Raw genomic sequence first — 121,896 nt, 5'->3', positions numbered from 1 at the left:
TACGTTTGAGTGGTAACATGGGCCATAGACTGGACTCAGGCCACCACAGGGATCATGGCTATTGCATTTTCATGAAATATTCCAAATAGGCAAATCTGTAGAGATAGAGTGCAGCTTAGAGGTTGCCTGGGAGCAGGGTGGGGGGAAAGGGGGAGTGAGTGCTAACATGCTCGTGGATCTGGAGTCTCTTTTTGGGGTGATAAAAATGTTCTAAAGTTGATTATGGTGATGGTTGCACAATTCTGTGACTATACTGATGCCGTTAAATTGATACTGTAAAGGGAAGGATTGCATGTGAACTGAATCTCGATAAAACTGTTTTATTTTTAAAAAGTAAATATGCTTAGTATATTTAAAATCTAATCTCCTTCCTTCCTTCCTTCCATCCATCTGTCAAGTTTATAAGCTTGAGATGGAATATGCTTAGTCCATGAAATGAAGCATAATTATATTGTCAGTTGGGTGATAAGAAAAAATAACAACCCAAAACGGAAAGGTTTGTTTAATTGGAGGAACTGCAGACAAAGAGAGAGAATATCTGCTGTGTAAGCAAGTGATATTCATTCTTTTTCTCATTCAACACATATTTATGGGACATTCATGAAACATTTGAGGCACCGCACTAGGTGCTATTTTATGATTTCAAAGCAACACGTAAGTATAACTTCCATAGCAGAGACCTGAGACCAAGTTTCCCACGTTTTATAACCAGGCTGTCAAGGCTACCGTCTCCCGTCCTCCTAGTAAGTAGTTTTCAAGAGCTGACTTTGGTCTATCACAGATTGCTTACAAAGATTAAACACACTATCACATTTGGAAATCTCTTGATATTTACAGAAACGTAAAACACTTTCACAGAAAATTCATAGAAGAGCTGTGTGTCTTGAACAGTGAGTTTGTCTGGTAGCACCGCTGGGGATCTTACACTCACAGGGACTTGGGTGTGGAGAAGCCTCTCCGTCACTGGGGCTTACAGACCCGCTTTGGCTTAAGAAGGGTGGAAACCTGACCCAGCTGGGACCAGTAGCCAATGCCAGCCTGATGGCTCCTGAAAATAACTGGCAGATTACGAAGTTGCTGTCAGGAGGCTCAGGTCTACCAAGGTCAAATCAGAACCCGTCTCTCCTGAGAGCAAATCCAGACCTTAGAGTCACGTGACTTAGAAGTGTCGTGTCCATGCCAGATCCTCTGAACCTGCGTCTCTGGAAGAGGGCCAGATGACGCCTGCAGTCCCAGCAAGTTTGCAAACTGCTGTCTGTGGCTGAATTCAGACCTGCTGTGGATTTCCAAGAGCCATTTAAAAGTAAAGAGAGTTGGGACTTGAGCCCAAGTCTGGGCTCTTGACGGCTAGAAAGAATTCCCTGGGCCTGCTCTTATTCATGTTTAAGTCTTCAGAAGTTAAGTGAATTGGGTTCTGGCCATTAGGCCTGTGGGCAGGGAAAGTAGCCATTCATCTTATCCTTCATTTAAAGATCATTCCTTTCATCTGTCTTCGGCATTTGCAGGTCAGTCCAATTACCTTCCTCCTGGAATTAGCAATGAAGTGGGAAAATAATCCAGGAGACAAGGTGCGTGTATCGTCCTAGCGGGTATTGTTCCGATGGGACAAAATGCGTTTAGAGGAAGTAGAATTTTCCTTGGGAAAATAACATACCTTTAAAACAAACATCAAAAGAAAAAATTCTAGCCAAATAATTAAGCCACTAAAATATATGCATTGCTTTAGGTAAAAAGGTTTTTTCTCCATTCAGTGTCTGAATTTTCTTTATTATTTACCAATAGTCATGATTCCAAAAGTACCTTACTCTCATTTATCTATTCAAGACTACTTATTGAGCAACTATACTTTGTCAGACGAATATCTGAAATTTTATTATGGAACTTGAAGATGTGAAGGACGAGGGAGGGGAAAAATTGGTAGAACAGGGCAGGAAGGACAAATCCGAGGCTGTGTGTCTGTTTGTACCCCTGTGGGATCACTGGGTTTCTTTTAGGTCTCCTTCCTTCACAAGGGAGCACAGTGGGCTGCACTGGACTCATTAGAACCCAGTCCTTTAAGGAGAAGGAAACCTGTGAACAATAGATGCCTATTGCAACTACCCGCACCAATGTTCCGAAAGCACTAATTGGCTTCTGGCCAGGGCACAAAGGCTGATTTGCCTCCCCGTTGATTCGATGGTCTGCTGGCACTTTAAAACCCATTACATAAATCCTTAGAAATCTTCTGTGAAGGTAAATTAGGTATTTTTCAGCAGTGATCCTTTGCTCTCATGATTCAAGGCCCAGGAACGGTTCCCAACCTTGTTGAATCAGGGGGAGCATACATTTTCATTTTTCAAGGTAAACAACACATGAGGGCTTCATCGTCCTGACGAGACCTGATCTTTTGCCCTTTCCTGACAAAAAGCCTCATTTGCAGATGTGCCTCATTTAGTGCAAACTCATTTTTAATGCGATGATATATGTATATGACTCTGATCATATAGAAATGCAGTTATCCCTTGTTTTGCAACAAGAGCTCCTACAGCAAACTTAGAAGACTAAACTAAAAACATTTCATCTCAGGCTCAGTGCCTCTTCTTCGAGGTTTCTTAAGGTCTCTGAGGCGGCGCTTTGACCAGACTGTTTCCTAATCCAGTGGCTAAGTGGTTAGTGACTGGGATTTGACTCCATCATGTGGCCGCCATTCCCCGTGCCCCACCATTTTCCTTGGAATTCTGGGTCACTCAGGGGTCCGCTTTGCTGTGGTTGTTGAATAAGCAGTGCTCCAGGACACTGGTGCATCAAACTTACGCTTAATTGCATCACCATTTCAAGCAATGACGTGAGATTTCTTTAAGTATGTCCACACCATCATCAGCCAGACACCCCTTTCCCCGCCTGTGATGATGTCAGGGGTCGCTAGTGTCTACACTCTGTACGGGTTTCCAAAGAGAGGCAGCCTCTGAGTGAGCCTTCCCACAGGCAATCCAGCGCCTGCCGTGTGCATGTTCACACCACGATACGCTACAGGGAGGCTCACAGAAGCCCGTATCTATTGGAAACTCTTCTGCTCCTTCAGGCAGGGAGAAACTTTCGTGCACTCGGACTTTGGGAAGGAACGCATGTCTTTCAATTTGTTCCATGAATTCTGCAGTTCCCATTGATTTTTATTGCTGGGTGAGCCAAGCTCAGATATGCCCTTTCTGGGACTTTGTATAAGGTGAAGAAACCCCACGAGCTGAGTTAGAAATAGCAGCTACTGCTTCACATGGGCCTCCTTTGTCCCAGACGGAAGGAGCAGTATGGGATGGTGGCCGTAGACCCTGAGGGTGGCTCCGGGGTTTAGACAGGGCACAGACAAGGGCCTGCTTTGTGCAGAGCAGGACAGAGAGGGGCCAGGATTCCATGGAATACCCGCCCAAGGTCTGGTCGCTACAGGGGGACGCCCTGCTTAGTTCATCTGAGTACGTGGAACGCAAGGAGAAAATAACCTATAGTTGAACAAATGAAAAGCTAGGAGTTTCCTTACCTCCGGAAAAAGCAAAGGGGTTTTGTTTTTGTTTTTTTAAGAAATAGGGACTTTTATGTATAGAACCATCCAAGACTAATACATTTACAATTGTATGGCCTTGACTGAACTGACGAAGCTATTAGTGAAATAGGAGGCGGCCAGGCCTCCCCCGTGGGGCACGGCACACACCGCGCTAGCAGTTCAGGACAGCAGCGCCAGCAGCGCCAAGGCCAACGTGCAGGCGCCCGGCCGCGCAGCCAGGGCCGAGCTGGCCGGGTCCTTCAGCATGCATGTCACCCGGGACCAGGACCCGTTGTTGGGCAGGGGGGCGACGCCTGCCACGTTGCACATGACGTTGTAGACATCCACGGATCTGATGGGAGCGGCTCTGAAGTTGGATTTGAAATCTGAAAGGGAAAGGCAAGCAAACGAGTTGTCACGGTCACTCCTGGGCAGGGCAGAGACAGGCATGGAGTCACGATGTGGAGGAGTTGCATTCAGCATCCAGGCAGCTTGGGACTGGAAAATCCGCCTCGTCCGCGGGGCCTGGCCAGGGGGTTGTGGACCTGGAAGGAGATCTGGAAGGTTCTAGCTTATGGGAGGAGGTTGCTTTCTATGGCTCGTGGAGATGTGTCTTTGAAAGACAGATCAGACAGCAAACTCTCTCTGTGCATAACTGTGCTTCCCTTGTGACAACAGAGCTTTCCTTGGGGACCCAAGGGCCGTCTGAAGCTGCTCGTTTCTGCAAGCCCTGCGGAGCCGCTGTGGTCTCAGAAGTTTGACTGTCCTGCCGGGCTCCCCAAACCCACTCCAGCTGCGTGCTCGTCTTCCAGGCCACCTATCTGGCAGGGACTGGTTAGCCTGGGTGCTCCCCAGTTCAAGAATGTGTCCCATTTTCCTGCCACAGGGAGGTCCCAGGACTGGATGGAACCTGAAATTATACAGTTTCCTCCTTGTGCCTAATTCACAAGCAATAGCAACGGTCTCCTGAATATGTCTGGAAGATCAGCTGCACATTCCTTGGGAGCCTTTCACTGGCAGATAAAGTAACTTAGCTGTGGGGAAAATAACGAAACTGGTAGTGGAGTTAGAGACCTGAGTGGAGGCTCAAGGGAGCTCATGAGGGAGAGGGCTGTGCCTCTACCCAAGGCTGTGCCAGGCTCCACGGGCCCCCGAGGGCCTGGCTGGCTATTCACCGCATAGCAAGTAAGGGTGCTGAAGGAGGGCTTCAGCCCTCAGCGGACCCCTCTTTCTCCACAGGAGGCAGAAAAGATGCTGAATGAAAAGTGTTTGTTTAAAGAGCGACTTCAGTAATATTCATAAGCTCCCAACCAGAGCTTCCAACAAAGTACCCAAAACCTAAGAAGCTGAATTCAGGAAGGAGTTTTATCCATCAATAAAGACCCATGCGTGTGATTTTAGTCCCTCTATAAAAAATTTTTTTAAAACAGGTAGTTTGGGGGCTGTAAAGCCAAGTTTTCTATCTTAGAAAATAATCTTTATAATTGCTCTGCTAAAATGATCACATATACTTGATTTAAAGAGCAAACAAACAGCAACATAGCCCAGAAGTGTCCACACCAAATTCTACTCTTGTATTAACCCTGCAATTATAAATACAGAAGGAAGCTATACACTGAAAATTCTGCCACAGTGTATGTTAGACCCAGGGCAACTTCCCAAGTGACAGGTTTTGCTTATTTTGAAGAATTAAAGTTGAATTCAGTATAAAGAGGTTCACAGACTCTACAACCAGCCTGTGGCCACTTACTAGCTGGGTAACCTCAGGGGACAGGCATGGAGATGGCGCCTAAATCCTAGTTCCAGCCACGCTGTATGTGCTCAATAAATGGGAGCTGTTTTTAGTATTGGAATAACTGCCCAGCAAGGGAAAGTATGGATTGAGAATATTCACCCTATAGATTATTTGAAGGGTTCACTTTACTTTTAGGGCAGGGAGGGTAAGAGTCAGCATCACCTCAGGGTAAACACTCACTTTAAAAAATCCAGAACTTCCTGGAAAGGAGAATGTAGAGGCTGCCCTGGATGCCAACCTTTCCAATATCAAGGATAACACTACAGTTAGAGAGGGTGGTGGTAACGCTGCCCCAGAGGAGAATCAGCTACAGCTGAGAAATCAGTGGCAAGGCTGGCCCAGGGACGTGGGAGCGACTCCCCTCCCTCTGACTTGCCGTGGACCTGGACGTGAGATCATCCTGCCACGTCACCTGGTGGCCATGTCCTGTCACGTGGGAGGGTGGCAGACAATAGCATATCCAAGACAGCCGTCCCCAGCCTTTCAGACATCTCCTTCTTTAACATTTGGCAAGAAAATTTGAGATCAAGCTCTACTGACAAAAAATAAATGTTAGAAAAGATCATCTTTTTATGTTGAAAGTACAAAATCAAATCCGGTACATGTAAGCAGGAAGGAGAATTGGGGTTTCTTTCCCACTCCATCTGGTTCACGGCTTCCCGGTCTACAGGGCTGGGATTTTGAGCCAAGTGCAGAGATGATCCAGACTGGAATGAGAGCTTCTAGAAAATTTCTGAACAGCAAAACAATACCTGATCCAATTGGGAGAGGCCAGACAAGCCCTGCTAGCTCAAGATGGTGTGTGAACCTGGAATGGGAATCCAAGTTATTTCCATGGGTTTACATTTTTTGGATATTTAAACTGTTTCTCCTAAAGAGAGAAGGTTCTGGAGGCTCCCGCTGTGCCTGAACACCTTGGGCTGCTTTCCAAGTGAGGCTTGCTAGCTCGCTGGCAGCTCACTGAGTCACACTCCTGCTGTCTTATCTCGAATGTGTTCTCCACGGCAAGATTAGGTTGTTCAAATTAGAAACTGGGATTAAGCAGAGAGAGGCTATCTTCCAGAATTATTTCCCTTTCTCTTAGCTGGACCAGATGACTTCTAAAGCTGTATCGGGGCAGCTGCAGCGATGCTCAGCATCCTTCCATGAGCGAGAAGTACCTACAATTAATCAGGAGGGATGTACCTTTATCTCAAAGTGCAGCTAGATAGCTATTAAAGGCCTCGCTCTTAAATTTTCTTCTGAGTAAACAGTCAGTGCGTAAAGCTGTTCAATCTTTCATGAGAATTAGAGCCAGAAACGTGATGGTTTGTGGGAGGCTCTCAAGGCTGTGTCTGCCTGGAAACATTTTTGCAATTAGCCCAGTCCAGTTTCATCAGGGGTCGTCTTTCTGTCTGTAAAAGACTTAGGCTTTTAGTTTTAAAGGAACGTATGAGGGAGGCCTTTGCTAATGGACAAAATCTCCCCACTGAATTTAAGCTATTGCAGCTTTGGGTACTTTGTTTAAAGTTTTCGGTTTGACGCTAGACGTGCTTCTGCTTTAAAATCTGCCCGAGACTCTTACTCGTAAACACTCCAACTGACAACTGTTTCGCATTCATGATCTGATCCCTCTCTTCTGGGGAAAGAGGAGGCGATGTCTTTGAATGAAAGCCCTGCTGGCTAATGTTCCCCCACATGAAGGCCATGGCCCTGGAACATCTCTAACCTGATCTAGCAGCTGTCACCTCAACATCCTCAAGGCTCCATCCTGAATTCACTTGGCTTTTGAGCTGCGAAGCTCTAGCCCGGGGCTTGGCTAACAGGGAGGGCCTGTTAACTGTTATCAGGTGATGGCGTCATGCTGGGGCGTCCTCTGAACTCTCTCTTAGGCCAGTGTCATGACCCCAGTTGTGCTCTATAAATGTTTGCTGCCACTGGTGCTGACGCTTACTTAAGGACACGGGAACCTGGATGACACGTGGGCAATGATTTGGACCGACATGTTCCCTAAGCTCAGGCTCCCAGAGGCGCCCAAGGAGGGTGCAGAAGCTGACACCTTGCAGTTCTCAGCAGCTATCTTGTGGTAGGTAGAGTGACCTGAGGCGGACGGAATGAAGGGGGCTGACACATTTCTCTGTCCTGTTACATCAAGGAGAAGGGCAGGGCTTCCAGGCATGATCTCTAACCTATAATTTGAAGGAAAGCATGGACTTTCATGGGCTGAAACATTTTGATCAACAGGCAGAAAAGGGAACTTGGAATATGGGTCTTGGGGTAAGCTTACTGTGTTTAATAAGGAGTGTGGACAGCAGGAGGAAGGTTAGCAGCTCATGAGCCAGTCCACTGATTGTTGATGGCTGTTGACTGATTTTTACTGTTTTTTTAAGGGGGTATTCAGGTGGTAGTATGATCTTTAGAGTGTTTGATAAACTTTTCTAAAATGTGGATTTACAGTACTGTGTTTATTAAAGCAAATAACCAAAGAGGCTCTCTCCATCTCCCCTCTCTTCCTGCCCTGGGAATGTAGGTCAAGGAAGGCACAGTAAATTTGCTTTCATCCAAGACATCCCGAGTCATTCAGGCTTATTCTCAAAGTCAGCCACAGAATCACTTCCTCGCCTGCCCTTGAGCACATCCTAGCTTCTGGCGGGCCCTAAACCGAATGACCTGCACAGGGGTGGGTGCTCTAGCCAGGGAGGAACTGTGGAAGAGTCAGACCCTGTGAAGCGATCGCATCAACTCCAGGACGCGCAGCTGTCAGCAACCTGGTGCCTGATAAGCTTTCCTGGACATCAGATGGCTGTGAGAGAACATTTTGATGAATTAAGTAAAAAAATGAATCATAAACATGTGGAACATTTTTTTCACTGCGCTCGAGATTTAAAACTTACAAGGAAAAGTATTTGGCCACGTTTGCCAAAACCAAGAAGCATTTGAAAGCCAGCCAGCTGAAGACACTTCATGGAGACCGGCTGGGTTTGCTCAGCTTTGCTCATAAAGAGGGTCCATAAAGAAATCACTCCAGCTCTACTAGTGCCATCAGCCCCTGCTGGCTGACGCTTCCTGAGGAAGGAATGACTAAGAGAATTCGGTCGTGTCTTCCTACCGGGTCCGAAGGCCAGGAAGATGCCCCGCATGTCCCTGAGCTCGTTGTCGTATCCGTGCCATCCGCGCTGCCAGCCTTGCCTCTTGTCAGTGCTGTTCATCCAGAATGGAAGCGTCTCTCGATTCTGCAATCAAGCACGACATTTACATCGCCCCGTGTCCAGACATCCGGACGAGTGAGCATCCGGTCCAAACTGCCACCCAGTGGACTTCCTGCTCAGCGGTCTCAGTCAGGGTCATCCAACCTCAGCTGGATCACTTCCTACTCCAGGGAGCTCAGACCTTTGGAGACCGCCCATTAAATTGCCAAAGAGCTCTAGTTCTGAAGGTATCTTCTTATGTCGGGCTGGACTGAACCTCGTAAGCAGTTTTAGAGTCACTAAGTATAGCATGTCAGAGACAGAAGGGACGTGAAAGTCTACCTGTGGTATAATAAAAAATATAGTTGGCCTTTGCCCCGGGTTCCCTGGCCCAGAATGCCTAGACCCTTGGAATTTCCTGAGTGATGGGCGTGTTTTGTTATTTGAAATGAGCCCCTTGCTCTGATACCTGAGTTTATGCTAATGAGATGACTCGCTGGGGTAGGGAGCTACATAGCTCCAGGATCACCTGGTCACCTGAGGAACCAACCACAGGATGAGAGGGTTAGAACTTTCAGCCACATCCTCTGACCTCTAAGATTGAGCTCAGCTATGTGGCCATGATTTAATGACCCATGCCATCGCAATGAAACCCCAGATAAAACCCCGGGGACAGCGTAGTCCAGGGAGCTTCTGGATTAATGAACACATTGTCATGATGGGAGGGTGATGCACGCAAAGAGGGCCTGGGTTCTCTGCACCACTCACCCACATACTTTGCCCTGTGCGTCTCTTCCATTTGCCTGTCCCTGAGTAGCATCCTTTGTAATAAGACTGTAATCATAAGTATAGCACCTTTCTGAGTGCTGTGATTCATCCCAGTGAATTATCGAACCTGAAGGGGGGTTATGAGAACCCTCAAATTTGTAGCCAAGTCGGACACAAGAATGGGCATCCTGAGGACCCAGGACTTGCGGTCAGAATTCACATGTGCAGGCAGTCTTGTGGGACGGAACCCCTTGAAGTGTGTGTCTGCTCTAACTTGGGGTGATGTCAGAATTGAATCGAATGGTAGGACATCCAATTGCTATGGGAGAATTATTGCTGGAAAACACAGCGTCTAATCGAATCACTTTGTTTCTTTAGTACAGCATGGAAGCCCCGAGGCAGCCGGCTTCCCACAATCCCAGGGGCGCCCACTGCAGGAACCACCCGTCCTCCTTTCTTCCAGCTCCACCCCAGGGGGTGACTTGAAACATATTAGTCCCCTCCTCCCCATTTAGTCAACATTTGAAGATAGCACCCGTGTTCCTCTGCTCCAGGCCTTGGTATCTTCACTTTCTTCGACCATTCTTCACTGAGGATGGCTTCCAGAACTGTCACTGCCCTGTCACCCTTCTTTCCTGCAAAACTAAATTTTCTTAGACTGCAGCTGCTTACTCGAGAGACAACAAGCTTAAAGAAGGTTTTGCAAATCCTAAGGAGGCTGCAGCCAGTTGGACACAACCCGAGCCCTTCTTGGCGGACTAAGCCTTCATTTCCGATATTCTAATCATCTTGCTCAGCACAGGGTTTAATATTACAAGTTTTCCAAATGCAGGAGGTAGAACTGACTACCTCCTGGAAGCAGAGGAGCTCAAGGACCAGGGATTTACAGGTTGGCTCACAAGACTCATAACAACACGAGTATTTTGTGTGCTGTACGGTTCACCAAGAGCCTCTCCCAGCGTGCACTTAATCATCACCACCTCCCACTGTGGATGGTATTATTTTTCCCACCTTGGCACAGAGAGGTTAAGTGACACTCTTAAAGTCACACAGCTGTTGAGAGGCAGGGCTGGGATTGGAACCCAGGTCGACAGTCTCCTGGTCTTCATGTGCCTTCCAGGACCCCATAGCCAGAGGTCGCTGCAGGGCTCCTGCCAGCACAGGACAGCGGGCTGTCCCTGTCCCTTGCCTCTTCACTCACTGAGTGGTGGCCAGTTACAGAGTATGGAGATGAGATTTTGGAATAGGATGTGGGTTGAATTCCAGTTTGCCACCTTCCAGCTCTGTGATCCTGGGCAAGCTGCGTAACTTCTCCAAGCTTCAGCTCCCTTGCTGGATGTGATACTACCTGCCTCACAGAGATTCTGGAGGATAACCCGGCTGTGCGCTAAGCCCGAAACACAGTAGGTGCTCGATAAATGGCTGGGGACGGTCAGCAGATGCCACTGGCTGCGGGGCGAGGCGCTCGGGTCCTGTGCGGCAGGGTCGAACCCTCCTTTGCTTATTTAGCTGTCACATCGCATTGCACACCCATCCAGTCTCACCCCATAAATCACTCCCTGGCATTACCGCTTTCCAAATCACACTGTTTCATTGACTCTCTGTTTCCTGAATTGCCATCATTCCCTATCCCGCCTTCTCCAGCTGTAGCTTGTAGTTTTCAATGGGAATATATTTATTAACGTACTGCATTTCTGACTTATACTGTTTCTTGTTCTTTGTGGTGAGCTCACAACACATCCCAATTTAGCTTCGTTCGCTAATATCACATGCTGCTCCCCCCGCCCCAGTCTTTAGTGATTCCTGAAGAACTAGGTAGAACATATCACTGGTGATGTCACTAATCATGAACCCCATGGGACATATGTGTCCCATGACCAAGGGACAGGTGGAAGAGAGATGAGGACTGATTGCCTGATTTTAAAATTCCAGCTTAATTCCACAACTACAAACAAACAGCAACAAAAAATCTCAGCCCTGAAGGTAACTGGGGATCGGTCTGATCATAGGTCAATCCACCAGTTCTTATTAACACGACAGGTTGCTCCAGTGAAACAACTATTCTTACTGATTTTAAAAAGTAATAGTAAACTGGCTGGTTATGTGAGAAGCGAAGTGACTGAACAGATTACATGACATAATCTAATGACATTGTGTAATTAACCTCAAGAAGGTGCAGGGATGATTTCCTTCCTCGTCCTCTCCCGGTGGCTTTCACCATTTCACTGGGCTCTGTATCCCCACATTAGCATCCCAGCGCAGGCCTGTGCAGCCGTGTGACACATACCACACAGGGGCAGCCCTGCGGGTGAAGCGCCCCAGACCTCAGTCCCCAGGCAGGGGGTCCTCAAGCTACTGGTTGAGCCTCACCCCTCCTGACCCTACCAGGCCCAGGGGCTGCCACACAGCACTGCCTAGTGACATCCTGGGGAGGTGCCCGAACCCTGCAGGAGAGCAAGGGTAGAGGGGTCTGTGTGTGAGCGTGACTGTCTGAGCGTGTCTGTGTGAGCATGTGTGTGAGCGTGTGTGTATGTGAGCGTGAGTCTCTGTGTGTGTGAGCGTGAGTCTGTGTGTGAGCGTGAGTCTGTGTGTGTGTGAGCGTGAGTCTGAGTGTGTGTGTGTGGGCGTGAGTGTGTGAGCGTGAGTCTGTGTGTGTGTGTGAGCGTGAGTCTGTGTGTGTGAGCGTGAGTCTGTGTGTGTGAGCGTCTCTGTGTGTGTGAGCATGAGTCTGTGTGTGTGTGTGTGTGAGCGTGAGTGTGTGAGCGTGAGTCTGTGTGTGAGCGTCTCTGTGTGTGTGAGCGTGAGTCTCCGTGTGTGTGTCTGTGTGTGTGAGCGTGAGTCTGTGTGTGAGCGTCTCTGTGTGTGTGAGCGTGAGTCTCCGTGTGTGTGTCTGTGTGTGTGAGCGTGAGTCTGTGTGTGTGTGTGTCTGTGTGTGTATGAGAGAGAGAGAGAGTGAGGAGGCCACCAGAAGGCTCTAGCGCAGAGCGCAGGCAGCCCTGCGGCTCCGCAGTAGCGGCCCCCAGGGAGCTCTGAGTGGCGGAAGGGCTGACACAGGAGGAGGCCCTGCGAGGCCAGGGGACCTTGTGTAGTGACCGCACGTGGGGAGAGCGTGAGAAGAAAGCACCGCGAGGCTGTCGGGAGGAGTGAGGCGGTGTCTACCCGGCTGTACCAGTCCGACAGGGGGACCGACTGTCCCGGTTTGTCGGGGACTGAGGGGTCCAGGGATGCAAAACGTCCTGTTTTAAAACCAGGACAGGCCTAGGCGAACCAGGGCAAGTTGGCCGCTCTGTAATGAACACTCTCTTGTCAATTCAAATAAAATCCTCACCAAGTCCATTTGTTCAGCACCTTCCAGTACCTTCCGGGACCTCTCCTCTGTACAGGGGGGGACAGCAGTGCCGGGACGCCCCCCTTCATGAGCCCCTAAACTAGTTCGCTATTTCCAACAGGAAGGACCCAGAAAGAGTTCACAGGAGGAACACTGTGAGGAATGGTTGTTATTATGTTTATAGACTCGGGTTCTGTTATTTGGTGCCTGCGTTGTATTTGAATGCCTCACTCCACTACCAGCTCACCATGAAATGGCTACCAGAAGCCTGCTGAACTGGGGAAGCCAGATTGCTTAGGAGATAAGACTTGTGGTTTCTAGACTAGATCTTTGTCTCATTCATCCTTGGCATTAAAAAAAAAAAGAAGTAGCATTCACTGTTTACCCCCAAATCAGCAAACCAGTTAATAAAGTTGGTTCAACCACTGCCTGGACCTGTCTCTTTGACTTGCCATTCTGGGATTCCTTTCTGCTGCTGAGCTACAATGTCTCGGTGGCACAGTCAGAAATGGGGGTGGCGCTGGGAACGAGGATCGGGGTGGAAGCGGGGTTGGAAGGCTGGGAAGAAACAGAGGGTGGCCTGAACGGTCTGTAGTCATTACTGTCTGTCTGCACGTGGCCAAGGCACTTGCTTCGATAAAATGTCTGGTCATTTACTTGCTTTGTACTGTTGCATTTGGGGAATATATTAGCACGTATATTTCTCACCGCCTCCTTCCGATTTCCCCTCGGCGTAGATCAGAAAATGGTTACTAAGCCACAGAGAAGAATACTCCTGAGGGCGCAGGAAATGTTTTCCAGCTCCAGGAAAACATCTAGACTCCCGGTCTTGCCTTGCACCCAAAGTGACTTCTCTTGGGGCAGCCAAGGAGGTGGTAATCCGTTCTTCGTGGGTTCCCTCCCAGGCCAGAGGCGCCGTTTGGGGTCTTGTCTGGGTCCCCCTGCTCCATCTGGGTGACCTGCTCTCCAGTCTTCCCCCTTGAAACTCACCGTCTACACTGCTGGATCCCAAGCCTGGCTGTGCACACAGTGCCCTGAGCTTATCCCGGCTCCCACTTTGGGTATTTGGATTCAGCAGGTCCGTAAGGCAGGAACTCTTGTCTATTTAATCATCGTCCCCCAGGTGACTGGGATGCATCGTCTGGCCTGGAAACTGCTGGCAGTCATTCACCTGGCGTCTGTCCCGTGCCGTGTTCAGTGAGTATCCGTCGTTTCCTGAGAACGCTTCGCGTTATGCTGGGTTACCACGCTGAGGTCAGAGGCTGTGCCTCAGGCCCCTTCGTGGGGTCCCACAGAGCAGTGCAGGGCCTCCCTGCCAGAGACAGCACAGGGCCTCCCCGCGGCAGGCGCAGAGTCCGGCATGGAATTGCTCACACAGGCTGCTTTCCAAAGAGGAACCTGGGCGGCCGACCGGCTTGTCCCACCTGCCATCGAGGCTCATTGGCCGGCGCCAGGTTCACAGTTGGTTAAACATTTTGACCATCACCCCTCGTGTCAGCCGCTAAAAGAGTACTTCCTGTCAAGGAGTAGGGTCAGGGACCCGAGGGCCCCCTCCTCCTCTCTTGAGGCCTCTCACCCCACCTCTAGGGCACTGGGGAACAAAGTTGAAATCTGGTCCAATTAAAATCAATAAATAAAATGTGAACACCTGTCTAAGGTGTGTGAGGGGCCTAATACAAATGAAATCTACGTTATTCCCCTAGGACAGGGTTATAATAGCGACTTCCCACGCCCTCCACGTTGCAATAAACTCACATCATGTCAGCCTGGAAAAGGCACCCAGTGATGTATCAGAAGTGGCTTCGATTAGAACCCTTGTGGAAGGGAGCGCAGTCCGCCTGGCTCTGGGCTTTTGCTGCTAGGGTTAAGGTCGAGCTAGGCGTCTGTTACAAAGCACCGTGCCTCTGGTTTTGTGGCATCGTCATTTTAAACCCTCCTCCCGAGAGGCTTCCTGTGGGGATGACTCCTTGGAGCCCCCCAGGAATGGTGGTCATGAACCTTCAGATGTGTGTCTGCCATGCGCCACTGCAAAGACTTGTCCCCCAACAGTTTCTCTTTCTCCGTCTTAGAAGGCTGCCTCTTTCTAGAACGGAATTTAATTGCTCAGGCCTCAGGCCCCAGTCTGACCCTGGCAAGCCTGCTGCCACACACAGCCTAATTCTGGAAATGGAAAATGCCAGACAGCAAAATCAGCAGGGACCAAGGGCAGCAGAATTCCTTGGAGTGGAGGGAGGTGTTGGAGGGGAGCACTGAGCGGATGGGCTTTCCTTTTTTTTTTTTTTTTCCTTTTTTTTTTGCGGTACGCGGGCCTCTCACTGTGGTGGCCTCTCCCGTTGCGGAGCACAGGCTCCGGACGCACAGGCTCAGTGGCCATGGCTCACGGGCCCAGCCGCTCCGCGGCATGTGGGATCCTCCCGGACCGGGGCACGAACCCGTGTCCCCTGCATCGGCAGGTGGACTCTCAACCACTGCGCCACCAGGGAAGCCCGATGGGCTTTCTTTTATTCTTTTCTCCCCCTGGACCATGTTTACTGAAGCGTGACAGCAGTGAGGAGGGCGTCCGTGTGCTCTCCGACAGTGCATACCAATGACCCTAGTCACCCCCAGAAAGCAAGCAGCTTCCAGCCCCCAACACCAGCTTCCTGAAGCTCCATTACTTGCGCCTAGACGAAACCGCTCCAGCTGCCACTAAAACTCAGAAGCCACATTCTCCAGCTTGTCTTGATTTCCCCAAATATTTTGGGTTCGGGCCTAACTGCCATTCAACCCCAGGCCTTAGAATTGAGCCCGGCATTTCATATCCTTTGCCAATTTTCAAAGTAAATCTTTCCTCTGGAGACAAATTCAGGCCTCCCTTGGAAGCTTGGGCCTGAATTTGCCGCATTTCCCTCCACTCAGACGAGAGCCCAGAAGATCAACGATGAAGCGCCCTGTCTCACAGTCTTTCACCAGCTTCCGGCTGCAACTGGCTGACTTTTTGAGCACGGTGGCATGAAGTGGACACTGTTCAGGAGAGGCCGCAGGAATTAGCCCCTGGAGCTGAGTAGGGCCTGGGGAGAGCTGATGTATCCGCCCGCCCTTGGGCTCCAGCTGTGGGCTAACGGAAGCTAGGACAATTGCCATTAGTGGTTTCAACACCTTTTTACCTGTTGAAATCTCTTCTAGGGCTACCAATAATTAGCCAAAGTTAAAGGCCTGACTCAGCTTTCCTCTCTGTCTACTTGGTCACTGATTTACTAACCTACAAAATAAACAACCTGTCAACGAGTAATCAAGAACCAACTGTCTCAATATTTATGAATTCATCTCTTAATTCATATATCACAAACATGTACCGAGTTTCTGCCGTGTACTAGGCTCCACAGAGAAAAACGAAGGTCAAGATGCCACAGACCTGCCCTCAGGGAGCTTCCACCCCAGGAAGGAAGAGTTCAAAAGCAGACAGACAAGTGCAGCACCTGGGGAGTGATTCAGGGTTTTGTGAGATTCCAAGATGGAGGAAATTAGGGAAGAGCTGGGTATCTCACGGAAGAGATGGTATTTGAGCTGGGCTTAAAAAACAGGCGGGAGTCAGGAAGGAGAAGGCACTCTGGGTTCTACTGACGGTTTTTTGGGCTATTGATGGTACCAGAACCCACTGAGTACAGGTGTGGAGAGCAGGTCAGGAGAGCATGAAGTACGTTGGGATCCAACCACTTGACACCCGACGCTTGAGTCTTGCATTAGAAAAATCATTTTCACAAATAAGAAAATTCTGGTTCAAGTATGTGCAAATCTCCCATGTTGGTGAGAGGAAAGGAGAGGGCTGGTTAGGAAGAGTTTTTTTGCCTTGTGACAAAAGCAAGAAAAAAATGAATGCCAACGTTAGAACTTTTGTGAAGGAGCTGAGACTTATCTCCAGACCCCACTAGGAATCAGAAGGGTGAGTCCATAATTCCAATCCACAAAATCAGAAATACCTTGAACATTTTAGTGGAAGATTTGAAGGCTCTTTGGAGAACTGGATGGACTTCGTGCTTAACGGTTACATCTGGGTTGTAATTCTTTGTCTGGGACCTTAGTCAAGACATTTAAAACTCTGAGCCTCACTTAACTCAGTAAAATTGGGATAACGTCCACAATGCAGAAACAGTAAGCAGGAGACACTTATTTCAAGGTGGGATATATATTTTGCTCCCTAATAAAAGTATGAGATGTACAAGAAGAAGCCACATCCCTGCCTTCCTGCTTTGGGATGAACCGAAGGATGGGACGCTTGGAGCTACAGCAGTTATCTTGTGCTCTGAAGGGAAAGCCAAAAGAACTGCAGAAGAACTGACTCGGGGCCTTGATATCGAGTTGCTGGATGAACCACCTGGAACTTCTTCCCTCTAAACTTCTAGTTATGTGGGATAATGAATCTTTATTATTTAACCCATTTATTCAAGTGGTGTATGACTTATAACCAAGAGCATCTTGACTGATACCCCAAGTTTCCCCATCACTGTGTTTTAATCACTCATTGGGAAAACGTGCATCGTCTTGCTAGATGTGCTAATGCCAAGATACTGTATTGACAGTTCACATACTTCCAGACTGAACCTTCTCTGACAGCACTGACGGCTGGAGCAACTTCCCTGGTGACTGTCCACCCCTCCTGGAGGAATTGGGATGGCTCCTCGTGAGTTGTCCACTGTCTTCATGACACCCTCTGGCTTTGCCACTCTCCCTATGTAAGCCAGTTTTTCCATAAATTATCTCAAATCACCTCTGTACTCTTATAATCTCCCTCCCTGCCATGGACCAGCCTCTCAGTGTGGTTGATTTCAGCTAAATGTGAGAAAGTAAACAATAGAGGCACATAGTCCTACAGAGAAATGAGTGACAGTTAACTGTGGATTAACCCTCAGCATCGATTTGCTTTTAAAAAATTAAAACAATTTTACCAGAATATTCTAAATGGGACAAGTTGCAAAATGTAAGCCCTTTTGTACGGCTTGGGAAGTTGGCTTTATGGAATAAAATTGAAGAGGCACCCAGTCAGGTGGCCCACCTGACTGCACGTGTGTTCAGCGCAAAGTCCTAAGAAAACCACTGGAGATGAAAATGCTGTGAGCCTAGAATAACCTCACTCCTGGTGAACTTCAAACGGCGTGATAAAGTGACCAGAAGCGTTAGTGCGCTTAGAGGAGAGAGCGCTAGGGGGCAGAGGGACCTTCTTGGAAACTTCCAAAATCACATGGCATAGGAAGCCGAAGTCTGCTGATCAGGAGGACCCAGCTTGGCCGCGGACAGCGCAGCTGACATTTCTGACCAGTTCTGCTTTGTTTCCTCAGCGACCAGCTGCTTCTCTGGTCTGAGAGCACACAGGAACAGCTCAGTCCTCCCGAACGACTGAAGTTTACGTCAGGGAATCCCCGTTTTCCACACCTGGGTCGCTAGATGTCCACTCCTTTTGCCTGATCGGTATTTCTGCCGATCGCCACCTGCCCTCACTCTGGCAGATTAAATACCACTCTTAGGCCTTATACAGCCGTCCCTCGGTATCCACAGGGGATTGTTTCCAGGATCCCCTCGGATACCAAAATCTGTAGATGCTCAAGTCCCTTATACAAAACAGCACAGTATTTGCATATAACTACACACATCCTCCTGTATATTTTAAATCATCTCTGGATTACTTATGATACCTAATACAATGAAATGCTTTGTAAATAGTTGTAAATACAATGAAAATGTGATGTAAATGGTTGCCAATATCCAGCATATTCAAGTTTTGCTTTTTGGAAATTTCTGGATTTTTTTCCCCTGAATATTTCTGATCAGAGTTGGTTGAATCTACAGATGCGCAACCTCGAATTTGACTGTACTTTGTTGGCCTCAACCAACAACTCTCATGTACCAACACCTGCTACTCTCTTTTAGCCTGTAGTCTGGTCAGTTTGTAACCCAGCTTCATACTCATACTGACAGTGATCCAGGCCCTGTCTGGGAACTGACTCTAAACAGGACGTGACTGCGGATTCCCCTTTGGGGTGCCTTACCAGCTGGCCGGGTATCAGAGCTGATGCAAGGGCCTAGTGAGCTTGGAGTCCAGGTGGGCAAGGAGGAAGCTGCTGAAATCACCCGGGCACCAGGCAATTAGGGTTTGGGCCCAAAATGCAAGATAAGCTCTGTAAAATCAAGTTGGCAAACCAGAGACCTGGACCTGTGGACTTTTGTCTGCCAATCATTTCCCTTTAAGGTGAAAGCAAAGCCGAGCCTCTCCTGGCTTTTCGCTGCCCTAAAGCAATTGCTTTGGTTCACAGTAACTGTTCCACTTTAAACTGAATAGGTTACACTGTAAGCCTGGGTAATTGAGTTAAGGCCCATTTGTTAAAATACAGCAAGTCTGGAGCCATGAAGTCTAAACCATGGCTCTGGGTCGGAGTCTCCAGTTTGCATCTACAGAGTCACCTGACCAAGCCTTTGGATTCTCTAAAGAAGGAAATAATACAACAAATGAGACTTAAGCAAAAACGAATTTTTTCAGGTGGAAAAGGTAAATAATTGTTTACCTTTGGCTGTTTGATAGAATTTGTATAATGAATATCTTGTCATATGTTTTATATTTACCTCAGTTATGAACCATCCTTCATCGGCCACTAAGGTCAAAGGAGAGACAAATCTCCCTTTCTTGTAGTAGAACCTGCTCGGGATGGCCTCTTTCTTGTAGACAGTCATGTGCTCCACTGTTCTCAATTTGTTATATATCTGCAAAGATAACCAAGAATGACCAGTTTTGCATTCTCTCTCTTAAATGTATGTGAATATTTATTGGACCTGGAGGAGAGGAAGGACTTTATAAAAACTTATTTATGTCAAAAATACTACAGTAAAATAAAAAGGTGAATGAGAAGTTGGTCTGCCTGATGTTAAACACCACCAAGACCAAAGAAAAGCATTTATTCTTTGACTAGACCTACAGCATGTCCTATCTGCACCTGATTTTTTTTAATGAATTTATTTATTTTATTTTTATTTATTTTTGGCTGCGTTGGGTCTTTGTTGCTGGGCGTGGGCTTTTCTCTAGTTGCAGCGAGCGGGAGCTATTCTTCGTTGCAGTGGCTTCTCTTGTTGCGGAGCACGGGCTCTAGGCGCGCGGGCTTCAGTAGTTGTGGCACGCAGGCTTCAGTAGTTGTGGCTGGCACGCTCCAGAGCGCAGGCTCAGTAGTTGTGGCCCACAGGCTTAGTTGCTCCGCGGCACGTGGGATCTTCCCAGACCAGGGCTCGAACCCGTGTCCCCTGCGTTGGCAGGCGGATTCTTAACCGCTACGCCACCAGGGAAGCCCTACGCCTGATTTTAAAATCCTAGTGACTGTTTGCCATTAATTACACTGCTAATTTTCCGATGAAGATGTAAACCCTGTACCTCTTTCCAATATTTAGCAGCAGCTTAAATCTTTATGGCTAGAATTAAAATCAACCGGCTGGTGTTGATTTGTTGGCCCTTAGCCAAAGCTGGCATATATTCCTGGGTAGAACTGAATATAAAATTGAGTTTATCAATTCAACTCTGGAAAATAATTAGCCTTTAGGCTGTTTAGTAGAGAGTTTCTACTGGCCCCAGGAGTTATGATTTCCTACTTAAGAAAATCCATAATTCTTAAGAAAAGTAGGGGGCATCACCAGAAAGATTTTGCATAAGTGAAAACTCTGATGACACATAACGGGCCTCACAAACTGTTGTGTCCGTCACGTGACAAAGTGTCACCCAAACATAGCCCCAGTTCTGAATAATCTACCAACTGCTTTAGGCAGCTTGCACTGCCTGATGTACACACCACATTGGAAGAAAGAAGCTCTTCCCAGCTCGTGAGCTGTTGATGCTCTAGCATCCTGGAGACGGCATGTCCCTAGGTGCCAGATAGGAGATAACAGATGACGTTCCTTGCCAGGAAAACAGAACTTCTTTGCAAGAAGCCATTTACTGTGGGACCTGCCAACGTGTAAAATATTCTTCCCAGTTTCATATTTAAGGAGTTCACGAGAAGCCTGTGCAAACATATTCAGCACCTCCACTTGCTGACCGTGGAGCCTGAGAAAAGGGGGCACCCGTCGGGGGAAAGGGACGAGGCTGGGGAGAAGCCGCACTGCGGGCACCGAGTTCCTCAACCCCAGACACACAGATCTCGGACTCTCATGTGGGAGGGAGCGGTCAGGGCTGGGAGAAAGGTCTCTGTCTGGGCCAAAAGGGCCGGACCCCAGCCTACACCTGCCGTGGGGAAGCAGGGCAGGCAGCCGGCCCAGCCGAGGCTGATTCCCATCTCCCTGCCGATGCGCCGCCCCTGGCAGCGGTGGAGGCCTCCCCCAGGGGAGAGAGGCCCAGAGCCTGTGCTGGGAGACGCCCAGGCCACACGGGCCAAAGCAGTCAGCCGGCGGGGCCACTCGCTCCTTCACCTTCAAAGCGTGGTTTACCCGCCACTCGGAGGGAAAGATTGTTTGGAGGGAGGGGTAAGCAGGGGCCTTGTCATCGAGCGTGCCAAGTCCCCGGGAGCCCTGCCCCACGCCATCTGCACGCCGTGGGAACTCCGCCACGGCCTCGTGGGGACGCCCCCTCGGATGGTGGTAATCGCCGTAGGCGACACACACATCGTCCCTGCAGCCGGCCCAGCTGCTTCCCGTGCTTCACGGCCGCCCAGGAGGGCAGCTACAGTGTCGTCAGTCAGCACACGCAGTGGAGAGGTGGCAGGAGGGCCGCTTAGGGAGCTGCTCGGCTGCTGAGGGCGGGGGTCTGAACCCCGGCCGGCCGCGTGGCTCCGGGCTAAGGGGCCGACCCACGGCACACGCGGCCTCAACCTGTGCTCGTCCGTCGCCGCCTTCTCTCCAGTCCCTGCTGAGAACAGGTCAGACTGGCGGCTTTCCTCCAGAGAAGGGCCTTCTGTGCAGGCTTCCGCTGTCCCCAGCTGCGCAGGAGAAGTGCTGCATTTTGGTCAAGAACGAACCGGCCCCACGCCACGTGCTGGGCACTGCACACCCTCGTCTCGTTTCATGCCCTGACGTTCAGTGCCCGCTTCAGAGAATAGAATACACGGGAGGATGAAGCACTGGACCGAGGTCACTCGGCGAGGAAGGGGTCGTCAGGTGGGTCATCTGCCACCGGAGTCCCGGCTCCCGAGGCTGCCCTGTGCCTCCGCCTTAAAGCTACACACAGACTCAGCGCAGAGTCATGGCCTCCGAGGGTGCGCTCTGCCCCCGTCCCCCCACCACCCTTCCCCCCCGTCTTGCCTCAGAATGCTTCCCGGGCGCCGGCCACAGGCTCACAACCGGCCCTCGGTCCTTCACCTGCTGCAGGTCATGGAGGCTGATGTACTTATCCAGCTCAATCACTTTGTCCATCCAGAAAATGTCAGTCATCCCGTGATCTGAGAAGATGATGACGTTGAGGTCGTCCTGCAGCTCGCGCTCCTGTGGGGAGACAGGCAGTCAGGACGGCGCCCAGAGGGGGACCCTCTTACACCAGCTGTCTGGCAAAGAGGTGTTTTCAACTACAAGTTATAGGAGGAAGCCTTCTTCCCCAGTTCTGAATTTAATCATCTGCTTGTCTGCCCTATAAGACACGGTTCAAAATCATAGCAGAAGTGCTGCAGGGAGGGAACGAGAGAGCCAGTCCCCGTCCGATTAGCGCTGAACATAATACGTACGAGGCTCCAGCCTTTTAAGATAGCCTTTCTGTTTTCATCCTCTTTGGGTCTTTCAACCAACTTGTGTGGGAATACAACTATCACTCGCCCGTTTTACACGTGTGAAAAATTAACCCCACAAAAGTTTAAAAAAATAATACTTTAAGTCAGACAAAGACAAATATCATATGATATCACTTATACATGGGATTTAAAAAAATGATACAAATGAACTTATTTAAAAGACAGAAATAGACTCACAGACAGAAAACAAACTTATGGTTACCGAAGGGAAAGTGGCTGGAGAGGGATAAATTAGGAGTTTGGGATTAACATATACACACTACTTATATAAAAAACAACAAGGACCTACTGTATGGCACAGGGAACTGTATTCAATACCTTGCAATAGCCTATAACGGAAAAGAACCATATATAATCTATTTATCTATCTATCTATCTCTATCTCTCTCTCTATATATATCTGAATCACTTTGCTGTACACCTGAAACTAACACACTAACACAACATTGTAAATCAACTATACTTCAATAAAAAATAAATTTTTTTTAAGTTTAAAAATAATACTTTGCTAAAAGTCATTCAGTAAGGGTGTGGCAGAATCAGGGAGAGAACCCAGGCCTGGGTTCCGCACCCACACCAATCTGGTTACCAGACTGAATGGTTTGGTAAAGCGTCAGGCCATCTTGCCAGCTGAGCCAGGCGGTAATGCAGATCTGGGTCATTTCAGTGCCACTGGCCTGGCTGTAAGACAAGGGAGGTCGTGATACCTGGGGAGGCGTTGCGTGAAGAAACGAGACCCCTCAGACCCTTGAGCTGGCCCAGTCAGCTCTCAGCAGTAAGAAGGAAGATGTCAAGGGGTGTGACAGTCAAGGAGACAGAAGAAGAGGGACAGAGGGAAGGTTAGCCCAGTGGGCCTGGTTTTCGGTCACCTGGATCCACGTGGTCATGTACTTCAGGACGGTGTCCACGGCCCTCAGGGCTTCTTTCCTCTGTGGCGACGAGGGCCCATAGTGGTGGCCTTCCACATCGATGCGCTCGTAGTAGATGGCCACCAGGTCCGCCTGGCCGCTCCTAGGGAGGGGGCGGGCAGGGTGAGAGCCGAGAGAGGCCCTGCCAGCTTTCCCCCCTCCCACCCGGCGCTCCTGGCGGAGGCGTGGGCATCCTCCAGCCCCTGCCCTGTGGTCCAGGCACAGCGATACCTTAAAAAGAACAAGGGGGTTCTCCAAGGGAGAGAGAACCTTGGAGAAGGTGCCAGTCCCGGCACCCTGGTGACAAAAGTCAGAGAGCATGCTTATGGGTCACCTCCCCTCTCAGCTCAGCATGACCCAGGAGTCGGAAGAGGTGGCGACAGGCAGGGGACAGTTCTGATAACTCCCCTCACCACGAGCTGTCACCAGAAGCTCAGAGAAAAAAGAAGCAATCATTCAAAACACGTCTCCTCGGATACAGACGGTGGGAGGGAGACACAGGAGGGAGGAGCTATGGGGACATATGTACATGTATAGCTGATTCACTTTGTTATACAGCAGGAACTAACACACCGTTGTAAAACAATTATTCTCCCATAAAAATGTTAAAAAAAAAAGTCTCCTCCATTATTGCTGGTCTTCGAGGGAGCCTCTAAATAAAACACTAGACTGTAGGTTTCACTGACCCGCAAGAATAAGAACAAGCTTTACCAGGCAACCTTGCAGGAGGCAGACAGGTTTGTGTTTGTGTTCAGGGCCTGACGTCTCTGGGGACCCAGGAAGGGTCAGCTCCAGGGTGGGCACAGGGTGAATTCTAGCACTGACCACACTTTCTGCATCCCGGAAAAACGCCCCCCTCGGCCAGAGTACTGGTGGTAAAAATCCAACTATTTAACCCTCCGTGCGAAGCTGAGACTGAGTGGGAACTAGTGACAAACCTGGAGTAGGAGGCTGAGGGAGTCGGGTGGGGGGAGAAAACACTGTGCGATGTACCCCCTCCTCCACACAGCGCACAGCTTCCCGCTGTGACTGCCCTGCCCACAACGTCCCCAAAGCACCTGAACAGAGCAGTGATGCTGATGACGGTGATGGTGCGGGTAGCAGTAACAGCGACTGACAGAAGAGGAAGCAGTGGAAAAGGAATGAAGGCTAACTCCTTTGTTTGGACTTTAAGGGTTAATAACTAATCCTCTTGGCGGACTGCCTTATTTCTCTTGAAAAACTCTATTTAAACAAACACACAAGTGAGGCGGCCTGGTCTCTCCTGGTGTGGTCTCCCCCGACACTTGGAATGAGAGAACGTGTATCCTTAGCGCCTGTGGTGCCTTGGGCCTTGCAATCCACAGAAGAGGAAAAAGAACCTCACAGTAGTTCCAGAGCGTGGTTTGCACAACCCCGCCCATCCTTCCAGTCTCAGGAAGATGGTGATTCTTCCAGGAAGCATCCCTGATGCCCAGGCTCAGTTGGGTGGCCCTCCTGGGCACTCCCACGGCTTTCCTGGTTCATCTCTGGGTTGTGATTTTTCACACTGTGCTGTAATTGCCCATTTATGTGTCCTTCCCTCCCCTCTAAATTGTGGGGTTTTTCACCCTGGGATGCGCTCATTCTCCACTGTGTCTCAGCTCAGCCTAGGGTCTGGCATACAGGAGGAGCTCTGTAACTGTCAGTTGAAGGTATAATAATAGTAAGTGCTCAATAAGTCACAGTTATTCTAGGTCAGGCACCACGTTGAGGGCTTTTCATACATTATCATAATTCATCCTCACAGCAACCCTATCAGGCAGGAATACGTTAAACAGAGAGTTCAGTACTGTTGCCCACATCACACAGCTCGTGAGAAGTGGAGCCAGCACTGAGACCCAGGTGGAGCTCCAACACCCTGACCCAGATACTCTGAGAGAATGCAACAGCCCGCACCAATGGGGAAACATTCTGCTACCCAAATGACCATGTGGAAGTGGTTCTTACTCTGCTATAAGAATCCCACCAACCCCAAGAAAGTGGGGCGTGAGACAAGGCAAAGGTAGCAGTGAAACTGAGTCCCTTTCATTTCTCGGCATGAGCTCTATGTCTGTGGCTTGGATGTACCTGCAGCTTCTGGATCTGAGATGAAAAGTGTCCCTAGAGAAAAGCATTTGCAGATGAGGAAATAGGCCAAAAAGGATTCTAGGCCTCACGGACCTCTGAGACATGGCTAGGACTGGAAATGTGAACTTCCCACGTCCAGGGTCAGAACACTTGACTCCACCAGCCCGGGCTTTTGAATGTCCACACCGACTCCATTCACTACACAGGGGCCGGTTCCAGAGAATGTTCAGCCTGGCGTCTTCCTTCACCATGGTCATACTTGCCAAGAGGGCGCACCTTTTAATGATGCTGTGATGTTCTCGTACCCTGAGGTGTACTTCATTCACAGTTTGGAGGATATACTGGTTTCCAGTTAAGGGAAATTGCTAGTCAAGTGTTCTTTTCTCTTTTTAGAACAAAACAGACTGGCCCTTCTTTAACAAATACCGTGTCCCCCCTCCTCCACAATGGGGATTGGGGTAAGTTATTATTTGCTTGTTTCTCACAAATAATATTATCATCATTCATACTCGCTAGTGTATGAATGACTAATACAAATGCCCCCTGCATCTACAGACAGCAGAGAACGAAAAGTTACTCAGGGTTCCACACGTGTGTAGGCAGTAGGGAAAAGCTCTAACTTGGGAATGGCATTTTCATACATATCCCTAAACTCCTTTGAGGCCCATGTTCATTACACTGATGGACTGATGGCATTTCCTCCACCACGTTGGAACATAATGGAACTTTCCACAAAATCATGCCCTCGGATACGTCTCCGCACTTAGCTGCCTTTTGTACTTGTGCCTGTAGCATCCCAGATGCGCTGGTTCACACAGAACATCCTATGTTTAGGTGTGTACACTTCCAGGGTGGGGCTTGTATGTGGGAAAAATTTCACAAGGTTTACTGGTTGCCCTAAAGCTCAATGAAATGCTTTCAGGTCACTACAGTTTAGACACTTCCTGCCCCTTAATACAGCAGCCACTGGGCTGGTTTCTTTAAGGCTATTTGCCATATTCATAAATCTCTGTGTGATCAGAAAGCTAGTAAGTCTCACAGATTCACCTGATGGCTTTGTGTCAGGAAGCTGTCAACCCCAGATGCCAGGAACACTGGAGTTGTGATGGTTGAGATTCGGGGATTTATACATATGCCTTTTGTGAAAGACTTCTATGTTGGAGCTCGTTGATTCATGAGGGACCTGAGTCTTCAAGGGCTAAGAGCTCTTGCCTGTTGGAGTTTAGCTGACAAATTCTTGGTGGCCAGCTGTTTTCCACATGGATCTGGTCTCCATCACTGGTCAGCTCATTTGTAATGGAGCGGTTGGGTGAGGAGTGACGGGTGGAAACGCCTGCAGATCTGTTATTGGCTATTTATAGCTTTCAGCCCAGGAACCATGCCAGAAGGACATGTGGCCATCGGCCCAATTGCCTGAGAGCTGCAAGGGGCCCCCAACCCTGGATTTCAGGGACACCCAGATCTCCCATCACCTTAGGATCCTGTCCAGATTTCTTTTCAATGTAAAGAGTTCACAATGTCACATCAATTTTCCCTACTGAAGTGGGTTGGAGAGAATTAGGGAGAGAGAATGGTTAAAGGAATGGTTGAAGTTGCTGAGTGTTAAAAAAAAAATTGAGGGACTTCCCTGGTGGCGCAGGGGTTAAGAATCTGCCCGCCAATGCAGGGGTCACGGGTTCGAGCCCTGGTCGGGGAAGATCCCACATGCCGCAGAGCAACTAAGCCTGTGCGCCACAACTACTGAGGCTGCAGTCTAGAGCCCGCGAGCCACAACTACTGAGCCCGTGTGCCACAATTACTGAAGTCTGCGCGCCTAGAGCCCATGCTCCACAACAAGAGAAGCCACCGCAATGAGAAGCCTGTGCACCGCAACAAAGAGTAGCCCCCTCTCGCCGCAACTAGAGAAAGCCCGCGTGCAGCAACGAAGACCCAACCCAGCCAAAAATAAATAAATACATACATTTTTTTTAAAAAATTGAAAACTTAGAAATAAGTCAGTTTCCCTGACACACTCTTGTGCTATTCAGACCATTACTGATTTCTGCATTTTTCAAACTGGGTGTGATAGTTCCATGTGGAAGAGAAAAAAAAAAGGTTCTATGTACTAATATGCTAATAGGCTTTGTACATTTCCAAGAAGATGGCAGAGTAGGCAATTTTTCCAAACTTATTCCACCAAAGATCTTCCTTCTTTTGTCAAAAACATATCTCTGGAGAGTCAGGCATTCACTATATCATGATTAGAGAAATGCTGACATTCACATTGCTTCTCTATTTTCCATCAACACAAAGAAGAAAGTCCTAAACCCCTGGGGACTTCCTTGCTCTCAATTCAATGTTTCCAAAGGGTGCCCCTACCTAAAATTACTCAACACACAATCATCCTCTACTAGAGGGTAGCAATCACCGTGTGAGAGGCTCACCAGCTCTCTGAGACATACTTCACCTATACCAAGCCTTCTTAATCCACTTTAGCATTCATTATTGGTCCTGGAAACAGAAAGAACAGTGGCATGGCTAAGAATTTGGGACACTTACTTGAAGAAGTCAAGAGCATCGCTGACTGCATTGGCAAAATTGATATCCGTTGGGACATTTTTATATTCTAGGCAGTAAGTAGGTCTGACACCAAGAATCTCAACCTCACAGCCTAAGAAGGAAAAAGACAGTAAATGGTTACTTTCTTCAATAATCAAGGTAGGGTGATGAGCCTATTTTAGGAAGCAAATACCATTAGTCAAAACAAAGATTTTTGTTCCTTTTCATGAAATAAAAGAATGTATTGTTGATAAGTGGTGTATTTAATTCTAATTTTGTTTAACTGGAGCAGAGGCTCTTAAACGTCTTTCCTATACAGCACTGGTGTCTCATGACAGGGACTGGCAAAAATTGGTTAATGGTTGTCTTTCCCAATTTGAAACAACAATAACAAAAATTAATTAGTACACAGAATGTCTCAATTGAAACTTTTTTCTATAGATTTTTTATAACTACTAATTCTTCTAGTGCACCTTTGCCTATTCTAGAACCAAGTATGAGGTTAATATCTGATTAGCCTGGGAATAAGAAAATAAAGACTTCACTAGTCTAGCTGGACTCAGAAGTACTGCACTGATGGGCAAGTCTAAAAATCACTGAGTTAAAGCAAGGGTCCTGAGCCGTCCCCTTACCTCTCCCAAAATGAAGTAAAGAATGAAAGTATTCAGATGTTGGGAGCTGCTGTGGCTTCAGCTTTTCTGCCCCAGGCCCCTGAACAAGTTGAAATGGTTGCCCCGAGGAAGAGACATCCAACCTCATTATCAGAAAATAGGGCAGGAGAGGAACGTGCCGGTCTCAGTTTGTTAGTTGGGTGTATTTACTGGGCACCTACTATGAACTAGTCACTACGTTCAGACATAGTGGTGTATTTAATTCTAATTGTGTTTGCTCCATCCTGTGGCATCCCAGAATCTAGCCTAGTAGGAGGAGGATTCCGTGCAAACAGTGTAACAGTTGAAGTCTAAAGTGAAGTGCACATTTACTGGGTGGTGAGGGGACTCAGACAAGGCACATTTAATGCAGATATTATTTCCTTCTGGAAGCTTTCCTCAAATCCCCGTGTTGGACTCAGTCTTACAGACTGTGTCTGGCCCATGCGTTGGGGTTAGAAATGGGAAGAAAGGGACGTCCAAGCAAAGAGAGCAGCGGAAGCAAAGTTCAAAGTGAGAAACAATAAGGTGTGTGTGTAGAACAGCAAGCACGGTAACGTTCCCAGGCAAGGGGGTCTGGAGGCCAGATGGTGAGCTGTTTTGTAGCCCAGAGAAAATGATTCCCACTTACACTTGGTATGATCCTTACGAATCCTATAAAATAGCTGATGGTGCCTTCATTTTACACAGGAGGAACTGAGTCAAAAAGGTGAAGAGGGGGCTTCCCTGGTGGCTCAGTGGTTGGGAGTCCGCCTGCCGATGCAGGGGACACGGGTTCGTGCCCCGGTCCGGGAAGATCCCACACCCGTGAGCCATGGCCGCTGAGCCTGCGCGTCCGGAGCCTGTGCTCCGCAACGGGAGAGGCCACAACAGTGAGAGGCCCGCGTACCACAAAAAAAAAAAAAAGAAAAGAAAAAAAAGGTGAAGAGACTTCCCCATTGTCTCAGGGCAATAATGAGGAAGAGCTAACATTTGAATCTAGTTTTATCTGACTCCAAAACGTTAGGTATTCTTTTAAAACAGTATCTGACGAATTCAGACATGCAAGGACAGACATTATGGACATTAAGGACAGACAGACATTTTTCCATACTATTAAGATTTACTCAAGCTAATCGAGAAATAAGTCAAAATAAAAGAACCCAAGAACGAATAAGATAGGGTTTTAAAATAAATAGCAGTAAATGATGAAATCACAAAATATAGTTAAGTATTAGTAATATTAATGTAGTTATGTGAAAATATTTTATTGAAAAATAAGGTGCATATTTTAAAAAAATGTTTAATGTAATAACCTGGATCTAAAGTTCCCAATTATTTAACCAAAAAGGAAAGGAAAAGCATTTTCATTGCTGTTGGAGGGAAGGGATGGTCAATATATAGTGTTCATTCTAGACATTGATTTAAAAGTTTGGAATATACAGAAGAAAGTTATATGCATAACTTCCAAATCACTAAAGGAAGAAAAAGAAGCATACAAAATTAATCAAATATCAAAGTACATGAAAAGAAAAAAAAAAGGAAATATCTAGGAAGCCCTAATATTGAAAGCATAATAAAATAGAAAATCAAATATATTCAAAATAAATGTGAATGGGTTACACTCTACAAGAATGTCAACATGAAGTAACTATAAACTATTTTTAAAATTTACAGGTTAGGTAAAATGACACAGCAAGGTTAGATATAAAAGAATAGACCAAATAAACCCCCCAAAAAGTAAACCAAAAAATCAGCTCTCTCAATAGTATTCAAGTTGATTATGGTCTCAAAAGCCTGAAACAGCTACAAATCCACATTAATAGTTTAGAATGTAAATGAGTATTTATATACCATAAATATACACAAATATACATAATTATTATTAAAGAATTCTTATAAGAATGAAATTGTTATAAAAACACAAAAGTTGGAAAAACTGATCATATCCTCATCCACAAAGAAAATCGCATTAACTTCCAAAAAAGTAGAAATTATACAGCACAATCCATATTATCTGACCACAGGTAATAAAACTATAAATTAATTATAACAGTTAACTAAAAATAAATCCAACTCCTTATAAATAAAAAAGAAAACCTTTATGAAACGATGTAAAGAGGAAATGAAAACTTCACTGACAGGCTAGTTATTAACAGTGAAAATTCTACATTTCAAAATTTCATGGGGGGACTTCCCTGAAGGTCCAGTGGTAAGGAATATGCCTTACAGTGCAGGAGACGCAGGTTCAATCCCTGGTCAGGGAGCTAAGATCCCGCATGCCGCGGGGCAACTAAGCCCGCGTGCCACAACTACTGAGCTCACACGCCTCAACTAGAACCCGTGCGCCACAACTACAGAACCCACGCACCCTGGAGCCCATGAGCCACAACTAGAGAAGAGAAAACCCACACGCCACAACTAGAGAGAAGCCCGGGCACCACAACGAAAGATCCCACATGCCTCAACGAAGATCCTGCGTGCTGCAACTAAGACCATATGCAGCCAAAACTAAATAAAATAAATAAATAAATAAATAATAAATCTTAAAAAAAAAAAAACTTCATGGGACACATTTTCATTTAGGTCCGAAGCAAATCAGGAGCGCTGCCGTCACCGCTATAATCTGTTACTGTTATAGAACTTCTTATCAAGGCAGTTAACAACAAACAGAAATTTTAAATGAGTGGGGGAAATCAGGAGGCATGCATGAGTGTTTCTCTATGGGAACATTTAAAAAAAATTTTGTCTGTAACCCTTGGCAAAATACTCATTTTGCTTCATGACACAGTACAGGACACACACTCTCACACAGGAAACAGAAGTTTCACTAAAATATGAGCAAAGCATGCTAATACTTTATTCTATTCTATTCTGTTTTAGGTGGGTTTTTTAAAACACTGGTTAACAATCCACAAATTGATGTCACTGTCCGTTATGAATCAAGACCAGTGTTTGAAAAACACCAATATGAGGCACACAGCTAGGAGTGGGTTTCTGGGTCACTCTCCTCCAGAGTGGCAATGTTTGGCAATATTTATATAATTTTTATTGTATACATGCTTTTCCTTGAAAACCACTTCAGAGAACACATTCTAAGAAAATAAATTTGTATATACAAGCACCTTTTTTACAATATTATTTAGAATATAAAATTAAGAAGCAATTTAAACATTTGGTAATAAAGGTATGGTTAAATTACAGCACATCCAAATAATGAAATACCATGCAGGCATATACAATTATTATGCCATTTGTATTTACTGCCATACTACTTTAAGTGAAAAAAGGCTAGTAAATAGTTTGTGAAGGATGATCTCATTTTTGTAAATACTTAAAGCATATTTAGGGCTTCCCTGGTGGTGCAGTGGTTAAGAATCCATCTGCCAATGCAAGGGACATGGGTTCGAGCCCTGGTCCGGGAAGATCCCACATGTCATGGAGCAACTAAGCCCGTGCGCCACAACTACTGAAGCCCGCGTGCCTAGAGCTGGTGCTCCGCAGCAAGAGAAACCACCGCAGTGAGAAGCCCACACACTGCAATGAAGAGTAGTCCCCGCTCACTGCAACTAGAGAAAGCCTGCGTGCAATGAAGACCCAATGCAGACAAAAATAAATAAATAAATTTATTTTTTTTAAAAAGCGTATTTATGTCTAAGAAAGAGTGGAAGTGAATATAACAAAATATGACAGGGTAAAATTTGTGTGGCTGCCTTGGTAGACTTTTTTCGGCTAAACTGAAGCCATTCTGAACTTCTTTCTTCCTTTCCATCCCTTACTAAAGAAAGAGGAAAGCTTTCTCATCTGCCCAGGGTCCCTTGTGAGTAGGAATGGTCATGTGACTCACTACTGGCATTGAGATCTGCTGAGATGCTTCGAGTGGGAGGCTTTGCTTTGATACGAAAAAATTAACATGAGTTGCTAGCGCTACCTCTTTTCTTCTTCTGCAGTTTGGAATGTAGGTTGTAAGGACATGATCCCTGGACCGGCAGCAACCATTCTGAAACCGTGAGTCAACAAGCATGAAGGGAAAAAGTTAATATGCTAATATAGAGCAGAAGGATCAAAAGAGCCTAGGTTTTTAAAATGACATTGTTAAACAGCTGAACCACATAAAGTACATACTTCTTATGTGATACAAATAAATTCCTATATGTTTAGTCACTGTTGGCTAGGTTTTCTAAAACTTGCAGTAGATAGTTCACAACTGATACAGAAGGATCATAGCTGACTTTTATATTCTTATTATTGCTTATTGAATTGAACTAACTTTCCTAAAATAAATATGTTATTTTTGTAATAAGAAACCAAAAACATATTTTTAGTGATAACTTCCAACTTCCTTCTAATATACCCATTAAGACACAAAAGTTCTATTGTATGAATATCCAGCTTTTAAAAATTATGAATAATGCTAATATAAACATTCTTGTACATGTTCTTTGATGCACTTAGGTATGCATTGCTGTTGTAATATGTGTAGGAGTAGAATTGCTAGATTTGGGGTATGCGTATGTTCACCTTTATCAGATAATGCCAAATAGGTTTTCAAAGTTGCTATATTAATTTGCTCCTCCTGGCACGATATGAGACTTTGTTACTCCACCCTTGTCATCACTTGGATGTATAACTATTAATTTCCATTTAAGAATGACTTTACTTGCATCCCACAATCCAAATACCCATAGTTACTTCTTCTTTGAACCATGAGTTATTTAGAAGTCCCTGGTTATTTTCCAAGTATATAGAATTGAAATTTCTTTTTATTATTGATTATACTTTAATTACACTGTAGTCGGAGAACACATTCTGTATGATTTCATACAGTTCCAATTTGTTGAGAAATGCTTTATGGCTAAAATATGGTCATTTTTGACAAATGTTCCATGTGTACTTGAGAATAATGTGTATTTAGTGGTAGTTGGGTACAGTGTTCTAGTAATATCAATTAGGTAAATATGTTAATTATGCTTCATAAATTTTCTGTATCCTTCTATTTTTTTATTTTCTTATATTATCAGTTACTGAGAAAGATGTCTTAGAACTTATTATCATTGTGAATTTACCCATTTCTCCTTTTGGTTTTATCAATATTTGCTTTATTTATTTTGAGACTGTATAATTAGGAGCATGAAAATTTAGAATTATTACAACTTCTTGGGAGATTGAACTTTATATCAACGTGAACTGTCTTTCTTTATCTTAAAAATAGTCTAAGCTTAGAGTCTGCACCAACTGATGTTATAGCTGCACCAGCTCTCCTTTGGTGAGTGTGTGCTATGTCTTTTAAAAATGCTATTACTTTCAACTTTTCTGCATACTTACATTTAATGTACACCTTTTATAAGCAGCATATATTAGTTTTTGCTCTTATCCAGTCTGATAGTTGTTTTAAATGTGAATTTCTATTAAAGTTTAACATAGATACATACAAAGTGAATAAATGATAAGTGTACTGTTCATCCTGACAAAGTAAATGCAGCTGTGTAGCCGGCACCCAGATCAGGAAACAGAACATAACCTTCACATACAGGCACCTTCTCGTGCCCCCTTTTAGTCACTGTTCTTCCAAGTGTAAACACTATTCTAACACTGTAGATTAGTTTTACCTGCTTTTGAACTTTATATAAATAGACTCAGATTAATTGGAGTATTTAATGAAATATTAGTAAAAAACAATAAACGTTGACTTGCAATGTACTTAAGGAAATTTTTATGTTTAAATCAGCCACCTAAATACATGTCTTGTATTCATTACACATTTGACAGTTTTTCTCTCCTTTCTTAATTCCTTTTGGATTATGTATGTATGATTATTATTGCTCCTTTTCCTCTCCTCTATCACCTTGCTATTTGTATATTTTAATTAATCTCTTTCTGGAATAGTGCCCTAGAGATGATTTTTAAAAATTGAAATATTGGTCAATCGAAATCTAATATAAATTTGCACTCCCACAACTTCCCAGGCAATGCAAAGACATTTAAACACTTTAACTTTGAATTTTACATTTCTCCTACCTTCTGTGCTTCTGTTGTCATGTATTTCCATTCCATATGGGTTTTTAATCTAAAAATTATTATTACTATTTTTTTATTATTACTATTATTATTACTATTATTATTAGCTTAGTTTTTCCTACACGTTTACCCTTTCTGTAGCTCTTCATCCCTTCCTCCATCTCTGTGCTTCCATTTGTGACAATTTTCCTTCCACCTTAAGAATTTAGCATTTCCTCCACTCTAAACGTGCTGGCAATAAATTCTCTCACTGTTGTGTCTCTAGAAAAAGTCATTATATTGCCTTCCTTTTAAAAAAATTTTTTTTATTTATTTGGCTATGCTGGGTCTCAGTTGTGGCACGCAGGATCTATTTCCCCGACCAGGAATTGAACCCAGGCCCCCTGCATTGGGAGCACGGAGTCTTAACCACTGAACCACCTGGAAAGTCCCTTGCCTTCATTTTTGAGGGATATTTTCACTGGATATAGAACTGATCATTATTTTTCTTTTATCATTTGGGGATATCATTCTATTGTCTTTCTGGATTCCAGTATTTCTGTTGGAAAGTCAGCTGTCAGTCTTATCACTGCTTCTTTGAACAATTTTCTATTGCTGCTTTTAAGTTTTTCTCATTTCTGTGGTATCAGCAGTTCTGAAATTAATGGATTTCACAGCACTTCTTTAGTCTATGATTTGCTATTTCTTGCCTGTTTCAGAAAGTTCTCAAACTTTATCTCTCAAATATTACTTGTGTCTCATCTTCTCTCTCTAATCCTTCTGTGGCCTTTTCACTATGTCCCATGTGTCTCAAACATTCTTTTCTGCCTTTTTTATCTTTTTGCCTATTTAAGCTGGAGAGCTGTCTTCAGTTATAGAGTTCACCTTTTAAAAAAGATTCTAGTTTACTACTGCAGGTCTCCATTTTGTCATTTAGTTCTTTTATCATAGCTCTCTTTAAAGTCATATCAGTATCTGGACCAGTGGGTTTGAGTCTATTGTCTACTGTTTTTCTCTTGATTTTTCAGTCAAGACTTGCCTGTTTATTTCTCCTGAGTTTCCAGTCAGGACTTGTTTTCCCATATTCTGGGAATGCTGCATATTGTATACAAAAAACTGTAGCTATCATTTGACACTCCATATGTTGTTATCTTTTTCTAGAGAGCACAGGCTTTTGCTTATGAAGGGCACCTAGGCTACAGGCAGACCATCTTAACCCAGAGTGGAGTTAGTCAGGGATTAAGATGACTCGAAGCTCAGCTTGGGTTTTATGAAGGCTTCAGTCCTCCAGAGGGTTTCACCCCTAGTTTACTTCTAGCTCCTTCTTACTCCAAGGGCATTGTCCTTTATTGTCCCAACTGAAAGTCTAGGATGTTTACTAGATCTCTTCTGCTTGGTGGCCCATGAACTCCAATTTTTGTCATTTCCCCCATCCTGTGATTCTGTCAAAACCTCAGTTCAGTTTCTTAGTCTCTCAGCTGCTGTTTCTGCGATCAGTGTTTAAATGCAGGGGAGACATGGTGCCAATTTCCAGATACACCTTGTTCTCTAGGTCTTAGTCTGTCTCTGATCCATCACACTGTGTGCGCGTGCATGCGCACACACACACATGCACACACAGAGTCCAGCAGCGTTTTCAGTTGTTGCTGGCGAGAAGAGTTGTTTCAAAGTAGCTTTGCCTGTCATTGTACCAGTGGAACCCCAAATTTCAATAAATGATCTTTTAAAATAAAAAGTTACATTTTATTGGAAATGTATCTCATAATGAAAGGAATAGGATGCTTTTAAAAATCAGTTGGTAGGCTTCCCTGGTGGCACAGTTGTTGAGAGTCCGCCTGCCAATGCGGGGGACACGGGTTCGTGCCCCAGTCCGGGAGGATCCCACATGCCGCAGAGCGGCTAGGCCCGTGAGCCATGGCCGCTGAGCCTGCGCGTCCAGAGCCTGTGCTCCGCAGCAGGAGAGGCCACAACAGTGAAAGGCCCATGTGCCGCCAAAAAAAAAAAAAAAATCAGTTTGTATATCCATGGATGAATACGATTGATCTCTAGAATGAGACAAGTTCAGAATCCATTCTATTCCTATTTGTTAAATCTAAGTGATAAGAAAGTTGTTTACATAAATAAGTAGATGGAAATGGAACTAGTCTGTCATTTAATTCTTTGAATGGCTTCTTTGAATGCCAACATTCACATAGTGATCTATCATCATAAATGTTTAAATAGTGTTTCAGCTGACAACTCAATTGGGTTTTTCTTAAATAATTTAAAAGAGAGCATTGGCAAATACTTGACTATTTTTACGTTTTGTTATTTTATCACTAGATGCATTCTTTTCTGTACACCTACACCAACATTTCAAACTGTTTCTTTGTCTGGCCCTGGAGGCTTTTCTATACGGAGGCAATGCACCTTAGTAAGGTTCTTGACTGCTGAGGGGTACTCCTTTCTTATATAAAGTAGGAAAAGGACATGTTTTTAATCAGGACGATTTTTGCAATATATATGAACGTTGATGATCTTAAAACAGACTCCCTTAAAGTTAATCTTGCTCTTGGAAATCCTTACAGTTTGAAGACCCTGAACCAGGAAACTAGGCATTAGTGCTGCTACTCTAAGGGAACTGTAAAGTTCAGAAAGCAGCAGGGCTTAGAGTGGTGCAGGCAGCTGCAGGTAAGCTATGACTGACAGTTGTCATTTATTCTCAGGGTTGTTCCCCAGCTGAGGCTCTATAAGCTGAGCGGAGAGAGGGAAAACCTTCGCTGCAGAGCCAACGGAGCATTATTGCTTACTGTCTCTTCAGATACGCAGACAGCCAGCCAAAGGAGTGAAAAGGTTGTGTCTCAGCCCAGCAGAGATGCCCTGACACTGCAGACACAATTAATTTGGATCGAAGCTACACACCTTCACGTGGCCCTGAGAAGGGAGAGACCGGTACCCAAGTTGACAAAAACTGAGGCAAGTGCAGCCATTCTGCGCTCTCTGTCCTGAATGGTCTCTCCCAGGTGAAATCTCCCAAGGCAAAAACAGTCACCAGACCTCTAATCTTAAAACCCAGAATGAATAAAAATGACTGGCAAAGGAAACAGCCAGCAAGCAATGACAGATGCCACGATGGAACAAGGAATTAGTGAAAGTGGTAGATTTAGAGACGGCAAGCCTCCTTATTCCTGGAAGAATTCGTCTGGGGGCTTCGTTTTGTTTTCCTTAGTCTTTACCTGATGGAAATCATCAGGCTGGAAGGGGTGTGTTGTGTGGATCCCACGAGCTATTTCTCTAATCAGGAGCCTGTGGGCCCCTTTCTGGACCCACCGTGGGCTCAGTCTGTGAACCTAGGCGCACTGCTCAGCCCCTCGAGCTGTCGCCTCCAGGCCACTTTCATGGCCTCCCAGCGAGTGTGGATCTGGGCAACTGAGGTCCTTGAGGTCAGCCCACCGGTGCCTGAGGAAAGCAGGGATTCTTGAATCTCTGCACAGGGGTCTGTGGGGAAACAAAGGCAGTGGCCTGGCTTTTGCAGTTTCAAAGACCAACCAGGAAGTTGGCAGTAAGATTTTGGTTTCACCGGTGCTTCAAGGGCAGGCTTTGGCTTTCCTGCATCTTATTTCCTCATTGTTCCCAGGGAACTTGAAAGGGAATTGCCCTTAATTAGGGCTCACTGTTCAGGTCCTCGTCTTATCTCTGTCTAGAGTCTGCCTTCCTGCTGGACAGTCCCACCTCAGCAACCTAATAAATATATCCTGAGCTGGAGGGAACTTAAAGCACAACCAAAGAGGAGCGCCACTAAGCCCATGCATCTCTGTGCCAAAAAAAAATTTTAAGTCACTTCTTCTTCAAAACACTTAACTTATATCTGCTAGACAATTATTTTAATATATCTGTTTTGTCATAGCAACATGACTGTCACAGACCAACATATTGTCAAAATAAATATGCAAATCTATGACGACTATAGTGTGAGCCACGCCCCCGCGGACACAGCATCCGGGCACAACGAACAGCTTTCGCGGCCCTTCGCGGCAGCCTTACATCAGTGCCTTTTATTTTAGAGCTGAGAAAACAAACGCCTGCGATGGGAGAAGTGACTGTCCCAAGGTCTCCTTGCCACCTAGTAATCAGCTTCCTGGCTCTGATACTTTTCCACTGCTTTCCTGACTGATCCTTGCTTCCTGCCAACTCTCTCCAAGGAAGTTGAGCCCATGAAAATCGCATTTCTCTAAACTTCCTACAACACAGGTCCCGCCTTCCAAGTGCCGCTCGGCTTCCAACTTCCACACACCTTGTGACAATAACCCCTGTGAGCTGCATTTTATGGGATAAGAGGCAGGTGCACTACAGTTGAATATGCGTCTCAAGAGAGCTTATTAAAACAGCTAAGTTAATTAACTCTTAGAAACATGTCACCTTCTCCAGGAAGATACATCTGAGGCACAGGAGCTTATGGGGACAAGTCCTTGGGGAAAGTGTGGCCTTTGATCTCAGAGGCCCTTTCCCAGGTCAGCCGGGCCCACAGGGCTGGGAGGTCTCTTCTGATCTGGGGATGCGGGGGGCGGCGGGGTGGGCTGGCCTGAACACAGGATGCCATGCAGACTGGCCTTGTGCACAGGAGCAGACTGGTGAGATGAGAAGCACTCATCCATTAGAGCAGGTTCTGGAAACTCAACGGGAAAGGACTCACTGGGCGTGAAAGGTGATAATGGGAACCTGAGAGCAGAGGGGCATGTGCCTAACCCAGGCTGGGTGTCTGCTTTAGGAAGGCAGTGGTGAAACTTTAGCAAGGCATCATGAGGCCAAAGATCTCTGCCTCAGTGAGTCAGCTTTAGATGGGAGAGTCTCTGTCCCAGGGTCAGGGACCGTACTCTCCCCCAGCAGGCCCAGGTGACGAGTGAGGGGCGCCTGGTGCCCCTCATATCAGCCACGAGCAGCATCTCTGGGTCAGAGGCACATGCCTCAAGGTCATCTAAATCCTGCAAGTGATGTCATGCTCCCCAGGGGGAAGGCATCTCGACTGCTGCACACGTGGTGGTCCCCACCAGAGCCTCCTCCCGGAGCAGGTGGTTTCCTGGTATTTGGATCCAAGAAGCCTGGGCCTCCTCGGGATGCAGGAGGCCGGCAAGCCCTTGACCGCAGGCTCAGCCTTGCCAGCGGCTTTGCTAGAACTCTAGCGCCGACCCAGGGATTCCTCATCCCCCAGCCCTCCAGTTCGAGCCTGTGATCTCCAGGTCTTACCAACTGCCCTTTACCTCCCACCAAGTATCTGGGGGAACCCTGGTCTCCCCAGCTTCTGAGCTGGTTCTGAACCACTTCCAGGAATGGCTGGGAGCGGGAGTGAGTGCTACATGTGGCCCTGCAAAGCCAGCGCTCTGCACACCTGGGCAAAGCCTGAGGGCCGCCCCAGTGGCCACACCTCGAGCACTCCGCGCCGCCTCTGCACAGAGTCCTGTGTGCACAGCTCGCCCTGTCCGTGGCTTCTGCCCCCCAGCCCTGAGGCATCAAAAAGCCAGACTCTGTCCTCTTTCCCTCCCCTGATGACCCAGTGGCCAGATCCCTCTATCCACCCCTTTCCTGGGAAACTCCTTTCCTGCCCCTGACTGGCCATGATGGCCTGTCTCAGAATTCTCATGGCGATTTAAAACAGGACTTGTGTTTCACTCTGTGGCCTTTGCTGCAAGTGTGTATTTGAATCCCTGATGTGACCTTGCAGCATTGTTTTGGGCCAAGAGTGACCTGGCCAGAGCTTCCCCCTCCCCCCGTGCACCCAATGTGACGCATTAGAAGGACACAGGCTGAAGCTCCCTTTTAAGAATCGGGGGGCAAGTTACTGTATAGCTACTAACCATATATTCTAGTCGGATACTCTCTATATCTTATCTCATTTCACACGCCTAGCAAGCCTGAGAGGCACACGTAGTCATTCCTGTGGGACCGATAAGGAACCCGCAGCACAGAGAAATTAAGTGACTATCCCCGGGTCGCACGGCAAAGAAGTGGCTGAACTGGTCTCAGCTGTTCTCTTTCCGGTCATGTTCTAGCTCTTTACATTCCCCTGAGGTTCCTCAAGGGCTCCAGCCAGCACAGCAGGGAGAACAGGAGGGGAGAGGCCGGGAGGGGACAGAGCTCTCTGCACACAAAGGGCTCTGGTGAGGTCAAAGTGCCACGTCTCTGTCCCACCCTAAGGAATCCCTCTGACAGATGCTGGATCCCACAGCCAGCGGCCCACCAGCTGAGAAAAGCACTGCAGGGGCAGCTGAGCCCCCTGCCCGCTGGCAACGAGGGCGTGTTTGGTGCCGAGGGGGAAAGTGGAACGGGGGGGGGGGGGGTGGGGGGGTGGGGGGGTGGGGGGTGTAGGCCTGCCTCGGCCACCAAAAGCCAAGCCTCCAGCATTCTCTACCGGGGACTGAGTTTCTACAGGAAGTCCCGACTCTGGGCTCTTTTCTTCACTCTGTCAGGATCCCTCCCCCTGAATCCCTCCGCTCCCACACTGGGCTGTGGGGGCAGTTGAACTGGCAAACCTGGGATGGCCGGTGGGAAGACCCTCCCCCGCCTCGGCCAAGCTCAGGGAGGGACCCTGCGCGGGGCGTGGACTCAGGCAGCCCCGGCAGCAGCCCAGCCGGCTTACTGTGTCCTGGCTGTGTGTTCTGGGAACTTCCATGCCCCCGTCTGTAAAGTGAGGATGACAGCAGCCATGTCTTAGGACTGTTCTGAGGGTTGAGTAAAATTATGTCTGCGAAGTGCTGAGTTCACTTCAGATGCTCAAACTACTCATCTCTTTTCCTTTCCCTGTTGATGTCAGGTTTCAGACAGGCCAGCGCCAACGACACAGAGTGACCCTGGGTACTGGGGCAGGGGGGAGAGAATGACGGGAAGAGGCTTCTTGGGACAGTGTGACCGGCAGGGATGGGAGTGCGGGGCTGGAAGCCATGCCAGGGCTGTGGGCACCCAGGGCAGGCACGCTAGGTCTATGCACCAGGCCCGCTGCAGAGGGTCTCTCGCTGCAGTCCTCAGCCCCTCGACCCACACCAGTGACGTCGGAACCTCTGAGGATGCAGCCTGGGCTCTGATATTCCATAATGGCCTCAGGGTATTCTTAGCATACCCAGGGTGGAGAATCACTCCTAAGGAGGGAGAAACAAGGACAGAGATGCCCCTTAAACAGCAAGAAAGGAAGACCCAGCGGGAGTAAAAAGGATCATGACCTCGTCCAAACTTGATTACTTCCCAAAGGCCTCACCGCCAGACATCACCACATGGGGGGCTAGGGCTCTGAGGTACGGATTTGGGGGACACATTTCAGTCCCCACCAGTGTCTGCATCCTTGTTCAGAGAGTCAACTGTGGATCACAGTGACCCTTTTCAGACTTTCTGTAGCAAAAAATAAACTTCCATTGGGTTAAGCCACTGAGACTTCGGGGCTTATCTGTTTCTGCAACTGATATGATCTAAAACACCTTTGTTCCTTAAACACAAGTCCCTTTACATACCAGAGCCCAAGTCCCTGGTTCTTAAGATATGGCCATTTCCAGTTTCCGATCTCTTCACTCCTGCCTTAGTCACTCAGCTGCAACCTTGTCGTATTCTTTGTAGCTTCAGGAACACGGCATGCCCTTGCCTGCTCATCTTGGAACCTCAGCACAAGCTCCTTCCCTCTGCCTCAGATGCTCCTAGACATCTGTCCCGCCTGCACGTCCATTACCGTGTCTATTATAGTCCCAGCATCATCCACGGTGGGTGGTGACTGCTGAGTCCTTATCTGGCCTCCCGACCTGAGGAGATGTGCTTGTTCATCATTAGAATATACGAACTCCCAGCGGGAGTCAGAGGGTTCACTAACCAGAACAATAAAAGGTGTTTTGTTTTTTTTTTAATGTTACTTTTCCTGTTTAACTGAAAATCGTCTTTGCGGAAAAAATCATGGCAAACTTTATTCTTCGTGCACTTTGTTTTCTTCAAAACCCGTATTAGATGAGGTACAATGATCATCGTCGCTATTCAAGCAGACTCTCGGGCAATAGAGGGAAATTAAAGGCTACCCTGGGGTTATTATAATGGACCTTTCTTGAGACTAAGTTGAAAAATGTTAAAGAAATTAACAGCTACAAAGTTCAGAGCTTGCCAGCGATGCCCCAGATAATAAGTCCACACGCTGTCTCTGCCGCCCCACAGTGTCGCTCGACAATGAGCCCGGGGATGGCCACTCCTCGCTTGAAACCATTTGGTTCCTCTGGTCTCTGTGACAAGAGGGGCCAACAGATTTCAGCTGGTGTCGCTCTCCAGTGGTGCCTCCCCTGCCTCTCGGGTGACATCAAGCCCCCCATCAGACGCCTTCAAAGGATGGCATCACTCTCCTTAGACTTTTCCCAGCTCTTCTGGCTTTCCTCCTGCTTCCCGAGCAAGTCCATCTTTGTTTCCTCCGCAGACTCACTCGGCCCATCTGATCGTTAAGCATGAACTTCCTCCACTCCAGGCTGTGTCTGGGTCCGTCTCCTCTCTTCACGTGGGCTCTCCCCCGGCTGACCTTCCTGCCCACAGCTTCACCGGCCCCGGGCCCTCCCGAGAACCACACATCTGTGTATCTCCAGCTCAGTCCTCAAGGTCCAGGCACACGACGTGACATGTCTCAGAGTCAACACAGACGTTCCTCTGCCTCCAAACCACTCCTCTTTCAATTTCCCGGGATAGGCAAAGACACACCTTCCCTCCTTAGTCCTGTAAGCCAGAAACCAAGTGTCATGCCCGTCACTGCTCGGTCCCTTAATCCCAAAGTGCATCACCGGGCCCTGGCAATTTTAATGCCTAAATATGTCCCCAACCCACCTATTTCTCCCCACTTCCTTTACCTCATCCACACTTTTCTCACCTCTTTGTGTGCAGTACCTTCCTGACGGGTTGGCCGTCCCTCATCCAGCCCCTCTGGAGGCCTACTTTCCTTTCTCCACGGTGCTGCCAGAGTAATCTTGCCAAATTCAAACATGGTACTGTCACCCTCCTCCTTAGAACTTCCAGTGACTTCTTACGCCTCTCAGCGTAAGACCAAATTCTTCAGCTGGCCCATGGAGCCCGGCCTGGCCTCAGCTTCTCTCCAGCCCATCCACACGCCACATCCATCCCTTAACATACGCCGTGCTCCCGCGCTCCCACCCCGCTACCCTGCCCATCCCCTCAGGTGTTAACTCACGTCACCCTCTGGGTGAAACCAGATCCCCTATTAGAGGAGGTCATAATGCAATATGCTTTTCACTGTTATACTTTAAACAAGTGGCCTTTTCATTTCTATGGGCGAGTATTAGATTATCACGTGTCTCCTTGACTGAATGGATGGTAAGTTCTCTGGGGGGCTGGGGGTAGGGTGGGGAGAGCCTGTATCTGGTGTTGCTAACAGTTGTCTCCTGAGAGCTTATTACAGGGCCTTGAGTCACACCCTTTTAAGATGTTTTATGAAGAAACAGATTTGCCATGATTTGTGAAGAATGGAAGTTTGTCCCTGGATTTCTCTTTAAGGCTTCCTAGTTACCGTAACGGATGCTGCTGAGAAACTATGGGCTCTTCTGGCCAAGGCACCATCCTGCAAAAGGAGACTGGACGTGGCTGGACAGCTCATAAGACTTTCGAGTGCTGGGGGAGTCACCCCTGCAGGCAGCAGTCCAGAAAGGCACCACCTCCTCAATATCTCTGCAGCAGAAATGGTTGACGCCTAGAGATCCTGCAGGACGCTTTTGAAGATAGATCACTTCTCTGAGACAGCCTCTAACTTGCCATGTGAATTTGTAATCTTCTTGTTGCTGACGCGGACAGACAAGGGCAATGAGGCAGACCTTGCCCAAGTTACCAACAAACAAAGGAAAGGACTCAAGGTGAATTTGACCCAGAGAGTCTTAGAGAATTTTAACCCAAGCCTACTTTTGGCAGACAACATTAACTAGAGGAGTTTGGGCTTCATTGATACTTTAGTGAGTTTCTAAGACGTTTCCCTCACGTTGAAAAGAATCAAATCAACTAGATATTATACATATGTATGTATTTCCGTGTCCAAGACCACCTAGCAGTCCTCATCATGGTAGCCTCCTGTGTTACATGAGCACAAAATTGTGTATATAGTATGTATGCGCTTGTTTTTCTAATACAAAAAAAATCCATAGTTTTTATCAGTATCCTAAGGAGGTCTTGATTTACAAGTGTAGGAACCAGCAAACTACATACAGAATAAAGCCTCTTCTGGTCCTAAAATTACATACATCTTAAAGCTTAATGCCAAATTGGTGGCAGTGTTGGAAAATTTAGTGAAAATCTGGACCCCCTGTATCTGATTGTTAAATATTTGCCTGAAAAAAAATTCAGGTTTTATGCAGATATTTGGAGTCATGTAGATAGAGTCCAAGACCTTGGCTGTAACGTTAACCCACACATTTGCATGATTGATGCTAGGCTCCGGACCTCCCCTGAGCCTAAGTGCATTCATCTAAGTTCAGCCCAATGGAAGGTTGTCAGGGACCCAGCACGGCAGGGAAGGGGAAGATTCTGTGAACAACCACAATTCCTGATCCGTAGTCAGGACATGCCTCCTCACGCATCCAGAGGAAATCCTCTTGATTTTAACAACCAAAACTCGACTGGAGCTGAGTCAGATACCCGTCTGTTAACTCCCCAGCCAGCCCACCTCTGGGAAGTAGGGGAGGAGAAGCCAGCTGGAAATGTGTCTTTCCCCACATAAAAGGTGTCTTATTTGTCTCAACACCTGCACAGGACGGGAAGAGGCCAGCAGAAGACCCCAGACCCACACCCAACACCCTCCCGGAGCCATATGAATGGTTGCCCCCAATTCCACCTGACTGCTTGGCCATAAGGAGTTAATACTGCAAAATCATGACTGCAGATGCAGAACTGAGAGTCTTCAGACCCTTGCTCCAAAGAGTTTTTAAACTACAGACTCCTAAAAGGCTGCTGGTTTTTGTTCCTTTTTTTGTATTTCACGATAGCCATAATAAACTTAAAAACCGCTGCCACTAGGTAAGGGAGCATCGACTGTCCAAGGAGCTCAAACTCTACTTTCATGCAATATCTTATCAGTACGTATCCTCCTATATTCCCCCACTTCACCTCCTCCCGCCAGGCATCCTTCTCTTTGGGTTGCTCTTGATGTGAAGTGAATATTGGAGCCTCTTCTTTCCCCCCACTTCAATGAAACTCCTTTGACCTCAAACCAGAGGGATGGAATAGGGGAATAAAATTAGTGAACGACACACACTCAGCTCTCATCCTTTGCAGAGCACTCCTAGGTCCTGGTGACGCTGGTCCTGGCTGATTTGGGGGAGCCTTCCCCCCGCAGATATTTGAGTTAGGGCCTGGGATCATTCCCTGAGGCACATTTTCCTCTGCACAGCTCCACGGCACCACTGGGTGGGGTAATAAAGGGTCTGTTTACGATATTAAATTTCTCAAGGCTTGAGGTGGGGTCTTTTGGACTCTTTACCAGTGATCAATTTTTCAGTCTGCTGCTTTATCTACCTGACAGGAAGACTTGAACTACTGCCATTTCTAAATTGCACTTCTAAATATTGACTTAATGGCAAGACTCAAAGTGTCATAACACAGCTCACTGGAGCAATAAAGATTTTCCAGGCCTCATCGAGAGGTCTGTACAATGTCTGGTGGAGACTGGAGAAGGAAGAGGAGGGTTTGAGAAGAAAAATAAAACCAAGTCATGTTTAGAAGAAATGCCACTGCACTTCACTAAATCTTGCAGAGACAAATGAACACTCACTGGGCCATGAGCTGTGGCCGGAGAGGACCAAGGTGGAGGGAGAAAGGACAGCAGTGATCGTTAATCCCTCGGCTGTCAACCAGTAAGAATGGAGGGGCCAGAGCACGCCTGGCTTGGGCTGGGCAGCAGGGCCTTCAGAGACAGCTGGTTCTCAGGGAGCCTTTATTTGTGGATCCAGTTTAGAAGGAATGGACAGTGTCTAAGAAACAAGAGACTTTTCATCCAATTTCTATCAAGACTTCAACACGGCCAGATGGTTAGCTAACATCCATGTAGATCACTGAGGAAATTCTGGGAGGTTATCTGTTTTAGCTTCTGCCCTCCTGATAGGAAACACCATAAACTGATCTCAAGCCGTATGTGTCACATCACATGAGCTGCTGAATCAAAGAAAGCGATTGGCCGTTTCTTGCCCTTCAGGAGCTATTTTGGAGGAGCGACAAGATATTTTACATTCACGTTAGCACTGAGACTTTGTAGCTACTCAGTGATACATGAATTCAAATTGCTGATTATGATTAAGGAGCCAGACTCTCCAGGATGAGATAAAGAGCGACGCTCTGTAATACAGCTGAGAGAAGTCTGAAACATGGCAACTGTCTCCTTTAAGATCTTCCCCCCCTTTCCACGAGCACTGGCATCCGTGGCTCCCCAGAAGGCCATCAGAGGAGAGTGTATGTGCAGGAGGCATGTGGGGATCTGGGAGGAGGTGGCGGGGGAGGTGCTCTTCAGAGCAAGAAGAGATCAAGTTCCAAGACACAGAAAGTCACATTAACCGGATCCCGTGGAAGATGGCCCTTATGGAGTCGGGACAGCATTCGTCTTGATGGTCCTCAGGTTCGTTTCGAGGTGGTCCCTAAGAGCGCGAGTTTGCTCCCGGCTCCTCCTAGGCCTACGCCTGCGGGCCCTTGTGTTTGTTGATGATGATTGCTGAGAATGACCTCAAAGCGCAGCAACATCTTTCGGCTCTGGATCTCGTCGCGTGGGGCTGAACCCGAGCTGGGCTCCCCGACCAAGTCTGATTAGCTTGGCGGATGCACCGACTTGTTTTCTCAATCTTAACGTCCAGCTCCGTGAAAAGTTGAGTCTCCACTTAAGGTAGAGTCTCTTCAACCCTTCCCGTGCCTGAAAGCTTCTTCTTATGTCAGCCCAGGTAGCTGCTATGGACCGAGCGCCAGGCGTCTTCTGAAGCAACCCCAGCACTGCCCCGACACTGCATCTGCCCGCAGAACCAGCCTGTCTGTCTGTTCTTCCGCCGGGTTTGAAGTAACGCGGCTGCCCTGGCCGTCCTGGGCTCACCTGTGGATGCCAGTCTCTGCTCTGCGGCAGCTTTCTGGGCACTCAGCACAGCGCAGCTGTGGGCCGGCTTTCCCTGCTCTCCGTCCATCCTTGCTTGGCGCCCTTCCTCCGAGAGCTGGCACAGCCTTGAGCCCCCGGGGCAGCTCTCCACGTGGCCACCTGCAACCAGCATCCTCCAAACTCTCGCTCCAGGCCCACGTCCTCGGTGTGGGCCACCTGTGACTCAGCCCGGGCTCACTCCCCCTTCCCCCCGCTCCCCCGCCCCCCAGAACCCGCCACGCTCGCACAGTTCCATCAGGCTGCCGCTGTCTCCAGCCCAGGCCAGCAAGATCCCTCCACATGCTTCCCCCACTTATCCCTTCATTTCTTCTAGGCCTCCTGATCTCTTCTTCCACAGTGACAATCATCAGTATTGCACCGGGAAGACTTAGGAAAAATGTGTCTATAGCCATGTGCATGGCAAAGTTATATTGCCCACTCGCTAGGAACACATCCCGCCAATGCAAAGTCAGCGGTGAGTTGAGTATTCTGTTGTCACTGAATCCTGTCATCCTTAATAAAAGAGCTTGGCTGACAAGATGAGAGTCTCCTGAAGCCCCTCACAGCAGCCAGGGCAGTCTGCATGAGTGCTTACCTCCCCCACTGAAGTAAGTTAAGTACTTTAGTTTCTCATTGATTTAGGATGTACAGGAGGAATATTAATATAAAGGGACTTCATTTAATGCACAACCAAAAAGTTGTAAGAGCTCTGAATCCTCTTTTCAGTATTGTAGGGGAGCTCAAAATCTGTAGAAATGGTACTCCAAGTTCTTTTGTAAAGCAAATAAGCACCCTATAATTTATCTCTCCAGTGTATCCAAAATTTTACCCACGAAAACGCATGATATACTGCAGAAATATTGCTGAACCAAGGGAATTAGGAAACGGCATTATGTCTGGTCTGATGTTAGAGAGTTTGAACCAAAACTTAAAGAAACATGTCCATAAGACATTTCTTGAAAAAGACCCCATTTTCTAAATCCTGGCTTGGTCTTCAAACACATCTACATGCTTTGTTCTCAGAGACTCCAATGGTGCTTTGAGATTTGGAAGGTTGGACAGGCATGGATGTCAACACACTCACCTGGCCAGTAGTACATGTAGACCTTCCTTTTGGCCTTGGTCAGAGTGATCCACAGAGGTTCTGATCCATTCCACCAGAGAGGCATCAGGCTGTCTCTGTTGACCCCTATGTCAAATGACTTGTTGGTGGCGGGGTCCCACATGTAGTTCCCGATCATCTGATGGACCTCACAATGGCGACCTACGTTAATGAAAACACAAGGCTGTCAGTTTATTACTCTGGCATTTTTACTTTTCATCTTTATTTTCTGAATTTAAAAGCCATTCAGAGGCTTCCCTGGTGGCGCAGTGGTTGGGAGTCCACCTGCCAATGCAGGGGACAGGGGTTCGTGCCCTGGTCCGGGAGGATCCCGCGTGCCGCGGAGCGGCTGGGCCCGTGAGCCATGGCCGCTGGGCCTGCGCTTCCGGAGCCTGTGCTCCGCAACGGGAGAGGCCACAACAGTGAGAGGCCCGCGTACCAAAAAAAAACAGTATACATTCAGTGCTTTTATTGTATTCACAGAGTTGTGCAACCATCACTACTGTCTAATTCCAGAACATTTTCATCACCCCCAAAAGAAACCTCATGCCAATTAGCAGCCACTCTCCATTCCCTCCTTCTCCCAGTCCCAGGCAACCATCCATCTACTTTCTGTCTCCATGCATTTGCCTATTCTGGCTATTTTGTATAAATGGAATCATACAATACGTGGCCTTTTATGTCTGGCTTCTGGCATTTAGCATAATGTGTTTAGGGTTCATCCATGTCGTGATATCTATCAGTACGTCATTGTTTTTCGTGACTTAGTAATATTCTACTTTGAAAAACAAAGCAAGAAAACAACCCTCCCAAAGGAGTGTTACACAGAGAGGAGGGCTGCTTCTGTTGGTTACAGAAGTGAAAGACACAGCGCTTGGAATCTTTTGAAACATTAGGCTTAAATTATTTATTTTGGAGCAATCTGTTACATCTTTAAAGTAAAAATAACACAAACATTGGCACGTGCATCAAAAATTGCTGCAATTTTAGTGAGCGTCATTTGGCGTCGGGCTGAAACACGCTTCATGGAGCTCACTGACTGTGCTTAATCAAAGTGGCTTTTTTCGTTTGCTTGTTTGTTTGCTGTTGTTCTGTCTTCTTGCCAGCAAGCCCCCCAACACCCACACTTTATTTTTAATCAAAAAAAAAGGAGAAACCGTAAAATAAAATTTTGAAAATTCATAGACCCAAAATATCTTAAAGGAAAAACCTTTTATTTCATCACAGAAACCCATGCATTCCACAAATGATGCTTGCAACTAAAAGCCCAGAGAGCCAAACAAAATGTTTACCCAAAGCTGTAGAGTTAGTTTTTTGACCCTGACTGAAGCTTTCACATGTAAACTGACAAAATTAAAAAATAAAAACTTTGAGAAAATGATCCAGTGATTAAGGAACTTCTTAGTTTTATTTATTCCTTCAACTAACATTTATTAAATGCTCCTATGAACTATACATTGTGATAGGTGTAGAGACTCAAATCTGAATAAATGTAGTCCCCAACCTCAAGTGCATTGTTATGTAATACTCAACAAAGTTTCTCCTGCACAAAAGAGACAGGCCTCCTGGGAGGGGCTAAGAAGGGGACCACGTTGTAGTCTTTTTTTTAAATAAATTTATTTATTTTATTTAATTACTTTTGGCTGCATTGGGTCTTCGTTGCTGCACACAGGCTTTCCCTAGTTGAGGCGAGCAGGAGCTATTCTTCATTGTGGTGCGCAGGCTTCTCATTGCGGTGGCTTCTCTTGTTGCGGAGCATGGGCTCTAGGCGCACGGGCTTCAGTAGTGGTGGCAGGCGAGCTTCAGTAGTTGTGGCGTGTGAGCTTCAGTAGTTATGGCTCGCAGGCTCAGTAGTCATCACACATGGACTTAGTTGCTCCGAGGCACGTGGGATCTTCCTGGACCAGGGCTCGAACCTGTGTCCCCTGCATTGGCAGGCAGATTCTTAACCTCTGCGCCACCAGGGAAGCCCAGGTTGTCGTCTTACTTGGAGAATTATAAGGACTGTCACCAACTCGGGTGCTGAGGATAATTCCTACTACTAGAAGGAGAGGCATCCTTCTTATTGGTTCTGTTATCCTTTCTGGTGTATCAGAGTTTAACAATATTAAGGGAACCTGCCTAATGAGTAAAAGTTCTTATCTATTTCCTTAACCCAAAACACTGCATCCCCTATCGAAACGTTTCTATCTTCCTAATGACGCTCACTCACCCTTTTCACGAGGCAAGACAATCATGATAATAGTCGTGGGAAATGTGTCCTTTAGGGTCTTTCTCTGTAGATGCTCTCTAGCGCTCTCCCAAGGGCAGGGAGGGCATCTCACCTGGTGCTGGTGCGTACAAACTCACAGGAAGGGTGAAAATTAGAAGGGGGTATGAAAAGCGTTACTGAAGTCAGCAGACCAAACGGAGCCTCTGAGTGAATCGCTGGGAGAGCGTCAGAAGGGCTACAGATATCAGATACGGGAATAGTAAGGGAAGGTACCAAGTGGGGTTGTGTGTGTGCAGGAGTCTCTACTTTTAACTGGAACTGTTTCAACTATTCTAGAAGGAATGCGTGAAACCCAAATCTAAGCAGGGGCCTCACGTGATTCAGTTTTCAAAACGTGCTACATTCAGAGAAGCATGAAGCAACTGAAAATATTTTTTAAGTACTTATATAACCTTTACTTGTACATCGCAGAACCCCACAATATCATTTGATAAAATTTCCCTCTTCTTTTCAACACTCACGTTCAACACTCTAGACCCAAAGGGTGGTGCAGGCTCTCTCACCCTCCTTTGCTCTTTTCCTCATGGGTAAAATATTATGGCCTCCTTTAGATTGTAGAGCTGTAGTATGACTGGATTGTGGGGGGGGGGGTGTTTGTGTGTGTGTGCGTGTCAGAGAGACAGAGACAGAAAGAATATTCTCCCAGAGAATTTCTGCTAAACTAAATTCTCTACCTCTTACACTTATTTTAACACCCATAAGGCCTCATTGAGGAGAGGTAGGATCTATGTGTGCAGTTAACACACAGTTCTGCCATATTTGTACATTTCAGATGACGAAGTCTTGTTTCCTGTGGTTCTCTGGGCCCCTTAGCTTTTTCCATAATGGGTCTTCTCTCCTCACCATTAGCTAGGACGTAGCATTAGCTTTCATATTTTCTTTTCATACCAATTGCTTGTGGTGCCCGTAGACTAAGGTGAGCTTCAAAGCCTTTAATTATGGCGTTCTTCAGGGAAGCGTCTTTGAGACGACGCCTCCAGAGACGGCTTTGGTTCCTGTTCCCACCTAGCATCCTGGCTGGTCTAGGCTGGCCCAGAGAGGCACATCCATTCTAAGGGGAACTCAGACCCACGGAGGTAAGTGATCCGTTCCCACTCCCCCGAGACCCAACCCCTCTCCAAAGGCTGGACGCGAGGCACCAGCATGGAGGGTCCTGCCCACTTCCTGTGAGTGAATGGTGCCGAAGAGGATCCTGGGACCAGTGGTTTTCCTTATATGATTAAAGGGTTTCCAAGTGTAGAGGGAGCTGTTTCAACAAGAAGGTCATCTCAGACCCCTGTTTAGAAAGTGGGTTTTATTCTTCTAGTGGACTGGGCCTTGAGTTGAAGCGAGAGGGTGTATTCTTCAAAGGCTTCATCACAGATGCAGTGCTAGCCCCCAGAGGCATCCCTTTGTTCTGGGAAGCACTGCCTTTCACGGAAGCCAGCAGGAGACGTATGCTCTCCATCTCATCATCTGCTCGAATCTTCTCTCCCAGCTGAGCCGATTTTGCTTCCCATGAATATATTAAGGCTGGTAGTCTGTGTCTGTAACAGCATGAGTCTGCTCTTCCTCAAGCTGGTTTCCTTACCTACCCAGGCCCTCTCTTGCTCTTTGGTTTTTATTGCTTGGCTGAAAGAACACAACACAACACAACATGAGGTACTGGCTTCTGCAGCCTACGAGCTCTGGTCTCCATATTTCTGCCTGACCTGTATCTATTTTTATGCATCTGCAACTTCGCTTGATTTTTCTCTGCTTTGGGATTTCTAAGCAGATCTTGCTGTAGTTTGATTATTTGGACCCTTTGCTCAGGGCGTCAGGAGAACCCTTCCTGACACCGTCACAAACCACAGGCCTCAAGTGGCTTTTGGGTATGGTGTAAGGAAGGTCCACTTCTGCTCCCAGCCGCCTCTCCGCCCTCCGAACGCAGCTCCGTGGGTCTTTACGCTTTGTACCAGCAGGCTCAGCGCTCGCTGTGAAATGCAGGCGGCTCCTGCACGAACATTCCCAAACACACATGACCATTTTTCTCCTTTTCCCCCCTTATCCCTAAGACCAGAGAGTTTACAGACTTATTAATATAAAAAGTGGCAGTCAGCCCGATACTTGATGGAGCCGTGGACTCTTAACCCATCTGCAGACCCCACCTCAGCTCAAGAGCTCCTGCATTTGACTGGGAGCTGCTAGTGGCTCCCGCGCGTTGGGGGCCAGGGTGGGGCCGCTGTTTGTCTCTCTCGGTGGGAGCTGATGCAATAGCGTCCATACCTAGAACTGCTGTAAGAAAGCAGCAGGATGTGACACCTTCATTTTTTATTCCTCAAAGCCTTAGACAGGTGTGTTCTGATGTAATGACCATCACCAGAAGTTTCTTAGCAAGTACCCATAATCCTCTGCACCATATTAAATATTTCCAAACATCTCAAAAATGGCTGGCATTCACATCAAATGAGATGCTTGAGGATCTGCCCATCTCACCTGGAACTGGGAATCAGTAAGGTTGCTGCTACCTAGTCTTAATCTTTTCTCATTACTTTCAAGCACTGAACGTTAATTCCTTTTATGGTTTCTTACTTCATTTATTTTTCTTTTTCATTCACTCAACATGTATTTATCAAATAATGTTTACATGCCAGGTATACAAAGATCAAAAGATGTGGTCCTGGTGCTTCCCTGGTGGTGCAGTGGTTGAGAGTCCACCTGCCGATGCAGGGGACGCGGGCTCGTGCCCTGGTCCGGGAAGATCCCACATGCCACGGAGCGGCTGGGCCCGTGAGCCATGGCTGCTGAGCCTGCGCGTCCGGAGCCTGTGCTCCGCAACGGGAGAGGCCACAACAGTGAGAGGCCCGCGTACCACAAAAAAAAAAAGAAAAGAAAAGAATGGTGTGAACAGTGCTTGACTTCCTCCCAAGATATAAAACAATACGAGGGAGCATCTTTTCTATACTGAGGCAAATTTTCAGACCCTTTCTAAGTGTGGATCACCTTCAAACATTTTATCCTTTGTGTTTTCAATGTCATGAAATATGTCTGAGACTTGTTTTAATGTGAAGTAGTTTTGCTGGTGTCACTTCCTCTAGGACATCTTTCTCCTTCTCATCACCACCCCTTTCTTCGTCGATAAGTTCGCCTTCACTAAGCTCCTCCGGCTGCATAGTGAGTCTCCAATAGTGTCAGTGTCAACTTTCCCACAGTCAACTATTTCCTCTGTGATTCCAATTCCTTTTGATTCAAATACTGCAAAGTTATGTGCACGGTAAATGCAAAAATTTCTGCCACACCACACACATATTACTTGCTGTCACTTTCTGCCATGATGCTTGAATGTTTTCAGTTGCATGTTCTATGTCATATTTCCTCCAAAATTCAGCTAAAGAAATTGCATGATCTCCCACTGTAGCCTCAATAGCCTGTCCAAAAGCCCATCTAAGATAATAGGCTTTAAAAATTGAAATAACTCTATGGTCTATTTGCTGGATTATTGAAATTGCTTTTGTCATAAAAAGAAAATGTTCAAATCTTCAGGTGTCCAAGAGAATCAGGGTGACCTGGAGCATTATCCAACAGTAGTAGTTTATTAAAAATTAAATTATCTGCATTTACCACTGGAAGACAAAGAGGGAACACAATTATATGCTTTGCTGTCTGTGCATGAACTAAATAACACATGGGCAGCAACCAACCAGCAACAGACCTTGAAAGAAGTGATGTGATTGGTCACTGATTATGATGCACATTTGTTATTTACACAGTGATTTGTGGACTGATGAGCTAGGAATGAAGTTTATATTTTATGATGCAATAGTTACAATTAAGGTTGCCAGATTTATTTTAGTTAATATACCATGGTAACTGAAATTTGAATCATGTTGCAGAGCTGGTATTATTTAGCTAAACTGCAGTAACTGGATTTTGTGCTTATCCAAACAGTGCAAAGGGAGGAGCGTGTTTGTGTACACAGACACATGTAAATACATATATGAATACACAGCACACAGTAAAAACTGTTCTGATTAACTATTATCATCAGGGTAGAGAGTCACACAAACGTAATCTAGACAGCAGCTGGAGCCTCCTCTCTTTCGAGCTCTCCACATGATTTGTCCCAACCCTGTTTCCACCAGACTCTTGCACTTCCCTGTGACACTCACTAACTTGCAGGCATCTCTACTTCTAGCCTCCTGCTCCCATAACATATGGCTCCCCAGAGGTGAGGCTCAGTGCTTTACGGCCACTCACATGACATAGTCACGAGTGGGGTGAACTTTACTGGGGATCCAGTGGGGTGCGCAGGGGAAGACTGAGAACAGTGCAAAGAACTTCAAATTGAGCGCCAGACATCCAAGTTCTGCAAAGTCTTTGCAGCCTCCCCCTCCAGGGCCTCCCCCTTGGCCCGCCACTGCAAAGATCGTAGCCTTGCGCATCTTACTGACTGACTCATGTCTGCTCCATTCTCTGCTCCACAGCACCCACCTCCGAAACTTCTCTCGGGAGGTCAAAGTTTTCTCAGAAGCAGTTCAGCCCCCCAGAGCTCCTGCTGAGCTCCTAAATTTGCATAGCTTGTTAGCTGACAGAATACTGAAAAAATATGGGGGCGGTGGGGGGGGGCAGGAAGAAAATAAGGAAGGAAGAAACCAAAAGAAAGTGTTTCTTTGATCAGGAATCACTGACTTTATAAGGCCATTCTAGTCAGAGCTGCCAGGTTTATTTTAGCAAAAAAAAAAAACAAAACAACAACAACAACAAAACGCTGGAAGCTTCCCAGTTAAATTTGAGTTTCAGACAAAATTTTTTACTGTAAGTATGTCCCAAGTAGTCCATGGAACATACCTCTGCGAAACAATTATTTGTTGTTAATCTAAAATTCTAACTGAATATCCTGTACTTTATCTGGCAACTCTAGAGAAAGCATCCTTTATTTGTCCCTATTTCACAGTAACAGTAAAGGATAAGAAGTGGAATCAGCAGGTATGGGCGGAGCCCAAAAGAAACGTAGAATGAGGAGTGGCGGAGACTGCCTGCAAGAATCAGAGGAAGCTTCTAGAGAAGCTGGGAGTTGAGAGCTAAGTAAGACGTTTCCAGGCACAAACAGCACTGCAGACAGAGATGATGGCATGTGCAAGATTACGATGGGATTGGGGGGTGTGGATATTTCTTATTCAGGTAAAATGTAGAATCTTGCTCTCCATCACTCAGGGTTCCCTTTCCTTGAAAGGTGAGATGCTCTTAATGATATGCTGAGCTAATACAATTCAAGACAGCCAGAGCTTCATTCAGCCAAGGTCCTGGCACAATACATCACTGGTCATTAAAGGGGTGATTTGCAAAGGGGTGGCCAGGGTCCTGGGGAGCCCAGAAGACATGGTGAAGCAACCCAGGCTTAGCAGTCGCAGGGAGCCACTTCCACCCACCCTGCACCTGCCCCCCAGGCTTGAAGAGCTAGGGCGGCGGGTGTGGCCAGCAGGGAGCCTGGCGGAGATGGATACTCCTACGCTGCTGTCCTCCCGCTGTCCAGCTGAGGCGCTGCACCTCCTGGGGCTCCAGGCAGGCCAGGGAAGGGTGAGTAGGGCACAGAGGCAAACAGACAATATCCAGCACAACCGCCAAAGAAAATCATAAGACGCGGATTTCTCAAGAAAATCATGTTGACCTCTTGGGCAGGAGTCCTTAATTAAACATGGGAGACCACCTGAGCCTGAGGTCCCCGGCAGAGGGTCTCATGAGTGTGTATGATCCCACACACATCTCAGAAATGGAAGGGACCTCAGCTGGCCTCCTGGTCTAACCCTCCACCTGTAAATTCAGAAGTGAGGAATGACTCTCTGCATTTTATATATATTAGCTGCAAAAGGGCTGAATATTTTGTTCACTGTCCCAGTGCTAATAAATGGTGTGTGGGGTGCAGGGGCAAAGAGAACACGAACGACCTGACCTTGAACCACCACTCTTTCACCTTTCACGGCTGCAGTAGATTTAGTGGCTACATTTGTATTCTGGGACATAAAACTATGCTGCTTTCAAGATGAGACCTCCTGGCTCTTTTTAAAACCATTTACTTATGTCTCTAAACACACACGCAGAAAAACAACTGCATAGCGAAGGGTATCACTAAGCACTCAGGTTCCACAGCCAGTGAGGAATTTCTCTATCATACAAAAGGCTTTCTTAATTCTTGGTGTACGATCACCCTTACAAAGCCATATTAAAGCCATTTGTTGCGTTCTTCTGACATCCATGTGTTTCCATTAGATGAATATGGCTGTGTCTACTAGATATCAAAACAGCCGGGTGAAAAGTGAAAAATTAAGTTATATTTTAGGCACATCAATTTAGCCAAAACATAGAGATATAAATACAAAAGATTAATACAGACCTTGGAAATGATTCTTTCCTTAGAACATACACATTTTCACCCAGAGGCAGCACTCAGGTGAGTTCCGAGTCCACGGCTGCAGGCAGGCCTCTGGGGCCACCCGCTGGAAGTCTGGGTTACAACCACGTGTGATGGGCACACGGAACAGGCTGTGGGCAACCTGTCCATCTCTGGGAGGTGATGGGTACGATGGAGAGAGGACGGACATGTGGTCAGACAGATCAGAGTTGGGGTTAAGGGGTCTTCCCCCTTTCTAGTTGTGCGGATTGAGGCTAATCTTTAACCTCTCAGAGCCTCATTTTTCCATCTCTAAAATGGGAATAACATTACTTCCCTGGCTGGATTGGGGTGAGTATTAAAGATAAAAATAGTTAAAACGTGTGTAATGCTTACTATGTTCCAAGGACTGTTCTAAGTTCATCTGTTACAGGTTGAATTGTACCCTCCCAAAAAAGATATGCTGGAGTCCTTAACCCCTAGTAGCTCAAAATGTGACCTTATTTGGAAATTGGCTCTTTACAGAGATAATCAAGTTATTGAACAAAATGAGGTCATAGGGTGGACCCTGATGCCCTTATAAAAGGGGAAAGTTGGACACAGAGACAGACATGCACAGAGGGAGGATGATGTGAAGCCACAGGGAGAAGACGGCCATCTACAAGCCAAGGGACAGCAGGGCCACCAGAAGCGGCAAGAGGCAAGGAAGGGCCCTCCGCTAGAGCCTTCGGAGGGACCACAACCTGCCAGCACCTTGATTTCTGACTTCTGCCCTCCAGAACTGTGCTGTTCTGAGGCACCCAATTTGTGGAATTTAAAGCAGCCTCAGGAAACTGACACACTTAACCTTCACAACTACCCTAAGGGATAAGTACTACTGGTAGCCCTACCTTACAGGTAAAGTAACTGAGGCCCAGAGAGGTAGCTTGCCTAACTTCTCACACCAGTGGGTAGAGTGGAGCCAGGATTCGACTGAGGGAGGCTGGACACAGAGTCCTCGCCCTTAAGCACTACGACCCACTAACACTAGTTCACCAATGTATGACCCGGCACTTGATACAGTCCTCAGCCTTAAGAAGCCCACGGAGAGGGAGCTGCTGTCACCCTGTGCTTGCTTTCACGCCATCTGTAGAGCTTCTGCCCTCCAGGACAGGTGGGCTTCAGGGGACCGTTCAGTCCAGGTGTCAGGTTCCGGGGATCAGTCCACTCAGGAAGCACTTTACCTGGGGCACCGCATGGATGGGCTAGAGGCCAGGTTAGACTCAGGAGGGGTCATAACCTGAAGGCCAAAGGCCTGAGCCAACTTGACGGGTGTCTGCTGGTCAGCTTAGTAACAGGACTAGTTACCAGCTCTTGGCCGCCTTCCACGTACCTGAAACTTGGTGCTTTGTGCTTCCGTCTCAGTTAGTCTTCAACACAACTCTAAGAGGTAGATAATACTGTCCTCATGTTGCAGGTGGGAGAACTAAGCCTCAAAGTGGCTGTGCGGCGAGGCTAGCGCCACGCAGCTAATAAAAGAACAGAGCCCCAGTTCAAAGCCAGGTCTCACTGACAGTGCCCGCGCTCTTCCCAGCAGCTACTCCCTTCTGGCCACTGGGTGGCTCACCAGCCCCATAGGGCTTGGTCATTTTAACAGAAATTGCCCGACAATCCAGGACTGCCTCTAAGGCTCTCACCAAGGTAACCACAGTGAGGTGCTCAGATCTCCAGAAAGCCAGATGCTCCTGCCTCTTGCAATGGATTATCATGCACAGACTTTACCATAAATATCTCTGAAGGAGGGAAGGCTGCCAGACGAGGGATACGAACAAAGCGGACGGGAAGCTTACCCTCCCTCTCCCTCTGGAAGGGGTCCAGCTGTGGAACGAGAGGCTCCCAAAGGTCTGAAATCTGGAGATCTCAAGTTAATGGGTGCATTTTAGAGAGTGAACGTGTGTATATACATCACCTCAAATTGACGTGACGCCAAGAGGTAACTACACACCGGATCCAGAGCCGGGCAGCCTGAGCACGTTATATAAGCCAGACTTTCCCACCACTAGACTCCTCTCTGAGCTTTTCCTTGAGCATCTGGAGGGTCTAAAGATGAGTTCAGACCCTGTTTAGACTAGTGAATTTTCAAATAACTACTTGATGCCCAAGAGACTTGAATTAACAGTGCATTGCGCAAAGTTAACTACCTAACTTACAAATCGGAATTTGCTTTACGATCAGCTCTGCTAGGAAATAGATCTGATTTTCTTAACTTGTTCAAAGACAGAATTTGGTATGTTAAAGAAGTGGTTTCAAGTGAAATATGCAAGATCAAGCTGAAAGAAAAGTTCACAATTTGCACATTTTTAAACGCAACTTCTGATGTATGTGCCAGACACAGTCCTGATCAAGTCTGAGTCACAAATATTGCAAGACCAAGATAACGGGCTTTGATTATAGTGTGAAGTATACGGACTGCAACAAAAATAACCCCAAAATGGTAAAAGGGGAGATATTTTTTGATTAGAGATATTCATGCTCATAGTTTTGAGGTCACTGGACTCAAAAGAATGTATTGTTTTATTTTTCTGGAGTGTACTAGCTTGGTGCAATTATTTAACAACTAGAATACGGGGACAGAAACAAAAATTATTTTCCTGAATAAGGACAAAAATGTAAGTTTGGGACTTTTTGTTTTAAACACTCTTTATTTGGGGAAAGCTAATTTTTATCAAAGTTCAAAGATATTTCCAGACAATTTAATCTATCCTTACCTCTGTGCAGAGTTGGAAAATTAATTACTGCATTTAAGATGGAATCCCTTTTGAAACACACTCCCATTTTAGTAAGTATTTCTAGGGACTTCTAAAGATGGCAGGTGCTTGGAGGGGAAAAGTCCTTATTCCTAGCCCTTATTCTTCCATACACGAGAGAGACGCAGCCAATACCTCTATCCACAAGCTTCTCCACTCTCTCCCTAGTCATAAAGCATTCATCTCCTCCCCGCCCATTCAGCCACCCTCCCCTTCCCCAGTGACATCAGGCCGGCCACATTCCTCACGCTACTGGGAGTGGTTACTTTGGCATAAAACAGGCTCCAGCCCCCTCCCATCCTGTCTGCCTTCAGGTGGTGGAAGGCCCCTTTTTTGTTCCCTCCCCGTAAGTTCACCCAGGACAGGAGTCCTCCCTGCGCCAGGGCAGGGGGTTTCTTTAGTTCTCCAGCTGCCCCGCCTGTGACTGGGGCAGGGGTGGGATAAGGATGGAGAGTTCAATGCTGTAAAAAAAAAAAAAGGGGGGGTCACATTTAGGTCTTGGATCCAAGCCACGTTCCCCAATCCATCTTTTCAATTGGTGTAGAACCTGGAATGGCTGACGGGTGAGCTCCAAAGACAGGTACCAAAACATTATTGGATCAACCATTAATGTCAGGAATTGATAAAGAATGATCAGATTCAGCTATTCAGGTGTGTGAGGTAATCTACAACTTTATTGGCTCAATCTAGTGTGAACCAACTAATCTACAATAAACAAACAAACAAAAACCTATGTGTGAAGTATGATGCTGGCCCATCAAGTTCACTGCCTTGGGTCAGGTGTGACCACAAAATAGTGAGACCAGTCTCCCAAGTCACGAGAGGAAAAAACAGTTTAGGTCACGGTTGTAGCCACAGCTTATCTGCCCTGATCAACGAGCACCAGCGATCAGCATATAAACACAGTGTTTGGAGTTGACACTGCACCTGGCCTAATGATCTGTGTATATAATCCTCCTTGGGTGCTCTTAACATATATAAAATGTGTTGAAAGATAATTTGCCTTAGAGATGAAAGAGTAACTCAAATGAGCAATTCATCACTTGGCTAGGTGTGAGCAGTATCTTTTTGATGTATTGATAGTTTCCCAGTCCAAACAGTAGACACCTTTGGAATAGAGGAGCTTCTTGAGCTAAAAATAGAAGCATCAGGAAGGATGAAAACTGGCAGGAACTGAGGACCTATGAGAAGCATGTGGCCTAGCGGAAAGCATTTGGGGGCCCAACAGACCAAAGTCTGTCCCTGCCTGGGATCTCATACAAGTCACTGAACTGCAGTGATCCTCAGCTTTCTCCTCTGAAAAACGGAGATAATCATACCTTTGTCTAGAGTTAAATAATTTGGGGTAGGCAAAACTTCAGCACAGTGTCTGGTACGTAATAGGCATTTGGTTAACGCACACCACCACCTAAATCCCCCGTTAGAGGGCAACCCTGTCTCGTATTTACATACCAACTCCTGAAGCAGACTCTCAAATCCCCTTGAGGAAAAAAAAAAAAAACAACACTACCACTCATTACCATTGCTCAGGAAGGTTTGCAAGGAGTGAATCCCAAATTCAGAAACTAACCACGGGGCTCTGGACGGCTGAGAGAGTGCCTCCCCTGCGGCTGGGAAATGCCTGGCCTGACACTGCCCTCTACCGGCCGTCACAATAATCTCCGCCACCCGCAGCCTCACCCACGGTCTTGCTGGGCGCCACGCATTAGGAGCCTCGCATTTTGTCCTTGCATCTCACGATGTAAAGGCACCCCAGAATTTCTAGAGCTGCTTGTGAAGATACTAAATATGCCAAGAATTCAGGCCGAGGCAGACAGCGTGGCCAGCGGGGCCAGGTGGCCACACCCCAGGGCAGCCCCCTTAAGTCCGCGCAGCGAACGTGAACGGTGCACCCTGCGGAAGGAGGCGGTATCCCCTGGTCTGGACTTGATTCCTTCTAGGTCTCTGTTGTGTTTCCACATGCTCCACCCCACCCTAATCGTCGTTTCATTTCACTTTTCTTTTTAAGATTGTTGCTTCTATTTGGTATTTTATTATCCTTGACCCCAGCCCTCTATCCCCCTGCTTCTCTTCTTTCCTCTTTCGGTTAAGGTCGGTGATCTTTTTCTACCCCAATCTGTAATGGCCACTGCAGTGGACATTTAACTTCTCCAGCACCCTTTGTTCTTTTAGGAGCAGCTACCACTGCCCCTTGGGAAATTCCTTCCCTCCACCCCCTACACGTGGTCCTTTCAGGAGCTTACGAGACCCGACCTCTCTAGCTGTAGGTTAGTGGGCATCCATCCCAAGCTGTGCCAGTTAGAGTGCCCACCCCTGGCCACAGTGACAGGTGCTCTAGGATCCAGGCTGGGCGGGTCAGAGCTGTGCCCGCCCCCGCACTCATGCTGGGAGACCCAGCTGGGAAGCATTGTCCCCAGCGTGACTACGCGCTCCCTGGGGGAGAAATCCAGGCTGCGGTAGGGGCGAATGTGGACCATGTGGGCTGTAGGAAAGGAGCAGCGGAGGCTGAGGTGGCGGTACGGTCCCGGCAGGGTTGTGCCCTTAGCTCTGCTCCCAGCTCCCCCTGTGCCGCTGGGTGCAGGGACTCCAGCACCTTGTCTCTGGCGAGAGTCACAGGCTTGGATTCCCACCCGTGCATCCCTCACCTTTTCCGGGACTCAGCTCCCTGGAGCTGGCACGCGGGCTCTGTGGGCACTTCTGGGCACTCTGCCCTCTTCCCTCTGAACTCACAGTGCCTCGCGCGGACACGGCTGCAGAGGCTGCTGACTCAGAGCCACTTTAGGCGGAGGCCCTGGGCCTGGGTGGTGCGTGGCTTCTGAGCACCAGGCCTCAGCAGTCTGGCTGGGCTCCTTCCTCCAACGCTTACTCACCCGTGGCAAATCTCACACATCGGTTTGCTTTAAAAGTGCTCACGGTCTAAGTCTAGGTTCGCCCCTGCTGAAGAGCTTAGATACAATTTAAAAGTTCTCTATTATGGAAACTTTCACACGTCCAAAAACAGTATGCTAAACAACAACAGAGAACATTCTGCCCTGGTTTTGTATGTTTTCCTTCCCCTACTGGAATATTTTTAAAGCAAATGCCAGACATAGTATCTTAAATCTTAAATACTTCTGTGCCTATCTCTCATACTAAAGAACTTTTTAAATAAAATGACACTTTTGTTTCATACCCAACAAAATGAACGATAATTCTTCGCCATCATCTAGTACCCAGTCCATGGTCAATTTTCCCTGATTATCTCAAAAATGCCTCCATGCAGTTGGTTTCTTTGAATCAGGGTTCTAACAAAACGCGTAGTGTATTTGGTTATGACCCTTGGTCTCCTCTAATCTGTAAGGATTCACCTCTATTCTGTTTATTTATTATTTATTCACCATTTATTTACTGATGAAACTGAGTCTTTTGTCCTGAAAACGTCTCATATTCTGGATTTGGCCAATTAGAGCATCGTGGTGTTACTGACATGTTCCTTCAGCTCTTGTATTTCTTACCAACTACTAGTCTGGTCTAGAGGTCTGCTTAGATTCAGGTTCAATTTTTTAACACAAGAATCCATTACAGATGGTGCTGTGTACTTGCTCCTGCACCACGTCATGTGCTCAGAACATCTGGCTGTCTTGTTGTTTGTTAAGCTTGATCTGTGGGTTTGGATGGTGTCAAGCTAATCCATTTACTATAAAGTTTCCCATCAACCTTCACCTAATGGTTTTAGCAACCACGAATGATCCTCACCTACATCCATCCCTTTTATAAGGGTTCCCAAGTGAAACTATTTTCTGAAAACACATTCTTTTTTGAATCTCTCTTTGCCTGAATGTCCCTTGCATGGAAGTGGGTGGATGTATCAGTTATCTACTGCTGTGTAACAAACAACCTCAAACCTTCAGTGGCTTTGCTTTAATCCTAGGCTAAGCTACTGAAATATACAAAATACTATGTGCCTGCAACATGCTTAGTAATAACCAGGACCATATGAGAACAGAAGCTTTTACTATGTGCCAAGCACTGTGCTGAGAGGTTTCCAGAACAATCTCATCATATCTTCACATTAGCCTTATGTGGCAGATATTTTACAGGTGGGAGAACCGAGGCTCAGATAGGTGAAGTGAGTTACCTAAGTTTCCCCTGCCAGGATTGGAACTAATCTGTATTTAATTTGCACCCCAACAGTATTTTAAAATATGATTTTTAACTGTGGTACATGCACCTGAGTTTACTGCTCCCAATCTGAGATACACCGGGAGATTCTCAGGGGACATGGAAAGGGAGAGGTGGTGACTTCAGACACTCAGCGTACTGCACAAGTACCCAGGCCTTGGGGTCCACAGAGTCCACGTGGAACCCCAGTTCCATTAATCACCTGGCTGGTCGACTCGGGGGCCTCCCAATTTCCTCCTCTTTAAGATGAAGGAAACGTAACCCACGCACCTGCTAACTCTGCTTGCCCTCGTCTCTTGTTTTCACCCCACAGCAACTCTGAGGCAGAAATCGTCACGTCTATGCACACACTGGAAATAATCCACTCCCATGAAAGCATCAGTGAACAACGTACCCTTTACCGAGGGTTTCCTAACAATACACTGTGTGCAGCGCTTACTCCGAAACCCCTGTGAGATACAATTTCCAAGTCTCTCTTCTCGGCCTCGCAGCTCCCAGGACCCCACTCTCTCTCATCCCTCACCCTGCTCAGTTTTGGTTCCTGACTCCCTCCCACCCAGATCTGTGCCCTCGTCCCCTCGGCCTCTCAGTCCCTCTCCTTTGTCTTTGGCAAAAAGGTCTTCAGCTCATTCCAGTCCCAGTTTCCAAACCTGCAGACCCACACCCATCTCCCTGCTTCAGCAAACTAAAATCCACCCCCCTTCCCAATCAGCGAGGACTATAAACAACCTGTTCCTTTCTTCCTCTCACAGGGATGACAGAGAGAGAATTCATGTAAAAGAATCGCATGGTAATCCCTGAGTTGAGTTTGGGATTGACGTGTACATGCTGCTATTTTTAAAACAGATAACCAACAAGGACCTACTGTATAGCACAGGGCACTCTGCTCCATACTCTGTAATAATGTAAATAGAAAAAGAATTTGAAAAAGAATAGATACATCTCTATGTATAACTGAATCACTCTCCTGTAAACCAGAAACTGACCCAACATTGTTAATCAACTCTACTCCAATATCAAATAAAAATTTAAAAAATAACTCCTGAGTTAAAGGCAGCTGTGATTTTCATAGCAGCCCTGTTTTCTCCCTTCTACACCACTACTGAGTTGATGCCAAGGGTAAGTGACAGAAAAGCCCTAGGCTTGGGGCTACCTCTGCAGAAGAGGGCACTTTATCACACCACTGGGAGAAAGCAAAGCCAGTGCTGGAATGGGAATCTATAAGTTGTTAACTTGTGGGCCAAAAATTAGGCACTCTCTCTAAATGGAAGCTCCACCAACTGCAAATCTAGAGTTGAATTCTCATTCTGGAGTACTGAGAAGTAGGAGCCCACTTACATCAAATCTGGTCTGCATTCCCACCCCCAGTGGGGCAGTGTGTGTATGAGAACAGAACTAGAAGACCTGGGCCAGGTCTGCCATAAACCATCATGCCACACTAGCATCACTGTCCCTCCAGTGGCACAAGGTCAGGTGTCCACAAAAGTGGCAGGTTGTGTGTGGGTGGGATGGAGGAGAGGACAGGTATCAGGCCACAAAAGCCAGTACAAAACCATCTTATGAGCCGTGCACCATTGTTACCTCCACTGAACAGAGACTAGGAGAGGCTGAGTATCCCAAGTTCATGTAGTTGGTAAGGGGTAGAACCAGGAATCCGACCCCAGGACCAGCGCCCTTGGCTATAGACCAAGGCCTCGCCAAGCATCATCTTCACCATCACAGCCAGCAGGTACCAAATACTGAGTCTATGTCAAGTAGGATACTAGGGGCATCACCAGAATTCTTTTTAATCCTCACACCGACCCTAGGAAGAAGATACTACCATCATCCTCTTTTCACATGGGGGAGCAGATGGAAGCCCAGAGGAGTCAAGTGGCTTATTCACGGTGACGAGGGGCCGTGAGAGAAGGTGTGTGCAGGTATCTGACCTGGGGTGTAGCTCCTGAGTGCCGTGCCACGCTGCCTGTCCACCGGGCCACAGGGAGCACACCTCCCTCTGCCCTGAACTGCAGGAAGGAAGGACTGTGCTGAGGACCAGAGCTCTGGGTACCACTGGGTGGGGGCATGAGCTGTGAGTAATGAATGTTCTCAGGCTCGGGGTGAGGGGCCTAAGGAAAACCCTGTTAGAGTTGACTGAACCTTTTTCAAAGTGACTCAGTAGGAAATGTCATCATGAGAGTTAGCAGAGGATTGTGAGAGCATCGAAGCATGAACAACACATATCTGCGTACCACCTTTGCTGCCCGGGCCCTGAAGGTGGTCACTGCGGGGGAGCGTGGGGGCCAGAGGAAGGGATCTGGGCCTTGGCCTTGAGAGACTCCGCCTTCAGCTACCTTCTGAGGCTCAGTTTTCTCATTTCTAAAGTGGGACTAAAAGAATCTCACCTCTTTGGACAAGATTAAGAAAAACTTAATATCCTTAATCCTTAAACTTAAGGACACAAGCGTCAATAAATATGAAAATGTTTGAGAACCTTTTGGAAGAAAGATGCTACATCCACGTGGCGTGGTGTCTGGGTGTACTGTGCGCACGCCCTGCTTGTATGTGTTATTGCACCGAGGGACTTTTTGCTTCCTATTAGTATTAAACCAGATTGTCAGACTAATGGGACATAACAAGAATATCTGATTCTGTTAGGCAGATACTGAGCATGTAGAAATAACTGAACAGCTTTTAATTTTAGAATTCCAGCTGTTGCACAGCCAACGAAATAGATTAAACTCGAATATTCTGAGCATAGATACTTTCCACCATTGACAGGCAGGTGAGTAACACTGACGTGAATGCCCTGGAGGACTCTCCCTCTACAATATCAGTACAATACACAATATAACTAGATCCTGGATAAAATACACACACACACACACACACACACACACACACTTGTGTGTGCGTGAGTTGGAAATATTGCTAAGCTCACAATTGGTCCCAGGTCAGTAGTGTCCCTTCTTTCCTAGAAATGCAAACAAATATCTTCCTTCAAGCAAAGTTCCAATTTAAGCCCTCAGATTTCCCATAGACTAAGTTCAATCAAATACGAATTTTTTTTAAAAAAAGGCCAAACACACAGAGAAATAAATCGTGTGGCTCAGGCAAGTAGTTCTCAGCCAGTGTCCCTTGCCTTCCTTCCACAGCGAAAAATCATTGCTGGGACACAACAGCCCAGCCAGCGATGCTAGCTTCCAGCCACCCTTGCGTCTAGGTGGAGCCACGACCCGTGCTTTGTTCAACAGAAAGAAGGCAGAAGTGGCAGGTTCCACTTCCAGGCCCGGCCCACAGAGACCACCTCTGGGATGCTCTACGGGCTCCCCTGTCCACGAGCTGAATGGTGGTGGTGCTCAGGGTGATCTTGGAGGCCACGTGTTGAACATGGCAGAGCCTTCCTCAGCCAGGGTCCAGGGACCTTTCAGGAATGACAGCACAGAGCAAAGTCCCACCTCAATCCACCAGCTTGATGTTCTGGGAATAAGAAAAAAAGATCCAGAGTGTCAAGGCACTGCGAGTTTGGAGTTTAAGTGTGCAGGAGCCGAATCTGCCTTAACTAATCCGTCCCTGTGAGAGTCAGCAGAAACAAGAAACCACAAATTGAGCACCAAGGGCTTTAGAGTTTGGAATTATCATATTTAGAATATGAAATAAGCCTTATGACATGTTTAAGGAAACAAAAGAGACTCAAAATTATCGAAGGGCAAAAGACTATCAAAAATAAACAGGCAGGATTAAGAAGGAATCAAACAGCACTTTGGACATTAAAAATATAATCATTTGATTAAAATTTGGTGGTAAGCTAAATAGCAGAATAAACACAGCTGAAAAGATAGTGAAATGGAAGACATAAATGAATGACCCAGAGGAAAGAGAGTAAAGAGAAAGAGATTAAAATATGAAAGAAAGACTGTGGTGGGCTGAATGGTGGCTCCTCAAAAGATACGTCCACTCAGAGCTTGTGGATGTGACTGTATTTGGGGAAAGCTTCTTTACAAGTGAAACTAAGGATCTTGAGATGAGATCATCCTAGATTATCCAAGTGTCCTTATAAGAAGAGGAGACCCAGACACACAAAATGGAGAAGGCCGTGTGGAGACAGAGGCAGAGATCAGAGTGATGAATCTACAAGTCAAGAACACTGAGGAATTCTGGCAGCACCAGAAGCTGGGGGAGAAGCACGGAACATTCTCCCTCAGAGGCTCTAGAAGGAACCAACCCTGTCAACATCTTGATTTTGGACTTTTGGCCTCTCGAACTGTGAGAGAAAAAAGTTCTGTTGTTTTAAGCCACCTAGTTTGTGGCAATTTGTTATAGCAGCCCTGGGAAACTAAGACAAAGGCTAAGAGATAAGGAGGATTAGAATGAGAGGTTCTATGTTACATCTAATAAGAGACTCAGAAGGAAGAAGAGGGAGAGTGGAGGAAGGGCAACATTATAAGACATAACAACTGATACTTTCCCAAACTGATGAAATACACAAATCCTTAGATAAGTAATCCAACACATCAAAAAGCAGGTTAGGGCTTCCCTGGTGGCGTAGTGGTTGGGAGTCTGCCTGCCGATGCAGGGGACACGGGTTCGTGCCCTGGTCCGGGAAGATCCCCCATGCCACGGAGCGGCTGGGCCCGTGAGCCATGGCCGCTGAGCCTGTGCGTCCGGAGCCTGTGCTCCGCAACGGGGGAGGCCACAACAGTGAGAGGTCCGCGTACCGCAAAAAAAAAAAAAAAAAAAAAAAAAGCAGGTTAAATTGTAATACCAAAATTCATACCAAAACAAACGTAGTGAGAATGCTGAACACCCGCTTCTTCACGGTACATACCTGGGAGTAGAATTACTGGGTCGCGGGTAGTATTTTCCCAGGACAGTTCTGGTTTACACCTGTTGTTCCTGATTCTTAGCCCCTTTTTCATTTTCAAAAGTGTCCTGATTTGCACAGATTTTGAATGTCACCAAATCCCCCCATAGAGACAAACAGAGCAACATAAACATCCCATGGACAACATCTATGACAAAACTAAGTGACAAATTCTCCCTGTGAAGCTTTAGGTAAAAGCCTGTGGGAACAACCCATCCAAGGCTACCAAGAGCCACCTGATGTCAGCATCCATGCAGGGCAGCAGAGGGAGAGCTGCGGGGACCCTCTTCTGGAACTGTACGGACACCTTAGACCTTTTTACACTTGTCCCCCTGTCCTAACTTGCATGACCCCTTGTCCTAATTTGGATTTTGAAAAATGTAGTATTCTTGCCAAAAAAAGTTTAATGAATCTAACCATGAAGAAAAATCAGACAAATCTAAAATGCAGCCAGTTTACCACATAACTGTCTGGGCTTTTCAAGTATGTCAACATGGTGGAAGTCCAAATGAAACAAAAAGGCAAGGATGCCACTCTTAATGGAGAGCAAAGAAACATGGCAACTGAATGGACTGCTTGACACTTGATTAGATTTTTATTTCAGAAAAGGTTATAAAAGATATTTTGTTGGCAATTGAGAAAATCTGAAAATAACTGTCGTCATATGTGAGAATATTCTAGACATGCCGCATTATTTGCGGAGTGGGGGAGATGAAGTGTCATGATGTTAACAATTGACTTTCAACTGGTTCAGTTGAAACAAAATAAAACAGAAACCTGCATTTCTCAAGTGAGAATAAAAGCAAACATGCCAAATGTTAACAATTAGAGAATCACAGCACACGGATACTCATAATACTATTTCAGCGTTTTTGTAGCTTTAAGATTTTTTTTATTATTATTATAAAAGCTTGGGAGATATCCATATGATGGAATACTACTCAGCAATAAAAAGGAACACACTACGGACACGCCAACAGGTGAATGAGCCTCAAAAATATTACGCTCAGTAAAAGAAGCAAGACCCAAGGGACCACATGTTGAATGACTCCATTTATATGAAACATCCATGAAAGGCAAAGTTAAAAAGACATAAAGTAGATTAGTGGTTCCCTGGGGCACAAGTGGTGACAAATGGGAACTACCAATAAATGTGCATGAGGGGTAACACCTCACGAGGGATGAGACCACCAAGATGAGAAGAGAGAACAAGCGAAGACCAGAGAACAAGCGAAGAACCAAGCTCCTCTTGGCGCCTCAGTGTGAAGGGCTTGCAAAAGAGAAGTCAGTGGAAGTTACTAGAAGGGGAGATTGAGAGGAGGATGGAAACTTGGGACCCAATAAAGAGACAGTCTGTAGAAGGCAGGGATGGTCAAAAGGTAAAATTCCACAGAGAGAGGTTGAAAGATGGCATTGGATGTTGCTATTAGAAGGTCTTGGGTGAACTTAGGAAGAGCAGTGGTGGTAGAAGGATGACATCAAAAGTTAGACTGCCCTTCACACATCTGCGTGACCCTGCTTCCACCCTCACCCTTGCTGGTCCCTGTTCTCTGCCCCAGTAGCCAGAGGGATTTTCTAAGATGAGAGTTATATCACACCACCCCTCTACTCAAAACCCTCCAGTGCCTTTCTCTGCACTCAGATAAGGTCCAGAGTCTGCAAGACCTCCAGGGACCTGATGTGGCCCTGTGTTAGCTCAGGCCCTTCGGGAAGGAGACACTGAGAGAAGATTAGACATGCATGAAGTTTACTGAGGGAAGCAGCTGTTACAGATGAAGAGGAAGAAGCAGGAGCAGGCAGGAGAATCCTCCACCTGTGAAGGTCTGACATTTGCGAAAGGAGATGGAGAAGGAAGGGGCTGGGAAGAAAGGGCCTCTGCAAATGTAAGAAAGTTTGGCCAGATTGATGGTGGTCCTTCAACCAAAGTCACCCATCAGAGGAATGCGCAAAGGTAGGACCCCGGCCTTGCTCGGTCATTGGCTAGGATCAGCCTGGGAGAAGTGGGGCTTCGGCACCAGCACAGTGGTGGGCCCAGCGGGCAGCAGGGGAATCATGGGTTAACCAGGCTCCCTGCAGCTGGACATCGGAGCCGAGCATTTCTGCGGCAGCCACACCACTTGTTAGGTCCCAGGCCTCGTCTGCCACTCTCCCCATCACTCACTTTTGTTGTGGCTACCCTGGCTCTTTGCTGTCCCTCCAAGATCCCGAGCATGTGCCTGCCTCTGAGCTTTCATCCCTGCTGTCCCCTCATCTGGAACTCTTTGCTGTCACATATCTATGTGGCCAGCCCCCTTACTCGCTTCAGGCCTTTGCTTGAATTCTATCTTATCAGAGAGGCGTTTGCAGACCACTCTATATAAAATGGCATTCTCCGCGTTCTCGGAGCCCTTAACCTTTTTCACTTTTTCCATAGAATTGTTTACTACATGACATTATTTGTTTATTTGTCTGTGGCACTTCACAGGAATATCAGTTCCATGAGGGTGGAAACTCTGGCCTGTTTTGTGCATGTGTATCTCCAGTACCTAGAACAGTGTACCTCTGGGCTCACGAAAGGCACTGGATGCTTTTTTTTTTTTTTTTTGGGTTCGCGGGCCTCTCACTATTGTGGCCTCTCCCGTTGCGGAGCACAGGCTCCGGACGCGCTGGCTCAGCGGCCATGGCTCACGGGCCCAGCCGCTCCGCGGCATGTGGGATCCTCCTGGACCGGGGCACAAACCCGTGTCCCCTGCATCGGCAGGCGGACTCTCAACCACTGTGCCACCAGGGAAGCCCACTGGATGCTTTTTGAGTAAAAAATAAATGAAAGATGAACACCTCTCATGTCCACATAGCAAGCACTCTGGGAATATTTATGTAATGGATGAATGAGTCAGGCACTGTTCCAGGAGCTGGGGATACAGCAGTGAACAAGACTCCCCACTATCACAGAGTATACATTCTTTAATAAAAATAAAAGACTGATTATTGGATGCTAGAATGTAATAGATCATTTATGGGAGCAGAGGTATCTTGTCATAAGTCTCTCTGAGCTAACATTAAAGGCACATGCTCTCATAGGAGCCTACCCCAGGAAAGAATGTAACATGGCCATGGGTTGAACAAGCCCAGTGGTCTTTGCTTTCATTCTCATGTTTACATTTCAATTCCAGAAGTCAAGCATTGGTTTTCACTGTGCCTGAAGCATTTCCTCGTGGTGTCTCCTCGTGAAAACGTCAACTGAGCCCAGCTGCAGTGGGGAGATTGCGCAAAGTGAACATTTTCTTAAAATACCAACCCTATTCTAGTTAACAAAATCAAACATCATTCAAGATTTTTGCTCCAAGTAAGGAAGGTCATTTCTTCACCAACTGCCGTTTCTACTCCTCCCAATATTATCTGAAGATCTGGAAACCTATGTTCGATTTGTGTCATCGTGGGCACGTGATGAGAAGCTTCCATCCTGAAGCCGCACCTTGGCCTGACCACTCTATGTTTGCTGGTGGTCGCTAGGAGTCCCCTCCGTGGGAGCACAGGCGGGCATCTCTTGTAAGATGTAAAGGGAATTCAAGAGAAGCCACCTGTGAAAAGTGATGTCGAGTAGCTCCAGAGGTTGGAAAATTTAGGAACAATTTAGCTTCAGGGAGAAGCAATTCTGATGAGAAAAGATTCAGGAGAATGTATTACCAATTAAATGGTGGAGACATTTCAAAATAAAGACATCAAACCGCAATTGTGAGATTCATTAGTAATCCACTGGGCCCACTGACAGGGCCATTTTTGCATTTTATTTGTTTCCTTATGTGACAGAATAGGTACTGATACCATGTAGAAGTCAACATCTGGTCTTATTATAACTTGACTTGGAACTGAATCCACCTAGAAAGATTGATAGGAATCGAAATGACAGGTAAGGTGCTTAAGCAAGCGAATGCATTTGCCATTCTTTTTTTTTTTTTTTTTTTTTGGCGGCACGCGGGCCTCTCACTGTTGTGGCCTCTCCCGTTGCGGAGCACAGACTCCGGACGCGCAGGCTCAGCGGCCATGGCTCACGGGCCCAGCAGCTCCGTGGCATGTGGGATCTTCCCGGACCGGGGCACGAACCCGTGTCCCCTGCATCGGCAGGCGGACTCTCAACCACTGCGCCACCAGGGAAACCCTGCCATTCTTTTAAAACACTTCATTTCCTGGATTTTCCATCTGTGACCCACCAGGGCGGCCACTCGGCCTGTCAGGCTGTTTCAGAGGTTTGGAACCTAGCAGCTCTGTGTGCCTGGGGGCCAGCAGGCCCTGCGCGGGGAAAGTGGATTGGAGTTGGTACAGTAAACAGTTCCTCCTGGCTACACCAGAGAATTCTTCCCTCGCCGTCCTCCTTTCCCTGCCACGGCTCTACATGGGGGTTATTCCAGTGAAACAGAGGGGGATGGAGTCCATTAGGTTTTTCCCAAAAAAAGAATTAAACTTTGTTCCTCAGGTAAACTGGTAGTGAAGGATGTGATTTTAAGTAGAAATTTCTGGCCTAGGCTTCTAATCCCCCAAATCCTACCTCAAGCCAGGCCATTTTTCCCCTTTTAAAAATCATAACTCTGAATCTTAACAGGGCGAGGCGTGGGGGGCAAAAACTACATTCCTGCTTTGAAAAATAAATGTATGGTCATCTGGCTTCAAATGCTAACCGCAGCCGCAGTGCCCTTTCGGTTCAGTAGCAACGCAGTGAAGAGGGGCATGGATCAGCTAACAACACACTGCCCTCCCCGTGACGTGAGCCAAGGTCAGAAGGTTCGGGGAAGCAGAGCAGAAGTGGTCACGACAACAGATAAGAAAGAGGACCTTGGGCTTCCCTGGTGGCGCAGTGGTTGGGAGTCCACCTGCCGATGCAGGGGACGCGGGTTCGTGCCCCGGTCCGGGAAGATCCCACATGTTGCGGAGCGGCTGGGTCCGTGAGCTGTGGCCGCTGAGCCTGCGCGTCCGGAGCCTGTGCTCCGCAACGGGAGAGGCCACAACAGTGGGAGGCCCGCGTACCGCAAAAAAATAAAATAAAATAAAGAAAGAGGACCTTGCCACAGCATTTGAACTCACTCCTCGGAGCCCTAAACCCCTTCATTTTTTTCAGAAGAGCAACTCGAAACCAGAAAAACTTGGAGGCCAGCGGGTTTAGAAATCACCATAGCCGGACTTGAACCAACATCTCTTGCTTCTAATCCATGGCCCTTCTCACGCAGACACCATCAAGAGACAGGGAGGAAGTGATGAGGCCAAGCCCAGATGGGCACACGAACACAGAGAGGAAGGGGGCTCACGTGAGGGGAGAAGTGGTTAGAGTCTAGCCGTGACCTGAAAAACTATAAAATATGGCGAAGTCAAATACAAGGTAATCTTGTTTGGGCAGAAGCACTGCCTTTTTATTTCACGTTATTAAGAAATTCATATTCTCCTGCTGACCACAAACCCACCTGGAGGTGGAAGCTGGGCAAACAGGATACCTTCTACCTCACACCATGTCGCCCGAGGGGACTGCTGTTTCTGAGAACTGTCCCAGACTCTCAGTTATAAATGGCTTAAACTCCCAAACCTAAAATCTCTTGGGAATGAGATTGAAGTTGTTTTAAGCCACCAGAGCTCTGGATTACTCACCAATTTGGAATTTAGTGAAGAGGTAAACCATAGGAGGTTTAAATTGGGTCTCTACTTGCCTCTTAAAATATTTGACAGAGTTTGCAAAATACTTAATTATACCCATTTCTGCTTTGCATTCCTAAAACCTTTCCTGGGTCGTGTATGGATTGGGGCCGAGGAGAGTAGTAAGGCAATGTCTGACGCAATCTTTGCCACGTCCATTTGGATTTTCCATCTGCTGTGAAACTAAAAAGGTCCCCCTTGATGGCCTAGCAGCAGGGACTACCTTTCTGTAAGGAGTGAGGGGTGGAATGGGGCAGAGAATAGCTTAAAAGGAAACTGGCTGAGTATTTAGGATAAAGCAGCTTCCAACTAATTTTAAAACAAACACAAAGAGACACTTAACGGAGCTCCTGCTAAGTGTGAGGGTAGATGAGACACTTGAGTGGGAGGGTCCTGCCCTCACCGGGACCACCATGCCCTCTCAGGCCCCCAGAATCAAGTGTACTTACATGCAGCTAGTCCGAAGCAGCGCCTCGGTGGCCTGGGTCAGTGTCCCAGATGGGGCTTATCAAAAGAAGCCTGTTTAAACCATTCCTCACAACTGTTCAGCCATGGCCATTTGAGATAAGTAGCTAAGTGTCTGAGGTTGAATCCTCTCTTTTGTACTCAACCCCAGAAGGGCTTATTGTTCGTATTGTCCATTGAGACACACAAAGGAGGGTTTAAAAACAGAGTTGTCCGTGAGGTTGCCTAGTCTGGAAGAAGCTTGGAAGGGCCATGACACATGCACTGTGGAGTCTGTGTGTACAGGCGAGTGTCATGTACGTAATGCAGCTACAAGGTCACTGTCTGAGGGACGGACAATTAGATGGCCACACAGGACGGTGCTGCGCTGAGAGCCACTTCTTTGAAGGCGGGAAGTCCTAACAAGAGCACAGGATTTTGTACTCACAGTTCTGCCATCCTGGGGCTCTGTGAGCTTGAATGAGTAAGTTAAGAGCTCACACATAAAAAGAAATGAAATTGAGTTATTTGTAGTGAGGTGGATGGACCTAGAGTCTGTCCTACAGAGTGAAGTCAGAAAGAGAAAAACAAATACCGTATGCTAACACATATATATGGAATCCAAGAAAAAAAAAACATGTCATGAAGAACCTAGGGGTAGGACGGGACTAAAGACACAGACCTACTAGAGAATGGACTTGAGGATATGGGGACGGGGAAGGGTAAGCTGGGACGAAGTGAGAGAGTGGCATGGACATATATACACTACCAAACGTAAAACAGATAGCTAGTGGGAAGCAGCCGCATAGCACAGGGAGATCAACTCGGTGCTTTGTGACCACCTAGAGGGGTGGGATAGGGAGGGAGGGAGGGAGATGCAACAGGGAGGGGATATGGGGATATATGTATAGCTGATTCACTTTGTTATCAAGCAGAAACACAACAATGTAAAGCAATTATACTCCAATAAAGATGTTAAAATAAATAAATAAAAATAAGGACATCCAAAAATAAATAAATAATAAAAATTAAAATTAAAAGAAATTTTTTAAAAAGAGCTCACAACCTCGGTTTCCTCATCTATAAAACCAGTATAGGGCTTCCCTGGTGGCGCAGTGGTTGAGAGTCCGCCTGCCGATGCAGGGGACACGGGTTCGTGCCCCGGTCCGGGATGATCCCACATGCCGCGGAGCGGCTGGGCCCATGAGCCATGGTCGCTGGGCCTGCGTGTCTGGAGCCTGTGCTTCGCAACAGGAGAGGCCACAGCAGTGAGAGGCCCACGTACCGCAAAAAGAAAAAACAAAAACCAGGATAACTATGCCCACCTTACATGGTTTTCTGAGGACTGACTGAAACACTATTTGAAAGCACCTGGGACTAGGTGCTTTAGACACATGGATGTAGGAATCCTGCAGACGTTTGGGAAATGTACATCCTGTTCCCTCTTGACTAAATCTGGCGGCTGTAACAAAGGAGGACAATAGGAGTGCTGCAGAGACAGAGGCCTCCATCGTCCTCGCAGACTCTAACTCCACCAACCAGAGGCTGCATGGTGAAGATGCTGAGTGATGGACTGGGCTGGGGGAATGCAGAGGTCCTCGTTCTGGTCCTGGTTTATCCACTTCCTGGCTAGGTGACCTCACACAAACTGCATACCCTCCCCAGACTTGAGCTCTCTCATCTGCAGACTTGCCCTTACATAACTCCCAAGGTGATTATAAAGATCGTCTGAAGGTATCAAGATTAGAAAGGAAGAAGTAACTGTTTTTATTTGCAGGAAACATGATCTTGTAGATTCTTGTGATGCAGAGAATCCACATAATTCTATCAGAACTAATAAAGAAATTCAGCAAAGCAAGATGCAAGATCAACACCCACAAATCAGTTGAGTTTTCATACACCACAAAAGTGAAATTAATAATTCCATTCATAATAACATCAAAAAATAAAATGCCTAGAAATATTTTAAAAGAAGTGCAAGACTTGTGCACTGAAAATTATAAAGCAGTGTGGAAAGAATTTGGAACCTGAATAAGTGGACGTCTCATGTTTATGGATCAAAAGACTTAATATTGTTAAGTTAGCAATATTTCCTAAATTGTTCTATAGATTCAACACAGCACCTAACAAAATCCTACCTGGATTTTTTTTCCAGACGTTGAAAAGCTCATCCTAAAACTTATTTGGAAATACAAGTGACTCAGAATAGCCAAAACCATCTTCAAAAAGAAGTAAGAAGTGGGAAGACTTACACACCCCTATTTCAAAACTCACTACAAAGCTACAGCAATCGTGATAGTGTGGTCCTGGCATAAGGATGGACATAGGAAGTAAAACTGAGAGCCCAGGAATAAACTCTAACATTCATGGTCAGTTGATTTCCTACAAAAATATCAAGAAAGGAATAGTTTTTTCAACAAATGGTGCCAGAGCAACTACCTCACACCATACACAAAAATTAGCTCAAAATGTATTGCAGGGGCTTCCCTGGTGGCGCAGTGGTTGAGAGTCCGCCTGCCGATGCAGGGGACACGGGGTCATGCGCCGGTCCGGGAAGATCCCACATGCCGCGGAGCGGCTGGGCCCGTGAGCCATGGCCGGTGAGCCTGCGCGTCCGGAGCCTGTGCTCCGCAACGGGAGAGGCCACAACAGTGAGAGGCCCGCGTACCGCAAAAAAAAAAAAAAAAAAAAAAAAAAAAAAAAAAAAAAAACGTATTGCAGACCTAGATGTAAGAACTAAAAGTATAAAACTCGCAGAAGAAAACACAGGAGTAAATCTTCATGATGTTGGATCAGTCAATTATTTCTTAGATATGACACAAAAAGTACACAAAGAAAAGACTGAGATATTGGACTACATCAACATTAAATGCTTTTGTACTTCAAGACACTTCGGGAGAGTGATGATAACCCTCCGCCTGCGAGAAAAATGCTTTCAAATCATATACTCGATAAGAAATATATATCCAAAATATATAAAGAACTCCCAAAACTAATAATAAAAAGACAACCCAATTTTTAAAAATGGATAATAGAATTTGAGTAGACATTTTCCCAAAGAAGTTATCAAATAGCCAATAAGCACATGACGTTAAGCATCTTAGTTCTTAGGAAAATGTAAATCAAAACCACAATGAAACACCCTGTCACTCCCACTCGAACGGCTATAGTAAAAAAGGAAAGACAATGACAAGTGTTATTGAGGATGTAGAAAAATGGGAACTGTCATACAGTGGGAATATAAAATGGTGCAGTCACTTTGGAAAACAGTTTGGCAATTTTTCATGTTAAATGTAGCATTACCATATGACCCAGCAAGTTCATGCCTAGGTATCTACCCAGGAGGAATGACGACGTATGTCCACACAAAGGCTTGTACACGAATGCTCATAGCAGCCTTATTCATAATAGCTGAAAAGTGGAAATGACCCAAATGTTCATCAGCTGGTGAATGAATAAACAAAGTGTGGCCTATCCATACAATGGAACGTTTTCTGCCAATGAAAGGGAATGATGTACTATTACAACACGGATGAACCTCAGAAGCATTGTGCTGCGTGAAAGAAGCCAAATACAAAAGAACACATGGTTCCATTTATAGGAAATGTCCAGAAAGGGCAAATCTTTAGAGAAAGAAAGATTAGTGGTTACCTAGGGCTGGAGGTGAAAATGGAGAGCAACTACCCAGCCCAAGTTTTCCTTTTGGGATGATGGAAATATTCTAAAATTATATTGTGGTGATAGTTGCACACCTCTGTGAACATACTAAAAGTCATTGAGTTGTACACTTACAATGGATAGATTTTATGGTATGTAAGTTATACCTCAATAAATCTATTAATAATTTTAAAAGATCACTTGAGAGCACAACTATAGAGATCCACATATAGGACCTCATTAGCATATCAAGACTAAGTTACATCCCTCAGATTCCCAGCTACACAGCCGAATACCAGCCCCCAAGTCCTCCAAATGCAGGCTTTACCTACAAAGTCTTGTCCAGACTTTCCATCTCCCTACTGGTCTCCAAACCCTGCTGCTACATGCAAAGTCCCTTTTTTGTTTCTTCTTTTTAATTTTTCTGTTTGATAATACTGTCCATCTCCTATAGAAACTTCTTCTTTCCTTGATTACTCTGACCTTATTTGACTCCTGATTTCCATTTGAGGTCTTTGCTAGAATGTTCTGTGATAGGTCTTTACTTCTTCCTTGTCTCCTTTCCTGTCTCTTCTTCTATGTCGTGCTCCCTAAACGTAAGAAGGTCCCCCAAGGTTTCATCTTGATCTCTTTCCCTTCTCTTGACACAATCCTCCCAAGGAGCCTCATCTACTCACATAATTCCCACCTCTATGAGGACAACTCTGAAATCTGTATCTGCAGCCTTCATGGCTAGTAAAGAAATCACCACCCAGGTGTCTTGCAAGTGCCCAAAGTATGAGACTTAGATACTGTATTGATATATTTTATTGAAACACTAGCCAGTATATTCCCTTCCATCATGTTTCAAGTAGGTGTCCAGTCCCTTTTGTCTCTGGAGAGCTGATATTACCTGCTGGACACACTCCTTCCTTTGGGACTTCTTATCATCTCAAACTGACCTCATTTAAACACATGGTGAACATGACTTTAAAGGGGAAGGAAGGAAGGAAGGCATATATGCCTTGAGGGAAGCAAGGAAGACAGGAAAACAGGATGGTCTACATAATTCTGGGGACTTGACTCCCAGGCTCCTTCATTCTCACCTTGGATTTGGATGGCCTCTCCCAAACCCACACTACTCAGAAATGTCAGAGTAATCATCTCAAAGCCCACTTCTGCTCTCCAAACGCTCCCCGTTATTCCCGCCTCTGCCCCTCGACTTGAGCAACGCCATTCACCCTCTCGGCCCTTCTGCCAGGTTTCAACCTGCCCAAATCCTTCAGGCTTCACTCAACAGCGTCACCTCAGCAAACCTTCCCTCTTCACCGCACACCCTTAGAAATGGTCCCCGCATACCCTGTGCCTATTCTGTCCTTATTCTGTCCTGGCCTATGACTATTTCTTTCTGCACATACTGAGCTGCTCAGCTTAACTGCAAGCTCATCCAAGACAGAGGCCATGTCCCTTCAGAACAGCACCTCTCACCTAGGAAATGATCATATATCCCTGCATAGGGAACGATCATACACAAATGTACTTTATGAACATACGTCAACATTACATGCTGTTGTAACTACCAAATTCTGTGGTTCAGACAGTAAGGGGTAAAGGAGCCAGCAAATGGATGAAAATGAGATCTCAGAGCGCCATCCAGCTCTGAGATGTTACTATCTGTGGGTCAAGGCCTTTGTAGAGGGGGGACATCTTATTTTGGCTTCAAAGAACAAGATGGGTGGAGGGAAGCAGGGTCCGGGCTGGGGTGGAGGCTTGGGGGTTCCAAGGAGGATGGGAGTAGAGCGCTTCCAGAAGTAATAAGTAGTATAAGCAGAGGGAAGGACTGGGCGTTCTCAGAGAGGCCTCCAACCAAAACAGGGAGGTAAAGAGGTCATTCTGCAAAATTCCATTCCCGCAGGGGTTCCACAACTGGCCAACAGAACCCTGATGATCCCTGTGTTTGAAGGGGAGGAATCAGTCTGTTTCCACTGATGGAAGCTCCTGAGGTGAGATTCACCACACAGCTTGCTAGTCAGTTCAAAAGGCTAGTCAAACAGGTGGCTGAGAATTGAGTAAATAAAGGCATTTTTGTTTCCATTTGATTATTTTAGCTTTTAGCAGCTGTTAACACAGTCTGAGAGTGAAGTCTTTGGACTGTGACTCTCTTATCTGTTCCATCAGCACTTGGTGAGGTCATTTAAGGCTTGTGAAGGACAGCAGCCAGCCCCCGATGACCAGCCAAGGCCTGGGAAGTGGGGGGGGAGGGGGGGAGGGCGGAATGGCTGAGCTGAGTCTAAGCACCCTCCACCCCCAACACACACAATCTTCTAGGCGCTTCCACTACCTTCCTGACTGGATCTTTGATGAAATCTACACACAAAGCTTCTTCGAATCCCATCTCCACTTCAGCTTACACATCTCGGGAGGCATCAAGGAGGGTGAGAAAATAGCAAAAGCAAACCAAGCAGGGAAGCCCGGCCGGGAAAGAGTGGAGTGCTCAGAGAGCACAAGCAAAGTGGCCGGCGTGGATAAACAGGCAGGAAGGGTTGGGAAGGATTCCTCGGCTTCCATCCCTGCACATTCGAGGGAGGCCAGACTCTGGCCTGACTCACAGGCCTGTGTTTGGTGAGGTTCTGCCCTTATATAGACGCTGGAGCCGAATCTTACGCCCCAGTCTCTGTTCTGCACAGTGAGACAAATGAATGCACTAGCATTCCTAAAGCATCTTCTGCTTTTCGCATTTTGTAATTCTGAATGTCTCTGGGGGAAACTTTGGATTGGGATGTAGTGGGTTTTGTTACATAGTTCCAAGCTCATTCATACAGTTTTAGCGTTCTGTTTTACACCGACAAATGCACACTAAAATGGACTATGAAAGTCACACACAGAAACGTACAGGGAGGGGTGTCATGTTTTGGTGTGAGGCCAGCTGGCTAAGCTGTGGGGAAATGGGCCAGACTGGGAGTAACCAGAACCTGGAATTAGATCCACCCACAGAGCCCAGCAAAACCGGGAGAGCCTTGGGTGCTGGGAGGTCCAGGACAACAGGCTGAATGTGGCAGGGGTGCTTGTTTGGACCTGGGAAGGAGAAGCACAGCCCACGTGAGGATGAAGGAGGGGACTCAGAAGCCTACAGAGTATGGCTGGAGGAGTCCAGAATCCAGTGTCGACACAGCAGTTTGTTAGAAAATAGTGGGACCTCAGCTGATGAGGTTCAGCGCCAAAACTCCAGAGACTTAGAAGACAGATAAATACTATAAGGCTTCCACCATGGGATCGAATGCAAGCCTAGTTCCTGGCACCGAACCAAAGAAGTGCAACAGACACGAATCAACTGTCTCTTCTGAGCAAGCTCTGGGCCCAGATGCTTTGACTGCCCGCGTTCCATTACACTCGCTGTGAGTGAGTGTAGACCAGCAGCAGGGTAGATTGCCATGCGGATGGCCTGGCCTACAGTCGGCGGAAGGCCTTCAGAGGCTGGACCCAAGGTGGGCTCTGGTCGACTGTCTCCAGTCCCCGGAGGGAAGCCCCTGACTCCCTGCCCACGCTCTTTCTGCTCGAGCAGGGCTTGCCAACCTGCTGCCCATCAGACATTTGTGTTGGGCAACCTGGGGTGAACAGACAAGGCTGCTCTCCCCAAGGGGATGGGACGGGGGACCGGGTCCCCGAGCATACCTGTAACCCTCTCACGGCCCACAGCACACAGGTGAGGATGCTCTGCTGCAGACGCTTACGTGAGTTCTCCCAATGACCGCGTCTGTCCTCCTGACTCAGACCTGGCACCACAGGAGCGCTCACTCTTAAAGGCGGGCGCCCAGGGGAAGCTGCTTCAGCAGGGGGGTGAAGGCTCGGCATTCCCCTCACCACAGGCCCGTCTGTGATTGCAGCCTGGGCAGCCCTTCGCCCAGATGCGTCTGCCCCTCGTGGCTCTGTGACCTGCCTGTCAAGCCCTTGCCCCTCTCCTCGCTCCGGAAAGCGCCAAAGGCAGGAGTAGGTTCCGATCGAGCACAAGATGTGACGCGAGCCGAATGCTGCACACAGGACGCAGAGGAGCCCCAGGCCTGCCCGGGGTCCTCGCCCAGGAGACCGTGGACACAATGGCCTTATTCACGGACGGGGACTCTGAAACCCCAGTAGGTGCTGTCTAAAGTATCTCTGAAATAAATGTTAACATGCTGACTCAGGCTCCCTCTGAATCCATTCTAAATGTTCTTTAACCCGTTTGCGGCGTAGCACTGATGATGAAGCAGGTCCTGAGAGCAGCCTTGGCAGGAAGCCTGTGGTCCCACCAATCAGCAGTGGGGAGAGGGGAGAGGGAGTGAGACAGGAGACCAGCCTGGTATGGAGACCACCTGGCTCCAGGAAGGGAACCTCCTAAAAGAGGGTTTGCTGTGCCTATAATCAAAGACTTTCACCACAGCTCTGCCCGCCAGCCTCTCCGTCCCCTCCTGCAGGGAGTGCGTTTCATTTCCAGCAGCCGAATGAACACCCTGCCATCACCGTGGAAGCCAAGAGAAACATACTTTTTGAAAAGTGGCCCTTCAGTGTCGAGAGGTCTGATGGCGAGAGCTGAAATAATGAAATGCCGGGAGAGATTATTTTCGTAAATTCTTGGAACGCGCTTTTTTCTCCGGGCTTGAGCCGGTGAGCGGCCCTCACGGCTTCTGTCGCCCGACACCTCACACACCCAGCCGCTTTCTGCAGGCGGCTTACTCAGGACCCATGACACGCACCATAGCTTTAAGTGGAAACGTGAAATCTCTGGGAAGTAAGTGACAAAATTGAGGCAAGAGTTCATGCAGATGAGGAGACAGATTTAATTGTGTGTTTGTGAGAAATGTCCTCTACCAGCCGTGGGGCAAGCAGAGAGAAGAGAAGTCCATATACTGGGGTCCACTGGAACCCACAGGAGAAATTTCTCTCCTTGACCCCCATGATTATTCTACATGTTTCTGGAACTCTCCTTTAAGAGGTTGTCTCTGACCCCCTAAAGGGCCAACTCCAGGTGAATATCCTAATCCAACTTGAAATCTATTCTGATGAAAATTTACTTCGTCAAATAAACAGCCGTCCAAACTTTCCCATCTTTGCTCATAGGAGCCCCAGACTTCTGAATTTCTTGTAGGCTTGGAATTGATTCAGGTTCCCTTCTTTTCAGCTCTTCCATGTTCACTCACTACCCCATCAGCAAGTTCTGCCTCGAGGGCGCTCCTCAAATTCAACTCTTCACTTATAGCCCATCAGAAAGAATAGATGCTCCAACGTTTTAAGTAGAAAAAAAGGAAAGGTGGAGCTTACTGAATTATCTTCAATTTAGCCTTCAAAGCCTTCTATCAATTGCATGCCTTTTTTCTTTTTTTATAAAACAAATTCACCTCTCTCTCTCTAACCCTCTACCCTGTACCGGGGATGGTGAATGGGTTTAGCACCCTTCCCTCTGTCTTGTTAATGTGTCTCTGACTATTTCTCTGACTGTACTTGTGCCAAGTCCCTCATCAGAGTCTTTATAGATTTTTTTTTTTTAAGATCTGGCCCTAAATTTATCTCCACTAAAAATCTTTCCAGTCATCTTTCAATGTTTATTCCTAGATCCACCTTTTCCATGGAACTGTTCAAGACCATTATAACTCCCAATAAGACCTGTCTCCCTGAGTTGCAGACACTTAATCTCTATGCCATTTGTTTAAATTAATACCTACGAGTTTCTTATAAAATGCACCTAATATCCATTCAGCGCATAAAAGTTAAATATATTCCCGCCACCTCTATGTGAGGATTATATATCCTGAACTATTGGCATCAAGCTTGGTGACATGATTTGCTTTGGCCAATGAGATGGGAGTAGATGTGACTTGTGCCACCTCTGAGCAGAACTTTTAAACATCATTACACTATTCGCCATTTTCCCTTTTCCCTCTGCCATGCGAGAAGCACGTCTCATTTAGAAGTGGCTTTTTCAGCCTGTGTCTCAAAATGAAGAGGAAATGGGGCAGTTAATCCTTAAAGTCCATGCACATGAGTGAAAAAAAAAAATCTTAGTTGTGGCAAGCCTCTGACAGAGCTTGCTACTGCGACATGATTTAGCCTAATCTTATTGGTCAAGTGGGTAATAGGTACAATTTTTATAACGGTGGTTTTACACAAAGTTTCTCATTCTGTCCTCACAACAAGCCTATTGGGTAAGCTTTACTTTCTCCATTCTACTGCTAAATAATATTAAAACTCAAAAGCACTTCAAATCCTGCAAGTCAGAAAGCGAGAGAATGGATGAAATTAGATCTTTGGCAGCAAATCCATAGCTCTTTCCACTATACCATGTACTGTGGGTTGAACCGTGTTCTCTAAAGAGTTACGTTGAAGTTCTATCCCTCGGCACCTGTGAGTGAGACCTTATTTAGACACAAGGTCTTTGCAGATGTAATCAAGTTAAGATGAGGTCACGAGGACGGGCCCTAATCCCTAATCCCATGTGACTGGTGTCCTTATAAGAAGGGACACACAGGGAGAACGCCATGACAGTGAAGGCAGAGACTGGAGTGACACTTCGATGCAATCTACAAACCAAAAATACCAAGGACTGCTGGCAATGCAAGAAAGCTGAGAGAAAGGCATGGAGCAGATGCTGCCCTAGAGCCTTCAGAGGGAGCGTGGCCCTTGATTTCAGACGACTGGCTTCCAGAGCTATGAGGAATAATTTCTATTATTTTAGGTCACCGCATTTGTGGTAATTTGTTACAGCAGCCCTAGGAAACCAAACACCGTGACCACCTCAATTTCAGGGCATAAACCATCAGGAATTCTCAGGAAGTAGGTCTGGGGGTGGAAGTGGTGTGTCTAAAGAAGGCTTCATTCTTCCATCGGCTGCCCCGTGGCCCCCATCCTGCCTGTGTTCGTTTCCAAGAGCTGTCGTAACAAAGTACCACGGACCAGGTGACTTGAACAACAGAACTTTATTTTTCACAATTCTGGAGGCTAGAAGTCCAGAATCAAGGCGTCATCAGGGTTGGTCTTTTCTACAGCCCTCTCTCCTTGGCTTTGTAGATGGCCACCTTCTCCCTGTGTCTGCATATGGTTTTCCTTTGGTGCCCATCTGTGTCCTAATCTCCTCTTCTTATCAGGACATCAGCTATGTTGCATTAGAGCCCACCCTAACAGCTCCATTTAACTTAATTGCCATTTTAAAGACCCTATCTCCAAATGCAGTCACATTCTGAGGCACTGGGGGATAGGACTTCAAGATACACATTTGTGTGTTGGACAAGGAAGACACGATTCAGCCCATAAACCATTTCCTGTTTTCAAATATCTAAGGAGCCTCTCATGAGCCTTAAGCAATGTGGAGTGGAGACCGAGAGCACAAGACGGCCTGACCCTTTAAGTCGCCAGACCCATCCCTGGGCCTCACAGCCAAGACCACACAAAACGTGGCCTTCGCTGCCCTCTCACAGTTGTTCTCACGGTTCTGAACCATTCGCCTCATTCGTGCTTCACTGATGCCTCCGCCTCCTTGGCTTCGGCAGTCTTGGCTGGAGTTAGGCTCTGTTTAGGGCTACGCTGATGACTAGTGTATTGCTGCACCCCCTACACCCCAGGCCCTTGAGGCCCAGCACCCTCCTCATGGGTGACTCTCCTTTCAACCCTCTTGCAGCCCCTGACCTTATAGTCAAAATGTAAAACAAAACTGATAGACATACTTTGAGGTTATATAAGATTATTAGCATAAATGGTAATCGGTTCACCTAAATATCTGTTCATTGCTTTCACAAGGCAAAGCATAATTTCAGTCTTTTCCTCTGCCTGCTAGTTTAGTAGTATCTAAAATCAAAATAATAATCAACTTCCCTGAAACTCTGAACGCTTTGATCATTATTGTAATGCTTCTTCACTAGGATAAATTTTGTTTGAAGACAGAGCATGACAAGTGAAGGGAGGGTGGCCAGGGAAGGAGTATCCACTGCAGTGACTTTGGGGAAGAGATCTAAAAAAAGCAACGGAGCAAGAATTCCCTGGCGGTCCAGTGGTTAGGACTTGGTGCTTTTACTGCCGAGGGTGCGGGTTCAATCCCTGGTCAGGGAACTAAGATCCCTCAAACTTTGGGTCTTTCTGGGGAAAAGCATTCCAGACAGAAGGAACAGCAAGTTCAGGTGTCCTGGGATGGCCACCTGCCTGGAACAGGTGAGGAAAAAAGGGAAGAAATGGTGGGGAATGAGGCTGGAAAGGGCTGGGTGACCTGGGGCCAGTTCTGTAAGAGCCTGAATCTACTGGAGCATCTGAACAGAGGAGTGACACCATCGGGCATGTGTTTTAAGAGGACTAGTCTGGTACGCATATGAGACAAACTGTAGGGCAGAGAGGGTGGGGCACCAGGAGCTGCTGGGAAGCTCTAGGCTCCCGAGGGTGCGCCCTCTGGTCAGGGCCCCAGGGATGGAGGCAGGAGAAGCAGAGGCTCTGCGATCCATCCTGAAAGCAGAGCCGACTCAGCTGCGGGAGAAAAGGTGGTGAGGAAGATGGGGAGGGGCCGACAGAAGGGACCGGAGGAATCAGTGAGATAGGAGGAAACAGAGAGAGGAGGGCGTCCTGGAACTGAGGGCGCTATCAGGAAGGAGGCCATCAAAGCAGAGGACTGACCCTTGATGACCAGGAGGCCGCTGCTGAAAACCAAAGCATGACGGGGTTTTGCAGGAGAGAGAGTAAGCGGGGAGCAGTGGGCACCCCAGACAGAGGCATCTAAATCCAAGGAAGCCAAGCCCTGGGCTGAACAGCCCCGAGCAGATGCTGATCCAGGGGGAGGAGAGGCCAGGGTGCCCTGGAGAGGGGCCGTGTCCATGCTGCTTGTGCTGTGGGCGTGCAGAGGCCGCCACAAGTGAAACTGAACTCTCCAGAAGGCTGACGATGTGGGCTTTTTTTCAAAACATGATTTCTCAAGTACTTTCTGCATTGATTTCCTTTGGTCCAAGTGACAGCCGGTTTTAATTTAAATCGGCTATTTTCTTAAAGGCAAGGGAAAGCTTGCCTTACCCGGCAATCCCTCACTCCAGAATGTGAGGCCTTGATATCTGGGAAGAATTTGCTTCACGTGTCATTTCTAGGAGGGCGGTCAGGACTGCCATCGGCACAGATACTAATTCTAAGCAGTTAACGCCCTTGGTTTTGCTTTGATTCCACCAGAGGATTAATCAAGTGTCTTCATCCAGGCTCTGGCTGCTTCCCGGACTGGTCATAAGGAGACCTCTGTCCTGGGTCCCAGGTCATACACAAAACCTTCTGGGCACGCCAGGACTCGGGTCGGGGCCCTGCTGGTTGCTGTGTGAGAACTGGCCTCCGAGGCCTGCCCTCCAACCTCAGCCCTGCTACTGAGGTTCTTAGGTGTCTGCAGTGAAGCACGCAGTCTCCCTGCACTTCATTTACCAGCTTCTAAATGTTAACATGATAATAACACACTGTATAGCAAACAACTCAGGATATGTTCATCTCCTGGCAGATTATGTTCAGGAAGATTAAATTCTAGACCAGCTTCCCTGCTACTCAGGACATTTCTGGGCCACCTTCCACAAACACTTAATCAGAAGTGCTCAAGAGTTACAAACAACTGTTGCCATTGGCTTTGGCAAAATGATGCTACCTCATGCTGCCTCAAAACACACCCAATGTTTTCTCTTATGCGTGATCTGCATTGAACAAATCACTGCTTTTTGTCCGTGGATGTTATGTTAAACTTTACTTAAATCAAATGGGGATTTACCTCAAAGAGAATAATTTTACAAAAAGATCCACAATTAAAGATTAAAACAGGGCTTCCTTGGTGGCGCAGTGGTTCAGAGTCTGCCTGCCGATGTAGGGGACACGGGTTCGTGCCCCGGTCTGGGAAGATCCCACATGCCACGGAGCGGCTGGGCCCGTGAGCCATGGCCACTGAGCCTGCGCGTCCGGAGCCTGTGCTCCGCAACAGGAGAGGCCACAACAGTGAGAGGCCCGCATACAGCAAAAAAAAAAAAAAAAAAAAGATTAAAACAGGGCTTCCTTGGTGGCGAGGTGGTTAAGAATCTGCCTGCCAATGCAGGGGACACGGGTTCAAGCCCTGGTCTGGGAAGATCCCACATGCCGCGGAGCAACTAGGCCCGTGAGCCACAACTACTGAGCCTGCGCTTCTGGAGCCTGTGCTCCGCAACAAGAGAGCCCGCGACAGTGAGAGGCCCGCGACAGTGAGAGGCCCGCGCACCGCGATGAAGGGTGGCCCCCGCTCGCCGCAACTAGAGAAAGCCCTCGCACAGAAACGAAGACCCAACACAGCGAAAATAAACAAATTAATTAATAAGATTAAAACAGAAAGCTTCCCCATAGAAGTTACACTGTGGTTATATTTTAACTAAAATTAAGTTGATCTACAGACAGCTCTTCAGACAAAGAGCTTATGCATCAAGTAAGATATTATGATAAACGCCACGCCTGGGGCTGTTTATTCCAGCCTTCAGAATGCTCTCACACGCTACTCTGACTGGAAGAACATCCTCCTCTCTTCTGGTCTCGCACAGCGTATTAGGAAACTACCCATTGGTCCTTTGTGTAGCAGTCTGCTAGGGCTGCCCTAACAAAGTACCACCGACTGAGTGGCCCAACAACAGAAACTGGTCTCTTGCAGTTCTGGAGGCTGGAAATCTGAGATCAAGGAGTCGGCAGGTCTGGTTTCTGGTGAGACCTCTCTCCTTGGCTTGCAGGTGGCAGCCTTCACACTGTCCTCATGAGGTCTCTTCTCTGTGAACGTTGATCCCCCATGTCTCTTCCTCTTCTTAAAAGAGCATCAGCCATAGCGGAGTAGGGCCCTACTCTAACAGCATCATTTAACTTAATCACCTCTTTAAACACCATGTCCTTAAATATGGTTACATTCTGATGTACTGGGGGTTGGGATTTCAACACATGAATTTTGGAGGGACACCATTCGGCCCTTGCTACTCATTTGGGATATTAGTAGGTATATGATGTGTCTTTCCTGCTCAACTTGAATGTAGGCTCCCTGGGTGAATGGCCCTGTTTTAAGATTCTATGTGTTCCCAGTAATCAATTGTCTGATGGATTTTCTTTTTTGCAGGGGGGCGGGGTGCCAGGCCGCACAGCTTGTGGGATCTTAGTTCCCCAACCAGGGACTGAACCCAGGCCCTGGTCAGTGAAAGCGTGGAGTCCTAACCACTGGACCGCCAGGGAATTCCCCTGATGGATCTTCTTGATCACTATTGGAATTATGTTCACATCTGTCCTGATGCAAACACATTTTGAAGGAAAAAAAAATCAGTCACAGTGGCTTCATGTCAATGATTGGGCTAGATGATTTCCAAGGTTCCTCACAAATCCTGTGACTGTTCATTGCCCATCACCATCCACGTGGCTTCCCATGGAATTCTCCTCTCTAAAGATCAGTCATGTGCTTAATTTCTAATACGTAGGCCTCCCAAGAGGTGCCAGTCCTAACTTTTTCTCATTTCATGTCTGCTTCTGGCAACACCTGAGATTCTGGCCGGATTAGGACCCAGAAGCTGAGGAAACTGAGGTTCAGGGCAGTGCGATGGCTTGCCCATCCCAACCCTGCAAGGACTCCAACCAAGTTCTCCCAGCTCCCAGGCCAAGTTCTTTCCAATAACCCATCATTCCTCATTATGAAAAGAGAAGAACACCAAGGGCTTTATGGCTTATGGGCAATAATTCATGTAAGGAATTGAGATCCCAGTCTGTCTTATAAATTCTGAGGAACCTTAAGACAGCATGCCTTTTAGTACCGAAAGGATCTAGCATGATTCTTTCGTGGGTTCACAAAATGTTCATATGCTCAAACCATATGTTTAACTACTATTCCCAATGGATAGATCCTTCCTTATATGAAAAAAAGAGGAATTTTTCAACATCAGGTGGAAAAAGAAGCATAGATATTGGGGGAAATAGTCTAGATTTCACGCTGAGTCAGTTCCAGGGCAGTGGAGGTGGCAGCAACCTGATGGCCAGGCCACCCCAGCCCACAATCCCACTCCAAGCCTTTACGTCCACTCAGTAGATACAAGTCACACCCAAAGACACTGGCACATGAACATGAGTCTTGCTGGACACATCCTATACACAATATTGCTTCTATCGAAGCGAAAAAGCCAACTTAAGCACCAAGCGAGCTTTCAAGTCAGATCCTACATTTTACCATCAAAACCTCTAAGGGCGTAAGCCGTATGCAGAGCCTGTGGCTTTCTCGGGCTAGACTCAGTTTGAAAGTAAAGGTAAGATCTTTGTCAAACATTCACGGGGCCTGCACTGCCCCACCACGAGAAGGGCCCTTCTGTCGTGCCTAGACCAGAGAAAATACCCACAGCCTGACAAGACAGTGTCTGCGTGACTAAGGCTTTGTGCAAATTAGTCCTTGTGCTGATATCAGGAACATGGATCTGACAGACAAAGGGCCGAGTCACTGGCTGCGTTTCTCCGTGGAGACCGTAATGGTCCCTTTTTGCTCGCTGGAGTCTGACTTGCTAAAACGGATTTTGTTCCTCTTCCACTGAGACTGAGAAAAGTGCACGTGGCAGTCTGTGAATCGAGCCTCGCAGCAGGGCTCTGAGAGACAACTGGTGCCGGGGTGGCTGCAGGTGTGAAACTCCCTGGACAGTGCTGAAGTCGGCCTGTGACACACAATAACCTCTATGTGCGGCCCGCAAACGGCTTCCCTGCAAGGGCAGATCCGTGCCAAGGGAGGACGAGGAGACTTTTATTCATCTTCTTTATCTGAGAGATGCTGATTGTTTGTCTGTTGGGGGAGATTTTTGAAAATGAGCAGATAAATTCCTTGCTGTGTGCCGTCTGGCCTTTTTTTTTTTTTTTTTTTTGCTCTTTCCCCATTAATTTTATGGCATTTTTATGTACACATGCATACAGTATCCACGTATGAAGTCAGAGATAGCAATTTGTCTTTCCAGGATCCTTGGGCTTTGCTGTCCTGTGAAGATCCATAATGAGATACAAGAGTTCTCATCCCCTTCCTGTTAACAGAATTTACAGTTTTCCCTGCGCTCAGAGCACATAGCTAAGTCCTACATGAGCATTAATAGCAGTGCATTCTTACCAGCCTCCCTGGACAGCTTGCTAAATTCCTTCTGAGCGCCTCTCGCTGGCCCTGACAAAGGTTAGCTGATAAACAAACCGGAAGCTAGGAGTCTCACTGTGTGAGCACAGATAGAGGATCAAATTCGTGGAATCACATTTGGCGTGCTAGCAATCCCAGATGGAGGTCATTTTTAGGCAGAAGTCTGCTTTTCCAAACCCAGGCACAGTCTGGGTTAGCTGGGGGGTTGGGTTTTGTTTTGTTAACAGATGCTCGAAGTTAAAAATGGGAATCTGAACTACACATCAATTTTTTCTTCTCCGTGTCATTTTACCTGGCCCCAAAGGGCAAAAGAAGGAGCAAGTAGCATTGCTAAGTAATACTTCAGGATATGACCTGAAAATTCCCTCCGAGTCCTCCAGGAATCCCACATGTAACTTTCATAATCTAGCACATTGACAAACAAGCCAAAACAGCTCCAGGATGACAGATGGCTGCAGGGCAAAGGGGACAGAAGGAATTTGATACAAATGAAGACCTGTTGACTTTTTAAATTTGAACTTAGAAAATACGGAGTAGGCCAGAATTTTTTATTTGTAAAACAAATAACCACTTTAACAATCATCTATTCATGTAGTTCTCTGTTCTCCACACTGAGAATCCAAAACAGGTCCTGGGAATAACTTTTGGAAAACAACACACCCATGAAAAAAAAAATCTCAGCCAAGAACACACACTTCCTGTCTATCTCTGGGGTCCCAAAGGATGAGGGAAACCTGAGCATTTCCATGAAACTCTAATGCCAGGAGCTAACTGCTACTGTTGGACTCCAGCCCGCCCCTCCCCGCCCGGAGGAGGACACCGTACTCACCAGTCATTAGGCTGTAGTAATTGGGGTACGAGAGACTGGGAAAGTCTGGGGTCAAGTAATCCGCTTTCACCCCCCTGCTCACAATCTCCCTGAAACCAGGCAAGGACTCCAGGACCTCATCACTGATGTAGTCAGAGCGAAAACCATCCAGCAGAAACACCAGGAGCTTCCGGCGGGCCGGGGCTGGCTGTGCCAGGCTGAGAACAAGGGCCAGCAGGAGCGCCCCGAGCTTCTCTGCCATGCTGCCAGGAGCCTGCCCGAGCACGGCTGGCACAGCCGTCCCTTTGCAGACACTGAGGATGGAGAATCTGTAGCTATTCTCTCTTCTAGGGGCTGGACCTTGACTGCTGGCCTTCCTGAGCCAAGTTCACGGTCAGAATTTAAAGGTACAGCACCCCCTTTTAAAAACATCTATGTTCACCCTTTACTAGAAAGTCCGGAGATCGACCCCTTCGGAGAAGCCAGGTTCCCAAACAACCCAGAATTAACACCAGGGGAGAGAGCGCAACCTTATTATGTGGGCCGAATGTTCCAGAAATACAAGCGCCCACAGAGAGGTGGAATTTGAGAAGATGACAGAAGTTAGCACTAACTTTGCAGTTGGGCTAACCAAACGAGGAGGCAAGGAAAAGGGTGATCTCTTGGTTTGCTGCCATCCCACACCTCTGCCCAATTTAAACTCTCTCACTGACTTTTTCGCTTACAATTTAGTAACGCAAACCTCTTAACTCGGGATGTAAACACGAGACCATAAAATTCATCTTGGGCATATCTGTGGACTTTTCAGCAGGGCCTCCATCTTCATAGCATTTAAAAACAAATTATTTGTCTATGTCTCAGCCACTTCTTCTTTTCGTATGCATCTCTATACAGCGCTTATTGTTTTACTTTTCAAGTTGCCCGTGTCCAAACCCAGCTGTAGGAGGCGATGCCTCTCAGCAGAGCCATAGAGCCAGAAAGTTCCACAATTGAACAACAGACTTGGGGGTCATCGTGGCAGATTGGTCTGAGGTAGCACTGCCCAAGAGGGCAGCAATCAGACAGAGAGCTGGAGGACGAGAGTTTGAGATGGACAAGCACAGCTAGAGATAACCAGGAGGCTTCATGCCAGGAAGGACCAGGCAGAGGAGGGACTGGGAGGCCGACCGGGAGGTCGGTGAGGGCAGCAAACACAGGTAGGTCAGGAGACAAAGCACTAAGTCCAGATGGCTGCGGTTCCCTAGGCTGGGTTTTTCATTTGGCAGAAAATTAAGTATAAAGGCTTATAAAATGTGTATGGCCCATAGCAAGTCCTTAACAAATGCTAACTATTATCAGCATTGTAACGTTGCTTGGATCCTGGTGAAACTTGCAAGGCCCTGGGCAAAGCTTCACAGGGACTGAGGACGGTCAGACACCAGCCTTTATCAATTGATCTTTATCAATTCTACAGTGGCTGTCACCCTACCTCCGCCTTCTGCCTGTGCCTTGTCTTCTTATCCTGTTCTATTGCATTTAGAGTCAAGCCCTCACATGAGACCACTGGTCACTTTCTACATTGTGCTGGGAAAAAAAAAAAAAAAAGCACCTTGGCCAAATTACCGTTCCCATCTCAGCTGGCTGAGACAAGGATCAGACTTCATTTTCCCAATAAAAGTAATGCTTTTTACAATTAAAAAAATAAGAGAAAGAGGACAGCGTATTCTTAATATTTTTTTAATCTGAAAACACAATGTTATTCTTATCTCTTTGAGTTACGTTGTACTGTTATTCTAAACGGAAGGAAGGAGTAAAGCAAAGGGAAAGGTGCTGATGCTGACGAGCCGATGGGCTGCCCTGGCTGTGACCATCACACAAACACTGAAAGAATTTCCTCCGGTAGGGAGGGCCTGACGAGGCAGCAGATAAAGCTAGATGCGCTGTCAGTTCCTGAGTATGTCCAGGGTAGGGGACTATGGAGATGGCATCATAACGCAAACCCACATGAACTGCCTTGGGGGTGGCCCCTGAGCTCCCTTGGGGAGAGGTTAAGGACTCCAAATGTTAAAGATGAATGTAAAAGGGGCATCCACTTTCCTCCGCCTCTAGAGGGAGGTCCAACCCCAAATACGGCTCCCTGAGTGCCTTACCCAGTTGTTGAGGTGGGGAATCCTTAACTAACAAGCTCCAAATTAGAGTGTCCCCAGATCCCCAGGGGACCCCAAGCCTCCATGGATAGCGCTGTGGTGCGTCTGGGTGTGGGCACTGCTGCTGTGCACTATATTGTTTTATGATGAACATATTGTTTTATGATAATGTTTAGAGAGTTTCTCTAAAGTTTTGGATCAATAAATTACTGTAAATAAGCATCTTTAATATACATAACAATATATGAAGAAAGAAAGAAACACATGGGATAGAATTCAAACCAAGGAAATCCCAGCACTGCCTACAGTCAGACTCCTGGTCTTATACTGCCTTGTGGCCTAGAAAAGGTTGGAAAGAAAAGCTAAAAGCCAACAAGGAAAGACAACAGATTAGAAAATGTGGTTATTATTAAGTGCCCAAAGCCTTGTGGTCCGAGACCTTGTATGCCTGTTATCTGGATGTCCTCAGTGGGGGGTGGTCATCAGCATCTAATATGTAAAAGTGCTCCTTTTGCCACTTGTTTTTCAAGGGTTGACAATGCTATAAAGGTCACTGCCCACAGGAGTTTAACCCGGATAATGCAGAAACATGAAAAATTTCCTCCAGAACTTGGAACGAGCTTTGTCCTGAAAGCTGTTCCAGGTCTTGCTAGGGACAGGCATGAGCTCTCAGGAATGTGCTGTCCAGATGGGTCGGCACTCTGCTGCCTCGCCTCCATGGAGAGGCAGATGAGATGGAAGGAGGGAGTCCTGGGCTTAGAGAAAGAAGACATGATTCTAGAGCCTGGGTTCTGGCATTCTGCAACTGTGAGATTCTGAGACAGCTGCTGCCTTTCCATGCTTTAATTTTCCCCTCTGAAAGTGACAGAGGCGTTAAGATCCTTCCCAGAATCAATTAGAATTCAAAAGTTGTGACCCAAGTCAGCCCATGTTAGCCAACATCAGCCTTCACTGACCCTGTTAATCCATACATTTTTGGCAGCCCATGTGGGCCCACGTCAACCCTTACCTTCCCTAGAAATCAGCAGTCTTAGATCCTCAAAGTTCTTGCCCTAAAGCCTGACCATGGCAAGTGTCCCACCTGCCTTCTCTCTGGTCAGGCCTTGGAATTAGAATCTCAACAGATTTTAAAAAATTGAAATCCTACAGAACGTGTTCTAGATTCAGGATAATATTCATCTAAAATTAAGATTAAATAAAGACATTTTCAGATAAATGAAAGCTGAGACAATTAGTCCCCAACATACCTGTACTACAAGGAATACTAGGCAGAAGCAAGCAAGATGGCGGTGGCGGCGGCGGCTGCTCAGGGAGGGAATACCGGTGGCGGCGGAGGCAGTAGTGGGGCTGGCAGTGGTGGCAGTAGTGGGGCTGGCAGTGGTTCCAGCTGTGGGACAGGCAGTAGCCGCAGCGGCTTGCTGGACAAGTGGAAGATTGATGATAAGCCTGTAAAAACTGACAAATGGGATGGATCAGCTGTGAAAAATTCTTTGGATGATTCTGCCAAAAAGGTACTTCTGGAAAAGTACACGTATGTGCAGAATTTTGGTCTAACTGACGGTCGCCTCACCATCTGTACCAGCTCCTGTTTCTTCGCCATAGCGGCTTTGATTTGGGATTATACGCACCCCTTTCCAGAGTCCAAACCTGTTTTGGCTTTGCGCGTTATATCCTATTTTGTGATGATGGGGATCCTGACCATTTATACCTCATATAAGGAGAAGAGCATCTTTCTCGTGGCCCACAGGAAAGATCCCACAGGGGTGGGTCCTGATGATATTTGGCAGCTGTCGTCCAGTCTCAAAAGGTTCGATGACAAACACACTCTGAAGCTGACCTTCATCAGCGGAAGAACAAAGCAGCAACGGGAAGCCGAGTTCACCAAGTCCACTGCTAAGTTTTTTGACCACAACAGGACCCTGGTCATGGATGCATAGGAGCCTGAGATATCCAGGCTTCATGACAGTCTTGCCACAGAAAGAAAAATAAAATAGCTACTTCTAAAAGCAGCCATCTTTTGGCTGGATCATGCTGAATTGAGGGGTGAGGGAGAAAGAAACAGAGAACTTAATATGGATAAAGTAAGAAATGTAAAACATGTCCGTTTTGTCTGAAATTTTAGTCCATTCTGTATAAACAGAATTTTCTAGCTCAGATATGAGAAGTTGTAGCTCTGCTATCTAGCTGTAGCCTCTTTGGTCTGCTGATGGCATTGTTTTGATTTGCTTTTCTGGAAAAGCATTTTTGCTAAAAACCGTACAGACTTCCTCCTTCATACCTAGCAGTACTTTATATAGTATAGCTTTGTGCCATGCAGCATTTGAAGACTCAATTTTTTAAATTGTTAACCTGTTGATGACTTTATTGTGTTAATTCCCATTTCAACAGCTGTTTCCCTTAATTCAGGATACAACTTCTTGTGTATGACAGTTTTCCTTCACACACCATTTTTGTGGGTGTGTATATATCTAACTTGGGGAGAATTTGGGGAAAAAAACCCACAGTTTTTTAATTTGTTTAAAAGAGACTTTCTCCCTGTTACATTTTGTGCTCTTAACCAATTAAAGAAGCCAATGGCATTTTTAGTTTTAAAAAAAAAAAAAGAAAAAGAAATACTAAAGAATGTCCTTCAGGTTGAAGGGAAATAATACAAGATAAAAATTAAGATTTACAGGAAGGGAATAAAGAGTATTAGAATTGGTGAATATACGGATAAACATAAAAAAGTATATATTTTTCTTTTCTTAATGTCCTAAAAAATTGTTTAAAGTAAAAAAAAAAATTGTTTAAAGTAAAAAATAACACTCTGATAGGATGTATAAATTTATAACTTATGAAGAATTAAAAGATATAAAAAACAGTAGCTTAAAGACAGTAGTAGAATGTTTAAATGGAATTAAATTGTTGTGACTTTTTTATTCATTTATGAAATGGGAAAAGTCAGATGTGAAGAATAAAATCTAAAGTGATCAAATAGTAACTCTAAGTAGATTGTAACAAGGATACATATTGTAATGCCAAGAGCAACCACTAAAAATTACTACAAAGAGGCATAGCTAATAGAGAAGTAAACTATCTCAACATAATAAAGGCTGCCCATGACAAACCCACAGCTAACATCATACTCAACAGCGAAATGGGAACGCTTTTCCACTAAGATCAGGAACAAGACAAGGATGCCACTCTCACTACTCCTATTTAACATAATGCTAGAACTCCCAGCCAGAGCAATTAGGCAAGAAAAAGAAGTAAAAGGCATCCAAGTTGGAAAGGAAAAGTAAAATTGTATGTGGATGATACGATACCATATATCTAAAATCCTAAACCCCCCAAAAAAAGTTTAAAACAAGAACTAGTAAATGAATTCAGTAAAATTGCAGAATACAAAATTAATGTACAAAAACCAATTGCTTTTCTATACACTAGCAATGAATTATATGAGAAAGAAATAAAGAAAACAATCCATTTATACAATAATAGCATCAAAAATAATAAATTATTTAGGAATAAATTTAACTAAGGAGGTGAAAAATCTGTACACTGAAAATCACAACACATTGATGAAAAAACTGAAGACACAAATAAATGGAATGATATACTATGTGCATACATCAGAATAATTAATATTGTTAAAATGTCCATATTATCGGGCTTCCCTGGTGGCACAATGGTTGAGAGTCCGCCTGCCGATGCAGGGGACACGGGTTCGTGCCCCGGTCCGGGAAGATCCCACATGCCGCGGAGCGGCTGGGCCTGTGAGCCATGGCCGCTGGGCCTGTGAGTCCGGAGCACAACAGTAGAGGCCACAACAGTGAGAGGCCCGTGTACCGCAAAAAAACAAACAAACAAAAAAAAAACAAGTCCATACTATCCAAAGCTAGCTATAGATTCAATGAAACCCCTAACAAAATTTCAATGGCGTTTTTCACAGAAATAAGAAAAACATTCATATGGAACCATAAAAGATCCTGAATAGCCAAAGCAATCGTGAGAAAGTAGAACAAAGCTAGAGGCATCACACTTCCTGATTTCAAATTTTATTTGAAAGCTATAGTAAACTAAACAGTATGGTAGTGGCATAAAAACAGACACACAGACCAATGGAATAAAGTTGAGAGCCCAGAAATTAACCCACACTATGTAATCAACTGACATTTGACAAGTGAGCCAAGAATACTCAATGAGGAAAGAATAGCCTCTTCAATTAATGATAGGAAAACTGTATCTTCCTATACAAAAGAATAAAACTGCACCCCTGTCTTACACCACTCGCAATAATTCACTTGAAATGGACTGAAGACTTAAATGTAAGACTCAAACCCATAAAACTCCTAGAACAAAATATAGGGAAAAGCTTCTTGACATTGGTGTTGGTGATAATTTCTTGGATACGACACTGAAAGCACAAACATCAAAAGCAAAAATAAACAAGTGGACTACATCAAACTAAAAAGCTTCTGTACAGCAAAAGAAACAATCAACCAAATGAAAAGGCAACCTATAGGGCTTCCCTGGTGGCGCAGTGGTTGAGAGTCCGCCTGCCGATGCAGGGGACGTGGGTTCGTGGCCCGGTTCGGGAAGATCCCACATGCCGCAGAGCGGCTGCACCCGTGAGCCATGGGCGCTGAGCCTGCGCGTCTGGAGCCTGTGCTCCGCAATGGGAGAGGCCACAACAGTGAGAGGCCCGCGTACCGAAAAAAAAAAAAAAAAGGCAACCCATAGAATGAGAGAAAATATTCACAAACCATCAATCTGATAAGGGGTTAATATCCACAATATATAAGGAGCTCAACATTTCAATAGCAAAAAACAAACAATCCAATTTAAAAATGGGCAAAGGGCCTGAACAGTCATTTTTCCAAAGACGACATACAAATGGCCAACAGGTACATGAAAAGATGTTCGATGTCACTAACCATCAAGGAAATGAAACTCAAAACCACGACATGTCACCTCAGACCTGTTCAAATGGCTATTACCAAAAAAGACAAGCGATAACACGTGTTGGCAAGGATGTGGAGAAAAGGGGACCCTTGTGCACTGTTGGTGGGAATGTTAAATTGGTACAAATATTATGGAAAACAGTATGGTGGTTCCTCAAAAAATGAAAAATAGAACTACCATATGGCCCAGCAATCCCATTCTGGGTATATATCTGAACGAAATTAAATCACTGTCTCAAAGAGATATCTGCACCCCCATGTTCACTGCAGCATTATTCACAATAGCCAAGACATGGAAACAACCTAAATGTCTATTAAAGAGTGAAAGTATAAAGAAAATGTGGTACGTATATACAATAGAATGTTACCCATGAAAAGAAGGAAATCGTGCCATTTGCAACGACATACAAAGACCTTGAGGGCATCACATTAAGCAAAGTAAGTCACAGAAAGACAAATACTGTATGTTCTCACTTATATGTGGAATCTAAAAAACCAAAATCATAGAAACAGAGTAGCTTGATGGTTGCCAGGGGCTGGGGGTGGGGGAATTAAGGAGATGCTGGTTTAAGGGTACAGACTCCCAGTTATAAGATAAATAAGTTCCGGGGATCTAATGTACAGTATGGTGACTGTAATTAACAATTCTCTATTATATTTTTGGAGGTTGTTAAGAGAGTAGATCTTAAATGTTATCCCCACAAAAAAAGGTAATTATGTGAGGTGATGGAGGTGTTAACTAACCTTATTGTGATAATCTTTTCATAATATATTTCTGTAATTAATCAAAACAAAAGAGAGAAAGAACACTCCGCAAAGTATTAGAATTAAAGGTAAAAAAGAGTAAAAGGCAGCACCGAAGAAAATTCGTACAACAATCATTCCACTTGTTCCTACTAGCAAAGTAGTTTTATCTGTGCACACTTTAAACAGTCTTCAAGAACATACTCCGTACATAAAAGGCAGCTAACTAATCATACAGATTAGTTACACAGATACTACGCGGACTATCTAAGAACTGTTAGCCTGACTCCTAATCTCATGCTCTGGTCCTACCTGGCCATTTCATGGTGGGGAGAAGGGACCCTCTCTTGATCACTGTCAGCACTCACTGAGGGAGAACCCACGATCAGCCTTCAGAGGGAGCCTCCGACTCAGGTCTCATGCCTCCGGAGTACAGACTAGGGCTGAACTCACCCCACCAAAATTCTAGTCTGCAGGACTGGGCTATTATATATCTTTTGAGGCTGCTCATATAATTTTTTATTTTTTGCGGTACGTGGGCCCCTCACCGCTGCGGCCTCTCCCGTTGCGGAGCACAGGCTCCGGGTGAACAGGCCCAGAGGCCATGGCTCAAGGGCCCAGCCGCTCCGCGGCACGTGGGATCCCCCCGGACCGGGGCACGAACCTGCGTCCCCTGCATCGGCAGGCGGACTCCCAACCACCGTGCCACCAGGGAAGTCCCCTCATATAATTTTGATCAAAAGCTAGGCTTGGGAACCACTGCTGACGATGACAGACAGCAATGGACAAGCCTGAACATGGTCATGTCATCATCAGATCTGCATTTTAGAAAGCAGGCTCTGGAAGCCATGGGGAGGCAACATCAGTGCCGGCGGAAGCAAGAATAATAACATCCATCTTCCTTGATATTAAGAACTTTACATGCAAAACTTCACTTAGATCTTCTGATCATTTTGTAAGGTAAGTATCTATACCCCAAAAATGCAAAGAAAATCAAGGTTCAGGGAAGCCTAATGTCAAACAGCCTGAAGTGTCAGAACTGAAATTCAAGCCCAGGTCTCTTTTATAGCTTTATATTTTAGGAGAATACATTCAAGTTGCGAAATTAGGAAGAAAAATCAAAGGCTGTGTAAAAGAAAAAACTAATAAACCCTAAGTATCTTTAGCTTATCTTGATTAACATGAGAGGGGGGAATAGAAAACCACCATTAGGACACTGCAGAAATAACTGTCACAGGCAACATCCTCCGACGGATGCTAAAATTAGTGAGAGAACCAGAAAGTGAGGAAGTGTACAAAAAGCAAAAGGATGGGGCACCCCAAAGGGACATGGGAGCCAACCTGAAAGAGCTCCCAATTGCCAAAACCAGAATAAAATAAAGGATGCAGTACTGGAATATTAACCCAAAGTATAAAATAAATACACAAGCTCATACTGGTATAAACAAATAATTGAACAAGCAAATAAACAGGGAAGAAGTGACAAATCTTCCTTACAAAAGAATTCTAGATAATAGATGCCGATGCCCTCACGGCAAGAGGTAGTACTTAACCCCTACCTACTTGCCATCAAGGGTAAGCTAGACCTAGTGACCCACTTCCAAAGAAGAGAGTAGGGACAAGGGAAAAGCAGTGACTGTGCAGTGGAGAAATCTGGCAAACACATCACCCAAGTGACGGAGGTTAATATCACCAGTGATGTCATGCAGACCTGATGTAACCCCCCCATATAGCAAGATGAGACTGGCGCTTCTCTCTGTGGTGTTCCTTCCAAAATTCCAAAACGCCAGTCAATCGTGAGGAAAACACCAAACAAGCCCAGACTGGGGGGTATTCTACAGGATAACTGGCAAGGACTCCTTAAGAATGTCAAGGTCGTGAAAAACAATAGAAGATCAAGAAACTGTCACAAACCAGAGGCAGCTGAGGAGACATGACAACTATATGCAATGTGGCCTGGGATCCTGGAACAGAAAGAAACATTAAGCAAAAGTCAGTAAATCCAAATAAAGTTGCTTAGCTATTAGTATTGCACCAATGTTAATGTCTTAGTTTTGATAATCGTACTCTGCTTATGTGTGATGCTAACCTTAGGGGAAGCTGGGTGAAGAGCTATGGGAACACTCTGCCTTATTTCTGCAATTTTTCAGTGAGTGCAAAACTTTTTCAAAATAAAGTTTAAAAATTTAAATTGAAATCAGAAGCCTGGCATCAATAAGACAAAAGTGTTTTTGAGAATACAAAACAATGGAGAAACAATTGCCCTTGTTTAGAAGCTAGGAGAGAAGGTTATCTCAAATATACACAGTCAGCCCTCCATATCCGCAGGTTCTGCGGCCCTGGATTCAACCAACTGTGGATTGAAAATATTCAGAAAAAAATTCCAGAAAGTTCCAAAAAGAAAAACTTGACTTGGGGTTAGTAGATGCAAACTATTACATGCAAAATAGATAAACAACAAGGTCCTACTGTATAGCACAGGGAATTATATTCAATATCCTGAGATAAACCATAATGGAAAAGAATATTAAAAAGAATATATATATATTTATAACTGAATCACTTTGCTGTACAGCAGAAATTAACCTAACATTGTAAATCAACTATACTTCAATTTAAAAAAAAATAAGAAAGAAAAGGGAATTCCCTGGAGGTCTAGTGGTTAGGGCTCCGAGCTTCCACTACTGGGAGCCCGGTTCGATCCCTGGTCAGGCAACTAAGATCCTGCAAGCCACGTGGCATGGCCAAATAAATAAATAAGTACAGGGGAAAACAACTTGACTTTACCACTCACTGGCAAATATGTATGTAATATTTACATTGTATTTACGACTACTTACATAACATTGGCATTTTATTAGACATACAAGTAAACTAGAGATGATTTAAAGTATACAGGAGGATGTGCATAGGTTATATGCAAGTACTACACCATTTTATATAAAGTACTTGAGCATTCACGGATTTCGGCATAGGGACAGGGGAGGGTCCTGGAAACAATCCCCTGTGGATACCAGGGGAGGACTGTACATACTACTACCACAAGAATGAAGACTGAGTTATTCTGCATCTTGTCATGGTAAGTTTCTAAGCCTTCTTACTGAAAGAGGCAAAAGATTTTCTGTATATCGAAATATTTGTTCTAGTGGTTCCAATGACAGAAAGCTTATAACACTGTGACCATTAAAAAACAGTTTGTTAAAGGAAATCATGGATGCTGTGCTACTCCACTGTGCCCTAGAGAAGCTGTCATATGTGACAGAAGCTGTCATATTGTACAAGGAGATATATACACGGATATTTATTGTTGCAGTGTCAGTAATGGCAAAAAAAATAGAAATAATCTAAAGGTTCATGAACAGGAGTATGAATAAGTGATATCAATATTCATAGAATAAAACACTATACAGCCGTCCAAAAGAATGAACTAGACATAAATGTCTAGTTCTTGAAGATCTCAAAAATAATGGTGAGAAAAACAAGTTGCAGATGGATACACACAGTATAGAATATTAACATAAAAACATGCAGCAGGGGCTTCCCTGGTGGCGCAGTAGTTGAGAGTCCGCCTGCCGATGCAGGGGACATGGGTTCATGCCCTGGTTCGGGAAGGTCCCACATGCCGCGGAGCGGCTAGGCCCGTGAGACACGGCCGCTGAGCCTGCGCGTCCGGAGCCTGTGCTCCGCAATGGGAGAGGCCACAACAGTGAGAGGCCCGCATACCGCAAAAAAAAAAAAAAAAAATGCAGCACGATATTCTATATAATAATAGTACCAAGACCACAGAAATGACAAACACCAAACTCAGGATTGAGGTTTCCTCTGGAAAGGAGAGAGGAGAATGAAATCAGAGAGAGGTACACTGGGGGTTTCAACTTTGTTTGTAATGTTCTATTCATTTAAAAAACAAAACAAGGAATTCCCTGGAGGTCCAGTGGTTAGGACTCTGCAATTTTACTGCCCAGAGGGCCCGGGTTCAATCCCTGGTCGGGGAACTAAGATTCCACAAGCCTCAGCGTGGCCAAAACAAAACAAAACAAGAACATGAAGTGTATACATATGACAAAAGGCTACAATTTCACAAACGTGAGGGTTGGTACAAGGATGTTGTTTATATTATGCTCTTGGACTTTATGCAGGCCAGAAACATAATATAACTTTAAAAAAATCAGCAGGCCCTGGTGATGAACTGAACATGTGGGTGGTTGGGGGAGAAAAGGGTCTTAGATGATTCCCAAGGTTCTGCCTTCAATGACGCAGTAGTACATTTGTCAAGATCGGTGCTGTAGGAGAATCGCCATCTTTAAGCAATCACCTCATCATATAAATCAGAAAAAAGAGGCAAGTTAACCTAATTCAAACCATGATCCAAGGTAACAAAGGGACTTTATCTTCAAAACAGAACTAGGGAAGTGATCTCAGCAGAGCCGTCAAGAGTGAGCAATTCTGAGTCCTGGCTCAAATACTCTTGTACAAATGACCTAATGTTCTCTCTTTACATCTTTGCTGGATAAATAGAAATCATCATGTATGCTGAGGAAAGTAAAATGGATTATTTAATAATTACATAAAAGTCGAATGTAAAAACTCATGTAAAACCAATAGAAACTCCTCAATGCTTTTCTTTTTAAGAAAACTGAAAAAATGGTTAGTCAAAGGACTAAGTTTGAGTTTACATTAAATACATGAAATATGAAGGGAAAATACAGTAGCATGTAAACCTTGATAAAGAATTGGCACATCTTGGTTGCTGCCAGATGGGAAGAACTGCTTTGAAAAAAGTAACTAGAATCACAGAATTATAGAGTTGTGATTGGAGAAATAATCTAGTGGTAATCTGTTAATTTCGAAGAAGAGAAACCTGCATGTCAAATAAGTATAAGAACTTGCCTGAAGGATCACAAAGGTAAATAAAGGCAGAGTCCAGAGTAGGTATAATCTCCCATATTAAAGCTTTTTAAAATTTCAACTTTATTTATTCTGCCTCTCTTCCCACCCCACTCCCTTTCATTGTTTATTTGCCTGAAATATATTTATTTCCTGCTTGTAATGGTCCACAATCCCTTATTTGAAACCCTATATGGGGCCAGCTATGTTTGGGAGTTGAGCGTTTTTCTGATTTGAAAAGGTAACATATGGTGCGTGTAATATATACCATATAAACACCTGCAGCTTTAGAAGCATCACCCGATAATCAAATCTGTTAATATTTCCACAGAAAAAAATGTATACACGTTCACACTAAGTGGGATAAATAAAGACCATTACATCAAGGTGAGTGCATGCCACCCAGTGAGTTCAGATAAGATCAGGATTTTCCTCAAGTAAGTTATCAAAATCTTTACGTTTTCAGAGTCTTTTGAATTCTAGAATTGTGGATAACGGCATAAGCTTTATGTTTGGGAGAAAACTCTAAATGTATTAGGTAAAGATATATACTTTGCTCTTAGTCTACAGGGCGTGGTGAGGCCACGTCTGTGCAGAGTGTGGTTAGAAGATGGAAAGGGACGGGTGGAGCCAGTCCCACGGCTGCCTGGGGTCCTTGCCAGCTCCATTTCTAGTCCACGGTATCCTTTCAGTGAACCCCTTTTTCATAAGGGGGTCTGAGGGACATGGATCTTGGCACCAACAACCAACAGTAAGACTAGTAGCTGTCAAGTCACATAAAGTACTTCTTTTCTACCCAGGGCCTCACTGGTAGGTTCAGAAAGAAGTCTCCAGTCCCCCTCCTCGAGAAACTGGAACGAATGTTAATGACGCATCTGCCTTAACTGGTTCAGGTGGAAGCAGAAGCGGCCCAGGTCACCTAGGCAGATACCTTCTACACCTATGTTTATCCAGGCAGAAGAGTTTGGTCCCGGTTTGACCCAAGCTCTCCCATGACTGCAAGGGGCTGACCCCAAATGTCCAGTTACTTGGAGTCTATTCAATGAAGAGATCCACGGATTGAAGCAATTGGCAAATATGAATTCATTACAGAGACAGTTTATCTTATTGAAAACAGTGACTAATTTTGAACACCAGATGCTGTTATTATGCACAATATGTGCAGCACTGTAACCTTATGCTGTAAAAGGGCTAAATATACACATCACAGAGGACGTATATTCCAAGCCAGCGTTTGCTGCCTGCAACTGAAGTTTAATTTTAAATTTGGTTATAGAATTAATCTATAGAGAGGAGCTCAGCCAACTTATCAGTTAATTGGAGTAGCCTCCTGATCAAGATGACACCATTTGCCATAAAGCAAACGTGTCTACTTTAAAAAAAAAAAGAAAAAAGGAAGTACAGTCAACAAAACCTTTAAAGAGCCTGATGGGGATGTCATTTCTAGAAATATGATGAACTAAATACCAAGACTGACCTACCTGCTGAAAACAACTAAAATGCCAAGTGATTTCAGAGCGGAGACCCTTTTGCCTCCTCAAAACACATGAGCAATATGGCACGTCCCTGTTAGTAACCATGGTTTTTGTGCTAATTCTTCCAGGTTTGAATCAGAATCTCTGAGTGAGTATAAGAGACAGAGGTGAGGTGGGCGCGTGTTATTATCCAATAAACCATCGCATCTCTGAGATACGCCACACAGGGCAGCAGGCTAAATAAAGTCACTCGACTTCACTCCTACTGGGCCCAGTCTGCAGCCACGGGACTCCTGTGGCTGACGTGTCTCCACATTGCTGCGGCCAGGCTCACATGATCTCCACACTAGACGTTTTACCTCACGGAAAGCAATCTCTTTAACACAGAAGTTGCATAAACCAAGAGATGTCGGGAGCAAATCTTATGTCGGGAAACCCAGAACTCTCTAACAGAGAAAACACGCCCTGGTTCCCATTTCAGAACAATATTGTCAGAGGACACATGGTTGCCACAGGGCTTGTCTGGGGGAGCAGTGGCCTCTGTTTTAGATCCTACATGACAGCACTTGAAATCTTTGGGATTCTGTGTTTTTATACAGAATCAGTTCTAACAACTTATTGGGCCTTATCTCTACAAAGTTTACCATCAGGGAGAAAGAGAAGATTTTTCTTTTTTTTTTTTAATGATAAGCTGCCAGTGGCTAAGGAAGGACCTTTGCTTCGAGTGGCAGGAGTGACTATGGAAGAGGGAGCTGTGGGTGATGGAGAAGTTGTTCGCTGAGGCCTGCATTGAGGATGAGCACGGGATTTGCCCCCTTCATTGTCCTGCTACGTCTGCCCTGGATACCATTTTAAAACACACACAGGATTTCATCTGTCTATGAGAAACATGAGAAATGGCCTCAGTTCTCCCTCTAGTGGCCAAAGATTTTTTTTTTAGAAAGCCTCAGAAGCCTACAAAGGAGCCTGTGTCCCCTAAGAACATAAAACCACTCATCTTGGTGGGGAGTATGTAAACAATCCTTGAATTTGGAAACATCGTTATAGCATGTAATTTTGTAAGCTTCCTCGCTATAAATCAGGAATAATGCCAGTTTCAAAGGGTTATTGTGAGAAAATGTCTGAGCATCATCAAATGAGATCAATGGAGGAGCGCCACAGGGTCGCAGCTGGGAGGCCGGCGAGGCGCACTCACTGGCGAGGCGCTGGCTTTGGCACTGAAGCATAGAGGTCGAAGAGCAAACGGTTATGTGTCATGAACCCCGCCTGTCACTTCCAAATAGCGGGAACCAAGAACCTTCAGATCTTCAGAAGTCAAGACTGGACGTCAAGGTTGGCTGTAGAGACTGCTCCTGACAAACTGGGGATGCTCTGTGGTAGGCAGAATAATGCCCCCCATAGATGCCCATGGCCTAAGCCCTGGAACCTGTGTATAGGTTACATGGCGAAGAGGCAATTAAAATTGCTAGAGACAGCACAGGGAACTCTATTCAATACTCTGTAATGGTCTATACGGGAAAAGAATCTAGAAAAAAAAGAGTAAAAAAAAAAAAGTGGATATATGTATAACTGATTCACTGTGCTGTACACCTGAAACTAACACAATATTGTAAATCAATTATACTCCAATAAATTTTTTTTTTTTTTTTTTTTGCGGTACGCGGGCCTCTCACTGCTGTGGCCTCTCCCGTTGCGGAGCACAGGCTCCGGATGCGCAGGCTCAGCAGCCATGGCTCACGGGCCCAGCCGCTCCGCGGCATGTGGGATCTTCCCGGACTGGGGCACGAACCCGTGTCCCCTGCATCGGCAGGTGGACTCTCAACCACTGCGCCACCAGGGAAGCCCCAATAAAAAATTTTTAAAAATAAAATAAAATTGCTAGCGAGATTATCCTGGATTGTTGGAGTACATCCACTGAGATCAGAAGGGAAGACGGAAGTAGAAGAGGCGGTCAGGATGTGTTGTGAGGACTAGACCTTGAACCACTGCTGCTGGCTTTGAAGAGGAAGGAAGAGGGCCACGAGCAGAGGAATGTGGGCAGCCTCTAGAGGCTGGGAAGGTCAAGGAAACGGACCCCCCCCAAGAGTCTCCGGAAACAAACGCAGCCCTGCCAGCGTCTTGATTTCAGCCTTGTGAGACCCATTTTGGATTGCTGATATCCAGAACTGTAAGATAATAAGTTTGTATTGTTTTAAGCCACTAAATTTGTAGTAATTTGTTACAGCAGTAATAGGAAACTAATACATGCCCTAATTGCTATCCCGGAGGAAAGAGAGAATACTGTCAGACCTTGAATTTACTCTATTCAGAAATGACCTGCCAGTAAGCCTCACCATGGACTCAGAAGACTCAAATCTGACCAAGTTCAGGTATAACAACATGGACCCCACAGCGCAGTTACTCGGGGATCTTCCCCATCTTGAGAGGGCTTCGTCTTGGCATTCTCCCTAAGCCTGGCCAGGCAGCAAGCACGTTCACGTGTGAAATCTATTTCTTCTCTTGTAGAATGAGAGGGCTGGATTAAAGAACCTCATTGGTCCCCCAGAGCTCTACAGATTCTATGGATCTACAAGTCCTTAGCCTTTCAAGCAAAGTAACAACAGTGATACTTCTGCTTCTGCAACTCCATCTGTTCCATGATGGGTTCCATCAAAGTGAGACAAGGAAGGCTTTTCTGGCCATTTACCTGGGAGCCCAATCCTTCCTGCCCAGGAGAAAAAAGGGAGAGAACGGGTGTTGTTCCAGACAAGCCCTACTCTGCGCAAGGCTGTACTTTCAGCTTCTCCTGCTCCGGCTGAAAGGCAGCCACCACAGTCTCACAAGTTCACACATGCTGCCTGAGGGAAGGCTTGAACAGGAGTGCCTCCGCCACTGCCAGGCTGCCGGAAAACAGGCTCGAGTTGCCACTCACAGGGGGCTTCAGGCTGAGCTGCTCACAGCAGCAGCATCACATCTTCAGCTTTCTTAACTGTCTGCAATAAACTGGAGGTTTTGGACCTGCCAAGCACGATACTGTATTTCACTAAACCCCACAGACCCCAAATCACTACCCTGTGCTAAGTGTTTCTTAAGGGTGATACATTTCCAGAATGAGTTACAATACCTTTCATTCTCCAAGCTGGACAATTTCGTGCACACGACAAGCGAGTGCACGTAAAGCTGTAGCTGGGCCTCCCACGTGACTTCTGTGGGGAGCCGCTGCCATTTACTTTGGCTGAGTCTTTTTGGAGGATTTTACTGTCGAAATTCTCACTCTGCCTGCGTGGTCAGTAAATACCCTTTTCCGGCTTCATTCCAGGCTCAAAACCAGTGTGGATAAGTTTACTCATGGGTTTGATTCAGCTGCATCTTGTTTCTATGGAAACCCAGGCTGCCCCATAAGCCCAATTCTCTATTCCTACTGCCCAGCCCACCTTTCACCGGCAACTTTAGATTTTCACCTTCCCTGGGTATTAACCTTTGACTTTCAGAAGCTGAAGTAGCTTTGTGGAATGTATACTCTCCATGTGCAAAGAACTCACAAAGAGCTGAATCCAAGATAGCCATTTTATACTGTGTGGTCTTCAGACATGGAAGCCCACTCAATTGTGAAGACAAACCTGGTGAATTCTCCAAGAAGATCAAGTACAGCTGTGAGGAGAAGGATGCTCGACTGCAGAGTGCTGTGATTGATTAGCAATGTCTGCCACAGGCTTGGGGGAGGCCGTGGGGGGCACGTGTTCTCCCTGAATCAAACACTGTATGTCCACTTCAGAGCAAAACAGCGTATTCAGTATGTTATTCACATGGACCTCTAGAAGTTCAGATCCAGAAGTTCAGGGGTCAAGCAAGAAGGTTGCCGGAGTCATTTCTGATCCTCCAGAGCACAAAAGCCTTCTAGAGTCAGGTTCCTTGGTGCACGGGTGCTGATGGGTCAAGCTATATGCTTGTCTTGAGCATATGATATAAACCATTAAGAGTTAGACCTGGGCTTCCCTGGTGGCGTAGTGGTTGAGAGTCCGCCTGCCGATGCAGGGGACACGGGTTTGTGCCCCGGTCCAGGAGGATCCCACATGCCGCGGAGCAGCTGGGCCCGTGAGCCATGGCCACTGAGCCTGTGCATCCGGAGCCTGTGCTCCGCAACGGGAGAGGCCACAAAAGTGAGAGGCCCGCGTACCGCAAAAAAAAAAAAAAAGTTAGGCCTGTCCTTTTCTTTTTTTGTCTTTTCGTTTAAATGTATGTATTTATTTATTTTTATTTATTTATTTTTGGCTGCGTTGGGTCTCTGTTGCTGCGCACGGGCTTTCTCTGGTTGTGGTGAGCAGGGGCTACTCTTCGTTGCAGTGCGTGGGCTTCTCGTTGCGGTGGCTTCTCTCATTGCGGAGCACGGGCTCTAGGCGCATGGGCTTCCGTAGTTGTGGCTCGTGGGCTCTAGAGCGCAGGCTCAGTAGTTGTGGCACATGGGCTTAGTTGCTCCGCAGCACGTGGGCTCTTCCCGGACTAGGGCTCGAACCCATGTCCCCTGCACTGGCAGGAGATTCTTAACGACTGTGCCACCAGGGAAGTCCCTAGGCCTGTCCTTAGACGGGGGCCTATTCTGCATAAAGCAGGGGCAGGGAGTATCTGATTTCCCCTTCCTGGAATTGGAGACTCCAGGAGTCTTAACCAGGAATTTTGTCATTGCTGCTGCAAGAGGAGGGCTGGCCTGAGTTCACTTAGGTGAAGTGCGAGACTATCCTTGGGGAGCGTGGAGAGCTCAGTGTACCCCAAGAGGAGACAGATGCAACTGGGTCCAGGGACAACCATCCTAGCAGGTCTCTCCCACAATCTCTTGGGTCTAATCACTCTGTTGGGACCCTAACTACTTATCAGGGTCCCTCTTGGAAAATGAGCAGAGTGACCACTGGTGACCCCTCACTGCAGTCACCACCCCACCAGCCAAGACTGGGCATGGGAAGTGGGGGAACAGCCCTCAGCTTATAGGGTAGATTACAGGGGTCAAAGTCATCAAAGCCCCAGAGCCTTAGGTAATGGAAATGTGTCCAAAACGTGGAGTGTGAGACAGAGAGCATCAACAAAGGAGGCGCAATAATCATAATAGAAGTAATAATAATAGTAGTAGTAGTAGTAGTAGTAGTGGTAGTAAGAAAAATAATAATACTATTCATTGAGCAACTATTTTATACCAAACATATAAGAAGCACTTTGCATGCACTATTTCTAATCCTTTACAGTCCTGTAAGGTGGGTGCTATTAGTTCCATTCTGCAGTAAGGAAATTAAGATTCACAGACATTAAGAGACTCTCCTGCAGCCTCAGAGCTACTAACAAAGACACTAATACTTAATGCACATGACTGCATTAAGTATTAATTGTTTTAATTAATTACTAAGGAATTAAGTGAGATAATATACATGAGGAATCTTTGCAAACTACAAACGTAAGGCACCATCACTGTTACACTATTTAAATTGACTAATGTTTAGAAGCAGTGGCCTCAGTAAGGACAGCCAGCAGAGCTGCGGCTGAAAGTCACACGAAGCCATACGGGAGCAGCAAGAACAGGGTCTTTGTTATGTTTTGAAATTTCCTGTTAATGATTCGGGCAGAACAGAGATGTGAACACTTGATGAGGTTTAAAAAATAAAACCTCTCTAAAATTCAAGAAAAAAGCTTAATTTCCTCTAATCTATTTTTTCCAATTATTTTAGAATTATTTTAGAAAGATGAATAATGTTCAAAATATTTCCATACCGTTATCCACCTTTACATGCTCAGACAGTTTTCAATTCAATGATTCTTTATTGAGTACATCCTGTGTCAGACACTGTGCTAGGCTCGGGGGACTGCTGTCCTTGAAAAGTTCCGAGAAAGTCACTTTTAAAAACTATGAGTATGTGGATTTTTATGTAAACCACTGCTCACTGTCAGCATCTGATCTGAGTGCTCGAACAGAACAATGTTCTGCACAGGTTCTAAGACAATCTAGTTGGTGAAGGGAAACGCTCCAGCCATAAGGAGACACACAGAGACCTGAGAGGGAGAAGCATCATGTCCACTGAAGACAGCTTCCTTCTGTATGATCTACACTCATAATACGGAGCAACAGCAGAGGCGAGCTTCTGAGAATGAGCGCGCAGAAAACAGAGTTCGGAACACAAAGTTTTGTGCAGCAAAAGACTGCACTCAGTAAGTGCGGCGGGGTTGCTCGCTTACTCACTCTGCCGTAATTCTCTGTGCAAAACAATGCTGTCAGTCTTGGCTGGACTGCAGCTCGTAACAGGAAACAGAAAAGCAGTTACTTTCTTTAACTAACTCTACAATATTAATGGACTATATGCTGATAAAAGCAAAGACTCTTTAACAGTCAACAGATTGTAGCTCCATTTGAAACAAAAAAACATTTAAATGTAAATTAATTTAGTAGGTTTATAATTACTGTCTAAACAAAGAGACTTGTTTCCTAATGAACAGGTCACATTTTACATATATTTCTAATCTTAAATCAATCAATGATTACCAAAGTAAAGTCACTTGGTCACTTACTTTTGGGAGGACTTTTTTTTTAAGTGTTATAATCACTGATGGGAGGGAAATTGAGCCACAGGCTTCCTGAGCCTGGAAAACATTCATAATCTTTGGCCCAGCCATTTTCTCTCTAGGAATCCAATCTAAGGAAATAATTAGAAATAGAGAAAAGATTTATGTATAGATATATTCACATTAGTGCTGTCTATTACAGCAAAAATACTGGTTATAAAATTACATTTTATCAATAGCATTGAATACTGAAAAACCATTAAACATGTTTTCAAAACATTTTGGGACTATACAATATAATGCTTACAAAAGTAAACAGGATGAAAACTTCATAATAAATAAAATATCGTATGTAAGATACATAATAAATTTATTTTATATAATATATTTAATAATACATACATATTATGTATACACACATATATATCACTTAGGAAAAACAGCTGTAAAGATACACTAAAATGCTATCAATCGTTTTCTCTAGGTGGTGGGATTCTGAGTGGGTTTTTTTCTTCATATTGCTTTTCTGTTGATTCATGTTCTCACACAAGCCTGGAGATCTGCCAAGAAGAAAAGAATATGGTGCCCAGCCGACACAAACTGGATGTAGACATGTGTGACGATGATACATCCAATTCTAAAATAATAAACTAACATTATTTTTAATTTCTTAAAATAAATATTCAGTGGCAGAAAAAAAATATATGATCATGATGAAAAATTTGGCAAGTACAGAAAAGTAAAAGAATCAAGGAAAGAATCATCCAGAATTCCACCAGTCAGAGTGAAATGCTGTTATCAGTATCTGGAGCTTGACCAAGTTAGTGGCTCTGAGCTGTGCCATGGAGTCCTGAATTCTCCATGCAAATGCCTCAGAAGGTGTCACAGTGGAGAGTGCGGACTGACCAGGTCCTCATCCAGTGGGGCGCCGGAACAGAACCCCTTCCCCACTTCGGTCAATCCATTTGCACATTAGACTTTCACCTAATATTCCACTTGAAGAAAGGCTCCATGGAAAACTACAAAAATAACATTTGGATACCTCCATGTTAAACCTCTTCCCTAAAGCTAAACGTTTAGGTTGCTTCCAGTTTTCTCTAACATAATGGAAAATTGCATGAATAGCTTTGTATAGTAATCTTTGCCTGTATTTCTGCCTCTATAATTGAAATTCCAAGAAAAGGGTAATGATCGTTTACCCAAGAAAAGGGTAAAGCTCCTGATGTTACCAAGTTGCCCCCAAAAGGTCAACCTGTTTATAATCCCATCGATCTGCCCATCTCCCCACACCCTTGCCTAAGCATAATTTAAAAAAAAAAAAGAAAAAAAACCTTTGTTAATTTGATAGATTTAAAATAAGTCCCCCATCGTGCTTGCCCGTTTTAAAGACTGGCTTTCCTCCCCCTTAGGTACCTCTTCCGAGAACCCTTCCGTCAGCAAAATCTGCTGCCCACGGTCCCTGTGAAGAGGACACGGGCACCCACCCCCGCCCTAGAGTAACGGAGGCTTGTGCTTGGACATTTTCTCACTGGGTCCCAGGCGAGCCCCATGACCCGACCTCAGAGCGACTGAGCTTGTAGAACAAGGTGCCCCTGAGAAACGGCAGATGCCAAGGTCTAAAGTCCCTCTTCCTTCCCGAACACTCTCTAGAACCACAGAATCTCAGAACCGGATGGTGCCCTTCAGAGACTCATCCTTCAGGCCTCTAGTTACATAGATGACGGCCCTGAGCCCTGAAGAGGGAAACAAGTATACAGTCAATGGTACAGCCAGGAAGAGACCTGGGTGTTCTGGGAGTCTCGGCCCAGCGTTCTTCCCACCACCAGCCTCCAATATTAGAGGCATCTAATAACCATCAAGTAGTGGCCAAAGTGAGCCCTGACCCTTCGTCCTTCCATCTGATGACACTCTGGGAAGGGTCTGTGCTCATCGTCCAGACATAAGAAATTGAGAACAGGAACTTGGAAGGGTTCGCGATCCAGGGAGCGAGTGGAAGCCGAAATCTAGCGCAAGTACAGGGGTAGAAAATAACAGCAGAAAGAAAACAAGTTCAGAGAGGTGCTTCCCAAACTGGTGGGTTCTTAGAACTCAACTTTAGAAGTCAGCCTTCAAATGGCCACTAGGTGGAGCTCTATTTTCAAAATAAGATCTTAATCCTTTGGCTCTGAACTGGCTTTCAACTCAAATGGCCTTAGCCTGACAATGTCAAAGGCTTATTGCAAGGATTTGCTCACCAAGCCCACTGGCTCCCAACCAGATTTTTTTGGCCAACCTGCAGTCTACAGTCTGTAAGGCCGCCATGAGCTGAACTTTTTCCATTTCGGTCCCTAGATTATTGTCTTAAAAGTAAATACAATGGAGATACACATATATATTGAAAACAGAACCAGGGGAGATACAAAATGTGTTTATCTCAACAAAGAGAATTTAAAATATATATTTAAAATATATTCTAACATAAAATATATATTTAATATATATTATATAAGTAAAATTTAAAATACACTTATATATTTATTTTATGTATAAATGTATAGAATATATATTTAAATGTATATTTATCTACTGCATTTTATATATAATTGTACATATTATATATTTAAATCTCTTTCTTCTGTTGAGTGTTAAATATATAGTTTGTAACTCCAATTATATATAAAACACCTGTTGAATATATTCTATATTATATATATAAAATATACATTTTAGGGCTTCCCTGGTGGCGCAGTGGTTGAGAGTCTGCCTGCCGATGCAGGGGACACGGGTTCGTGCCCCGGTCCGGGAAGATCCCACATGCCGCGGAGCGGCTGGGCCCGTGAGCCATGGCCGCTGAGCCTGCATGTCCGGAGCCTGTGCTCCACAACGGGAGAGGCCACAACAGTGAGAGGCCTGCGTACCGACAAAAAAAAATATACATATATATATATAATATTTTAAAATGTATATTTAAAGTTCTCTCTGTGGTTGAGTGATAAATACATGCTTTCTGGCTCCAGTGGTTCTGTTTTCCCCATAATAATCACCAAAAACCCTGGGAAAACATAATAGCCTTTTTATTGACCTGTGCAAGGTTTTTAAAATCTATGTTTTTCCAGCCCATATTTGTTCAGATATAGTTGAAAATAGAAAAGACAAGGGGGAGAGATTCATTCAAAGAGAAAGAGGCATTTGCTGTTGATCTTCCCTTAATCAGGACAGAAAGCACAGAGGAAAATAAGAGAACCTACTGTACCTATGAGGAAGAAAGGCTTTAAATAGTCTCAACCAAATATGAAAATATGAAACTTCTAACTTCCTTTAGTGACAGTTCCTAACATACAGCTGATTGAGAAAAAGTGTTTAATATTTTATAATTATTTATGCTGCTTTGAGGAAAATCATGTCAGTGTCTCACATAAAAAAATAATACATTTTTGTTTTTTAATGAGATCTGATCAGCAACCCTAAAATGCAATTTCTCTCAGCTGCCCGAGGAAAAACAAAAACAAAAATTTACACCATCACCAAATCTAGGCTTAACAGATAATCTAATGGAAAATGTAGACAAACCCTATTAATGGCACAGCAGACAGAACTGGGTGGAAGGAACACCTACCCACAGTCTTCTCCTCAAGCACATCCAGGTTTCACTTCAGGAAACTGAGACCACATAAAAGAAGTTGGAAGGTATGTCGTACAACCCTGCAGTCTGCCCTCTCCTTCTGGGACCCAGGATCTGAACCCTGAAACAACCAGAAAATCACACAGAAGTTCCTCTTTGTGATATCTAGTTCTCATTGTGATTCCACTTCCATCCCATTCCCCTTTTAATCTATATTCATTCAGAGATAGGAAGAACTTTAAAAAACAAAAATCCTGTGCAGAAAGTAGAAGGAACTGGGGTTAGCTCATCACATTTTAGGAAAAACAGTGCCCACAAGTTCTCTAAGTAATAGAAGAGGACGAAATATACTAGTTAACGTTATATTAGAAACCTAAGTTTTCCATGCACTTCTTGGACTCAGAATACAGTATCAGAGAACCAATGAGACAAGGTAGGAGAAGTTGGCAGTCTGGTAAAACAGAGCTTCTACAGGTCAAAGTTTGCCAGAAAGTGAGAACAGGAACTTGTATTGTCCACCTACCCTCTGGCTATTGGTCCAAGAATGAGATTCCACACAGGGGACGTGACCACGGATAATCAGCTTGCCCTATCTCTTTACAAATACTAGCTCTACACAGATGTCACTTCATTTAAGGAGAACAAATAAAGGCGGAAACCCTATGGAGAGAGCTAATTCTAAAAAGTTACAAAAAATAGGAAAGGGATTTTATCTTGATGATCCACAAGAATGGTTTCTCTTAAAATAGTCTACAGCAGAATCCAGAAAATTCAACAAACTGGCAATTTCTACAGGATATAAGAAGATATAGCCTCTATTAAGCAAGGGCAAGAAACCATAAAGAAAGAAGTGAAGATGAAAACTGAGTGATATGAGATAAACTAATGCTTTCAACAAATATTTATTAAGAACCCATTTTGAGCCAAGCACTGTGCTAGGGGTGGAGAATACAGAGATGAGTGACACAGACATAATACCACTTTGAATGTAGGTTATACTTAGGTGGGGTTTATGGACAATACAATAATAACCAAATAATTTAAAATGTGAGGGACTTCCCTTGTGGTCCAGTGGTAAAGAATCTGCCTTACAGTGCAGGGGACGCGGGTTCGATCCCTGGTCAGGGAACTAAGATCCCACATGCCGTGGGGCAACTAAGCCCGTGTGCCACAACTACTGATCTCACGAGATGCCTCAACAAGATCCCATGAGCCGCAGGCAAAAATAAATAAATAAATAAAATGTGACAATTTCTATTAAGAAAATGAACAGGGTGCTTATTTAGGGAATAACAGGGGGTACCTACTTAGATAAAGTCATCAGGGAAGGCTTCTGGAAAGGGGTGGTATTTCATCTGAGTCAGCTATGAAAGAGCAAGTAAAGGGCATTACTGGCAGAGAAAGCAGCAGGTCTTAGGGTGAAAAAAGTGTTCTGCGTGCTTGAGGAACTGACAAAACACCAATGTGCCTGGCGAATGGTCCAAGATGAACTTGGAAACATAAGCAGTGGTCAGATCATCTAGGACCTTTACAGCCAGGAAAAGCACTTTAAATTTTAGGTACAAAAGGAAATTGACTGCAAATGTGTATGTGTATGTCTGTGCATGTGGGTGTATTTCTATGTATCTATTTGTGCATATACATATATTTAAATATATGCATACATTATTCATTGCTACGGTATAGAGAACAAAAGAGGAGACAAAAAAGGAAGCAAAAAGACGATCTTAATTCAGGGATGAAATGATGGTGCCTCGAACTGAGGTGATGGCAGTAAAGATGGCGACGAACCGACAGTTGAAAAAAATATCTGGAGGTTGAAACAACTGTAACTACTGATGGACTAGAGGAAGTCAGGAAGGACAGCAAGGCATTAAGCAGGATTCAGGTGTCTGGCTTGACAACGTACATGAATAGAATACGAAAGAACAGTAGGAAAGACTAAAAATGCAACAGCAGAACTAAAACCACGTTGCAGGTACTGAAGAACAGAACTGAAATGGCAGAAAATAGAAGGTAGGCTGTGAGGGGCAAACCTGAGAGACTCTCCCAAAACGCAGAGCAAAAGAGAGCAGAGATTACAGAGATGAGAAAGATGACAAAGAATACAGAACTCTTTTCTGAGTACTTGGTATTTCTAAAGAAGGAACCAAAGCAACTGAGTAAAAACAATGATCGAAGAAAAAAGAATAGTGTCCTGAAATGAAAAATACCTAAGTCTAAAAATGTAAAAACTCATTCTTTACCAAGGGAAATTACAGTCCAACATCTGGATATTCCCTTGAGAAATGCTTGAATTTACAAAATAAGTAATCAGATTTTTTTTTAAGTTATCTGGAGAGAAAAATGCAAAATCAGCACGGCCTTGGACTTTTACTCCAGAACAGTGATCACCAGAAGGCAATGGAGCTACCTCTAGAGGTCTGAAACATAACAAGTTCGACTCAGCAATTCTACAGAAAGCCCTCCCTGTTACTCATGTGAGAAAACAATAAAAAGATATGAACACATCCACAAGGGCTAAGAAAATACACTATCCACATGTTTATACCCACAAAAAAATTACTCGACTCCTCTCTAACAAGGGGTGACTCAAGAATGGAGAAGTTATGATACAGAAAAAGTGAATGGGAATGTTTTAATTTAATCATAGAAATAAATCTGTAAAGTTGTGTTAAATATATTTTCAAAATAGAAAGCAAATAAAATGCTCCATTATATTTGAAAGAAAAATTATACAATGAAAAATGTAGTATACTACTAATAAAGTTCTATCTAAAATCCTGAATATCTACAAAAATTGGGAAAAGTGAGTGAAAATTTTGACAGTGAGTGAAAATACTCTGATTTGTTTTATATGATTGCATAATTGCTGTGAAGAAAATGAACAGGGTGATGGTTTAGAGATTAATAGGCAGAACTACTTAGATGAAATAGCCAGGGAGAGTCTCTCCAAAGAGCTACAGTTCCCTGACTCTTCAGTAGGTGAAGCTGAGGTTCCAGAAGGACAGGATATTTATATGTTGATCCCTTAGTATTTAATTAGGTCCAGAACTGACCCAGTTGGAATAATATGACACAACTGGAACTCATAACCAATAGAGAAATGGGAATTAAAGGCAACTTATTTCTTAATTCAGCCTTAGCTGATATATATAGGTGGTTTAAGAAGATAGATCAGGCAGCTTATCCTTCATCTTATAATTACAATAGGGTAATGTTTGGTGAATATGTACAAAACTTTTAGCATATCAATCAAGGTAAATCGATACTTATTTCTGTATCTTGTCATCACAAAGCTGAACAGATAGCTGTTTATAAAGAAGGGCAAAGAGCTTTTCTGTAATATTGGAAAGTTTGTTTTCACAGTTTCAAGGGCAACTGGCTTATAACCATTACCCATGAATATTTATTACAGGAAACTACACTGAAAACCAAAACTATTTATTATCAGGCTTTTTACAGGAAAAGTTTGCCCACCCCTGATCCAAGTGTATATTAAACTCACCATTTTTATAATTTTAAATGAACAAGCAATGTTCTACAACAAATATTTCTCCTATCATCCATCTATCTATTTACCAGTCATTCTGGGTGGGGTAGGAGGAGGAAAGACAGGTCAGGTAAGGTAAGACTGTCCTCATCCAATGGGCAGAACCAAAGCAGAGGAAGATCAAAACTCCAGTGTAGCCCCAAGACTGTCCCACCACATTCCTCCAACTTTCCAGGCAGATTCTAAAAGAAGAAGACGTCCAATTAGAGCCAGCTAAAATTACCTGAAAAGGTGAAGAGCTTAGTGTAGTTTCCAACAGCTGGGGCCTGTGACCTGAGCCCAAGTCAGTCTGGGAAGAGAATTCAGATGCTTGTCAGAATGCTCGCTCCCTTCTAAGCTTGTGAATTCTGTTACCTTTTTCCTTCTTGTGCCATTGAACAATCTTTATAAAAAAACTCTTGATTGTCTTGACTGATATCAGTGGAAAAGGATTCTTTTCTTTTCCAATATTTGCACTGGGATAGCTCAGATGATCCAAGTGCTCAATGAGGCCAGACGTGGTGGCTGCAGGATCTGGGAGAACAAGGGGCACACCCAGGGGGGGAGCTGGAGAAAACATACCTGGGGCAGGGCAGTGGGCAGGAAGGGCCAGGGTTGAGCTCCTTCCCACAGGACTGGCTCTCCCATGCTACAACAGGGAGGGCCTCTCCGTCCAACAGAATTCCAGGAGTCAAGTTCCATGTTGGGAGAGATGAGATGGGAGTCCACTTGGTGCTCTGTGCATGGCGTGGAGAAGTGACTTTCCTCTGGGAAGTCAAGTGGGTAGAGATACCCCCTGGGAAAATGGTAAAGTGAGAAAGTTAAACATTGTCCCATGTAGCCAGGCCCTGCCCAGAAACTTCAGGCATCCAGTGGCCACAGTCTCAAAGCTTCATGCCAGCCTGAGCATCGTACTGTGGCACCCCACCTAGGCCTGTCCTAACAAGGCCCATGTTTCAGAGCTTCCTAGACCCTCAACCCTCCACCTCTGGATTGCATGCTTTCTATGGACACAGGTCCTGCTTTCTAGATTTGTGACCATATTCTGATAAATTCACCACAAGGTCAAATGAAGTCCCTGCCACCTTTGTGTAAGATATTTGAAATTTTTGTAGATATGCCCAGTCTTGAGAAGAAAACCAAATGCTGAGAATTTCTGGGTCATTTCCTCAGTATTGGATTTCACTAGTGGGTTTTAGTCAGCCCACACAGAGGCTTTGTGACTGTCACATACGAATATCACAAAAATAACAGAAACATGCTCTCAGCTTCAAGGATGACCACCAGAGACCAATAACCATGGTAACAACCAGAGGCACCCTACAGAAGGCGCTGGATTCTTCCAGGCCCTG

General features: G+C 45.8%; 2 protein-coding genes across 2 annotated transcripts; one reads left to right on the top strand and one right to left on the bottom strand.

Annotated features, from left to right (window-relative positions):
* Positions 1–487: 487 nt before the first annotated feature.
* ENPP6 (ectonucleotide pyrophosphatase/phosphodiesterase 6) lies at positions 488–93,026 on the bottom strand. Its single transcript, XM_060136532.1, has 8 exons — positions 92,739–93,026; positions 48,632–48,811; positions 27,832–27,943; positions 23,167–23,308; positions 21,819–21,998; positions 19,167–19,304; positions 8,398–8,521; positions 488–3,900 (listed from the first exon to the last, which is right to left on the bottom strand). The coding sequence occupies exons 1-8, from the start codon at positions 92,977–92,979 to the stop codon at positions 3,695–3,697; spliced, it is 1,323 nt and encodes a 440-aa protein (XP_059992515.1). The 5' UTR covers positions 92,980–93,026; the 3' UTR covers positions 488–3,694.
* A 3,100-nt stretch (positions 93,027–96,126) lies between these two features.
* LOC132512636 (signal peptidase complex subunit 2-like) lies at positions 96,127–96,915 on the top strand. The gene has a single exon (XM_060136407.1). It carries the CDS (start codon positions 96,127–96,129, stop codon positions 96,778–96,780), a length of 654 nt encoding a protein of 217 aa, XP_059992390.1. The 3' UTR covers positions 96,781–96,915.
* The last annotated feature ends 24,981 nt before the right edge of the window (positions 96,916–121,896 follow it).

The sequence above is a fragment of the Lagenorhynchus albirostris genome, chromosome 21 (assembly GCF_949774975.1).
Source record: "Lagenorhynchus albirostris chromosome 21, mLagAlb1.1, whole genome shotgun sequence".
In the NCBI taxonomy this organism is placed as follows: domain Eukaryota; kingdom Metazoa; phylum Chordata; class Mammalia; order Artiodactyla; family Delphinidae; genus Lagenorhynchus; species Lagenorhynchus albirostris.
The sequence above is the reverse complement of the archived record's forward strand: the minus strand, read 5'-3'. Positions and strand labels throughout refer to the sequence as shown.

Excerpts from the sequence above, each read along its gene's own strand:
- ENPP6 (XM_060136532.1), bottom strand. The coding sequence starts at position 92,979 with ATGGCAGAGAAGCTCGGGGCGCTCCTGCTGGCCCTTGTTCTCAGCCTG. Across the intron at positions 21,999-23,166 it reads ACATGACCACGTGGATCCAG|GAGCGCGAGCTGCAGGACGA; the intron begins GTGACCGAAAAC and ends GTCTCCCCACAG. Across the intron at positions 8,522-19,166 it reads AAGGATGGTTCATAACTGAG|AATCGAGAGACGCTTCCATT; the intron begins GTAAATATAAAA and ends GCTTGATTGCAG.
- LOC132512636 (XM_060136407.1), top strand. The coding sequence starts at position 96,127 with ATGGCGGTGGCGGCGGCGGCTGCTCAGGGAGGGAATACCGGTGGCGGC.